Source organism: Daktulosphaira vitifoliae, unplaced genomic scaffold (assembly GCF_025091365.1).
Source record: "Daktulosphaira vitifoliae isolate Bord-2020 unplaced genomic scaffold, ASM2509136v1 Scaffold_2, whole genome shotgun sequence".
Taxonomy (NCBI): Eukaryota; Metazoa; Arthropoda; class Insecta; order Hemiptera; family Phylloxeridae; genus Daktulosphaira; species Daktulosphaira vitifoliae.
This window is the reverse complement of record NW_026099573.1, coordinates 36767980-36908231: the sequence shown is the minus strand read 5'-3', so window position 1 is coordinate 36908231 and position 140252 is coordinate 36767980. Positions and strand designations below refer to the sequence as shown.

Sequence of the window (140252 nt, the reverse complement as noted above, 5' to 3'; positions counted from 1 at the left end):
TTCAAACAATAAATGGCCTTGGCCATCCAACTAGCATGATGGATTGAGCCAGGAATTTTAAAATAAATTCCATGCAAATGTTAGGGCGTGATATTTTATACTTACTATGCAGACATCAAATTTATGAAATTATATTGAAAAGTGTTTTTGAAGTAAAATTTAATACGCAATCTGAACCAGATGTTCCTATTTTCAATAAATTTCAAAAGTCTTGGCAAAATATAAATAAAACAAATTACTTAAGTGGAATAGAAGATACTGTTATTTTAGAAAAATTAAAAACAAAAAAAGACGATATTTTGAAATTTAGTTTTGAACAATTACAAAAATACCAACCTCGAGATGACTATAAGAAACTTTTAGAATTGGTCATAATATTTTTTGGTGAAACACCTTTACATAGAATTTATTTTAAAATTCCTGGCCCAATTCATCATGCTCGTTGGATGGCCAAGGCTATTTGTTGTTTGAAAATTTGTTTTGTTTCGGGGCCAATTTGAATTGTCAATCAAAGAGTTAATTATTTAAATAATATTCGACATTATGTATTTTTATTACAAGTTTATATAGTCTCTGTTCGTAAATAAATTTGTAAGTTAACATTATTTTAGCTTCAATGTGAAACTGAGACGGTATTAATTTTACTCTGATGTGTTTTTTTTAATTAAAATTAAAAAAAATTGTAGGTTTTGAATAGTTAATAATAGAAAAAATATCGAATTAAAAATGTATAGAAAATTAAATTTAAAACAACGGTTAAATTAATTTTTTTTATGTTTTTACAGTGAACGATTTATAAATTAACAATTTTAATGGTAAAAATAGAACATATACGTTTTTATTTTTTCAGGGCTAAATAAGAACTTTTCGAAAATTTTTGTAAATATACTTTTTATAGAAAAATTGTATACCTACAAAATAGTCCAAATAAACATTTTCGAAAAAGCTAAAGTTTTTGAGATAGTCATAAAAAACTAAAAAATCACCCTTAGGGGTTATTTTTAACCCCCTTGGGGCACGTCTTAGAGTTGACCAATCGTCACCAAATTTTGTACAATTTATTTTTTCATGTATTTGAATAATTCTAGGGGGTGGCACTTACAAATATTAAAAAAAAAAAAAACCTCTCATGTAGCTAAGGGTCACCCTACTGCCCATGTGATATAAAAAGTATCTGTGTTGAATATTTTAATTTATTCAATTTCTTATATTAACTGCAAATTACTTGTTATGTGTTATACCGCTCCATTCGGATACGTGTTAACTATATATAATTAAATTAAACTTTTATTTTAAACTTAATTTTATATTTTTAAGTTGTTTTATAATTTTAGCTTAACTTTATTTTTAATATCAACTTTTTATTTTCTTCCAACTTAACTTTCATTAGTTACTTTTTTAAACTTAACTTTTAATATTTAAACTTAACTTTTACATTTGGAAAAGTTAACCTTTTGTTTTTAAGCTTAACTTTTATACTTTTAAAAGTTAACTTTATTTTTCAAATAAATCTATACTTTAACTTAATTGTTATTTAATAGTTAACTTTTGTTTAAAGCTACTTTTTTGTTTTTATGTTTACCTTTGTGTTTTTATTTTAACTTTAATCTATGGGGTTGAGTTTGTAATGAGGAAGAGCTATTCTGTCGACTCAACTCAAGGCTCTTAGAGTATGAGTTGGTCGACCTAACCTTAGGGCAGTAAGTACTTGTACACGCAAGAGTAAGATGCCCTAAGTCAATGAATGAGATAGCTAACGATTTGGATGTGGAGGACTTTTCTCAGGAACGTCGGTTCAATGAAAAGAAGTATTTCATGGAAGGGAATAACTTCAAATGAGCAAATAAGAAATCGCCACCGGATAAATATATTGGTATAACAGGAAAAAGCCCGTTAAGTGCAACGAGGTATGATAATTGCAACCAAACTGGTCACTGGTGGGTAAATTGTTTGGAAAGAAAAATAGTGCAGACAAGAAAAGGAGAACGAAAACTGGCAAGCCGAAGAGGCAACTTTAGTTCAGCATGTTCAAAAACTTCGAAGTGACAATCCAGTTAATTGGTGTTTACAACAAAAATACCATTTGCAGATGGTATTTAGCTAAAAGCTCGGTAAACAACAAAACGGACAAGAGATAAACATCATTTCTACGAACATGTCAGATCACATGCTATGGACGTTATCTATGTCTACCGAAAATAGAAAGAAACTAACCGGAGCAATGATAATCGTTTCTTCTGGACCAGTATGGGAGAGTCGGTACATCAATAGATGACGTGATGATGTCACGTTTGCGTTCGTATTAAAGCGCTGAACCGGAAATGGGACAACCTAATGTGACCAAGAAAACCCAGCCAGCCATGGTTGATAGTTTGTATTGATCTAATGGGGCCATATCCAAAATCTCAACGTGGTAAGACTTGCCTACATGTAGTGACAAACTGTTACAATAGATGGGTGGAAGCATACCCCCTCGGACAAGTCACCATTTAGACGATTAGCGATATTCTAGAAAGAGAATTCTTCTCTCGTTTCGGCTATGCTTTATACTTCTTTTATAAAATGAACACACATTTCGCTTCCATAACAATGGATAAAGCATTAGAGAAGTGGAGTACAGAAGGGTGTAACACACCAATTTACCATCCAAGAACTAATCTAGTAGAATGCCGAAACCAAAATTAAAAAAAAAGCTTTGACTAACAAACCATTACAACAACTAACAAAACTATAGTCATTGTCCGTTTTCGATATATTTTTTCAATAAGAAATCGTCAGCACAGGCCAACACTCCCTTTGAGAGGGTCTTTGGGTGAGAAACCCTGGTGATTGACTTTATTGATGTTACACATTATTTCTGGGTAAGCAACCTTATTCACGGAATGACAACCAAAACAAGTAGAGATAATCGGTCAAATTAAGGATTTTACCGAAAGGCTTCCGAAAAATAAAAACAGTTTTCCTCGAAAAAACCGAAGAAATACACGAATTCCGGTGTAATAACCGAAAACTCTGGTGTCTCTGGTGGGAAAATTAAAATTTCCGAGAGGAGAGCACAACTCTTTAGAAACGTCGGATTAACTTTCGGTAAAAATAGTATTGGTTTTCCCAATATTATTAATTAAAGACGAAATTCGACCCGAAATAATTGTTTTAAACGCTTTAAGGAAGGTTACTCGGTTTATATTATTGTGCATATTCCTATCCAACGTCCATGAAAAATTTCTTTCAGGCTTTGCTGCTATGTGGTTAGGATCCGTATAATTAACAAAAAAGTGAGGGAGTGTTTATGACCAAAGGGAATTGTCAGTTAAAGCTGCACGTTACTGCCGTGAAAGATGACGCCTCCTAACAAATATTGTCTGTTACAGGATGACCAACAATTAACAGCTAGTGGATGCCCATCCGTACAGCCCATCTCGCCGGTTAGCACCGAAACCTTGATAATGATGCGCCAACAGGAAAGAGGGCTGATGTAGCAGACAGAAGTATTACTAGGAGAAACCCATGAAGAGCTACTGAAATAGAACATGGAACGGTTCAGAACGGTAAAAGTGTGAAAGTTGCGATCCCGCTGAATGACAACTGTGACACAGTTACCTCTTGTCGTTCAAGAGGTCGCGCGATGCCGCGGATGACACAAATCGGTCCAGTAATAGGTAAATTTTTCAACACTTCCTTATGGAAACCGGACTGTGTATATAACTGTTACTTATGCGAACTTTGTTATTAATATAAATATTTTAATCACCAAGTATTAATTATTTACTACAAATAAATCTTTCCATATGCATTTTTTTGATTTGAACCCCCCTCGTATATAGGAAAATAGTCCGATACTTTGTATAATTTTTCTTTTTTTATCTTAAAGAACATTATATTATTTTAAATTTAATGTAGGTTTAAAAAAGTTAGGTTTTTTATAAACATTATCAAAACTTGAAAAAAAAAAAAAATCTGGTATGATATTTAACACTGCATAGAACCTAAGTTTATGATTGTATTTTCAACAAAGCATATACCTAAAATGGCAAATATTTATATATCAACAAAAAATTCATAATAGTTCGTTCAATTTTCAAAAAGTTATTTCAATATACTTATATTACATAGTTATTTAAAAACTAAAAATATCAACATTGACTATTTTATCACAATTGAAACTCAACTAGGACTGAGGGTATTTTTTCAAAAATATGGCAGTCATACTTTCAACTAAATGCTTTATGTGATCTTTTGATTTATCGTTTTGCAAAATCGGTCTAGTAGAAGCAGTATAACCAATAATTTTTCAGCTAATGAAATTCTTAAATTCATTCTAAACTTAGCCTGATAAATAAAGTTAATTTTTATATGCTTGGTGATATTTAAAACAAAACAATGTAGAAGCTAATAAAAAGTATAATTCAAAAAAATTTAATTTTTAATTACTAACAAATATTTACTACGAATGTTACTTGTTTATGAATTATTATAAATGTACAGTATTATAAAGGTTTGTATGTATTTACATAAATATATATACATTTACATCGACTAAAGCAAAATAACCCTGTCTGTTTAATTTAAATAATTATAAACAGTTGTTATAATATTTTTGAATTTCGAATAAAGTCAATAAATGGTTAATTAAGCTTAGTAGAAACATCTGACTTGTAAGGTTGGAACAGCTTATTTTTCGAGTACTCCTTATGATAAACTTGTTCTTGTACAACAGAACACTCAGATTGGTCTTCCATTCTCTTAACTTGTGTCGCAAATAGTGATATAGTTGGCGGAGGGGGTAGGAGACGTTCAGGCGATGTGGATGGAGTGGAACGATTGACTACATCGGTCAAAACACAATTAACAATGCCACATTTACAACTGGTGTTACCGAGATATTCGGCATCTACTGATTGAATGTGATTTAATCCATCAGATTGACTAGAGCAGGTGACAGTCGAAGAGGCTGATTTAAAAGTAGAGGATTGATGTAAGTCATTTTGTGATCGATTGGTGTTATTAACTAATTCGGTGGATTCCGTGTGCCGGTTGTGGTGATGAGGATGGCTTTGTATATGATGATGAACGAATGGTTTTTTCATTATGTGCAATGGTGATGGCGTTAACGAATGGGGTGTCGATGAAGACGGTGATGCTGAAGGGTTGAAACTATGAGCTTGAAATTTAGCATAGTCATGAAAGTATGCAGGTGCTGCAACTGCTGCCGCTGCAGTGTATTGGTATGCGTTTGCAATGGCCGCTATATCAGGTAGTGTTCCATTTACATGAGCACTAGCTGCAGCTGCTTGCAACACAGTTGCAGCGAATGTTGGATCAGTATAAACCGCATATGGCCATGCCATAGCTATTCTTTGCCGTTTGTCTTTCATTCTTCGATTTTGAAACCAAACCTAAAAATACATAATTTTTAGGTTTATCTTATGGGGGTGTCAGCTTTTTTTTTTTTAATAGCAACATACATATTAAACTAGCTTATAAAACAGAAAATGATCATTTTAAAGTTATTCTCATTTTCATATATTGGCGAGAGGGAAAATACGGTCGGGAAATGGTTAGTGATAAAATTAGCAGCAGCATCCATTCCTCAACTCCAGACATTACTTTAAATTGAATATAACTTTTGAAATATTGGTCCAAAAGTTGTCATCGACCAGTCATTTTCTTAATTAGATGATTTTCTTTTTCATAAGCAAATTAAATATGTATGTTAAAAAGTGGCATTTAAAAACATAAAGTTGACACCCCTGTAAGGTATTAGGGATGCACCTTAAAATTATTTTATAATAGATAAGTATAAATATATTTGTAACTAACAAAAAAGTAAAAAATGTTCAAAAAACTTCATATTTTAAGCGAATTTGAGTGGCTAGCGTTAAAAGAATAACTCTATTGAAGAAGCATTTCTACGAGTGTAATTTTTTGGAATTATATAGTCTATTAGGAAAAAGCAAATGACATTTATAATAATCTATTGCTATATACAGACTTAACTTAACTTTTATTTATGTTATTAATAAGATTTTCAAAAAAAAATGTTAAAAGAAAATTTAATGTTTTTAGTATACTGTATAGAAAATTTACTTTAATTCTTACTTTTAAATTCATACCACTAAATGAACGATTTAAATTTTTTAAATATCAGAATCGGTCGTCATTAAAAATTTCTACTCTTTGGGATATATTTAATAATAAAAAAAATACGTGGTCATTTTTTCAGCTAGATATTTGAGATAACATGACGTCTTGATTTTATTTTATATTATATTAAATAACATGTATTACATTATCATAATTGAAGATAAAAATATTTAAACTAAAATATTATGAACTAAAAATATTTAAATGTCTATCATATAAAGCAATATACTTTAATACTTTTTTTTTTATATGATGTATTTTTGAATATTTTTCATATATGAAAAAAATTATTATAGAATAATTCTTTGTAAAATTTGTAAAGTTTTCAAATCCTAAATCCTTTGCATAGACTTAAAAAAATGTTTACAAAAATATTATAATAACAGATTCATTGTGATTTTTCATGAGTATAAGGTTTTAGAAATGTTTTTAATTTAAATAAATACAAAATTTTTATGTTGTACATATTAACAAAACCATAATAACTGTAATATTATTAAAATAATTCAATTATAAAATTTAATTATATCATATAAATTAAAAATATAGTATATAAGTAGGGCGTACTTTTATAGTAGATTCAGGTAAATTTAATTCAGTGGCTAGTTCACATCTTCTGGGTCTGGACACATAATTTTCTTTGTAAAATTCCTTTTCTAATCTGAGTAATTGTTCTCTAGTAAAAGCAGTTCGATATCTTCTTATAGATTGATCATTAGAAGCTTCTAAAGTAAAATATAAATACGATATAATAAAAAAATTAAATTTCGTTTAAGTGCCAACTTCAAATATTGAATGTTTTTATATTAATCAGATATTTTAGTAAGTTAGTTTTTCATTATTTTTGCCAAACTTTTTTATTTATTAAAATTCACCTTTGTTTTGATCGGGATGTGATCTATTATCCAACCTCAAACTGTAGTTCTGAAGGTCGTTTTCCAATTTTGGTAATTGGAGTTTTGAAAACATCAGATTGCCGTTTTGACGTTCCATTGTTGTTTCGTGATCTAAGCTTTGTTGATTAGGTCTTGCCAAACAAGCGTATGTCGAGTTTTGCATTTTTAATTTTAGTTTGATGAAAATTGATAAATTACTGTTTAAATTTATTGAAAAACTTAGTAAAAGCCTGTAACACATATGGTTTGTATTAAACTGATATTTTTGCAACACAAAAATTATTAAAAATTAAGAAAATTATAACCCGAACATCGAGGTAGTAATTGATGTAACAATAAAATATATTTGTCTATATTATTTTATCCTTAATTGATTACTCTGTATATGATAAAGTTAATACACTAATTTTACCAAAAACTACTGATTATTTCCAATTTTTGAAAAAAAAAATATTGTTAAAATCAAAAAACCACAATAATATGTAGTTTTCAATCATTATTTTTTCATTTCATCAGGGTTAAAATATCTAAACATTTTAATTTCTTCTTACGATAACCTTTACATTTAGTTAGATAATATGATAGAAAAAAATTCTAAAAAAATTTTTTTTTTTATAACTTTTTTATCTGATAATCCGTTAATGTATTAAAACTGTTTAAAGATTTGGATTTGAAATAGATATTCATAATTAATTTATTTGTCAAAACACCGAAGCCAATAATAATACAAGAAAACAAATAACCATATTTTTTTAAATTGTTTACATACTGTAAGTTCAACATAAAAAATTAGAACATTTTTTTTTTAATTTTCCCAAACATTATTTTGATTGATGTTTTTTTCATAAAAGAAACTGTACTTGCGAGTAACATATTTTCTGGTTTGAAACCGGTAAATAAAAAAAGTATATTATTTTGAATAGTTAAAATTAGTGTCTTAACTTTTAAAGAATGATGTCCCCCCAATTTTTTTAATAAATAAACATTTATTCTTATAAATGTATAGATTAAAGTTGAATTAAATTTAATGAGCCATGGTAAATGTGGAGTGTATTGTAATAAAAAATTAAAACTAAGAGTAGATTGTAGGGGTAAGTTTTTATAAATATTCAAATGCTAATATTTCTAAAAGTATTATTGCAAAACTGTTCCACCATCGACCAGTTAAAATTTTATTCAGATGATTTTTCATTTAACAGTAAAAAAATAATTATAGTTTCCTATTTATCTTTCGAAAATTACCCCTAAAATCTACCAATATGAATCATTTTTAGCTTCGGTGCTAAGCTGAGAAAGTATTAATTTTACCATGATGTGTTTATTTTATTATTTTTTGTGAATGGCGTAGTAAAAACATATCTCTAAAATGAAACATTTTTCAATGATAAATGACCAATATTTACTTTGCTAAACCAAATTTTTACTGTGTTATTAAACTTGAAATCAGATTTTTTCTGTCACCTCTTTTTTGAGATTATTACTTACTAGAAAGCGAGTATTTATACTTGAAAAAATTAATAAAAAACAAATTTTTTTTTTTTACATATTCAACAAACAAAAAAATGTTTTTATCAAGTTATTAATAGTAATTCGAGCAAAATTTCGACTTAAAATATGGTATTAACCTATTTTTTTGATCCTACAAATTTAATTTTAATGAAAGTTAATAATTTAAAATTTTTTAACTATTTTATTATTATTTGGTTTATATAAAATTCTTACACTATCATAAATTACATTTAACTATATTGTGATATTATTTTTGTTGTAAACCTAATTTAACCTATAATTTTGTCCTCTGATGTGATGTTGAATTTCATTTTAATCTAGATATTGTCGTAATATGCTCAATGCTTTGCATTACGCATCTTACAATTATCAATGAAAAATATATAATCTGTATTTTAAATAACTTGTAAACAAACAAATAATTTATCTGTTATAATAAATACGATGTTCAACACAATTTCTTATTATTTATATATATATATGTCAATTGATTAATTGTTAAATATGTTATCTCAATATAATAATCATGTAATGTATAATAAAATACAATAAACTAAAAAGATCACTAAAAGCGCTGACAACAATATCCCTGTATTGGGGGTACTATCATTTTACTATAAAAAGCACTGAAATCCTTTCGGACTCGAAGGAGTGACAACGAGCGAGAGAGTTCGTTTTCTCTGAATTGAAATAAGAATAAAAAGAAACAATTATCAGTTACAGCCCTGTGTTGTTGTCGGCTGACTTTTACGCGTTTTGTTTATATATGAAAAGAACTTGTTTTAATTATTTATCTTTTGAATAAGTGCGAATTAAATACTTTTAAACATATATAAACATATCGAGATATTTATCAAATCATTTTACAGCAATTTGCAAGAATAAAAGAAGTAAGTAATTTTATGTTATCCCAATTATTTGGAGTTAATAAATTTGAGTAAAGGATGACAAAGCAATAGATCATTTATTAAATTAATATCTTAAAGTGTCAATTTTGACTGGTTGGTTAAAGAAATTATACATAATCACGTTATATGGTATTCGTGAACTGGCTTCGCCGTTTCGTTGCCTTTTAGTCAGGACATTAGAAACTAACCAGACAAAAGTTTATTACACCTCGAATAGAGGTACTACGTCTATTATTTTTTTATCTACTTGTCTTTGTCGTTCTAAACCCTCGAACCAAACGATCCCGATAGAACCACAATATCAGGTTCTCACTTTATACAAAAACCCAAGACCCCATCATTCATTTTCATTATTATTATTATTAGCATTATTTTTATTTTATTAATTTTTGTTATTTGAATTATAACAATATTTTTGGTTATTTTTCAAAAATTCACACCAAGAACTATATAGAAATGATTACTATGATTTCTATTTAAATGATTTATTGCGATATAAATGCAAAAAATGTAATGATTTTAATGAAATTTTGAGCTTTTCCCATAAATTTAATGTAAATATTAGTTATAAAATTTCCTAACTACATATTAGTCTTAAAAATACTATATTTTATTTATTTAAAAAATTCTTATATAATTTTCTATTTTATGATGTCAATATCAAACTTGCATTTTGAGCTAAAAGAAAGTTACGGTAAAAAGTTCAACTTCTTTTATTATAAACTTGCAAAAAAATTAAATCTATAGGACTAAAAAAATAGGTTAAAAATTACATATTAAATCGAAATTTTTTACGGATTATTTAAACATATTAAAAAATAAAATTAATAATAATTTTTTTTTTAATGTATTTTTTATAAGTATATACTTCTTTTTTTTTAATTAGTAATAATTTCAACAAACATTTTTGGCTGATTTGAAATCGGTGCAAAAATGGTTTTCAAAAAATATATTTGAGTTTTTGATGAAAATTCTTTGTAGACCAGTAAATTTATTCATAAATACCAATTAATATATTTTTAAGTAATTCATCAAGCCTTTTAATTTTTATACACGTTTGTCATAAATGTAATAGCTACTTTATAATTTTTTATAAATTCTCCGTAAGTTATATATATATAACTTATGCAACTTGTAATTATTATATAAATAATGAAATCGGAGTTTATTTTGATTTTGAAATAATCCACCAATTATTTAAAACTAAACATTATCTATAGATTTATATCGAAGCATTTTTTATGATAGTGATTTTTATCACTGTCAGATATTAACTATACTTGTGCCAACTTTCCCATGTATATAATGGGTTGCAATAATAGTATATTTTTTTTTTTAGAAAAAACTTAATATTCACTTTAAACTATCGTTTATAAAAATAAATAAATAAATTTATCAATTTAATCTATTTGTGTTTATGAAAAAATCATAATATATTGAAAAAAGTGAGGAAAGTAGAATTAATATACTCAAATATACAGAATGATTCTTTTATCGCTAACCATTCAATTTCTCTTAAAATAATCATTATTTAAGAAAATATTTTTGGTATTTTTTAGTTTTATGATATTTTTTAATATCGTATTATATTTTTTAATTATTTCTTAATTTCTTAAGTCTTAATTATTAATTACTTTTTTAATTCGTTCTTTATACCTTATAAGGGTGCCATCTTTGTTTTCTAGATGGAAAATAAGTATTCTACTAGCATATAAAATAAAAAATTATCTAGGGTTTAATCTTATAAAGTTCTTCATTAATTTATATGTTTATGTCACACTTATTGAGATAATAAATGTTTGTTGTCTGGAAAATTCTTTATAAAAGTATTTATAATTAACTAATTCAAAACTTTTAATTTATTAGTTTATGTTGAAAATAAGAGTTTTGCAATGGTATTACATCGATAATTGTGATATTTCAGTAAACATAATCTAAATATTTTCTTTAATTATAAGAATAGACAATTTTTTATTTCAAATCCCAGTAGAGTTCGTTCATTGGTAGTGTTTATACACTGGTGATGTTATCCTAACTAAGAATATAACTGGTAGATAACAACTTTAGAACCACTACATAGATAATTCAGCTTAGTTATTAGATGTTATCCAATAAATAAGAAAATAGTTACTACATAGATATTTTGATATATAATCATATTAATATTTTTCTAAAATAACCGGTTAGTTTTTCTAATTGGTCCGTATGAGGTTTATTACTACTCCAAAATAGTAAACTAAAATTACCGGATATTAATAATTTTACAAAATAAATCACCCACAAAAATTATTTAATCATTATTTTAACAAATTTTGATCAAAATTAAAATTAAAATTTCAAATGAACATTAAAAATAGTCTCTATAGTTCAAGGAAAATGTATGAAAATTGAAAATTTTGAAAAGTTTGAAAAAACTGATGAAACCACAAGTCAAATCTAATCTTTATTATTTTCAACAACTCTTTTGATCTATGATAAAGCTGTACAAGGAGATTTTCTGCAATCGTATGACCATTTTTCAAAATTGTCTACTGTTTCAGCGCACAAAAACAACAATCCAGTCTTGTACCTATTTCTGATCGGTCATTTAATACAATAAAAAATTAGATGAATAATGTAATTATAATAATAATTAGAATAAATAATTAGATTCTTTACTACTAAATTTTTGAAATGATTGGTAGACTCATTATGACAATTACCACGGTGATTATAATACATTTTTGGATTAAATTTTTGTTAATTGTCTAAATAAAATTATAAATTGGACATATTTGATTATTGGACAGGCTTCTTTAATTATTTTCCTCGTAAGTACAGTGAATGATGTGGAATTATTGTAACTACGTTAGATTTTATTCACTTAAGATTAATCATATGTATAATTGAAATAAATTTGTAGTATATATGAAACTTACCAGCTCAATGCATTTTTCCTCGGTATTTTTGTGGTTATCTGTTTGATGTGAACTCGACGATGTGCGGTGTGCGTCTGACGTTTCTCATCCGATTGTTGGTGACTCAAAGGTCTATTTCACACTCAAAATCTGTTTTCTACATTTAATGCCGATGCGTGATACTGATTTTGCACGCACACTGTATCGCGATACAATAACCCCGTACGTCCAAGAGAAAGTAGGGAAGGGCGTAAATGTTTTTTTAATATCGTTCCGTTCTTACATAAACATGTCCTGCTCCAGTAATCGTTGCACTTTTGCCGAGACGACGGTGCAAACTAAACGATGGCATAGGATATCCGGACGTTATAATAAGGTATTATCGCGTTGAATAGGGGGACTCATGGGCCCCTCGAGAATACGCGTTACTGTTGCGGGGCGGTGGTGCAATAAGCGAAGAGGAAAAGTTGTTTCCCTGCCCTCGTTTCGCGGCGGCCATTTTGACCGTTTGGCCGATCGACCCCTCCGATTGGCTACCGTCAGAGCGGTTAAATTGATTTAACCCGATGTGGGCGTGTCAAAAATATAACTCGCACACACACGTGCCAACGCACTGGTGCAATCATCCCCTTCGGGCTCCGACAAACTAATAGGCGCAATATTAAGGATTTAACGGCGTGAATAATGGTTGTCGTTCAGACTGTTTTCATGAGTATTTCATTTAGTCGGCGCAGCTCTCCGCGGCTAATAACTGCCTCAGTAGAATATAATATATACGAATTTTATTAAGTTAAATATATAGACTTTTGTACAAAGAGATAATATGCTCGAGATACTCGCATTAAGTCCGGAGTCGCGTAGACTTAACCAAAACCAATTAAACGCTGTATACGCCATTATGTATATAGAAATGTAGCTTATTCACATTGTACCCTATAATAGTATAACGAGACGTAATTTAAAACAATAAGGACGGTCAATTATAATACACATATTTTATGCTCTGGGTGGATAAGTGTTACAAGCCTATGTAAAGTTTAATAGTAGCGCACTAATAAGATACCAGTTGTGTTTCAACCAATTTTTATTTAAAATAATAGAAAGATCAGTAATAATCTCTCGAGATAAACTCTATTTCGTGCTATGTATGTCTGCTATAAGAAAAAAATCACATTACAAAGTTTATTTTATCTTATAATGATAAAATATAGGATAAAAATACAATCTGAAAATGTAAACATTTTTAGCGAAAGTAATTTGTAGACTTTTTCTGAGTTTGAAATACACCTAAAATTGTTCAATTAAGTTAAGTAGTAAAGAGCAAAAATAACTATAAAATTGTTTATATTTTTAATGAGAAAATTTCATTTTTACCTACAATTCACTAAAATAATATAAAAAAAAATATCATCAAATTAATCATTATTTATTCTTTAAAAAAAAAAAAAAAAAACAGCTAATATTCAAATCAAATGATTCTACCAGTGAAATATTGCTTTTAATAAGGCTGTATAAAATAATAATTATTATTATTCTGAATTGATAGCGTTTGTTTCATACAAATAAATAGTATAAATGTAACTTGGAACAATGAAATAAAATAAAATGCTAAAATTCAGGATATTTATAAGCAGAACTTTTATTTTTCAACTGATAAACGAGGAAAATTAATTTTATGATTTGCCTAAGTTATCTCAATGATGTAGCAGAAAACTTAGTGAATAATTATAAGATAAAACAAAATTAGACGGTGTTAGCCGTGTTCTTATTACTACATAATTACTAGCAACTTTATTGATTATATAAACCAAACTACAAAGGTACTACAAAAGTTTTCTCCGAACATCCCTAAGTGAAGATTGAACCCATTATTCAAAAAATTATCATAATCCTCCAAAGTACGGTTAGGATAATAATAATCTCCGTATACGGTTAATAACAAAATTAAATTTCTACATCATTTCTATCATATTGAATATTTCCATTCTGCTTTATTTCAAAACAAAAAGGAAAATCATTTTATGCGCATAATCTCAGTGCTGTAAAGAATACTTTTTCAAAGCCATAGAATACTACTGAAATACTTTTATTAAAATCTATTGAATACTACCCAATTATTTTAAATCAAAGAAATTAAAAATATTTTTTTAGAAAGCATTTGAATTTATAACCCTTTAAAATTTAGTTGAAATTGCGCATATTTTTATAACTTATTACAGGAATAAACAATTATGTATTGCTTAATTAAACTGTTTTACAGTTGAGTCATATACTCTGAATTATTATTCAGATATTGTTATTAGAATTATTTAATAACCCTTTTAGGTACTTTTTAACAAATCAATGTTAATTGTATGAAACAGTTGTGTTTCATTGATACATGAGTAGTAAAAAGGTTATTGTGTTTATAAAGACCTAATATTACGGAAAGTTAAATTAAAATTTATTTTTTTACTATACTAGAAGTTAAATCTATTGTACGAGAAAACTCAATTTAAATTATTTAAAATTTTTTATAAAAATAAATACATTTTTTTATAAAACTGAACAGTGTGAAATTATCTAATAAAAAATAGTAATACTATAAGCTTTGATGCGAAGCTGAGAAGGTATTAATTTTACCAAATCTTAGGTAGTTCCTTTTCATTTCGTATAATTTTTTTGAAAATCTGACCCTCTACCTGCCCACAGGGGGAAATTCAAAATAGCAACTTTTGTACAAAAATTTAACTTTTTCAATCTAAATTTTGATAATGTTATGGAAATACTCTAAGCTTATTTAAATATGTGTAAAATTAAAGCTTATGTTACACGCTATTAGTTAAAAGAAAAAAATTGAAGACAGTCATTTATTTGTAAACGGTCCCCGAAGTTAGACAAAAAATATTATTTTGCTGTAGAAATCACCGTTTTTTAAGTTTTTGTTTTACTTAAATTTGTCATACCTTTTTTTTATTAATATCGAAATAAATAATTTTAAAAAGAATCAAAGTAATCATTTCTATGAAATGTTTGATGTTTAAATAGATCTTGCAATTGAAATATTCAGAACTATATTCCATATATTTTATAATATAGTAATATTCAGATACTCCGAGTCTAGTTTTACTTATGATTTTGTTCGCTAATGTGTTGTTGAATTTTATTGTAACCTAGATTTTTTGGATTATTGTTTTTATATGCAAATACTCGATTTTTACTGATTAGTAAAAATCTAAAAAATTTGTATAATAGAAAAAATATAACTGCTGATTTGAAGTCAAGGGAAAATCGGTTTTCACTGATGAAAATTCCTTAGAGACAAGTTTAGACCAAATTATTTTCTGAAAAGCTTGGCATCGAGAACTTCAAGTTTTATATATGTAATGATATATACAATTACTTTATAATTATTTATAATTACTCCTTAAAATTTTCAATATTAAATTATTGAATTTCAATTTCATATTATGATTAATCACTTAAACTTAACTATAAATTACTAAGTATTTATTCATATACTTATTGAAATTAAAATTATAAAACAAAGGGTTACTAATTAGGGTATAATTAAGGAAATAGGAGTTCATATTGTTTTTGGAATCCACAAATTTCTTATAATTATGAGATATGTACAGATTTGCATTGAAGCGTTTCTTATCAAAGTGATTTTAATCTCTATTAGATAACATTTACACTTGTCCCAATTATGGCACATTTATACTACGGACTCCATTGTGTTAACTTTTATTTTTGTTATATTATATACCAATTAAAAATATTTAAAATAATTCTGAAAATACTTTCAAAATATTTGATTAATTATTTTAATACATTTAGATAAATACAAGACAATATAGATACATTTTTAAATAAGTTTAATAATATCTCCAAGTTATCATTTACCTCAATAAGAACTTATAATAGAATCATAGAAATTATTCCAATGAACAAAGTTTTTTCATATTTTTTAAAACAATAATTGATGGGATTAGTATAACAACTAGTTATGTTCAACTTTCCAGAAAATAACTTTTTGTCAATTTCTTTAAATTTTAAACGATTTCTAAATTTTCAGGACTTAGAAACTTCATATTCTACATTACTATTTAGATAATAATTATGTTTTAAATGTGTTTTTTTGGTTTTCTGTCACTGGATGGTTTCCGCAATCACGTTATTCATATAACGTATTCATATGTTACATAAATATATATAAGTGTAGGACTGCATCATTATGACCAATATTGAAGTAGTACGATTGCCGTGTAATTTGCCCAAATTTGCAAAATTCTCAAATCATCATTGAGGTGACTATACTCGATTATTGAAAAGATATTTTCAGTACTGAACTGATCGAAAGTACAGCCATTATAACTAACAATACGTTGTGAGTAAGTTATCAGAACGGGTTAGTTAGATATTATATTTTGATGCCAGAATATTAATTCACCCATAGGGTTAATTATTTAATTTAAATATAAAAAACAATTTTTTTATCATGCTTAATTAAATTAAAATTATACAAACTTATATTTATTTTGAAATGCTCAAAAGTTTGTGATTTTAATAATGGTCAAAAACAAAAATTTTCATTTATATGATAGTAATTGTATCATTTAATTGACGGTATTCGGAAAAACAATTAATGATTAAACGACAGAAAAATCAATTAGAGAAATTGCGACAAAATAAAAAATATAAGAATGAAAGTCGTTTATTTGAAAAATGACCTCAATCTCAAAGTTATGAAAAATGAGTAATCAAGTACAAATTATTTTTTATGATATATTCTCTACATTTTATCGAATAGATTTTTGACAACTTATAAATCGGTAAATAAATAATACTAAACAACATCGAAAAATTCCCAAAATTATCATTTTGAGAAAAATTTAGTAGTCAAAGATAAATCAATCTCCTTGTATAAGTAAAGGGTTCAGTAAGTAAGGAAATATGTTTCTTATGTTCTCATTGTTTATAATAATTGATATGTTTCTTTACTTACTGAACACTCTATAAATACAATATATATATACAAGATAATTGATTATATCATATTATTTATATATAAATTGTATATTTCATCATAGTTATGTTAGTTACTGATATATGGTTACTGAGTTTTTTGTTGTGTATTAATAATTGAATCTGAGAGAATCGAAGAAAAATTTTTTTAGTCGGCTTTGTTTTAAATTGCTCTGGAAATACAAATCAATAAATCAAGTCCTGGATCAACAATTCTATTTTAAATCTAACCTAACATCAAAAGTTAAAAATAAAGACTAACTTGTTTTGTCTAAATTTTAAATAAAAGAAAACTGATATTATAATTAATTGTGAAGTAAAATAAAAAAAATACATTTTTTGTTTCGAATTTGACTACTTGATACGTCACAATCTAGTTGATTGATAGCGAAAATTAATCCAAAAGTTGTTATTGATCAGTTATTTTCTATTTTATAAGCTAGTTAAAAAAGTATGTTCCCTTAAAATAAATAAATTCAACATCCTTATAAAACACAAGGATCGAACATAAAAAATACTGAATAATTGATATGTTAAAATACATATAGTAAATAAAAAAACTAAAAAAAAACCGATATAATTTGTATTTTGCAAGTAATTGAGTAAATGTTAAAAAATGGATCACTCTAATTTATAATATGAATTAATTCAAAAAAATTTGTACTTTAGATGTTCTTTTTCTAAAAATTAGTTCGAAACTACCTTGTGAAAATATTTACTAAAATTTGGAAAGTTATGCTGAGGTATTATTGTAATAAATGCTCAATCAATTCACTAAAAAGCCGTGGTAGATCATTGTTTCCGCTAAAGTAATCTTCTACTTACCGATCAACTAAAAAAGTTGAGAACCATTTAACTTTATCCTTGGGCACCACGAAGCAGTAGCGGTTTTAGCATACGGATAGGGAGGGCAGCTGCCCGTACTAAAATTTTTGGTAATTATATGCAAAAAAGTTTATTGTCATATTCAGGGTGTATTTAAGATTTTTGCGTGAGGTGGCTATAAAAATTTGGCTCCCTAATTTTTTATTCTTTTAATATTATTGATAAGCAAAAAAGAATTAATATTTTTCCTACGCTATCAAATGAAATCCACCACTAAGAATTTTTTCCTCCCTTAACTAGCCCCTAAATACAGCCCTGATCACGTCGATTTGAATAATTACTTATTTTACCATATAAATACACCTATATAAACAAATATAACGTTTTACCAATGGTGAGTAAATTATAATAGATAATTGCGTTAAGTATGTATATATTTTTTTGTAATAAATAATAGAATTATAGTTTATAAGAAAATAAAAAGTCATCAAGACATTGAAAAGAAATTCAAATGGTCATATTAAACTTAATTGTAATAAAAAATAGATTGATAATTTATAAATATTTCTTCGATAAATTTTTTAACATAATTTTACAAATCCTAATCGGTTATTTTCACTATTATTAAATTTATCAATTGCTTCTTTTGTTTTTTTGAAAAGGATTTCAATTTCACACTTTTTGAAACTAAACTGTCACGACGTATGTTTCCGTTTGTATTGCTTTATATGCAAAACAAAATTTAAAATTATTCAATACAATTACTTGCTGCCTACTTTTGATATATTTAAATGTCATTTTAATTAAAAAAGTAAAATAAAAAGAACGAATGGAAAAATATTTATCGATATACCGATTATCTAACTAACTGTAATGGAATAGGAAAAAGTTCGATTAAATGAAAAGTAAAAAGTTGATAATCATTATGGGGTTATTTTTGCAAATATTTTAACCAGTGGTTCTCAAACTTCTAATTGAAGACAAGTATATAGTATCGGTTTGGCGGAAACGATGAACGTCCAAATCCATCGCATGTAATTTTTGTTGTCAATTTGGGTTTTATTATTTTTTTAAATCATTATAAGCTAACTATAAGTAATAGTTTGTCAAACATTCATATCATATCATATGTATAACCAATAGTGAACTATATTACTAATTAAATTTTACGTTATATAATTGTTTTAGGATATTTTTAATTTACTTTTTAGAGCACAATATTTTATTTTTGCATGATTCCCAATATGATTTGCATAAAAGTCAAGCTATACTCGTGAGAATTAGTCGCGTATTGGTTTTGAATGAATAAATACATATAAACATGTTTTCGATTATAAAAATAAAAATATTGTTAGAATATATGTTAAGTCCACCAACCTTTATGTGATATTTCTCTAATTTGTTTAATTAGTAGAAAATAATTTTGTTGTACTGTCTTTATAGACATTTATTTGCATAAATATTGACATAAAAATTATCAATTGACAATTAAATATTTACAAAACAAGAATAAAAATTCACTGGAAACTCGATATTGATATTTATGTTGCGCAATTTTAATAAGTTAAATAAGTATAATTTCAGTTAATTTATACGCAACTAGATAATCATAGTTAGATACAATACTTGATAATTATTTTTTTAAGTTAAACGGTCGTTGTAATTGTGAGTAGCCGTATAAATCATTTAACGATCAATTACACGCAGAATTGGCGCGCAGGTTAATAATCCGTTTACTGATACAATTGTTTAAGTGTTAACAGCACATTGTTTATGTGTACGAACAAGAGGGACATGATATAATTTACTTAAATATTCATAAGGCACAAAATGGGGTTGCCAATTTTATATTCCACCGGGAACGACTGGGGTGATGTTGCTTTCGTTCGTGCTGAGCAATTGTATTAAACTATAAACAGTGTATATTATTACGTGCGAGATTCACTTGTTATACACTTTCGGTCTCTATGATAAACACCCTCGATATTATACGCATAAGGCTCGCGTTATACAATATTATTATTGTATTATAATATAAAAGGGGATCATCAATTATAGGATACAGCTACAGCACAGCAGTTAGGACGCGAGCAAGGGATGCTGCGCTGTGCGGTACATACCTATTTGGGCTAATCATATATAAAACAGCGCATGGAGAATTTACTTTACTCCCACCGACATCCCGACAGCCGTTTACTATCTGGCGGTACGCAAAATAAATTTTGAGTATATCTACTAAAGTGGCGGCAAGGAATACTTAAAGACGCACAATATGGAAAATAAAAATTCATCTTTGCAACAGTACAAAATCCGAAGTAAATATAATTGTAGTTGAACAACTGTTGTTGTTCGATATCAGAAAGCTCTTAAATGTGAATTATTCGGTTTAATCGTTGTTTATAAATCGAACTTTTCGATCGTGGGCGTTCTCAGAGGGTATGATATAAGAAATGAACGCCCCCCCCCCTCCAAATACGGCGAATACGTCCCCCGTTTTGGATAATTCAAAAGCGAATTTAACGTGCGACTGTGTGATTGCGTTAATGAAACGTATCGGCGTGATCCGTTAAATTCAATACAAACAATGTTGTTTTCCGTGCGATTTAACTGAGAATAATTGCCGCCGACATCAGTGTACTTTTTGTATTGTGCGCGCGAGGGAGCGGATTTTGCACGGCGGTGGCGGCAACTGCATACGGCCGTACCAATAAACGCCGTCCGAACAATGCGCAAGCTTGTGGTAACCGCCGCCGCAGTGAAGTCATCTCCCTTATTGTCGGCCAGTGATTGACCAATGACCAGTAATTTGGCAGACCAATATCTAGTAAAATCCAATTTAGTTTGACAAACGATGGGGTAAACCGCACATATTGTTTGTTGCCGTCGTGTGCATTGTACAGCGGCACAATTACTGGGAAATTTTCATTAATTCTTAAACGCTGCACGAGACTGTAATCTTTTTTTTTTTTTTCTGTAGACATATTGGACATAAAAGTGAGATGTTACGCATTGATAGGTTTAATGGTGCCCGCCGAACATTATCTGGTCGCAAGCTTATAAACAACCAACAACATATACAACAACGTTATGTCGTGTAGGGGATAGGATATTTCCGTTTAAGTGACGCGCGTGTGTGCTGAATGTTTTATAAACATTACATAAAATGACGGAGCCATAAACTGACGAAATGTTAGATAATAATAATACGAGCTCAACATTAACTGCATGGTACAAATTATTATTGCAGATATGTTTTGAATTGTACGAAATAACAACTGTTGTTGTGTGACTTTTGTTCTCGACGATTGAGATATGGAAATAAAAAATACCATAGACATTAGCGCTGTGATTTTGTCTTGGCACAGGATAAAACTTTGATTTTCTAACGGGCAAAAATTTAATCTTTACGATGTGATTTTTGTCTCGAAGAGTACAAATTCATACCATACTCAATCAGATGAACTTTAAAACTTTATAATTGTTCATACAACAAGATTCTTCTAACACTAGCCACTCAATTTCTCATGAAATATCAGTTTTTTTTTTTTGTTGGATTTTTTTAGTTACACATATATTTATCTGTTACACAATTGTTTTTAGATTCATCGTTCATATCGTATAAAGGGTTTTAACTTTATTTTTTAAATGGAAACATACATATTAAACTAGCTTATAAAATAGAAAATTATCTAATTGATGACTGGTCGATAATATAAACTTTTCAACCAGTATTGCGGAAGTTATTCACATTTCCATACATAGGCAGGGAGAGGGATACGGCCAGGCTAGTGAAAAATTAGTAGCACCACTGCTCATCTTCAGTCAATACTTTTAATTAATAATAACTCTTGAAATGTTGGCCCATAAATTGTCATTTTCCTAATTAGATAATTTTCTATTTTATAAGCTAACTAAATATATACGTTTCCATTTAAAAACGTAAAGATGACACCCCTGTAAGATATAAGGGATGTACCTAAAAATTATTTCATAACAGAGAAATACATGTGTAATTAAAAAAAAACTATTATTTTAAGAGAAATTGAGTGACTTATAATAAAAAAAAATCATTGTGTGTATATTAAAAATGTATTTTACTGATTATTAGATCAAAATGGAATGCAATTTTAGATAAGGAAAGAAGTCTGGCAAAGTGAATTATATCTCAAAATCTAAATGTCTTAAATTCTTTTTGTAGACTTATATTACTGTGTTATAATTACGCCAGACAAACATTTGACTAATGATCGTGTGTGATAATTATGGGAAATAATTATTTTTTTTAATTTTAAGAGCTTTATTTATAAATATGTAATTAACTCGTAAATGTTTAATTAAAAAAAAAAAAAATCGTTTCGGCGAAAATGAATTATTACAATTTGCTGCGTTAAAACTGTTATTAGAGCCAAAACCGTTAAGAAAGTATCTGTTAATAAAATTGATTACAAAACTCTAGTCTATAACATATTTAAAATTCTATTTTCGATATCATTTGTTAAAAAAAAAAAAATAATTACATCCAAGAAATAATTATTTTGATTAAGTCTGAGAAAGTGAGTTACTATTGCGTATAAAAGATAATGCGATGTATAATGCGACGGAAAGTATATTTCAATATAGGTGCTAACTGATTTAAACTAAAAATATTAAGTCACATTAAAAATTGAAAAAAGATCCGTGTCTTAAGGATTATCGTAAAATGTATAATAATAAAAAAAGAGTTTATTCAAGAATAAGATTTATTTTTCGTGTTTTAGCTATTGCACCGTATTTCTTATTGCTAAATTTAAACAATTCATTTTATTGTTATCGGTTGTAATTAACAAAGAGAATTGTAAATAGGGAACTATAATGTCTAGAAATATGCTTGAACTGAAAAGAGAATAATTTATTTTAACCAAGCCAGTGTTCGGATTTTCTAATTACTTCGATCAAGTATTTAAAATGAGTGTTAAAAGAAGTGACAATTTATTTAAATACAAAATGCACACTTTATTGCAAAAGCTTTTGAATAATATGGCGGTTGGGCTGTAACGACTATACCACAGTATTGCTGACACTTTTAATCGTCTTTTTCCAGTATTATTTCACCCGAAGGAAATACAAAAGGCCATCGCTTAGAATACATTAAAATGTCTTCCAAGTAGATATAACGTTTACTGCTGGTTTACTACGATCGTCGAAACGGCTTAAAGTATTAAGATTTTAAAAACGGTTTCACGACCACAACCAAAATATCTGCTTCGAAATTAATTGTTTTACTCAAAATAAAATAAACGTTTAAATTATTAAACGCTTAATAAATGTTATTACAACTTATTAAATAATTACTGAAATTCAAAGATATCCAAATTACCATAAGTTTTTTTGTTATTACTAGTTTTTCTTACAGTTCTTTCATATATTGTAAATAATCTCGTTTTTCCTCTCGAGTCCTTTAACAGGAATATTTTGTGTACTAATATGTATTTTTATCAATTTGTTCTTATTATTCTATTAGTATATCCAGTGGCGGCGGCAGTGTCTATCTTTATTATAAGGATTGGCGCATGTCATACACATGTGTTTTGTAAAATCCATTCTTCGGGTGGATTGTAGTAATTTTTGTATAAAAACTATGAAGCAGATAAATAATGATTTATTTTCTCATGAGTCAGCAGGAGCTAATATACATTTATCGAGATTTAAATTGGATACTGTCATTGACTGCTGAGCATATTGTTATGCAACACGATTTAGAGAACTGACATAGAGAACCATAGAGTACATTCATTGCGTCATTAAATAAAATAACAAGCGAATCATTATTATTTTTTATATCATAAAATATATCATTTTATTATCATTATTTTTTACTTGGTTCGAAACGTTTATTTTTTCGTGATTTATTGTGTTCTTTTGAATTGTACTATTTTGCACTGTACACAGCAAATACAATCTCTTGTTGCAATGATTCAAATTAATACCGACCCAGATAGTAATTCTTATGATCTAGTAATGTATATTCAATAGCGAGCGCGTGCCGGCCATGATATTATTTTATAAAATCGTTATCGTCTTCACTGGCCAATGTAAACTCAATTAGATTTTATGTCGGGATTTTGGATAACGTGCCATTATTTTTGTGTAACGATGATAACCCTCGACGTTTTGCTAAAGACATAATTGGGTCCTATCGTACTCGATTGCGCGACCGTTTCAAATTATATTACATTGATTTGTTTTAAACAACAGCATCATCGCTACTACATTGCACTGTGTTGCAGGGGCGGTCGGGTGCCGATAAATCAAAATATTATTTTACACGACAATGAAAATCGTTGCAAATTGTTCACTCTATCACAATATTTATGCTCTCCCCTTGGACCGACCGGCGTGTAATCGCTGGGCGTGGTAATCCGTTTTAATAGCACACACACGAACATACATATGCGCGTCACTGGTACAAAGGGTTTATAATACGATTACAGTATGAATAATATCCGGCGACATGACTTTTTCTTCACTTGCAGTCTGCATGTGATACGATAGGCGAGGGACATATATGATTCAAGTGCGATAATTGATTTATAGCTTCTTTTGCAGCATTATCATATTTTATCCATTCGCCGTGAGCTATTGCAAAAATAACAATTTATCAAACGCACCATCATTACTCTTCATTAAGCCTAAGGACTCGTAGTTTTTGAACGTTTGTTTAGAAAAGTCGGAGGACACCGTGAGTAACGCATATTTCTTAACAAAGTTTATACTTTTAACATTCGTCGTTGCATATTTATACAAGTTGGCACATTGTTGTATTATTCGAGTGTAATAAATACACGTTGCCATTATTTTTATGAGGTTGGTACAAGTTAGCAAGTCGATTTAGCATCGTTATACTTTTTACCGTCTCTTTATGCATTGCTATTCATTTTGTCGCTACCATACAGATTTATCATTGACCACTAAATTTTAAGGTTTTACAGTAACCGAGTCCGTTGGACATTTATATAAATAAATATAGATTTTGAACTGCTGATTCAAAATAGTTTGAATTTTATATTGTGTGAATATTTTAACACTAGCCAATCAATTTTTCTTAAAATAATAAGAGATTTGAACGGTTTTTTTTTCGTTTTTATTAGTTACATTTGCAATTACATTTACAAAATTAAGAAAAAACTCTCAAGATTATTATTTTAGGAGAAATTAATTTTTAATGATAACTCAATAATCTATTTATGATTTTTTTTAATTTATGAAATGAATAGTACGAAACGTATATTTTCTTACTGTTTTTTCGTGTCAATAATAACATAAACTTTTGAACTATTTAAACAACGTATTTTTTTTTTTTTTAAAATACTTAGGTCTCAGGTTAAGCTTACATGAAAACAATTAATCCCACTAAGATAATCAAAATACATTATTCTAATTTTAAAAAATATGAAAATCCTACGGTTTTCTAATAATTATTACACATTAATATTTTTATATCCTTAAACGATAAAATACTTCATCCATTCTATTTTATATAATTTCAACTTTTGTTGATATTACCAATGATTAAATAGGTATATGTTATTCAAAAAGTTAATTTTTTTTATCTCAATTTTTAAGTATACGTAGTGGCTTGTTGAATACAAGTGGGCAGTGATTTTCGTCACTGTCGGCATTTATTATTCTGAATGTGATATTGGAAAGAGTGCAAATACGAGGGAGTCCAATTCTAATCTCAACCGTCTCTAGGGATTTGATGTTTTAAGGGGTCCAGAATGATCCAATCAGTTGCAAGAGTAAACAAAAAACACTTCGGTTGACAACAACAAATGATGATTATAGGACAGTTAATATATTAAATAAAAATTTAAAAGCCATTAAAACATAATATTACTTATAGAGTGTTTATAGAAAACTATTGAAAGCCTCGTGCATTAATTTTATGTAATTTTTATTATGTGTATTTAATTTGTGTACAGTTTACAATATGAGGTAGTAAAATTAAAACATGTTGATTCATAAATTAAACAATAACTAATTTAAATTATGTCTAAAATACACTCAAAGAACTATGATTCATTGTGCGTGGAAAATAAGGAACTAAACAACAGATGAAGATAAATTAAGTTGAATCACTTATTAGAATAAAGGACTAATTCTAAATTTCGGATTTTTTCAAAAAAAAAAAAATTATATTTTTTTTAAACATGGTCATATCATTCTTCCTTATTTATTAACTCATTAACGATTCATTGGTCATAAAAATTATCGAAATTTATGTCGCGTGTATGCAAGGTTGACCATTAATGAATTTAATAGTCTATATTATTTTGAACTTGAGCTAGATTTTATTAAATAAATTCAGCCTTTGCTCTAATCAAAATTTTCAAAGTCACATTTTTTTTTCAAAGAAAATTTATAAATTTTACTTAAAATATTTGTTTTGAGTATAATTATAACACATTTATTTTGATAGAATCATAGTTTTTATTTCTATAATTGATGACAAAAGGTAATTTTTTTGTTTAATATAATGTCAACTACTTTAATCGAAACTTTTGAATAATTAAGTAAATTATGTTTGATAACTGTAGTAAATTTTTATACGTATTCTAAAGGTTAACATTTTAACACAATTTTAAATAAAAAAAAATTAATAATTACGAATTTAGTAAAAAAAACCAATTGGTCAATTGTTCTAATAAGTGATTTAATTACAATTTAAATACACTTTGGTTTTTAAATAATCACAGAAAAAATGAATTTAAAGTGTATTTTAAGTATGTGCAGAATTTTCGAAACGAATAGTATTTCATTAAAATAATTAAAAATATACATTCTAAAAACGAATTTTATTTAAATAATAATAGCATTTTAACGATCATGAAAATCACAAAATATGTATTTTTTTCTATTATTTTCAACTTTTTGTTGGTTTGTCTACGTATAATTTTGGAGGCGTCGGAACCACATATTGGCCTGATGGCGATCGGGCAGATAGCGTTAGGGCAGGTAAGTGAACTCCAAAAGGTGGTAGAACTGATGTTTGTGATAAGACTGGAGTTAATTGTGGTATAGGAGTAGGGTATAAGGAAGCTGGTGACACTACGGCGGGTGCTTGGGACAAGATCGGTACATGCGGAACATGTTGAGCTTGAGATACGAATTGAGCTTGAGACACAAACGGAAATTGAGGTTGATATTGAGTTTGGTCCACATACTGTGTTGGCAAATGAACAATTGGTGGAAGAGGTTCTGGAGTAGCCACCGAAAATGGAGTGCCAGCTACAACGTCAGATCCAACCGAATCAGCCCTAGAACCGTACAAAGAACCTGACGCTGCATCCCCTGCTTGACCACTGCCCGTATGATAACCGTCTCCGTTTCCATACTGACCTTGTTGACCAATTGCGTTAGTTTTTAATGATGAATCGTGGTAGCCTCCACCATACGCATTACCCGCTCCATCTCTAAATCTAAAAATTAAGTATTATAATTAGAAATTTAAGCTATTTGGTACAAAGGCACTTTATAAAAAATAAACTGACTTGTCAGCTAAATTTGGTTACTTTGATTTTATTGTATTTACCATTTTAAATTCCTTTTAAGATATTTAATATGTCTACTAAATAATTAATAGTCGACCATTTCCGGGACAATGTGATTATTTGAAATATATATTCTCTTGCTGAATAATTCATGTTTGAAAATTAATCTTTTTATTATTTAAAATCGATAACCAAAAACATATCTATATTATTTTCACTCGATAACGTGTTTTAAATACATTTTTTTAGGAACCGTAAAATGTAATACTCTCATAAATGCGATATTTTCAATAGGGAAAACGTTATTATTAATCTCGCTACTTGGGTTATAATTAATGATAATACTCTAAAGGTAATATCAGTACGGAGAATTTACACAATTGTAAATGGCGTGACGCTTTCCCTTCTGCATTTGGCTCATGGCATATTCATAAATATGCTGCGTTGGCCGTCGTTACATAATTGTGATAATGTAATTATGGAAAAATACAATCCGATTAACTCTCACAGGATGCATTTAAAATGTGTTTAATTGTTGAAAAGGTCAACGATAAATGTATTTTTTTATGTTAATTGATACATATTTATTTTGTCAGTTACTGTCACATGTTACTGATTAACCTATAGTTACATATTGGATGTTACTTTGTTACCTTTGATCTTTTGCACCGTATTGGATGACTCCTCCGTGTCCTAAGCCATCATCATAATACGTGGCTTTGTTTCCACTCTCATTTTTTTGATAAGAAGTACTAAATCCAGCAACTTGATGTCCTTTATTACGACCATTGATACCTCCATAAGCGCCTCCTTCCACACTAGTCACACCGTGATCTTTTACAGCTGCATTTAACACGAACCAAAAAAAAAAAAAAATGAAAAAGGAATGAAATTTATACATTAAAAAAAACGGCTTATGATTAGTGTTATATTTATATACCGTACCGCCATATGTGTTGCCAACATCGTATCCATTCTGGGCACCATTATTGTCGTGATAAAATCCGTTTTGGTCTCTGTATCCATTAGCATCTATTTTATTACCACCAAAAGTCTGGAGAGCCTGAAGGCCATTGAGAGCTAGATTACTACCAGCCGAACCGTATCCCTGTGGTATCTGGTCTACTCCCCATACGCCAGCTGAGTTGATAACAGGTGGACCAGCTGGTCTAAGCTGTACGTATTCTCCACCCAGTACGGTATCTAAAGTCAGGTTAATGTAGAAAGCTTGTACTGCTAAACCAATACCAGTCAGGTGAAGCGATTTGTTTGATGCTGACGAAAGCTTCGTCATTATGTCACAACTGAAACTCATGTATGTATTGAGTTAAAAAAATGTTATTAGTTGACTGTATACTAGGGATATGATATAATTTTGATAATTTAGATAAACTTTAGTTTTTATACATCTCAAAATAAGAAGTAACTTTGAAGAGGAGGACCGTTGTTGCCAAAATATACGCTCTTTTAAAAACGAACTGAGTAATAATTTTTACCAAAAATGTATTATTTCATAAATCAATTACTCAGTTTACGAGTAACAAAAAAAGACTTCAAAACTCTTGTGACAAATGTGTCCATCTACGGCTTAACGCTTACTATCAAAACTAACTTTTAAGTAGTTCTTGATTGGCATAATCACCTTAAATTAATTTAAAACATTTTCTTTTACAATTCTTCAACGTAATAAGTATCAGTTTATAAATTATTAAGTATACAATTCATTAAAAACAAGAATCTGTATAGTTTCTACCATCACCGAACATTATATAAAGTTTACCAAATGTAATTTCCAACCAAAATATATACAAGGGGGCATTCCCCTCTTGATAAACTAGTATAGTTGCTTACAATTTTGCTTTTCTAAAATAAAATGTGTATTTTCTATAAGTGTTTATAGTTTTTCTTTAAAATTACATTAGTTTATCTTAAAATGTTATGAAATTAAAAGTGTTGACAAAAAAAAAGAGATTAAGAAATTCAATTATTTTCCGCTCCTGGAAATTTTCTTATGAATGATCTTGAATATATGTTAATGTTCAACAACGTTATTTGATGTGCACTAATTTTCGCTCTAAACCTTTCATCAAAATTAATAAAAGTTTAAAATAATTAAGCCAGTCAATAAAGGAAAAATTCTCAACCAATTTTTTTATTTTTAAGTTGAATTAAGATATGTTTAATGACATAATAAATGTCCTCATCGATTAGAGTTGAGCTTTTTTTTATAGTCTTGCAAAAGTTCAAAAATATGAGCTTCTTTTAATTTTCTCAAAAAATATTTAATTTACCAAAAATAGTGAAAAAGTAATAATTTTAAGTCATAATTGTTGTTTGGGAATGTACAATTTAACGTTTGGTTGGGTTTACAAAATATAGCGTCAGATCAATTACCTATTCTATCTGTTGTATATTAATATACACTACACTATAATGATACTATAAATAAATAAACTCACATATACACACATATGCATTTGTAACATTGTGTCTAATGTAAGTATAACATTATAAAAAGTAAAATGGAAAAAATGCAAAATAAATTTTAGTATTCATATTAAATGTCATTTAACTCGAAAAATATTTGTTTAAATGAAAAAATTGTAGAAATGTTTTTTGTTTAAAATTGTCTTTTAGACAACTTTTGTACGAAACTTTTTTTTGTAAATTAAATATTTTTTTAAAAACTTAAAAAGCTCATATTTTTGAACTTTTGCAAGGCTCTAAAAAAAAGTTTAACTCCAATCGATGAGGACTTTTAGTATGTCATTAAACATATCTTAATTCAAGTTAAAAAAAAAAAAAATTTGATTGGACATTTTTTCCGCTATTCGCCAAAATTACTCCTTCGTTGACTGGCCTAAATGATAAATTAATAAAAAAATTAGTGAAAAAAAATCTAATTTGTATAATTTTAACTTTATTTCCTAATCCTATTTTGCTCAACTTGATGTGACTTCATCGGGAATTGCATATTCACTTGCATGTCAATTGTATTTTTCAATAATAACAATTGTATTATCGTGAATAACGTTTAAAGAGTTTATTTTTATGAATCAAACCACAAATAAACAGCCGGTGTGATAGTTTTCTCATTTAAAATTATTGTTAAACTAAGAGTAATTAACACGTTGTACACAATTTTTTCATTGATTGATCAACTGATTTATTTCTAAATTTACCTTTTAATCGAACACAATTCAATTTGTCCTGCACAAAACGAATGGCCGCTATTAAACCGTATAAAAGTGGTCATGCGACTGATTTGGTGAAATGTTATTTTTGTCACATTAATGACATTGTAATATTACACTATAGTACGGGGGCAGAGAATAAAGCTGATTGAATTCATGAATTTTTAAAAGGTATTGTACCGGCCAATGGTCTGTGAACAGCAGCTGCATCAGCCGAACTCGGTCGTTATAATAGATGTGTACCTGCTGGTGGTTTTTATTACCGCGTGGGGCTATTGAATACAATTGCGAATTTAGACAAAAATAAATTATCTTTTACCGTAAATCACACAATTGAATAGCGTTTAATTAGAATGTAAAGCAATAATAATTATTATCGAGTAAACTATTTCACCGCAGGGATTTGAATAGGTTTAAAATAACAACATTTTATACGTGTACATTTCATAATTATTACCGATGAATGTAGTTATCGTACCCAAGATAAATGATTGCAAAAATAGAAAGAAAATTCGGTGTGTTTTACAATAATTTTCAATACGTTAAATGGAATAATAACCAAATAGCAGTTACTTATATATTNGAAGTAACTTTGAAGAGGAGGACCGTTGTTGCCAAAATATACGCTCTTTTAAAAACGAACTGAGTAATAATTTTTACCAAAAATGTATTATTTCATAAATCAATTACTCAGTTTACGAGTAACAAAAAAAGACTTCAAAACTCTTGTGACAAATGTGTCCATCTACGGCTTAACGCTTACTATCAAAACTAACTTTTAAGTAGTTCTTGATTGGCATAATCACCTTAAATTAATTTAAAACATTTTCTTTTACAATTCTTCAACGTAATAAGTATCAGTTTATAAATTATTAAGTATACAATTCATTAAAAACAAGAATCTGTATAGTTTCTACCATCACCGAACATTATATAAAGTTTACCAAATGTAATTTCCAACCAAAATATATACAAGGGGGCATTCCCCTCTTGATAAACTAGTATAGTTGCTTACAATTTTGCTTTTCTAAAATAAAATGTGTATTTTCTATAAGTGTTTATAGTTTTTCTTTAAAATTACATTAGTTTATCTTAAAATGTTATGAAATTAAAAGTGTTGACAAAAAAAAAGAGATTAAGAAATTCAATTATTTTCCGCTCCTGGAAATTTTCTTATGAATGATCTTGAATATATGTTAATGTTCAACAACGTTATTTGATGTGCACTAATTTTCGCTCTAAACCTTTCATCAAAATTAATAAAAGTTTAAAATAATTAAGCCAGTCAATAAAGGAAAAATTCTCAACCAATTTTTTTATTTTTAAGTTGAATTAAGATATGTTTAATGACATAATAAATGTCCTCATCGATTAGAGTTGAGCTTTTTTTTATAGTCTTGCAAAAGTTCAAAAATATGAGCTTCTTTTAATTTTCTCAAAAAATATTTAATTTACCAAAAATAGTGAAAAAGTAATAATTTTAAGTCATAATTGTTGTTTGGGAATGTACAATTTAACGTTTGGTTGGGTTTACAAAATATAGCGTCAGATCAATTACCTATTCTATCTGTTGTATATTAATATACACTACACTATAATGATACTATAAATAAATAAACTCACATATACACACATATGCATTTGTAACATTGTGTCTAATGTAAGTATAACATTATAAAAAGTAAAATGGAAAAAATGCAAAATAAATTTTAGTATTCATATTAAATGTCATTTAACTCGAAAAATATTTGTTTAAATGAAAAAATTGTAGAAATGTTTTTTGTTTAAAATTGTCTTTTAGACAACTTTTGTACGAAACTTTTTTTTGTAAATTAAATATTTTTTTAAAAACTTAAAAAGCTCATATTTTTGAACTTTTGCAAGGCTCTAAAAAAAAGTTTAACTCCAATCGATGAGGACTTTTAGTATGTCATTAAACATATCTTAATTCAAGTTAAAAAAAAAAAAAATTTGATTGGACATTTTTTCCGCTATTCGCCAAAATTACTCCTTCGTTGACTGGCCTAAATGATAAATTAATAAAAAAATTAGTGAAAAAAAATCTAATTTGTATAATTTTAACTTTATTTCCTAATCCTATTTTGCTCAACTTGATGTGACTTCATCGGGAATTGCATATTCACTTGCATGTCAATTGTATTTTTCAATAATAACAATTGTATTATCGTGAATAACGTTTAAAGAGTTTATTTTTATGAATCAAACCACAAATAAACAGCCGGTGTGATAGTTTTCTCATTTAAAATTATTGTTAAACTAAGAGTAATTAACACGTTGTACACAATTTTTTCATTGATTGATCAACTGATTTATTTCTAAATTTACCTTTTAATCGAACACAATTCAATTTGTCCTGCACAAAACGAATGGCCGCTATTAAACCGTATAAAAGTGGTCATGCGACTGATTTGGTGAAATGTTATTTTTGTCACATTAATGACATTGTAATATTACACTATAGTACGGGGGCAGAGAATAAAGCTGATTGAATTCATGAATTTTTAAAAGGTATTGTACCGGCCAATGGTCTGTGAACAGCAGCTGCATCAGCCGAACTCGGTCGTTATAATAGATGTGTACCTGCTGGTGGTTTTTATTACCGCGTGGGGCTATTGAATACAATTGCGAATTTAGACAAAAATAAATTATCTTTTACCGTAAATCACACAATTGAATAGCGTTTAATTAGAATGTAAAGCAATAATAATTATTATCGAGTAAACTATTTCACCGCAGGGATTTGAATAGGTTTAAAATAACAACATTTTATACGTGTACATTTCATAATTATTACCGATGAATGTAGTTATCGTACCCAAGATAAATGATTGCAAAAATAGAAAGAAAATTCGGTGTGTTTTACAATAATTTTCAATACGTTAAATGGAATAATAACCAAATAGCAGTTACTTATATATTGCGATTAGAGACGGTGCGTTCACCTTGTTGTGTTTAGAAAACAGTCGTTGTAATGCTCATTAACATATTTTCTTGTCAGGAGATACCCTTTAATCTACTAAAAAGAATATATTTACCATGCTGTTTTTTGTTTAGTTTTTAAACCGTAATTTTTATTTTTACGCGCTTAAAGTAACCTAATTCAAGGCAGTCAAATATGTATGAATATATAAAAAAATTATACATTTTTTTTTATATTATTTTTATTTGTTAACAAAAAAGAGATTAACATGATAATTAATTATGGAGAGACAGAATACAACTCGTGCTGTACTTATTTTTTATGCATATCGCGCTGATTTTTCAAATTTTTTATTTAAGTTATTTAATGGTATTTAAATACATTATTAAATCCAAGTCGGACCTGCTTGAGTCATACTTTATTGGAATCAAATAGGTTTCAAAGGCACATAATTTCAAACATGCTAAACTGTGTTTAATTCAATTTGAAAGATTAATGACTGATTCGCCCATGGCCGCTGTATAAAAATGAAATTTACAAAAAAAAATAATAATTATAACCAGAGCAACTTTATTAATAATGTTATAATCATAACGATTAAAACGAAAATTTTTGCCTAAACGTAATAAAAATACTAAAACAAAAAGTATGCAATATCAACAAACGTAAAATATTTTTAAACATAATACAACTTCTAACATAAAACAATAGTTTTTATTAAAACAAAAATAAATTATTTTCGAAATATATATTTAAAAATGTTTATTAAATAAAAAATAGCGGTTCTCTATACAAAAAACTATTAATGGTAGTGAATTACATTTCAAATCCTTTTAACATTAAACGAAAAAAAAATGAATAACGTTTTAGTATTACAAAAGTTAAACTCAAAAATTGTATAATGTTTAAATATTGAATAATGCTAAACTTTATTATAAGATAACGTTAAATTATATTTAAACGCTAAACGAAAAAAAAAATTTTATCCGACCCCTGTTTATAACTGAAAATAAAAACTATTTTATGGTTTTTAATGAAATTAAGTTGCTTCTTAAATAAAATTATTACCCGTTTGTATAGCGTTTTCAATCAATCTTGTTGCGGTCGAGAATTAGATTTTTCTTTGAATTTACCACAACGCTCTGGTGTTTTTTTTAAATAATAACATAAAAAGAGAAAATAATCCAATTACATGTATAAGATCAGTATAGTAACAACAATACTGCACCGAACATTATCAACTGAATTTTAGAAGTGTATAAATCATTTAACATTTAATCTGTTACTGGATCGTGTGTAAGGCTGGTTCATTCGTCGTGGCTATACACCACCTACAAAACATACATTTTTTACACAGTAAACGGTTAATTATACAGGGTCAGGGTCAATTAAGCATAAATATGTTGCGGAACATTGTTTTTGGATTGAAAGAACTCACCACTAAATAATAGTGAGTCGGTTTTGTTAATTATTAAAGTACACCTTAAATTGACCTTCAATTAGCAACGAAACATTGATTTGCATTCCTCGACAGCGGTCTTCTTTACACTTAAATATAATGTGTTAAATATGCGACCCAATCATGTATATCTCAGGGTCGAAAAGTATAATTGAGAAAACAAATTGTAATTCGATACTTAAGGCATAGTTATAAATACAAAGTAATAACATTGGTCAACATATAAATGAAAAACAACGGTGCACTCATTTTCACAGAAACTACTAAGAATTTTTAATTTCACTGTACAAATTTTTTTATCTCTTTAAGAGAAAAAAACGCAGCACAGTGGTGACGTTTTTATATATTTTAATGAGACACCATTTCGATTAAGAATTATACTACTTATATTCTTTGAAAATGGTCAATGTATAATACGTTTATTTATTTACTAATTAAATAATTTTTTGAATATCATTAGTGAACTAATATTGAACTCATATGAAACTATAAAAAAAAATAAAACATCTTCTGTGTTTGTTAAAATTGTAATTATACCTTTTTTTAATTTTAAATATTAGACACAATTAAATATAAATTTTTTAAAATGATTTTATTGTATATTTAACCAAAATATTAAATAATTGTCATTTATTAGGGAAGACTGGCGCTTTTTTTTGTACTTTTAAGACTTAAAGTTTATACTATCATTTTCATATTTTGTAAATTTTTTAAGATCCTATGTTGGAGAACAAAAGGTAAGCTACAATATAATTGCATTATTATCTTTCTTACTGATANGAGAACAAAAGGTAAGATACAATATAATTGCATTATTATCTTTCTTACTGATATTAATTGTATAGGAAATTATTCGAAATATATTATTATAATACTGGACAAAATGATAAAGTGGTATGTCATTTTCCCGAGTTATTTTTTATATTTAATTTTTGCTATTTTTTTAGTTACAATGGTATCGAATTATTATTGTAAAACCACACTACAGTCATGGACAGATAGTGATATGAAAAAAGTTATATCTGCTATAGATAAAAAATAAATGAGTTGGCTTAAGACGTCTCAAAAAAATGTAATGTTCCTCAAGCTACTCTTCGTCGTCGATGTCAGAACAAAAATAAATTAGCTATTGGTGTTACGAAAACAATAGGACGACCTAGCACTTTTTTACCTTCTATGGACAAAAAATTAGCTGAGCGCATACTAGAAATGGAGTCTAGATTTTTTGAATTTACTGTGAAAGAAGTTCAGAAATTGGCCTATAATGTAACCGAAGAAGCTAGTATATCTCATTTATTTAATACTAAAAAAAAAGAAGCTAGACGAGACTGGTTGTATTATTAATTTTAAAAATTTTGTGATATATGGAACAAAGACGTTACCTATGTTTTTTCTTTATAATTTAGAACTTAAGTTTTAAGTTAAAATATTTTAAGTCAGAACAGTTACATTTTTATTTTATTTACTTATTATAATTAATTTGTTTTGTTGAAAATAATAAAGTATTGTTATATATTGTTATTAATGTATTAAATGTATTTTAATTACAAAACATCGATGAAATTTAACATTCACTTGCAAGTATTTGAAAAAATATCATTTATAAAAGTAAGTATGTCATTTTACCCAACCGTCAGGGTAAAATATTAATCCGGTCTCCCATATACAGTTATTGTAAAAAAGTGTTATAATTTTTCTGGAGCGAATTAAGTCAAAAAATTATATATAACAAAATTCTGAGCCATGGAAAAATTGTATTTTTTATAAAATAAGTGAAATGACACAATACTTATAAAAATTATTTAATGAAAATATTGTGTAAGCTTTACATTTTCGTTGTTTAAAAATCATTTAATGTTAATGTCAAATTAGTAAAAACAAAAAATATGAATACTAATTATATGAGTTAATAATAAAATTAAAAAAAAATAATTTGATAATAACATTTTAATTCAATTACTATTAGACAAAATAGCGTAGATTCTTGATAAATTATTATGATTGTTATAATGGTAAGTTAAATAAGTATCAAAATTAAATATTTAGTAATTCGAATGTAAAGTTACAATATAAATTACAAATATTTAAAAATAAAATTTCTTATAACTATTTCCATTTTATTACCAAGTAATAATATCTGATGAAATAGAAACAAATAAAATATAGAAAATATAATATTATTTTTTATTGTTATTTAACAATAAAATAGAATTTCGAATTTAGTAAGTTCTATAGTCTGTATATAATAAAAATGTAATTTTTAAACATTCTAAGAATAAATTAAAACTTCCTAATGTTGTATTAACAACATGCTTTATTGATTTTATGATTTTGCTCCACTAAGATCATCGAAGAAGTTTGAATATCTACATCTTCCTTAATCAACATTTCTCTGTAAGTTAAAAATGTCAATTATTTATTGAATAATGTTTTTAACGATACATTTTACTGTGTCGTAATAATTCATGTAATATGCGAACCTTCATTACACTACTAAATAAATTAGAGATATAAATCTGTCCAATAATATATACAATTTTTAACAATTTTTATTTAAATCAATAAGTCTAAGACCAATGATTTTGGGTAAAATGATAATTTTATGTTAAGCGTTTGTTCACTAGCATTCACTTTATTCACCTCATTAATTATTATTATTATATAAAAATTTGATCATCAGTTTCCTCCTTGATGAGACTCAGTGGCGTGCCCAGGGGGGGAGGTTAGGGGTCTATCCCTCCCCATTGGGTTTTTTTTCTACAATCGAGTACCTAACAGCAATAATTAATAAAGTTGTAATTATTACATTGTATATTTGTATAACAACATTACATCATATTCTACAAAACACATAATATTAATAAATATTTTAATGAGGCTTGACCTCTAAAGCCCTTTTATTAATCTTTTCTAATTCTTTCTACCCCATTAGATGTATTTTGTTGTATTAATACCTATTAGTTATGACATCCCTCCCAATTTAAAATTCCTGGGCACGCCACTAATGAGACTAAGTTAAATTATATCAGAAAAAATTATTTCTTATATATATTCTTTCTGGTTAATACATAAATTACGCTACTTGATTAGTATTTTAACTATTTATTAATAAAAAAAAAAACCAACTATTTTATTATGATTGCGAACTTTAGTAAGACTTCATATGTCAGTATAACAAATAAAAATAATTTATTGTAAATAGTGTTTTGTTAAAAATAAATTTTATTATTTATACATTATTAAATATTTAGGACATTCAATTAATTCTTGTTTTTATCAATCGGTAGTCAGTAGATTAAAGTACTTTGAGGCACAATGAAATATTGAAATTGTGACCTCTAATAATTCTAAAAATCTATAATATACATGTTACAGTGAAAGACAGCTGTTTTTAAATGCGGGCAATCACTATCATTTTGGTGAATGTCGACAATTTTTTAATAAATGATGTGAATGTTATACAATTACTAGTCAATGTGTATATATGTTATCATTTACAATGATATTTTAATGAACGTTGTGAGCTGTAAAAAAGAAGTTTTAAGTATTTTAATTTTATTATGTAATTAATTTACTTATATTAAATCTTTAAATTATTTGTTACAACAAGGAAAACTATCGCGACATTTTGAGTTACAAATAATTTTAATTTGTTAACAGCTGTATTAATTTGATGTACATTTTTGCTTAAAATCCTTGACCTCCTATTATAGATATTGCCGCTAATGTATTTCATAATGAAATGGGATAATCAAACAATACTTCTTCAATAGATATTAATTTTTCTTTGCTAACAGTAAACTGATTGTATATGTATAACAGATTTAAAACTCCAGATTTAGTAGCTAACTTATAGAATTCGTTATTAATCACTTCAATAAAAATCGCTAGAATATTTTGAAAATCTAATCGCCCCCAATCTAGCGCTCTAATTCGTATGGTAATTCCAACTTTTGATAGTAGAAATATTTGTTCGGCCAAACGTATTATTCTGACTGCTTCAAGATTTGGCCGATGTTCTGTTTACTACAATACATTTTTAAGCATTATTTGTTTTATTGAACACTGTGTGCAGAAGCTTATATAAAAACTTACAGTTTCATAAGTACTATTTTTGTACTTAAATTGTAATTGTTTTAGCATATGATTATGGCCACCTTGACCAATGTTAATGTGAGCGTTTTCTCATTTTTACGATATTTGACTTAATATTATTTAAAAGGACTATAAATTTATCTGTATCCATCACCGTCATAACGTTGTAACGTTTAAATTTTCAATTATCATGACGATTTTTTCTTTTTTTTTTATGTATATTAAATAATCACTTCTTTAACTGTTTGTTCATATTTTTCGTCAGATAAAAATAAAAACAATTATCTCCTTTTTTACTAATTTAATAACAATTTTCGAAGATCCATTTCACATATTTTTAACAAGTTAGCGCGTGGTGCTTATCATTATCACTTTATACCTACAATTACAGGAAACATTCAGTAAACAGTTGCTGTGAGTGTTAACATTCACTGGACTGAAATCTATAGAAATCTGAGGCTCCTAATAACGGAGGTCATAGGAAGTTGCCTACTGTCCTCAATGGTAAATATGGCACTAGTAGCCAACAATTAACCCAAAAAATACTGGGTGATTAGAACGATGTGGGTCTAAAATATTAAACAAATAGAAAAAAGTAAAAACTGTTTTTAAGTTATTACTTTTGTGTTGCATTGTAACTTAAATGGCTAAAGAAATTTATTTAATAAAATACACCGAGTTAATAAAAAGAAAAAAAAAATGACCTATTTTAACTTAAAGAGACGCAATTTAAAACTCTGAACTTGTGTCATTTTTACAATACATGTCTTTCTACGATAGATAAATTCATGAATTACTGTAATAAGTTTACCTAGAATCTTAATTAGACACAGCATAATTGTTTATTATTATTTACACGTATTCTTTTATAACTTTTGGAACATTTTTGAACTTATTGAGCTTTAAAAATATTTCCTAAATTTACTAGAAAATATTCATAAATGAAATGTCTTTCAATAAGAAAACGTACTGCATTTTTCAAAATTTTATGACTTTAATTGTTTTTTAAATAAGTGATTCAACTTTGTGTAGCACAATTTTCAAAAATATAAGAACATTTTTTTTTCTTTCAGAATAAAAGAAAAGATGTACCATCTTAAGGTTTTTTAAATGGAACGATGTGTGTTTAATTGACTTAAAAATAAGAAATCATGTAAATAAAATATAAAAATATTTATAAATCTTAAAATAATTATTTATTTAATGGTTCTTTTTATTTACCTAGACAACATTACTAAGGCAGTATTTATATTTGTACCCAGTTTAGAGCTGGTTTCAAAAAACAGAGCATTATTTTCTTTTGCTAAAAGTGCTCCACATTCTGTTGACACACACGTTATCCCTTGTGATTCTGCATCAGATCTTAAGTCTACTTTGTTTCCGCAAATACACACTGGTATTTCTTTGTCGGATACTTCCTGAAAAATGTTTTAAAATTAATAAAGATTAATATTGAATGACATAACATATTATATATTTTGATATTTAAAATGTTTTATTATATTTAAACATAAGAATTATGTATCTCTATTAGTTAGAAAAAAATTTACCATGATGGATATGATCCACTGACGGATGTTAAGAAAAGTTCTTTCATTAGTCACGTCATACATTAGAACGATGCCGTCTGCTCTTCTAAAATAAGCCTTAGTTATTGAACGAAACCTCTCTTGTCCTATTAATATGTAAAATTAATAAATAAGAATCATTTTATTGTAAATTTGAGACACATATACCAAACAACATTTTAAAATCATTTATGTTCTTTGGGATATTTTAAACATTTTTTTCGATAGAAATATTTCACCTGCTGTGTCCCATAATTGTAAGGCGATTATTCTGTCGTCAACTCTGACTGTTTTAACTTGGAAATCAACTCCTAAATAAACAAATATTTATTATACTCCTATATTTTATATGAATTTTTACATCAAAGATGAATAAAAATAAATATTTTACAAAGTTATTTAAACTCAGACAGATCATACTATATGTGATAATCGTAATGTATACAAAGTTATTATTACCAACCCAAAGTGGATCCAAGTTTTGTGGCAAAGATTCCTTTACAAAAGCGATGAATAAAACAAGTTTTTCCTACGGCGGCGTCTCCAGCAAAAACAATTTTATAAGTTCTTTCTGGATCTCCACCAATGCCAATATCATAACTATTAACGCTCATTGCACTCATAGGAGTGTTTAGATGAGTCATGTGTAAATCTCTCTCCCTTATAGATCCCGACAAACTCATTTCTTCAAAATCTAACTACAAAAGTTAATATGGTGGTAAATTATTCAAAAATAATATTACTACGTTTGTATGATTTCAGTTATTATTACAAAATAGATATTATTTTTAGGTTCAATGCAATGCTGAGAAAGTATTAATTTTACCATTTTATGTAACTAAAAAAAAAATTTAATAATGTGTTTATTAAGCAAGTAATGAATGGAGTGGTTTGCAAATATACTGTAATCATGTTAGAAGGAAAAAGTACCCCTATTCAACTCTTCTTTTACAAAAAAATATAATAAAAAAAGATTTAAGTGTTATTAATAAATATATTTATGGAGAATTTTGGCAGATTTTAATGTTAGTCCAATAATTATATTAAAAGGAAAAGGAATGCCCATTCAAAAAAAAAAATAAAATATTCAAACTACCAATTGATTATGATTAATTACAATTTTAATTTCGTATCGGAATTCATAATTAACGATGAAAGTTTAGGAAAATCGAATTAAGAAAGTTATTTTTCTTTTCGTTTTTATGATAAATCCAAACTAAAAATTTTTATATACTTTTTACATAGAAATAACGAAATATGCAACTACTTTATAAATGTTTTAATTTCTCCGTAAAAATTATAATACTAAATTATGGGATATCAATTTTATACTAAATTTAAATACTATGTGTATTTGTTCATGTATTATACTTATAACTCATAAAATTGAAAATGAGAATATATTTAAGGAAATAGGAGTTTATGTTGTTTTTGGAATAATCTAACAATGCCTTCTTTAAACTATTTACTATCTACAGATTTGCATCGAAGCGGTTTTCATATTAACTTTGATTGTACCGTTTTGTTTGAATTGTATGGGGCTATGATACTTGATGCATTTGACATATCATCAGCCAAGTCTCTTTCTCTTACATCTAAAAGAGTAGAATGACCGCTATCTATAAAATTTAGTAAATACTATAAAAATGTATAAAATAAAACTAACATATACTAGTCAAATATTTGCATTGATACATTTATTTTACAATTCTTTACCTCATTCTAAGGTAATGTCGCCGAATTCTTTCATTTAAAAATAAAAATTGAAAATCAAAGATCGTTAAGTAATTTTTCAACATTAGCAAATTTTCCAATGCTTTATTATATTATAACTTCTTATGTATACTAAATTTGTATACTTATACTTACAAGCGCATAATCTATAAAATATATTATATATATTTAACAAGTACCTAATGCTCAAGTAAACAGGTCATTTTAGTAAATACTGGTAGTGTATTTATATCTTAAAAACATTTTTCTAAAAAAAGTTAGAAATATATTTTATGTAAGTTCTACAATCTTTTTATAAATGAAATGTTTTTGTTTATTTATCAATCCCAATAGGATGTGTCAAACTGTTTCATAGGTACTAGGTTTAAAATTATTTGTCTGTATTATTTTTACAAAAACTTAAGAAAATTTTAGTATTGAAATTTTATGCCTATAAAAAATTTTTTTTAAATATATTGTAAAATTATATATTTTTTATTTGTGGACTTTGTAAAAGTTCAATATGTGTTTTTGGCGTTCATTCCATTTAAAAATTTGGCAATAGGGACAAAAAGTACTATTAAAAAATAGTCCATAATTAAGTATAATACCAAATTTCTTAATACAGTAAGAGTATCATAGAATTGTACATAAAACGCGTAATTTTTTAATGATTTTACATCAAAGGAAAACACATACAAACAGTTAGTTATTAGCAGTAAAAACACTTCGCAATAATAAGTCATATAAATATTTAAAAAATTAAAAAATTAAAATGTATAACTGTATTGTATATACAATGAATATTGTATACGGTTTAAAAATAATTTATTCAAATAAAACTGACTCAACTTTTCTACAAAACATTTGTAATTTAATGTGTCAATTTAAAAAAATTGCTTGTATTTATAATAAATATCTTTTAGTTATTATATTTTAGTTTTTTATTTTATTAATAGCTATTACCAATATCGTCCATCAGCCGTTTAATGGTGTACTGAGCACCACTTTCCTCGTCATAATTGCTCACATAAATTCTACAAAACAATTACATTATATTAGATAAAACATTTTTTTGTGTTATCTTAAAACGCACTTATTGAATTGCTGACATTTAGTCTCGTATTCATTGCGAAGTTTCTCCATTTCCGATCTCACTATTGCAAGATTAGTCTGTGTATCTATTAATTTCCGCCTTAGTTCTCGTGATTCCTCTATGGTCTCATCCATTTCAGTTTTGTCTCCTTTTTTCTGACTTAATACTGTGTTAACCTATAGAACGACAAATACTTAACCATCTTTAAACATTTATGATTGAAAAATTGTGGTATAAAAAAATAACATAAAATTTATGAATATTTGTTTAAAATGCATAAATTGCTATTGAATTTTAAGTAGATGTCGTACGGCAATGTTAGTAGAAGAAAGATGAGTACTACATAAAACAGTACACTCACTTTTTGGAAAAGTTTCAGGTGTGTTTTCAGCTCAATTGTTTCGGCTTCCATCTTTTTCATCAGTTCTTTTTTCTCAAACTCAAATTTCTCTCTAGCTTCGTCTCTAGCTTGAGCTTCGACTTTAGCAACTTGCGCATCAATTTCTTCTTCTAACCCTCGAAGCCTCAATAGATGTGATTGGCGTTCTCTAGATTGTAAATAAAAATCGCTCGTGTAATGAAAATAGTGTTTATTTAAACTTACAAATTGTTGTGTAGTTTACTATTAAAAATTTACAGTACTTACTTGTTAAACATATCTTCAAGTTTTTCATTATCTTCGTGCAACCGTTTTACATCTTCCATCAATGAACTTAGAGCACCTTCGAATTGAGTAATCAGGTCTGACGAAGGACTGCAGTTTTGAATTTCTAAGTACAGATCAGCTAACTTTTTACCACTGAAATAAATTAATCAATAACTCGCTTTGTATTTCTAAGCATTAGATGAATTAGACTGTTGAAACATACTCATTTAACTATTTTACCATAAAAGTCGATTATAGAGCAAACCAAATTTTTGTTTGTGATCTAATCACGGGATTTTCAACCGTTTAATAAATTCATAAAATACTATTTTATTTAACTATAAGTAGAGATATAAAATGTTGTTTATATCAATATGAATTATTTGAAAAATAATTAAAAAATATATTATATGTATAATAAAAAACTCTAGCAAGGCGGTCAAAGATTAAAAAAGTGTATAGTATTGAAAATATTTTTTACATGAGTAATATATAAAAAAATGAACGTTATAGATTTTTAAATAATAATTAATCATTTTACGAATTCATTACAAATTGTTTTTACCAGTTTTGGTAGTCATCTGTTATGTCATATGTATCACGTAATTCATTCTTTCAGCAGAATTGAATTATGGATCACATTATTCATCACAGTAAATATTATTCATAGAAACGTTTTAGTTTTAGAAATTTGGTCTGTATTTATGACTTAATAACTACTTGGTTTATAACAATACAGCTGTTGTTATCCACACATATTTGACATTGATTAAAGCGTTTAATTATATTGTAATATTGATAATTATTCATTATGCCCGCGTTTCCTAAATTAGGAATATTTATTGAATGTATTTCTCTAGTCAAATTCACAAGTTTGTGGAAATATATTACAAGGAGTTATGAAAAGTATATATTTAAAAATGTGGTATATCGTTTATTCAAATTCCATAGGGATTTTGAAATTGTAATTTTCTAAATGTTAAAAAAAAAAAATCTTATTTAGTATAAAAATGAATTGTTATTAAGTGCGTAATTATAATAATCACGAATACCTAGTTTGAAACAATTTCTGAACAGCTGGTTCTCCTATAGTAGAAACGAAGTGTGACCAAGCAGCTCGAGAACCTCTACGAGTTCCGTGTGTATTCTTTGACTGTGGTCTTGGAGACTTATTAGGCTGGTCTAAAAAGTCCCGAAAACCCCAAGCAAAGTCTTCTAAGCAAATTTGACCGTCACCATCTCTATCTAAGTCCATGAATATAACTTCAGCATCGCTTTCACTGATTTCAAACTTTTCGCAAAGTTCTTGAAACTCCTGAGGACCTATCCTACCTTCACCGCTTCTATCGCATTCATGGAAAAGGTCTTCTAAACGCGTTTCACTCATAATTTTGACTAGTTACAACGAATTTATGTAAAAATAGAAATCGAATTAAAAACACTGAAATATCAAAAAAAAATTGATTACTGCATAATATTTTAAAATGAAGCACAACACAAAAATTATGAAAATTAAAATGGATTTTAGCGTAATAACTGCTTAAGTGATATGATAATAATATTTTTTAGTTTTATTTTTATAAACAATGAAAACTAATTAAAAAGAAATATATCAGCTACTGCTGATATATTGCATACGTGATGCTTCAAAACACAGCATTGACTTTGTAATTGGTATTCGTGGTAAACTTTTTACTAAATATAATTGCAGCGCATGTTATTTGTTATAGTATACGCATATGTTGCACTACACAAGCTGTTCAAATACTAATATGCGCAAAAACGGTACAAAATAACTAGTTGGAACTATAATTTTGTTGTTTCTAAAAGACCAGCATGACGAGCACCAATCATATTATTATAAAAACTTAATTACTTATATTGTTTCAATAACATTAATATAAATTTTATATAGTGATTGATATTGAAACAACTTTGAACTAAAGCCTTATATATGTTAATTTTGATTTTTCATAAGTTAAACATTTTTTTTTTAAATTAAATATTCAAAACTAGACTATTTTGCCCAGTAATAATAATTATATATTTTTATTTTTATTAATTTAATATTATAGACAATATTATAGAAATACATATAGGAAAAACTATTATTTAAAATAAAAAATTACAATAGTTGTTCTATAAAGTAAATTAATTGATATAAATAATAATGAATTTACTAAAAAAAGGATTAAACAAAAGTATTGTTTTGGCTAGTTCATCCATAAAAAATTCAAACGTACTTTAGGCACAAAAAAAATTAAGAAGTTCTCTTTGTAGCAGTAACAAACACACTTGCTAGTGTTATATAGATACAAGCAGCTATAACAGAAATATTAGATAGATTTGAAAACAATTAATTTAAATCTACTAAAAAACGAAAAAAAAAATGAATCATGCAATATAGCTAATCACATGGAACAGTTATGAGTTAGTCATGGTACCTAGTAGTACCTCAATGAAATGATAACTCGAGTTTAGATTCTTTAAAAATTAAAATTCCGGTTTAAAAAAAAAAAATTTCAGGTAACAAAATTAGTAATGACAGCTTCTTGAATATTTAAGTTAGTTAAAGTTATGAATTGTTGTTTTTATTAAAAAAAAAATAATTACCATAACATCATCTTGGAAAATGAAAAAAGAAATCTCCAGAAGTGTTGATAAAAAAATTTCAAAAATAATAAACCCATCACAATGTGGACGCATCATAGTTGAAACAAGTGTAGATGTTATTGACAGTGGATTAATATAATTTTCATAAAAATTGGAAATTTGTTTTCGTGAAAAAAAATCTAAATGGCAATGAAAATTGGACAAATTAAAAATTACAAATGTCGGTAATATTAAAAAAATATGATGCATTGTTTTCTGTAATAGATTGAAGTTATGAATATTCAATTAAAATAACAAAACGTAATGCACAAAAAGACACAGAGGCACGATTGCGTTTAAATCAAGCGCTGAAAAAATAATTGAAGGCATAACGCTCAATGTTTTTTAGATACATGAATAGATGAGTAATCATTAGATTACATAATGAACTGTGATACAGTGAAAAGTATGTATAATAAATGTGCATGTGCATGTAAACTAAAGTTGGTGAGAATAAATTGCTTTTGATAATTATCAATACAAGAATTTTATAAGAGACAGAAAAAGTTTCTGAAAAAACTCTTACATTACAATTGTGGCATAAAAACTATGTCATCAAAATTTTCAATATGTTTGGAATTATCTAAAGCATATAGGAATTTAATTCACGAAAATGGAAAACAAATTTTTTTTGCGAACATGCGTTTATAGAAACACGGGAGCTATTTATACTGAACAGTACCAAATAACAATACTCATCAGATAATTCACAATTATGTTTGTGGACCCATTGAAGAAAAATTTCTTGGTGGTAACAAATAATTTGTTATATTCAAGAATGATTGTTCTTAATATACACTTGTATTTTATAAAATAAAAATCAGAAGTCAAAGAAAAATTCAAATTAATCTTAAATAGGTGAATATTAGTTAATAATATTTATTACTTTAACAGTGATGGTTGTTTGAAATATAAAGATGATGTAATCAAAGCTATTTTGAATAAATTTGGTACAAAATATGAAACCAGCGTACTATACACATCACAGTAAAATGGTAAAGCGAAACAAACAATGCGTACAATTGTAGAAGCAGCTATAACTATGTATACAGTAAAAAAATTGCCAAAAAATCAACCAAGTATATATGAGGTCACGAATAAAATCACCTTATAAATTATGGTATAATAAAAATCTAATATAAGCTATTTAACATTATTTGGCAGTGAATTTTATATTTATATATCAAAAGAAAAAACATTGAAAATAGGGCCAAAAAGGTAGAAAAGGAATATTTGTTGATTTTCAGGAAAAACTAAAAAATGCCGCATATGAATTGATTGAAGGGATGTGATTAATAAGTAAATAAATTGAAAATAAACTGAATATAAAGAAGGAAGATAGAAAAAAACCAAAATGTTGTGCCTTAAAATTTAAGGAGGTAGGCAACTCATTATACGCGTGTCTGGCAGATTGGTTCGCCGACGCCAAGAACACTTTATAGGAAAACTTTTTTTTATATAAACAAGAGATTAAGTTGAGAATTAAAGGGAAGAGTATATTTTTGTACTAGGTAATAAGGAAATATAATTTACTTAGATTAGGATGATCGATTGATATATATATATTATATATATTACATCACGAATCTAAAAGACTTAGGCGGCCACGCAACAGTCTATGGCCGACTTCCGCCATAAACTTTGAGATTTTAGTTGCTTTAAACATTTAATATTTTTAATAATAATTATTATACTTTATACTAACATTTTTTTCAAAAAAATAATGAACTTATTAATTTAAGATTAAAAATGCTCATAATAATATTCCTATTTTAAAATTGTAGATAGCCGACAAACAAATAAATGGTAAGATAAACCAAATATGGCAACAGTTGCCGAAACACAAAAAAAAAAAAATGATGAGAATATGAAAAACAATTTTTCTTATACTATATATTATATATTTATAATAATAATTTTACCAATGGTATATAAACAACAGATCAAATAATATTCAATTGATAGAAGGAAAGGGAAAGAACTGGATATAAAAAGCGCAGTGACGCGACCGACTTATAATTACTCGATGATAATATTAGCTATTTACAGTTATAATATCATATCAATGACCTAATAACATAGTGCGCAAACAGAGATGTTATATTCAAAGATACTATAGACATAGAGACCAAAAAAACAAAATAAGCGTAAGATATAAATTCAGAAAAGGTAGCCGTAAGCGAGGAAAAAAATGTTGATAATAAAAATAATAACGACAAAAATTTCAATGAGAATGAACTAATAAATTAAGAGATTAGACTCAAGAACAATCAAAAATGAAACATAGGGATAGACATAATATAGAAAAACCAATAAGATATAAAGCAAAGATATTTTATTCAAAATATTATGATACATTTACATGTAAAGGAGCTATAACACAAAAAAATTTAGAAAATTAGAATTTTAACAGATAGAGAATTAATACTCAGACAATTTGATATTAAAACAGCATTTCATATGGTAATCTTAAAGAAGATATTTATATGAATCAGTAAAGGAACTACACAAGTTTGCAACTTCAATGAAATCTGTATGGATTGAAACAATCCAACAAAGCATTAGTTGCTGAAATAAAAAATAAAAAACTTTGCAATTGAACTACAGTCGTCATATTCTAAACGTGTTTTGGAGAGATTCAATATTAGACCCACAACACTTATACATTCAAAATTTATCAAAATCATTATAAGCAGGGAAATGTCCATAAAGAGAAGTAGTAGGAAGATTGTTATATTTATATCAGATCACAAAGCGTTTTATAATATATACTGTAAATATTATCAGTCGTTATTTAGAAAAGTCAATGATAATACGAGTATCGTATATTAGAATGCGATCAAACGTATTTTTAAAAGAAACATTTAACTATAGTTTAATTTTCAATTCTAGGGTGAAACTAATTTTATGTGGCCACAGAGAAATGGATTATGTCGGTGATTCAGCAAAAAAATTATCAAAATCAGCATACATTTTCATGATAACAAATGGAATAGTACCATGGTATTCACAAAGGCAAAAATCGTTAGTATTTAGAACTATTAAAGCTGAATACTGTAAGGGATTTGTTTAATACTTAGGTATCTTGGTTAAAACTAAGACCCCTATTGTTCTTAAATGAGTTTTAAGTACCTAAAGGAGAAACAAATATTCGTGTACCTAAGTTACTATTGAGAGATTATACAGAGTGCAGTAAGTAAGGAAACGAGTTTCTATTGTTTACATTGTTTGTAACAATTTATCTGTTTTTTACTTTTTAGACATTCTGTGTAATAAAGTTAAACTACTTTTTTTGGAAACGTCAAATTAAAGTTATATTTTAAATATTCAATAAATATAAGTTAATGTACAATACGTCTGTCTTAAATGCTAGTTCAGTTAGTTAGTAGGTGTATCCAAGTTAGACGGAGTTGGTCGGTCGGTTATGAAAATGGGTGATAGACGAGTCGTTATTTAAAATAAGTTAAGTTAACTGTATCTACAACGGTCAATCAAACACAACTGTCCTTTATTAGTTCAACGTTAGCAATTCCGAACTATAGACTGGTAGAATTGTCACATGAGCATCTCCTTCTATATATTACAAAATAAGAAAACGTATATAATATAAATAGTAAGAACATAGTTATAAATGTTCTTACAATATATAGCACTGAATCAAGCGGTACAGGAACCAACTTGGTTGATGCTACTGACAAGTGATTTTCTGGAGATACAGGGAGAAACAACTATTTTGTATGCATATAAAAAGGCCATTATACTGGTCAAAAATTCAGAATTCAAGCTAAAGCTATGGACAAGATTTCATGACCTTGGGAAAATGTTAGGAATTAAATGCATATATATATATATAATATATAATTATCTAAGCATTGAGAATGCTTAGATGGATGAGTGGAGTGACTAGAAAAAATAAGATAAGAAATGAGCATATAGGAGGGAGTATAGGTAATATAATATGAGAGAAAATAGACTTAGATAGTTTGGTCATGTTTTGAGAAGAGAAGAATCGGAAGCCGTTAAAACAGTTGTAGAAATGAATGTTGAAGGAAGTAGAGGTAGAGGAAGACCAAAAAAGAGATAGAGAGATGTTATTGAATGCGATATGAGGATATCTGATATGAGCGTAGAGGATGTTGGAGATCGTGACAAGTGGAAGTTTAGATAAAGGGTGGCCGACCCCAAGTAATTGGGATTAAGGCGAGAAAATAGAAGAAGAAGATATATATATATATAATTAAAATTAATTAATTAAGGGTGCATGTTTAAGGGGAAGTGTTGATATAATTAAACAACACACTAAGTACAGTAATTTAATTTGTATGTATTTAAGATAACACATAGTTTAGAATGTATGTTCATATTTATTATTATAGTACAAAGTTTGAAGAGCCACATTTCTCTTACGGGTGTCGTAGTTTGTATAATACTACTATAAGTATAATTTTTATTATTTTAGTCATCGCTTATAGTCTGTCGAGTCAGGCGACTAGTTGCCGTTGTACGTCTCTTTATATTATATACCATTATATTACAAATGACTTATAAGTTTTATTATTACATAACCTGTTCATTCAATAACTTCGATGCGAATTTGTTATATTTCAGAATAATTTAAACTTATGTAACTTTACAATTTTGTAAACTTTTTTATAAGTTAATTATTTATATAGAGGGTTCAGCAAATAAATTTATTCCCAAATAGGGGAAAAAAGGAATCTGTTAAACACCATAAAAGAAAGAAGTGTAATAATGTCTGGTCACCTACTGAGGTACATTTCGTTTATGAAAAATATATTTGAAGGACGAATAAATGAACAAAAAGGTAGAGGCAGACTGAAAAAAGCATATATAGAAGAAATGATAAGGTAAGTTGATTGTGGTCGATACATAAACATGAAGAGACTAGCTTTTAACAGAGAAGAATGACGAACCAGACTTGCAACGACAAGGGCAGGCCTTTAGTATTGTAAAGAAGTTTTCATTTATTTTATTAATAATGGTTGAGCCGTTTGCAATTAAAAACAAAGTTTATTTTTAATATTTTTTATATTAATATGATCATTGATATCATGAAATATAAAGTTGTAAATTAAAGTGTACTGTATAGGAATTTAGGATAGCAAACGAATATAAGATATTATAGCATTGGTGAGGGGGCCACTTAATATCTAAAAGCCACAGTGCGAGATAGATTAAAAACATAACTTATCAAATATTTACTTACCGATTATCGAAGGCTTGTGGTGGTTCTGACTTGACATTAAAACAGGGACCATGAGAATGATATACAGGCACATTTATACACCTCTGTGCATACGAACCGCAAGGCGATTTTAATATGGATGCAAAGAATCACAAAGGTTACACAACTATGGTCCAACGTAAACCATATGAAAATAAGTTGCTAATAGTGGTAATATAATAAACACCAGTGAAATAAAACGGTAGCACAGTAGAGTCGCGGCATAGTGGAGACATTGCATAGTTGGGTTCAGTATAGATTTAATCTGACAGTGATTAAAATCACTATCATAAGAAACGCTTCGATGCAAATCTGTAGATAGTGTTTAATTTTAAAAAATTGATGGATAATTGCAAAAGCAACATCAACTTCTATTAAAATAAAATACAAAACCCATAATTATCATACAAAAATAGTATATTTTTCAATATGGTAGCCATTTGCGTATAGAAGATAGATCGTCGGGACAAATTTTTTTTTTTCATTTTGTAGTACATAAAATAAGCTTTAATTTTATATATGTTTAAAGGACGCAGTATTTCCGGAACATTTTCAAAAATTAAGTTGAAAAAGTTATTTTTTGTAAAAAAGTTACTATTTTAAATCCTCCCAGTGAGCAGAATAAGTGTTAGATTTTCAAAAAAAATTATATCAAATGAAAGGGAAATATCTAAGGTTTCAATACAAAAAAATATTATTTTTATTTGTTCATTTTTGAAAAAGTTATGGCAGTTTTAAGTACAAAAAACATCCCGATAAAATGTAATTTTTATCGCAAACATTACATTTTTTTTTAAATTTTCGACAGCCATTTGCACATAGAAGATAAGATGTCGGGACAAATTTTTTTTTTTCATTTGATAGTATATAACATAACCTTTGATTTGATATATGTTTAAAGGACGCAGTATTTCCGGAACATTTTCAAAAGTTCAGTTGAAAAAGATCTATGTTTTTTACAATATTTTAAGTTTTGAACGCCCCCTATATAAGGGGAAATTGTCCAATTTTAATAAAAAGTATGTCAAATGAAAGATGTACTTATAATGTATTTAGAAAAAAAAAATTTGTGCTGATATATACATTTTTCAAAAAGTTATAGCATTTTTAAGTTGAAAATTTAAAATCGAAAATCGAAAATTTTAACACAAAAATAGTGTTTTTTTAACTACGGCAGCCGTTTAAATGTAGAAGAAAAAGTGTCGGGACAAATTTTTTTTTTTCATTTTGTAGAACATAAAATAAGCTTTAATTTGATATATGTTTGAAGGACGCAGTATTTCCGGAACATTTTCAAAAATTAAGTTGAAAAAGTTAATTTTTGTAAAAAAGTTACTACTTTAAATCCCCCCTAATGAGCAGGTTAAATGATAGATTTTCAAAAAAAAGATATCAAATGAAAGGTAGATATCTAAGGTTTTAGTATAAAAAAAATTTATGTTGGTTTGTTGTTTTTTCAAAAAGTTATGGAAGTTTTAAGAAAAAAAAGTGAAAAAATTTCGAAAATTAGCGATTTTAGCTTCGCATCGAAGCTAAAAATACGGTGGATGCAAGATTTTACTTGGATTCGGTGTGTTCGAACAAACGAAATCTAACGAGTATTGTCACGAAACAGGAACGTAAAAAAGTTATAACGATGACTTGTCTTGCACAATCAATGATAGTAGTACAATTAGAGTTGACAGTCATAATGAAATTAAAGCCGCTGCAAGATTTATATGTAAAGATATCTTGACTTATTATACATATCATTAAGTACGTACATCAATAATGAGATATTGTTATCTTGTTTTAATGTTTATATTCAAAGTTAATTGAACTGGATTTAATTTGAGAATATTGTTAAATATTTATTACTCGAAGACAATCGTACAAACAGGCATAAGTTTGATATTTAAATATTACATATTAATTTACAGTTTACATTGTACAATGGTGTGAATTATACAAACAATTTGATATGATACTAAACGAGTAAAATTATAAAATTTTAATTCTGATTGAAAATTAAATTTCTTAATTGAAATTCAAAGGTGGAAGGCTCATCAAGGTATTGGAATTTTCCTAGTAGACTACTCATATTTTTATTTATCGTCATTAGGTGGTTTTAATAATTACAACATTTATTTTTAATTACTTGAAAATACATTTTGATTTTGTCTTTTTATATTATTCAATATCGTTTTTAATTACATTTCATTACCTAATTACAAAACTCTAATTTTAAGTTTATAAACAAATGTTTTTCTTTGTGTTTATTTTACATTTTCAAACATTGTTTGTGTCATTTGTATGTGGTAGAAGTAAATACATAATTTTATTAAATAATTCAAATTTATTTAATCAAAAACATGAAATTTTCAGTTTATAATATTAGTTATATGTTTAATAATCAATGATTATGCTTATGTTGAAATACAAAATCTAATAAAATATTTCACATATTTTTAATTAAAAATATTCAAAATTATTAGAACATTTTTATAATGGGAGTTATATTTTTTGAATATAATGTATGACAGAAACCACAACGATTGGATAGTTGAACTGCTCGAGCGAAGCATTCTTTACAATATAACTCATTGCATTGATCATCATAACTATATTTTCCAATATTTTGAGTACAAATAACGCAAGGTAGCTTCATTTTGATTTTTAGAATAGGATTATAATCTAAACAAAAATAATTTTAAAATGTTATCGAAAAATCATATTAGAAAATAAAAGTGATCCATTTATTACATCTCACTCAATTACTTGCAAAATAAAAATTATTATGGGATTATTTCTTTTTGGTTTTTTTTTGTTATATTACTGGATTTTTTAATTATTAAATACTTTTTTTATTCATCTTTTATGTATTGTGAGAAAGTAAAAAGCAAATGTAACTTCATTTTTTGAATGATTACATTCATATTTAACTAGCTTATTTATTAGATACTGATCTACTTAAAAAAATAACTGATATATGACAACTTTAATACTTTGAAAGTTATTAATCATTTTGAACCTAGGCTGCTAAGAATGCTAAGAAGTCAAGCAATGTCTAATAATAAATAGTGTCATATCCGCGTCTCTAATCTAAGTTAAACACGGAATATTTATGGATATCAGTATATTATTGAATGCTATAGAATATAACTATACAGAATTGACTACTCAACCTACTGGGTACAGCTCGTATTGGTAATTTTGAAATATATTTCAATGCATACCCCACACCCGATGTACACATAAATAATATACACGTATTGAAATTATTGTAGTTGAATAATTACTGGTACTAATCGATTCATTAATCATCCTTTAAAAAAATATCTAAAAACTGGTTATTTTAAAATTTTAAATTAAAAAATAATGTTTTATTTATTTTTTTTATTAAAAACAAATCGTGAAAAATAGGACTTTACGTACATAAAGAATGCATTAAGCGTTCTAGAAATTTCTTTTAATAAATAACTGTCATTACTTTATGCTGACGCCGTCAAACAACGGACATCAGTAGCAGTGTCGGAGCAAGCGTCGGGGCAAGCGGGGCACCTAGCCCGGGCCCCACAATTGGCTTTGTTTAATTTGTCTTTAGCATATCTACTTTTTTGTCGGTTGAGCAAAAAAAAAAAAACCCAGGACAGGGGGTCGCGGCACAGTGGTGACGTAGCTTAGTTGGATCAAGTATAATGATATCTGACAGTGATTAAAATCACTATAAAAAAAAAACGCTTCGATGCAAATCTTTAGATAGTGTTTAATTTAAAAAAATTGGTGGATTATTCCAAAAGCTACATGATCTGATATTTCCTTATTAATATCATGAATGAAAATGAGATTATTAAAAAATATTATATCTCATAAAAAAATTGTGTTGATCCATACACTTTTCAATAAGTTATAGCATTATAAAGTTAAAAATATAAAATACAAAATCGAGAATTTTCACACAAAAATAGCATTTGGTAGCCATTTTCACCATGAAGATAAAATAATGTCCGAATTTTTTTTATTTCATAGTAAAGTATATTACATTAAATTAAATTTAAGATATATATAAAAGTGTCAGACTTTCCAGAACACTTTCAAAATTTAAGTTGAAAAAGTTAATTTTTTGTGAAAAAGTTGTCATTTTAAATCCCCCCCTGTGGACAGGTAAAGGGTCAGATATAAAAAAAAATATACCAAATGATAGGTAAAGATATCAAGCATCTATAAAAAAAAATTATATTGATTTCGTAATTTTTAAAGAAGTTATGGCAATGTTAAGTAAAAAAAATTGAACAATTTTGAAAATTAGCGATTTTCAAAATTTGTAATTTTTTTGGAGATTTCCCCCATTTACGAGAAACGAGGACATTTTTTTCAATTTTTGAGGATAATGTCTTCGACTAGATACGATTTGTGATTTTTTGACGTATAATTGAAAGAAATGGGTTTGGTGAGAGCTGAGAAAAAGTGATAACAGACACAAAAAAAAAACACATCATAGTTAAACCAATAACTTCCCAGCTTCGCGTCGGAACTAAAATTTCAACCCAGAAATAGAGACTACTACTGGGGCCCCTCATGGCTAACTTGGCCCGGGCCCCGAATAACTTTGCGCCGGCACTGATCACTGTATCGAGCATTCAAGTATACTATGTTAGGTGGTGGTCAACACATATGCCGGTTTGTTAACAGGGCTTTACGGTGTAATCAGTTGTTATTGTTGATGGTTGTTTTTATGGTTAAAAATAATTAGCTTAATATATTTTTTTGCCATTCCTTTCACAAAATGAAAATTCTGATACTCACTAAACTTGGCGGTCATTTAGTGATTGGGAATTCAAAAAGTTGTCGCAATCGTCGACCAATTGATTTGTCGTATATATCATTTGGACGTGAAAATTAAGTTACTTGGGTCATCATTGTAACCAAGAACCATTTAATAGCCTTTTAAACGGGCTGAGTTCTGTGAAGCGGAAAATTAAATGAAACAGAGAAGACAGAGTTGGATCACCTCAATAAAAATGTTTTGTAAATAAATGAAATAGTTATCTTATTTGTTGTATTAGTTTCGTTTGCTATTTAAAATGAAGACGTTCTATGTTTTAATTTTTTAATTCGTATAGAATAAAAAAATAGTGTCCAAATGATTAATGTGTTAAGTGTCTTATAGCCAATTGACTAAACTCACTGAAAGACTTCTATGGTGAACACTTTAAATTTTGTTACTCACTATCTACTGATTTGCATCGAAGTGTATTTTATGATAGTGATTTTAATCACTGTCATATATCATTATCCTTGATCCAACTATGCCACGTCCCTACTGACACTCGACCATACTGTGCTGGGTTTTTCTTTTTAATTTTATTAGTATCTAATAATGAAGCTAGCTAAATGTGTAAGTTGCCTTCGAAAAATATTAATACCCTTATAAAATAAAAGAGATGAATTTAAAAACTTATTGGTAACAGATAAATCTATAAATATAATATGGAAAGGATGTTTGACAAATCCAACATTTTTGATCCAGTGAATAATTTGTGTTACCATTTTTTAAAATAATTTTTACAGTTTTGTTCATTGTTAGAAGTATACTTTTATATTATTTGTTACTAAAAAAATTTGATTTTTTGTATTTTTTTTATAAAAATTGATTGTTTGACACCAATATTAGGATAAGTATGTATTCAGTGTCTGTGGTATTGAGCGCGGTTGAAATACACATTTAAATCTTTTTAATTATATGTGTATTATCTATATGAAAGAATAATACCTGTTTTGTGAGTTTTTTTACATTCAACACATGTTGAATTATTTTCCCAAAATCCTTGACAATAATCACACAATCGTTTATTACAACATTTTGTTATGTACTGAAATTTTTCGTTATCGTCCATTGATGATTTGCAAGAAATACATACTTCAAATAACAATAGATGTTTGAAAATTTACATGTATTTATTAATAATTTTAATTTTAGAAAAAAATATATAGTTAAGAGGTTTTAAAGTTCTTTCTTATTTTAATTTTAATGTCATACTGACAAAGTAAACAAGCAAACAAATTGCCAGAAAAATTATCTATAATAATGTAAAATATTTATAATTAACTAACGCAAAAATTTTAATTGAATAGAAAATGTTAAAAATATGAATTTTTTGGGAAATGTTCATTAATTAATAAATTCTAATAACATAGATATTTCCATTGTTACGAAATTTACTAGCAACAACTTGTTTCAATCAGATACCCTATAATTTTGTTTAATTTATTTAGAATACATATTTTCAAAAATATTTTGTATGATTTTTCATACATTTTATTTTAAATTATAAAAAAATGTAGATCACAATGCTCTTTTATTATTTAGTCACTTTCTAATTATTTCAAATTTACTGTGTTATACTTTAATCAAAATCATTGAACCTCATTTCAGTACAAAGGGGTACCCAATTGAAACAATAAATTTTCAAGTAATAACGATTATGGACCACTGACTCATTTAAGATCTAATTTAAATCTTATTCTAGTTCCAGCCACTCGTACCCTACGTTCTAAAGTAAGAAATAGCCGTCGTAGTATAAGCCTACCTAGAGAGTATATCTGAATCCTATTCTAGCTCATAATACTATGTCATTTTCTATGTTATATTTTGTGTCGATTAAATTGTATTTTATATTATTATATTAAATTATTACACCCATTAAATAAAAATAAGCCCGAATTCATTTATTTCTATCGCCTACTTTAAATCACGTGTCCCCCGCATAACAATAGATAGTAAAACTATGCTCCCCATACATGCAAAGTCATAGTAATTAAATAATTTTTTATAATTTTTTTTTACTTTTGTCTTATTTAGTTTTTATTTTTTATATGATTGTCAAAAATTGTATACATACATGTACCTGTAAAAAAATATATATAACGCATAAATCATAACATATAAAATATACAGTTAAATATTAGGTTTATTTATTTGATGCAACTAATAAAATTTATTTAATTATATTAATCAATTAAATATATTGATATAAACCAAAACGATCTCCTATTATAATTTATGCAAATAAATAAAATTAGCAATAGAAAAACAATTATTGTGAAAAAAGGGAAAATGAGGAAAACATTGTTTTTACTTTCTAAAATTTAATATACCTTATTAGTTGTATGTAAATTTATTAATTACGATATAAAATTCACACTTAAAAAATCAAACCTATGGAATTAATTTTTTCAGTGATTAGCAAGAAATAAAGCATTCTTAGTAATATGTTTGATGATTTACGTTTAAACAGTGTTTACAAAATGTAATCAACACTTTTTTTTTCAATTAAATCATGCAAGATTTAGAATTTCATATTGATTTATGTAGGTAGTATTATTTTCTAAAATAATATAAAATAAAAAAAGTAATATTCTTCATATTGTTATTATTTTCAGAGAAATGTAATTGTATACGTAAAAAAAAATTATTCTATACGAAATTTTTTGTCATGAATAACATTTTTCAATACATTATATTGTTCAGGTTACATGTACTAGAACAATTAGACTTTATATTAAACTAAATTAAAATTAGATAGAACTTACCCGAATGGTCATAACTACGACACAAGGGACAGGAAAATGTTTCTGAGATCATTCCCATATGATTCCAACAACCTCTGCAAAATATGCGTTTACAACATTTGGTGACTATATAATTATTTACTTGTACTGGATCAAAACAAATAGGGCAATCTGTAACAAAAATGTTGTTAGAAATTTTTTTTTTTTTATTGAGGTTCGAATCCCTCCTGTCGAATCAAGTTATTATTGATTTTTAATTTGTTAAAAATAACCTGTGCAAAATTTCAGTTCCAAATGTCATTGTAACTTATTTTTTTGATCCTTTAAAGCAGATTTTTATGAAAGTTTATAATTAAAAATAACATTCATTTGCCATCTGATGTGACAAAGAATAATCAATTAAAAATTTGACAAATATTTTTTATGATTTTAAATCAAGTCCTTCTTAAATCCTTAAATGCCAATCGAATTTAACAATTTATCAAAAAGAAATTATAATTATTGTTTTTAACATCTAGTTTAACTTAAATACCCAAATAGTATCTTATTATATAATAGAACAAGGAAAAAAACGTTTTTCTGGAAAAATTATTTAGCGTGCTCGGATTTTCAAAATTTTTTTTTTCATCGAAAGTACTTTGATTTTTAGTAAAAAAAATTCCATAACATGTTTAACAAAGTAAAAAATATTAAATACCCTCCAAAAATAATTTTTGAATAGGCCTAAAGGGAATACCTCATTAACAAACCGTAAACAAACAACGTTAACCTTATACCCAATAAACTTTATTATATTCTCTGTTTGAATTTTCCTGATTTTAATAATAACATTAACACGGCCGCCGGCGATTGACGGCCGGTTTTAGAAAGTGTACCGGAAATCATGTAAGAAATAAGGTACGGTACGAGATTAGAACCCGCGACCCTAAGCGTCGTATAGACTAACCTTACCACTAGGTCACAGTGCACTTATGATTCAGATCCTGATACACTTTCATTTAGGTTGATAACGTGATGTGCGGCTGAGGGAAACACGGTACCGTGTCAACATTTTTAATAAACTTTTGTTACACTGATTCTGATGTAATATTTTTTGTAGAGTCCCAGCTAGCCTAGTTAACTATTAATATCTAAAATTATTCACTTTATTTTGGATATCTGAATAAAACCATTTAAATGGTAGAAATAAGAATGTATACTAAATTTAACTATGCAAAAATAATTTTTGAAAGTCTAAGTATTCCCCTTGTAAAATCTTCTTCTTCCTCGCCATAATCCCAACTACTGTTGGTCGACTACCCTTATCCTAATCTTCCACATCATTTACGCTCACATCAGCTGTCCTCAAATAGCATTCAATAACATCCATCCATCTCTTTTTTGGTCTTCCTCTACCTCTCCTTCCTTCAACATTCATTTCTATAACTGTTCTTACAGCTTCCGATTCTTCTCTCCTCATAACATGACCAAACCATCTAAGTCTATTTTCTCTCATCTTAAAATATTTTAAAATAAAATAAAATACAAAACCTAGAATTTTAACACAAAAATAGCATATTTTTTAATACGGTTGCCATTTTCACCAAGAAGAAAATGTATATTTCGATTTTTTATTTTTCATAGTAAAGTATATAATATAAGCTGTAATTTAAGATTAAATAAAAGTATCAATATTTCCGGAATATTTTCAAAAATTTGCTTTAATATAGCTTCGCATCGAAGCTGAAAAACTTGAATTTTTGAACACTATTTTAGCTCTACTTGTAAGTTAAGAATTGTCATAATCAAAAAGAAAGTTTTATAAGGAATTAAAAAAATATTTGACATGTGATCAAGAACTTATATAATTACTATTAACAGTAAATCTATAGAACATTTCAAAATTTCATTAAAGCCATTATTTTTTTTGTATCGTAATAGTTTATTTAAATAAAAGTCTTAGTATTCATATCTATGTAACTATTAGTGTCTAAATAGATGTTACAATTGAAATATTAAAAACTCAATTTATTTATTAAATATTCAAAAATTATTTATAGTGATACAATGCACATAATACATTCTATCTATTACGTATTTTAAAATACATTTATTAATTATTCATACGTAACCTAATAATCAGACATAAATATTAGCTATATTAATTAGAAGGATTTTGTTATTATTTATTCCATGTACGAAACTCTATCTTTGTGTTAGATCAATCCAAAAAGAATTGGATCGAGTTTTCAATGTCTTGTTTTTTTTTTTGTTAGCATCTATTAAAACTAATAGATCTTAGTCTATGAATGATTGTAATAATCATGTACATTGGTAAAATGAGAAACTTACCGATTTGAAATACAATTGTTAATCTATTGTATTTTAAATCGTTAAAAATTCTTAACACTTATTATGATTGTTTAGGATTTTTTAACCCTAAAAATTCTTGTAGTAACTCCGCCTGATCAAATTGTACAATTATTCCCGAAAAAGATCTTAAATATTAAGTCTGATCACGACGATCAAGTCCATTCAGTTTTAGTTTCACATAGAACGTACGATTTTAACGAAATGTTGATCTTTTCTCATAAATCTACTATACATTTTAATTAAAAAATTTCCTAACTGCATGTTAATCTTAACACAACTATTTTTATAATTCTCATAAACATTTCTATTTAATGATATTAATATCAAATTTACAAGTTAAGCTAAAAGAAAGTTACCGTTAAAAAATTCAAAAAGTTTAACTTTTTTTACTATAAACTTATGTAAAAATCAACTCTAAAAGATAAAAAAATTATATTAAAATTACATTTTATCAAAATTTTGATCGGATTATTTTATACATATCAAAATCAAATACAAAAATATTTGGGAAAAATTTTTTTTTGTTTTTAATATATATTTTTTTTAAGTAATTACCCGTTTTTTAATCTAAAATATCTTAAGCAATCTCAAAAACCAGGTGATAGATAAAATCTAATTGCAGATTTGAAATCGGCTCAAAAGTGGGATTGGTGAATTATATTTTGTATCTCTCATAAAAATTGCTTGTATCCCAATAATTTATTCACAAGTAATAAACAATTTTTTCTTAGTGTAGCATCAATTTCTTCAATCATTATACACGTTAACCATAAGGGATATAACTACAATAATTTTTTATAATTTCTCCATAAAAATTACATTACACGTTATTAAATATCGATTTAATTTCTATAATAAATATGTATTCGTATATTATACGTATAAATCAAATAACTACTTATCAGAGTATAATTAAGAAAATTAGAGTTAATGATGCTTTTGAAATGATCCATCGATTTCTTAAAGTTAAACACTATTTACAGATTTGCATCGAAGTGTTTAATTACTGTCAGATATCATCTATAATTGTCCTATATCATATTGATGCTATGCTGCGACCCAAACGTGCAACCGTTTTTTTTTTTTTTTTGGTTATTATATTTTTACATCCTATTACTTTAAAGAAATTTTGAAATCCTAAGAATTTTTAATATTTTATTTATTGTTCAAGTACTAAAAATATAACTCTTTAAAAAAATCATAATCAAAAAGGCGCTTCTATGCAAATCTGTTAAATTTCATAATGTGTATATTAAACATTTCATTATTTTTAAGATTTAACATTTGAAATGAATAATTATTGTTAAATTATTTGTTTAATTGGAAATAATATTATTTATTTTACTTTAGCAGCCGATTTCACATAGTAGAACGATCGTCAGGACGATTTTTTTCAAAAATTATAGTACACTTTGGAAGCTTTAATTGATACAGATTAGAATCTTTCCGGAAGATTTATAAAATCTCAAAGTTTCCACTGTTTGATTTTGCTTTATATGCATTAAACTTTTACAACAGTAAAACACTTATTATTCTATCATATAGTTGCGTAAAATGACACAAAAATATTGGCGTATCATTTTAAAGATGATTTGTCCCAATAAAAATGCTCTATAAGATGTGTTTATTTAAAAAAAATATTAGATATAATATTCGCGTTTTTGCTAAGGGAAAGCGTTTTACGTTCCGCACATTTCTACAATAACTAATTTTTGAAATATATTGTTGTACAACTTACTACTTTGAGTACATACCAAATTTTTCGCAGAGACTGTGTATGTGTAAATATGTTTATTCTTATGTGCACGAATTCGTACAAAATTTGTTGTTAACATTAAAAAACGGTAGCACAGTGGGGTCGCGGCATAGTGGAGACATTGCATAGTTGGGTCCAGATAGATTTAATCTGACAGTGATTAAAATCACTATCATAAGAAACGCTTCGATGCAAATCTGTAGATAGTGTTTAATTTTAAAAAATTGATGGATAATTGCAAAAGCAACATCAACTTCTATTAAAATAAAATACAAAACCCATAATTATCATACAAAAATAGTATATTTTTCAATATGGTAGCCATTTGCGTATAGAAGATAGATCGTCGGGACAAATTTTTTTTTTTCATTTTGTAGTACATAAAATAAGCTTTAATTTTATATATGTTTAAAGGACGCAGTATTTCCGGAACATTTTCAAAAATTAAGTTGAAAAAGTTATTTTTTGTAAAAAAGTTACTATTTTAAATCCTCCCAGTGAGCAGAATAAGTGTTAGATTTTCAAAAAAAATTATATCAAATGAAAGGGAAATATCTAAGGTTTCAATACAAAAAAATATTATTTTTATTTGTTCATTTTTGAAAAAGTTATGGCAGTTTTAAGTACAAAAAACATCCCGATAAAATGTAATTTTTATCGCAAACATTACATTTTTTTTTAAATTTTCGACAGCCATTTGCACATAGAAGATAAGATGTCGGGACAAATTTTTTTTTTTCATTTGATAGTATATAACATAACCTTTGATTTGATATATGTTTAAAGGACGCAGTATTTCCGGAACATTTTCAAAAGTTCAGTTGAAAAAGATCTATGTTTTTTACAATATTTTAAGTTTTGAACGCCCCCTATATAAGGGGAAATTGTCCAATTTTAATAAAAAGTATGTCAAATGAAAGATGTACTTATAATGTATTTAGAAAAAAAAAATTTGTGCTGATATATACATTTTTCAAAAAGTTATAGCATTTTTAAGTTGAAAATTTAAAATCGAAAATCGAAAATTTTAACACAAAAATAGTGTTTTTTTAACTACGGCAGCCGTTTAAATGTAGAAAAAAAAGTGTCGGGACAAATTTTTTTTTTTCATTTTGTAGTACATAAAATAAGCTTTAATTTGATATATGTTTAAAGGACGCAGTCTTTCCGGAACATTTTCAAAAATTAAGTTGAAAAAATTAATTTTTGTAAAAAAGTTGCCATTTTAAATCCCCCCCAATGAGCAGGTTAAGTGATAGATTTTCAAAAAAATGATATCAAATGAAAGGTAAATATCTAAGGTTTTAGTATAAAAAAAAATTATGTTGATTTGTTGATTTTTCAAAAAGTTATGGAAGTTTTAAGAAAAAAAAGTGAAAAAATTTCGAAAATTAGCGATTTTTAAATTTGTAATTTTTTTGGATATTTCCCCCATTTGCGGGGAACGAGGGAATTTTTTTCAATTTTTAAGGGTAATGTCTTCAACTAGATACGATTTGTGATCTTTTGACGTATTTTTGAAAGAAATCGTTCCAGAGAGAGCTGAGAAAAAGTGGCAACAGACATAAAAAAAAAAAAAAACACATCATAGTAAAATTAATACCTTCTCCGCTTCGCATCGAAGCTAAAAAGTATGCACTCATCCATAATAAATATACTGTGTATGAATATTTGTTTTTTTTTTAATTTTGCGACTTAAATTTTTTATTGAATAAATGGATAAATAATAATTATTCTTTCTATTACTACATATTGTTTTTTATAGACTTATAATTAATTTTATAGTCTTTTTAACTTAAAACAATGTATTCTTTTTATAAAATTATTTACAAAAATAAAGGTATACATACCAACATCATGAACTGAAACTATTACACAAGAAATAAAACTATTAAAATAAATTCAATCTTCAGTTTTAGAAGTTTATTACCATAATAGGTATAAAACAAATTATTATTTATACAGAGTGTTCAGTGAATAAGGAAACAGGTCAATTGTTATAAAAAATGAGAATAATAGACACCCGTTTCCTTACTTACTGAACACTCTGTATAATTATTTACAAAAATGAATGTATACATACTGATTCCATTAGCTAAATTTTCTATACAAGAAATGAAACAATTAATTAGGGTCTAATTAATAGTTAAAAACTAATCAAACCTAATTAAGGGAACATTTTTTAATACATTTTAAGGACAAAAATTATATTTTAATCAATTTGTGTAGCCAAATTTTTGCTTACTAAGCTTTTGAGATTTGTAATTTCTCATGAATGTTAGAATGTTTCAGTATATATAAAAATTTATTATATAATATATATATATTATATATGCATAATAATTCTATTTTTCTCTAAAATCTTCAAATTTTTTATAATCATGTTAAAAAATTGTATGTAACATTAAGACTGACTAGTGCGAGAAAATTAACCTGTTTAAAAAAATTATCAAAATAAACGTTTAATAATAAGTTTTATTTTTGTTTAACTCCCAGTTATAAACTAGTTAGTAGATTATTCAGATAATTAAATAAACAATATATTGAAAATTTGTTTAGGATTTTAATTTTTTTTTTGGTTTATTGCATGATCAAAAATTATCATAATTACTGTTCATGGAAAAAAACAAGAGTAAACTATGAAATTTCGTAAAAATTGGTGTTTCATTTTTAATACTTTTTCATTTCAGTTATACGTAAATAATTTAAATATAACTTATACTTAATCATTAAGAAAATTTTCACGCATTTACTTACATATTTACACTTAATACGATGATGTAATTAGTACATATTTATGATTTACAAATTTTAAATAAACAATTAGTTGTTTTACTCACCACTTTCTAATGCCGAATCTATATAATGTATTTTCATATTAATTGTTAATGTCAAATACAATTTTTAACAACACTGATGATATTAGTTTATTATAATACATAAAAAATGATTTATTAAAATATTAATTTAAAATTTATACACAATGGAACAGTTGAATTTTTTTTCCATGAAAGATGAACTTTCAATCTGTACCCTAGTGGTGCACATCACGAATGTAAATTTTTTTATGAGTCTATTTCTATTATAATTATTGACCTTATCTAATTTATTTTTTAGTAGTAAATTATTTTGTAAGTTTAATTAATTAATTTAAATTATATTTATTCATGTAAATTATTTTTTGTACTGTTCGTGTAATATATTTAGAATTTTATATTAGTTTTAATACAAATAATAAAAAACTTCTTATATGGAGCCTAAATTTTTTCATTATTATTAATATTAATTTGTTCAGATACTTCTACATTTTCCCTTTTTTTGATATTATAGTTGATTTATAGCGAAATTAAAAAAAATATATTTATGAAACACGAGATTTGTCCAATTGGTCAGTTAATTTGTTCTAATGTTAATCATATTTATTTAATCCACGTTTTTTTAATTATTCTGATCTATTCTTTAAGTATATCTAATGTCTCTTATTTTGAAAACTTAAGTTATTTAAATTTCAGTTCATTTTCAAGGTTTAAGCTGTTTTATACATTTTCTGTGTCTAACTAAATTTCTACGCTTTTCTGCGTTATGGTTCCTACTATTCAATAATTAATTATTATAAGATAAGTTATATTATTTCAGAATAATTTTTATCACAATTAAAAAATTTTAATCAAGTCATTCAAATGTAAAATTTTAAATTTCCGTTAATTTAAGTTAATGAGTTTACTTAATAGACTAACAAATTTGAATATCATAATACTCACTTGAATATACTCCTTCTGCAACAAAATCAATTTTGATAATTTAACTAAATTAATATTAATATTTTCTAAAATGTTTATCAAACATAATGTAATATTTATAAATTAACTTACACTTTTTAAGATATTTAATCATAATACTTAGATCTATCGATTTTTTTTCGATATAACATGTTATTTACTCAAATAATAATAATAATAATAGTTCCTTAATTTAGTAAAATAATACTTAACAATTAATTTTTGTTACCTTTAGTAAGAATGAAGTAAAAAATTAATAACATGATTGATTTCTGAAATATAAAATATGTGATTAAATAAAAGTGATTATAATTTTAAAGATTGAATTATAAGATATAATATATACAAAATGAAATATTCCAATATGCTTACTTACCATATTAAGTTTTACAGCGATATTACTATTTTAAACAAAAATCAAATTATTGATTACACGAAGTGAAAAAATTTAAGTTAAAAGAACACGCAATTATATTTAAATAAGAAAATGCGTCAATTTGTCTTATTTATGTATAAAACTTGTAAAAATGTACTTTTATGATTATTTAAAATGATATTTATGGCTAAAAAATAACTTTAAAAACGTGTAATGAATATTTATTTTATGAACAAATTTTAGATAAATCAAATTGTTGACTAACTAAAATAAAAAAATAATAATTCGTTAGTGATGATTCTTTTTAACTATTCTATTATTTTCTTTGTCTTTGTTTTTGCACAGAGGTATTACTGTATAATTATCTATATATTTTTTTCCATCGCCATTAAAATGTTTAATTATTAATATTCAAGATTATCTTAAGAAAAGTTAAATAAACAATTTTAATAAATTGGAAACATATAGATCTTAGAATTTGAATAAACATAGAGTTTTTACAGCCTTGTTGCTTTATATTCGTGTAAATGCTAATAATACACTTAATATTGAAAGAAAACACTTGAAGATAATAATGGAATATACTAAAATAAATCAGCAATCTAATAAATTATATTGAAAACGTGTAATAGATTATTAGCACTTACAATTTTATTGTATATACGGTTTAATAATTATGATTATTTTACTAAACAATATTCTTACAGGAGTTTGTAGATACAAAACACTTAGGCCATTATATAGAGTGTTCAGTAAGGAAGGAAACGGGTTTCTATTGTTCTCTATGTTTGTAACAATTGATAATTGACCAATAGTTATGAATAATTTTAGATTTTGATAGAAAGAGCAGCGTGGTACAGAGATGTTTAATGATAAATTAAAGATCTTATTGTCGAGTTACAGAACAGGCGACCTGTTTCATCAAAAGTGTTTTCACGTTTGATGCCGTTTATAGATGATAACGGGATAGTACACGTAGGAGGGCGTCTACAAAATGCCGACTTCATGAACATCAAAAACACCCTATTCTGCTCACCCTGAATTGTCATTTAGCTATGCTTTTGTGTCAGAATAGGCATCGCGTCACTTGTCATTCTAGACTCCTACTTATTGTCACCCTTATTGTGTGCCATTTTTGGATCGTATCTGTTCGTGTACTTGTGCGTCGAGTGACGATCACATGTAGTACATGTGTTCGTTTAGCTGCCATTAATCCTCAGCCGTTGATGGCTGACTTGCCTAGTTCTCGCGTTTAGCAGTGTCGTGTGTTCCAGCGCGGAGGAATCGATTACGCCGGCCCCTTCTCCTTCAAAGAAACATCTCTCCGAAAGTCCAGAGTATACAAGGGTTATGTGGCAATATCTGTCTGTTTTGCTGTTAAAGCCAATCACTTAGAGTTAGTATCTAGCTTATCTACAGAGGCATTTCTGGCTACTTTAGATCGATTTGTGGCAAGACGGGGTATTTCCACAGACATTCATTCAGATTGTGGTACAAATTTTATCGGAGCAGCTAATGTTTAACGGTCGCTCGTCCAGACTGAGGATGCACAGGAGCGAATTGAAGCGTTAATACCCGCTCATTGGCATTTCAACCCCCCTCTGCGTTCCACTTCGGGGCACTTTGGGAGGTGGCAGTCCATGCCATGAAGGTACGATTAACGCGGATGCTATGTAACCATGTACCTACGTATGAAGAATTTACTACTCTAATTACCCGTATTGAGGCTGTATTGAATTCTCGATCATTAACCCCTATGTCTGCAGACCCCCAAGATTTAGACTATCTAACACCCGGACATTTTTTAATTGATCAACCTCTCCTAGCCATTCCATACCCTCCCACACCAGAGATCTCAAAAAATCAAATACAACGATGGAAATTATTTGAGAATTGCCAACAGAGTTTTTAGAAGCTGTGGTCTCAGGACTATCTACATACCTTACAACAACGGCTGAAGTGGACCAGAGAACAACCCAACATCGCGGTAGGAGATATGGTTGTGATAAAAAAGAGCAATACAAGTCCGTTAGTATGAGGGTTAGGTAAGGTGACAGGTGTTATTCTAGGCAAGGATAAAGTTGCGCGTGTAGCCCAGTTGCACACTATTAACGGACCGGTTACTAGGCCAATCATGAAGCTGGTATTATTGCCAACGTCATGATTTCCTAAGCACATGTCCATTTTTTCTTTAGTCTAATCATTAAGTTCCTATTATTCCTTAACATATATATATATATATATATATATATATATATATATATATATATATATATATATATATATATATATATATATATATATATATATATATATATATATATATATATATATATATATATATATATATATATATATATATATATATATATATATATATATATATATATATATATATATATATATATATATATATATATATATATATATATATATATATATATATATATATATNATCATTTTTTCCTTATTCAACTGTTATTGTATTTAAATAATAAATTATTTTTATATGTCATGTCGTTATTGTATTTTAGTTGTGTGTTCTGTAATTGTAGATGTGATATTTAATGTTACCTTAATTTAATAATCGTTGTTTGCAACTATTTAATTTATGAATGTCATAACTGACCGTGAAGACTTGTCGAACAGAGATCTAAAACTCATTACACCATTGATAATGTTATCATAATTATCACACCATTAAGCCATACCTTTTAACGTTCATTGAGCAGCTGTAAGGCTAGCCCTTCCAAAGGAAGGAGTATGTTGCGGCGAGTTATATGTGGCCGCGGTCAACTTCCAACCCAAACGAAACCTGTTACATATAGTAGTGGGGAAGCCGTTCGCTGCCCGGTGATAGTCGTCGCCTTATCTAGTCTATTGTAATAGGTGTATGGTCGAGTTGTGTAGACACATAGGCGTCGCCAGTAGTTTTTCCGCGACCATTGCAGTATCGTGGCACATACGTGATTACGGTAGATTTACCATACGTGTGCTCAAAGATATAGTTGGGACCGTATCGGTGTTGTTTCCGAAAAGCGTGTGAAGAGTGGTTGACGCCTCAGTTCATTATTAGTTTACATTTACTCGATACTGAAGTTATTACTAGGTCAGATCATCACATTCAATCATTTTTATAAAGTTATACTTGTATTCATTTTATATCACTGCATTTAATCGTTCATTCATCTGTCTATTAGTAATGTAATTGGGGACGCCCAAATATAAATTTGATTATTAATTACATTAATATTTGTTATTATAGACAAATCTATTTTTTGGTTTCTTTAATTAATAAGGTATAGGATTTCCTTTATTCATTTCTTAAGTCAGTCAGGCCAACCGATATTTAGGAGCCTGTAGACGATCAAATGGTATATTATAATTTACATTTTCACAATTTTTGTTTCGTAGAATAACTATTCTGTGATAATAATGTCAGTATAATTACAGTTTAATCGAATTCAAATGGCAATCACAATACAGAGTGATTAATAAAAATTAAACCAGAAATTTCTTGAAAAAAGCTTTTGGGTAAAATGTAAATTTCATGAGTTTAAAGCTTGTTTGTTAATTACTTCTTATTTTTTAATTTATATCTATAAAGTAAATTATTACAACGTGAAAATATTTTAGTCAAAAATGCTGTACCTCGAGTAACATCATCTTGTCAATTTAAACAACATTTGTACAAGATTTTTTTTGATTCAGAAGGGTCTGACACATAAAAGTTTGATTTTCTAAGTAAATTGCTACTAATTCACAAATAATTTATATTTTGCGGTAAGCTTAACAAACGGATACACTCTCTCATCAGCCGCCATTTTACGTCGCAAGTCCAGCCAGATTAGAATATCCCCACGAACTTTTTAGGGTGCATGTCTATGTACTGAACCACAGCCGATCACCGAGCGCCATCGGCAAACGCTCTCGCCGTTTTTTGACGTCTTACGTGTTCTGATATACCGTGTTTTACCAACTTTTCTTTATAGTCTATTCCACGCATTTTAATTTAACCAGATAATAATTAACTTTGTTCTTTCGTCTTTATATACTCGTTAGTGAGATTTTAAATTAACAAAATATTTATAACACTTTTGTTGTGTAAACAATATTTCAATATGACTGTCGAATTGACCAGTGCCGTTTTAATACCAGCCGAACTTAATTTTACATGTTTGTGTAATCCTATATTACCGTTTCAATGTCATTAGGTGGGTTTTTGTAAAACAGTATAAGTGTATTTTAAAAAAACAGTAGCACAGGAGGGTCGTAAGCATAGCTGGCACAAGTATAGATGATATCTGACAGTGATTAAAACCACCATCATAAAAAACGCTTTGATCAAATCTGCAGATAGTATTTAATTTTAAGAAATCGACGGATTATTCCAAAAGCAAGGGGAGTAATATCTTTAATTAGACACTAGTTGTGATCATTTGACGATTGTTTAAAAAAATTGGTCAAGTGAGAGGTTGGGTTTGATTGAGTTTAAACTTTAAGGGATATTTAACTTAATTTATTCAATATTATTCAACCACGAGATACCAGTAATTATTCCTTCTATAATTTTATCCCTTTTACGTATTTATTAACCTTTCACTATTTAAATTATTAATATTAATAACTTATATTTTATTTCTTTTTTGATGATTACAATTCGCAAAAAGAACCCAATTTTCATTTAGTTAAACTTTAACTTAACAAATATTGGAAAAGTTCCCTTAATTTTGGAAATTTAGGCAAATATCTCAAAATTACGCAACTATAAAGACGGCACTTATAAAAATATAATCTGCATTTTAAAACTGCTATAACTTTTTTTAAAAGTACTGATTCTAATGAAATTTTAATAGAATATCTAAGATCAAATATTCTCTAATCGGGTAGGCTTTATCCAATGAAAACCCTATGCATAAGAAGGGTTTGACAAAGACCATTCACATATTAATTTTTTTATCAACACAAATTTCGGATATTTTCCGAAACTACCACGTTTTTCAAACATACATCAAATTAATTCTTTTAAAATGTACTATAATACAAAAATTAATTATCCTAAAAACTTTTACACTGTGAAAAATTTGCATTAAAAAAAAAATTCACATTTTTTTTTTATAGAAAGATTATTTAAAGTATTTACTTTTAAATTTAAATATCTCCAGAAATAATATAGGAATACAGATAGTAAAAATTTTTGAGCTTTTATACTTTTATTTAGATCAACTTTGAAATCAATATCATTAAATTGAATATTATATGATGATTTAAAAAAATAATTGTTTTTAGATTTATATGTGGTCGACATTTAGATAATTTCTATTAACAGTTAATTTATAAAAAAAACTCAAAATTACGTTAAAATCATGCTATTTTTTTGTAATAATGTCGAATTAAATAATTTCAATAAAAGTCATGGTAATCATTTCTATTAACTCTTAGTATTTAAATAGATGCTACAATAAAATATTCAGAACTACATTCTGTATAGTTATAACCTATTGTATTCATAAAAACAACATATCATAATAAAATAAATAGATTCTTAGGTTTGCATTGTTGCTAAAATAAATCAAGTGAACTTAACTTAACTTTCTACCGGCAGTGTAAGCATAAAATATTTTTTGTTCTGATATTAACCTCTCAATTACTTACGATTTTTTTGGCTTATGTGAAATATACACGCATCTACATTTATGGGATATAAAATAGTTCATCCCTCTACCATATAAGAGAATCAACTTAAATTTTTTAAATGGTAAAATTAAATATAATTAACTAGTTCATTTATTATATAATGATATTATTACGAAAGTAACTTTTGGACTAATATTTTGAAAGTTATTAACAATTTAACATAGGGACTGAAAGTGAAGAGTGGGTTATACAATTTTTATCACTAGACATTTCTCAACTTCAATCCTTCACCTTATTTGGTATAAAAATGTTAATAACTTTTGAAATACTGGTCCAAAAATTGTTATCGACTAGTCATTTTCTTAATTGCATTATTTTCTGTTTTATAATCTAGTTAAATATGTACTTTGCTATTTAATCAAATAAAGTTGATGTACCTATAGGACACTTTTCTTTTAATACTGACACGGTCACGGCCTTGTCACACGTTTGACACCCCGCGATCGTATCAGCTCCTTCTCAGCCACCGCTTCACTGTAAACTAGTGATGGGCATTTTCGAATATTTTAAACTATCGAATAGTATTCGATAGTTTTTATACAACCGAATAGTTTATTTTTAGCATAAACTATTCGAATGGGCTACCGAATGGTTTTAAAAAATATTCGATTAGTTTTACCTAAAATTTGTATTAAGTATACTTAATTATAATGAGAAGATAATTAATGAATACTTATAAATAAATTATTATACAATTAATAATAGTAATAATTAGTGATGGGCATTTTCAAGTATTTTAAACTATCGTATAACTATTCAAATTGTGTTTATACAACAGAATAGTTTATTTTTAGCATAAACTATCGAATAGTTTTTAAAACTATTCGAATGTATTGTGTAACTATCGAATATTTTTACTATTCGAATATTTTTTGAATGACTATCGAATAGTTCGAATAGTGGACAACTATCGAATAGTTCGATAGTTTCTATTCGATATTTCCCATCACTACTGTAAACCGGACCGTTACGCACACGCATTATCGTCGTGGTGTAAAGTCCAACAAATGCCTAGCGTCGAATACCCCGTCGCAATAATATGTGCAGTTAGTCATCTTCGTGACACCGATACCGTAGCTCTCTTTGCTTTTACCTTCCGCAAGGACCGGGCATTTTTCCACCGTAGTTACGAACACTACACGTCCATAGAAATATATAGTTGTTTTGTTTTCTTTTTTTAATATAAAACTTATAACCGCGTTATAGAGATTATCAATATACGGCTTGATATATATATATATATACCGATTTAGTTGTATTTCTTTCTTTTCTCTTTTAACCTATCTCACGCGAGTTGGTGCATAATCCTCAACAATACTAACCACTCAATTGCTCTTAAAATAACAGTTTTTTTTAACATTTTTTTAGTTACACATATTTATACTTATCTGTTATAAAATAATTTTTAAGTTCATCATTCATAACTTCCTAATAAGGGTTTTAACTTTATTTTTTAAATAGAACCATATGTACATATTAAACTAGTTTATAAAATAGAAAATTATCTAATTGATGACTGGTCGATAATATAAACTTTTCAACCAGTATTGCAGAAGTTATTCACATTTTCATACATTGGCAGGGAGAGGGATACGGCCAGGCTAGTGAAAAATTAGTAGCATCACATATGCAACACCCCATATATGTTATCTCACAAAAATAAGTCTCATTACCAAATTTTAACTTAACAATATCATGATAAAAGTTATGTTAAAAATTCAAATACCATTTATTATTAAAATAAAACCTCAAACATTTTATTAAATTCAAAATATGTGTTCCCAGTTGAAAAAACAATGTTGACACTCTTACAAGGAATAAATAATGAACTTACAAAGTATAAATAGCTAATAATTCAAGAAAAATATGTTACTGCCAGCGGTCTATATCCATTTTATATAATAAAATGCTTGTAATTCAGTAAGACCTTGTCTTATAGTTGATAACATTTCCTGATTTTTTTTGTAAGTAATAAGCTAAAAATAGTAATTTTTTAATTTTGATGTGAAATTGAGAAGGTATAGATTTTGTGATGGTTAATTTTTTTTATGTCTGTCCATAAATATCCACAGGTCTCATTGATTTTCATGATAATTACGTCAAAAGAACCCGTTTTTTATCCAGTTTAACCTCTTAGTATTGAAAATTTCAAAAATGCCCTTAAATTTAAATATTAAAAACATCATCTTAAAATTAAGCTACCGTAAAAAGGGTATTTCAATATTGTAAAATTATATTTATAAAAATTATGAAATTTAATAGATTCCCGTAGAAGCTATTTTTGTAATAATAATGTTAATCATTGTCAGATATCAGCTCTATTTCAACGCTCTAACTTTCTCACGACCCTAATGTGCTGACTTTTTCTGAATTTCCTCAAGGAATGTATTCAAACTGAAATAGTATTTGAACATTTTTGATTTAAATGAAGACAAGCTGTCGCTATTTATCACTACATAAATACTTTTACAAGCTAGAAGCTAGTACCACATTTAGTTGCACTAAAGAAAACGTACATTAATAGTTAACCAGACTAAAATAACTTATGACGCTAGTAATTACACATACCAGTTGCTTTTCCGTCATAAACAGGCAATAAACAAATCAAAGAACTCAAAAAATAAAACATAATAGCTTCTAGCAAGAGTCCATAGAATGCACCACTTTTAGTTGCAGTAAAGAAACAGTACAGTAATAGTTGGCCAGACTAAAATTATGTGTATATTTCGATTATATCATAGTGTATGTGTCAAGCAGAAGTCGGTACAATCAGGAAACCACTTACAAATTTATTAAAAAAATATGCTTTATTCCACTGAATTCCGATAAATTTCAAGAATTATTTGAAAATCGAAATCTATTTTAGAATTCACGTACTTCTACTTTAATATCTAGATTTTAACCAAACGTTTAATCTAACTTGTGACGCTAGTAATACCGCAATAGATAGTGTTGTTTTTCTATTTTTTATTGGCATAGACTTTGTACGCATCTGAACTCTGAGTTGAAAAAAATTATAATACAACTAAAAATGAGTTGAGTTCCATTTTTCGGGTTATTTAACAGTTCCACCCACATCTGAAAACCACGAGCATAGCATAACACTTTGTCACTCATTATGTTTGCTAACTAGCATTACTGACCAAATAATCACAGATTGCGTTACAGAATTTCTAAGTTTTTTCTCTTATAATCTATTAGCCTTAGACATAACATAACGTAGTATGGTTTATTTATAAAGTAAAATATAAACTAGCACACGATTGGACAGGTCCATTTGAGATTCTCAAAATCTACCCTAACCAGGCCATATAACGATTAACATAGAGGGAAACGATATTTTGCTAGCAAATTCTGTTAAAAAATATTTAGTCTAAAAATAAAAATAGTTTTTCGCTAAAACATCTGAAAGTGCAGAACTTCTAATTTATCCATCAGCAAGCTCATAGAGACATGTTCACACATCCCTCAGAAATGTATTATGAAAGAAAGACAAATATCAAATTACACAGCATCGATTGAAAAATAGTATTATTTTTGTATACAGAAAAATATGGTTCCAAATACGACTCTTTATAAATTTGTGCAATGTATAAATTAATTAATTAAATCTTACAATAACATAAAAAAACTAAAAATAATAAAGTGTGTGTTTTTATTTTTGAAAATACTTTTACAAGTTACGCTTGCTCAATACAAGGTAAGAAATTATATTTCTAAGCATGTCATAAAATATTAAGGATAGATTTCAAACAATTAAGTTAATTTTCTGGGAACAATGAAATTATATTGCGATGTAACTAATTCAAAATATTACCGTTAAAACATTATTTGATTGGCACGCTCATCACAATAAAAAATGTGCAACGTAAATGTTTCATTTGTATTTACCATCAGTATGAAGATCATTAATTCAGCTCGTAAAGCTTGGCGCCCAACAATCAGAAAATCGCATTTTAAATAACCCCTCACATTGTTTTTTTTCAATAGTATCGATAAAAAATCAATAGTCGTAAAATCTTATTGAACTACATATTTCCTGAAACTGCACTCGATATACATGTTGACCTTCCCTTCAGTATATATTTTTTTCTTATCTCGTCATATTTCATTTTGCATTCTTATGTTTATATCTATTTTATTTAAACTTCCAATGTTTACATGTTTTCAAATCATAACATCTTTATAATTCTTTATATTTTATGGTAGAAGCCGATACATTTTTACCCATTTTCTTTATATTTCATGCCTCAATAATCTTTATTAGTTTTTATTCTAACTGAATATTCTCTCCCTAAAATTTGATTATTGCTATACCCCTATTCTCCTTATTTTTTTATTCAATGACAAACGGTTAAATGTTGTTGTATTAAAATTATATTTTTATAACTACAATAGGATAAAGCTGAGCAAATAAACGCTTGGCGGCGACAAGATGATTTTCTTAGATTTTAAAAAATATAGTAATGTTTGGGAATATTTTATGAATATATTATTACATATATTAATCTAACAACGACAATATTTTTGAACAAAATATTACTGAACAGATATGTTTGTTTAAAATTTTTAAATAGTATAAAATGTTTAAATTTGTTTTATTTCAATAGCTAAAAAAATTAACCGCAAATAAAAAGTATTTGAAAAGTTGATTATTATTCAAATTAGTGTAGTATTATTCATTTAAACATTTGTACAGTATTTTTTATGATTCAGGAGTAAATTGTTATTAAATTATAAATATTTTTCTTGTAAAATATAATAAATAATAATTTTAATAATAAAAGGACATTTTATAAAATTACCAAGCAAGTTCTTTTTAAAAATCTCGCGTACTGATTTTATCATAATATTTTACAATTATGTAAGAATTAATCTTCAGTGTTAATAGTCAAACTTAGAATGTACCATATGTTATTGCGAATTGGTCTTCTTTTCTTTTCATTCGAGTTAAAATGTTTGTTATGCTAAATATTAACAAAAAAAAATTGTTATTAAGTAAATTTCAAAATAAATACAATTGAAACAAAATTAATTAATTACGTCTTATGTTTACTTACATAAAAAGTGGTATTGTCAAAGCAATAAAAACGACACTCATTAAATAGTATGAACTTGGACTAGTATCCAATGTTAAATTATAGAGCAGAGTATATAATAGTAATGTTATTGCATTAGACAGCCTTTCAAATAATATCTTAACTGAGTTCATTGTACCTATTTAAATTATGATATTTAGTACTGTAATGTAATATACTATAGTGAATAAATAAACTAATACATATTATTTGTTAATTTATTTAGACATAAATTATTTCTACCGACCAAGTTCATTTATATTCACGCATTTTGAAGAAATTGAATACGTTGCCGAAATTGCTGCGCCCAAAAAAATTTGAAGAAGAGGTACTGCAAGAATTTAATACATTAAGATTAATTAAAATAAAAATTTTATAAAGCATTTTTAAAAGTTACTTGTAATTTAAAAACAAAAAAGTTTCTTAACTCCTCGCAAAGTTATATATTTATTAGTATCAATTTTATATTAAGATAATACTCATCAAACTCAAATTTAAAGGTCTATAAAAAGTTAAAACAAACACTTATTTTTTATATTAATTGTTTGATTATCGTTTATATACTAATAATAAAATATCTCAAAAACTGGATAAAGAGGAAAAAAATTAAAGCCAGATTAGAAACCAGAATCAAAATAAAATGGCAATCAGAAAATTTTTCATTATTTGATATCCTGTGAAATTGATAAATCGTGTAGTATACACACACCCAAAGAAAAACCTCAATCAATTTTGATAGAGAAATTTTATCAAGGGTGTATGATAATGTTTTATTAATACGAACAAAATAATTATTCTTATAAATAATTATTGTTCAAGACAAGAAAAAAAACTATCATATTGATAAATATATCATAGTTTCAATAGTAATGATATATTTTTTAAATTGAACAATGAATTTATTATATAGATCGAGGTTTTTCTCTGGGTGCATGTAATTAAAAAAAAAAGTATTCTCACAATTATTAGCTTCGATATCTAACTAAAAAAAATTGTTTTACACATTATTTTTATTTTTTAATTGTAAGACTTATTTCAATTAATTATAGTCATTGTGTACTGGACATAAAAGGATGATTTTTCTACATTTGAGTGTTCTAGGTCTATTATTAGATAGAGAAAAATCCAATAAATTTAGGATTTAAACGATATATCTTTATACTTAAAAAAATATTAATTTGAGTTTACAGGCTAATATTGAAATATACAAAGGATTTTGGGTCGATAATGTTTTTACGGTCCACGATTTTTGATCTATGTGCACACCAATGCAAAAAAAAAGGCCTATTCTGGTATTATTTAAACATTCAAGTGTGTATTAGATATATAAAATGATAAAAATATTAATATTTTTAAATTTTGAGAATAATATTTTCAATGAAATTTTATTCGGGTTCTTTTGAAGTATCGTTTGACAGTATTGGTCCAATAAAATCTGATCATTCGAAACGATAAACAAAAAAAAAGTAAACAACGTAGTAAAATTCAACTATCCACTGAATCTACAACTTACTCAAATAAAGTTGCCATTTTTTTGATGCATAATAAAACATTAACTCCGAGGCCAAATCAAATATGCTGGCTATTATTCCTATCATAGCATCAGACACCTCCAGTAAACGGCTCATGATGCACATTACCATTGCAGTACCTGTAAACAATTTTTTCCATTTATTTATTAATTATACTGAATTAATAATTAAAATTATATGATGGATAATTAATTGAAAATATCGAGGGATTAAAATAATACTTATTTTTAAACTCAACAATTAATTATGATTTTTAATTTTAATTTGTATTTACTGATTTATAACTTAATACATTTTTTACACCCTTTAACTTACCTATTATAATGGTTAGTACTCTGTATGAAAGAAAAATACTGTATTCGATATCAGTAAAATTGAACTTATTTCTAAGGAACAAGTAGATTAATGATATATCACCTGAAATTGAAATTAATATGCAATGTGATTATTTTAACGATAGTCACTCAATTTTTCATAAAATAATAAGTTTTTTGAAGTTGTTTTTTTTTATTATTTTGTTAGTTACATAGTATATATTTAAAATTTAACCGTTTATATGTTATAAAATTATTTTTAAGTCATTCCCTTAAATCTCATCATAGTGGTCAGTTTTATTTTTTTAAATAGCAACAAATAATCTATGATTTCTTTTAGTTACATATAATTCTTGATTATCAGCTAATAATTACTATTTAGAATTCCTTATAACTTTAAGAAATGTCAAAATTATTTTTTTTAATGGCAACATACATATTTAATTAATTTATAAAATAGAAAATATTCTAGCTAGAAAATGACTGGTCAATAACAACTTTTGAACCAGAATTTCAGAATTTATTCACAATTTAAAGTAATGACCGGAGGTGAGAAGAGGGTGCTGCTATTTTTATCATTCTTTTTATAATAGTCATATATCGAGCGCACTGTTCGCCCCGCCTAAGTACAAAAATGTTGATACCTTCCGAAGTTGTAATCGACCAGTAGTTTTGTTAATAGGTAATTTTATTAGTTAATTTAATACGTTTGTTGCCATTAAAAAATTAAGTCGACGCCCCTATAAGATATACAGGATAGACCTGAAAATTATTTTATAAAGGTGAAAAATATGGATCGCGATTTTTTTTGTTGGATTTTATTAGTGTGATGGTGTCACGTTTTCATAATCGTGAGAATTATTTTAATAAAATACAGACAGCACATCCGCTGCCTGAGACTGGTGAATTAACAAATAATATTTATTGCCAAATCGGCAATAGGTGTAATTATTATAAAAACCCAATAGACCTGACCATCGTGGTCAGTCGACTCCAGTGCCTTGTGTCATTCATCAGTCTCAGTACTCGGTTGTCGCTGTCCGGCTTACTGTTTAAAGTAAAGTCTTTGTTTATTCCTTTTCTAACCTATATACTCTTTTCCTCGACATTTCAGAGTACTTGTGTCTAGCACTTTGTCTGCACCTCGTACTCTGTTATCTTTCCTCACCTGGTACGCCCAGTATTTGTGTCTTGCACTTCGTCTGCACCTCATATCTAGGTGTTACTCTTATTCTCCCTTCCTATAACAACAGCCTTTCGACACCCACAGCTAACCCGGAGTGTCAGCCGAGCACGGTGACTGCTGTACGACAACACGCACGTGAATACCTAGACAGCAGGCACCACCTCCTCATATTCATCTTCGTACACATAGTTGCACATTTACACTTTTACTTTCACCATTTTTTACTGTGTTACGACATTAGATACATATTATCTAAAAATCCGTTAATTATTCATTAGTAACGACAGAGGATTATTTTCAAAAGACGAACTAGTAATCTTCGCATTATATCGCGGCACTTTCGCTGGCGTCGGCGACACGGTGTTCTTCGGCCGTCAAAAGGTTGAAGGCGACGGGGCGGATCGGTTAGTCGAGTCCGGTCGTGCGGCACGTCCGGAGCCGGTGGCGTACATCCTCGACGTTGTCACTTTGACGGCGGTAAGGACACTCAACGTAATATAATTTGCGGCGGGTCGTCGTCTTGCACTTGCTGGACTTGGCGTATGGCACTCGGTGTCGGTCAGTCAAACTACACGTAGTAGGACGACGGCTGGTAAAGGTAACGCGGGACCGTGTCATAGCAAATAGCTCCTTGTTTTTGATCATTTAAATTAAGATGGAGTTCATAAGTTTGAGCGGAATTTCTAATATTATTTAAGATTTTAGTTACCTGTAACTGGTGCGCTGGTTAAAGGACCACAAACAAATACCATTAGCAATAGAATTAATCTTTTATTGTCTGGTCTCGAGTCACTAAGAACTCTGCAACTATCCTTAAAAACTTTTGTTAAATTCAATGTTTCGACGACATCTTTGAAAAACGATTTTTTAACATATGCCCCTGAATTATCTTTTAAGAACATCATAACAACACATAAAGCTACAATGTCCAAAACAATACATAAAATAAACGCTTCGTTGAATCCTGTAGACTCGACAATGAAACCGTAAATGAACATGCCGACAAAACCTGAGGAGAATTCGGCGCAAATTAATAAACCGTACCGATAAGTACGCCAATGTTCGTCTGATACATCTGCTATATACGATAACACTGCACCTCGAAATAATGCCGAACTACCAGTAAAAGCCGATAGCAAAACCTATACATGATGAAATTCAAATTAATAATATAAATGTACTCAGAAAACATTTACTAAATCTAAAATCAAAACATATTTGATCTATTTTTGAAAAATTCTATCTTAGTTTCATTAAATAAATGTATTTTTCAACAATCGTTTGATCATTAGTCATACTGACTTCATTGGACTTGGTATTTGAAAAAAAAATAATTAATTTTACTACATTTTACCAAATCACAAAATCTTATCATTTTTAAATAAAAAATAATAATAATTTAGTAAATTTTTACTACAATATGAAATCATTTTTAATAATTATAAAAATAACAAACTTGAATAACAGTAGTTTAAATCGACATTTCAAATCTTACTTGTATCATAGCGGTAGCTACTGGTGTGATTTTCGACCAATTCCAACTACTGTACAAAGAAGCAAAATCAGATAACAGTTGCCCTAAGATAGATATTAACATCAGAACTTTTCTTTGATTACCGTGCCGATCACTCCATGGTCCTGCCATTAAAGTAATTGCCATTGGCAAAATTTGTACAACAATTGATTTCCAAGTATTTATTTGCATCACCTTGTGTTCAGCCTTATTTTCGTTTTGGCATTTTTGACCAATGGAGTTTGGTACCACATCAGGACTACATGATTTATACAACAAAAGGCTAGTATTCAAGCACGATGAAAAAGTCACAGTCAAATAAAACAAAAACGCTACAAGTTCTACAAATGTAATTCTTTTTAAAATTCCAATCATATTTTGTGACATTTAATTAAAAAAAAAAAAAAAATTAACAAGGTTCTTCTATACATAAACGACCGTACTTTGAATTAGCAATCAAATTTATCTAATTTTAAATGTCGATACAATTTTTCTGCATAATATAATAAAACATCACTTTTTTGTGTACGAGTTATCGTTTTTGTTTCTTATAAAACGGTCTTTACCGAGGATTCCCAATATTTTTAGTTCATTAACCATCTAAAAACAAAAATTATCAGTTATGTTTTAGGTTAAATATTTTACAAGACTCAGCAACATAGTAGTTTTTTTTTAATTTGTAAAGCTAACATAAATATGTTCAATGTCATTGAAATAATAATAGTATTATAATGATCACTTACTTATTTAATTTATTAATCCAATATGAGAACGAGAGTTTATGGAGTTGGTCAGAATACTAACAGTAAAAGTAATGATAAAACAAATTTAAAAATGACTTGATGGAATGAGTCAAATAAGACTGATTATATGAACTAACATTAATTTGATTATCATTTATTTTATATGCTATGATCTCTGATGATAACCAATTATAATTTAGTGATATACATAGTCATATCCCAAATATTTATATGAATATAAAACGTGGATTATGTTCATTATTAAAATAAACAACAGTTTATAAAGAAAAGTATAGTAAATCGCGTTACACGAATTTCAAAATATCTTATTTTAACATTTAAGATTGATTCTATTTTATCATTATTAGTACGATATTATTTATTTATATAATTAGTACGTTTTTATGATGGCGTTAAAACGATATGAAATTTCTTAAGATAGTTTAGCTTAATATCTATTATATCTATTTATACAGAATGAATGGCCACGACATGACAAATCCAATAATCATTTGATCAGATTTAACCCAACCTCGCATTCCATTTAAAATAAACAATTTCACCATTCATCACATAATGTATTTTGAGTCAATAAATATTTTTATAGGGCACAAAATTATATTTTTGCAACCCTTAGATTTTGTTTAGGTCACGCTTTCGACCCCATAATTATACCCCTGTAAATATGGTATAAATAAGCATTTTCTCCTATCATTTATTTCTATGGCACCATGTCAACTATATGCAGTAATTGAGTAAACAGTGTGTTCGGATAACCATTAAAATCACTTTGTAAACTGTATTATATTTTATAAAAAGACTGATTCTTTTAATATTAATCACTCGATGTTTCTCAAAATGATAATTATGTTAAGAAAATTTTTTTGGTATTTTGTAGCATTATTTATTGCTCAATTTATCAATTATTAAATTTTTTTTTAATTTGTCCCTTATACCAAATAAAGGAGTCAAATTACAACAAAATATGTGTGTTGTTAAATAACAACATACATATTTAACTAGCATTTAAAATTGAAATGATCTAATTAAGAAAATGATTGATCGATAAAAGTTGTTACCGACCCAAAATTTTTAAATAGAATTTCGGAACTTAAACGGAAATATTTTTAAATATAAAGTATAGGAGAGATGTGGGTTATGTTATTTTTAACATTATGCATTACTCTGTCACGTTCTGCCTTTGTTCTAAGTTAAAAATTTTTAATAACTATCGAAATACCAATTCAAAATTTGCTATCGACCAATTATTTTTTTAACTAGATCAATTAAATTTTAAAAGCTAAATAAACAAATATGTTGTTTTTAAAGCAAATAAATATGACGGTCTTGTGAGGTGCAAGGGATGAATTAAAAAATATTTAATACTTGATAAATCAGAAATATATGAAACTGTAAAATACCAAAAATAAAATTTGCCAAACATAATTATTATTATTTTGAGAAAAATCAAGTGGTTAATATTAAAAAAATCATTCTATATATGCATCAATAGAGATAGGTAAATAAAAACACTTTCTTCAATTAAGAAATAATTCAATTTTAATTGGTTATATTTTATTTTTGAAGTGAAAGTAATATATAAGTCGTTGTTTTTGTTTTAACATTAATTCTATTACTTCATACAATTTAATAGATTATAAATCTGCTAAATAAATTACCTTCAGTTCTTATGTTATTTTAAAATGTAATTCTTATGCAAAATAACAAACTCTGTCATAATGAATGAAAAAATAACTATCAAATTGAAACAATGCAATCTTTTTTCCATTAACTCAAAAAATCTTAATTTTTCAATTTAAATCGTAAGTAATAAAGCAATGTAAATTGTCAAGTAAAAGTAATTTTAAACTGTATTACAAAATCCATTTTTTTATAATATTTATTGAATTCTATTTTTCAAGTAAATATTAAGAAGCCATGACAAGTGTCTTTTTATATCCGTGAATAATGCAATTGAATCATTGGCATTTGGATCATTAAGACTAACAATTCCCCTTAAATAATATTTATTATCGTGTATGAACGATAATCCAGCTCCACTATCTCCTTTTTGAACTCCTTGATCTGAAACTATAAAACTTAAGTTGAATAATTTTATTCATTAACAGTAATTGGAATATTTAAAAATGTTATCTTCTTAAACTGGTTTTTAATGAAAGTGTCAAACAAAGAATTTTTATGACATTTTACATGAAATTCATACAATGACTCATATTGATCAACGTTTGCATATAATTTTCTGACACGATTCAAAAAGCAATGATATTCACTCTATAGAAATAAAGTTATTTAATCTACCGGATCTACAAGATATTTTTTGAAGTAACATCCTTTTGTTTTAGTACACTTTTCGTCGTTCACTTTTTATACATTGACATTAAATATCATTTAGATACTATTTGCAGCGCAACTTGACAGTTTAAATGAAATTTTGTTACTATTAAATTTTCAATCCTTGAGATGTAATTTGAGTTTAGTGAACAGGTAGAAGTTGCAATTTAGCACACTTAAAATGTATAGCTGATAGTACACAATAAACATACTATGAGTGTTAAATTAATCTGCCATAATGTGTCAACGTCACGAGATCATGACTTATTATAATTCGGTTAATTTCCATTAATATTTTCATAGTAATAATTTTTGAAATAATATAACCAACCGAAATGTCCATAACTATAACCGAAAAAAATATATATATTTTTTTTTTACAACCCTATACAATGTGTTGACCAACATTTCTTGTACGGATCATCGACAATATATTTTTTACTCATATCGAAAACTTAATATTACTCATAAGTTATCTGGTTTATAACATTAGCACCACACTCCTAAATTTTAGTAATTCAAGTTTTCATAAAATTTTCTACATATCCACGTTTAAACATTGTTTATACTTTTTAATTGTTATCAATTATAATTAATAATTGATATCATAATGAAAAAAATCGCATTATGAATATTGAAAATGATCAATAATCTTAACGCAAATAGTTTCATTAATCTGGTTACTTCACCAATTGATATAAAATTTGATGTAAAGCTATTTAATGAAATGTTGTATTCGTATGAAAATTTTTCATTCTTAGTTATCATTTCATTTTGAATAACTTTTATACAGAAGTTGTGAAATTTGAATATTATTTTTCAAGAACGAAATAAATTAATATGACACTACCACAGTAAAATCAAATAAATATCAAAACTAGAAATCACAAACTACCGCAAATAAAAGAAATTGCCATACAGGTAATAAAAAAAATCGATTTAATAAATTACAAAAAACCAAAAAAATTTAATTAAAGAAAACTACGTTTAAATAATATCGATTAGAGAAGATGTCTTATTCAAATTAACTAGATACCAAGCAAACACCAAAACTAATATCAGAAAAAAAAAATGCGAAATTTTTTACTAACAATATTTTTGTAAATATATAGTGTTATTAAACTCATAATGAGTTCATAAACGTCTTAATTATATTGTTCTTCTCAACATTTGTTTGCAACCATGAATAACCAAAAATAAAATTAATGAAAATGAAAATTTACTTTTTTTGGTTCCAGCACAAAATTTGTCAAAGGTTATGAAAACTGAAAATTCTTCTTTTACCATTTTTCGACATGTCGGATAATCAATGTATGGCAACTCTGCTTTTAATAATGTTTGGCTGTATATCTCTTTCATTTTGTCAACTCTACCCCATCCAACAACCTAAATGTTATTGTATTCGTCCTTTTAATTAAACCGTTTTAATTAAATGAATAATAATAATACAAATGTTTAGTTGCTATCTCATCTAGATTTAGATAGAATTAGATGGTTTGGTCATGTTAAGAGGAGAGAGGAATAGTAAGCTGTAAGAACAATTACAGAAATTAATGTTGAAAGAAGAAGATGTAGAGGAAGACCAACAAGGAGATGGGGGGATGTAATTGAATGCGATATGAGGACATCTGATGTGAGCGTAAAGGATGTGGGCGATCGTATCAATTGGAAGTTTAGGATAACGATGGCTAACCCTAAGTAGTTGGGATTAAGGCGAGGAAGAAAAAGAGTTGTTATCTTATCTATGTCTTTTCTACTAAGAAATCCCACCACATATCACTTAAAATTGTATTGAAAATTCTATTATTGAAAATAATATTTAAATATCATCTAATATTTTAGTATTAAATAACATTTCACAAACATAGTTAATGTTACGGTAAAATGAAATGTTACCAATCCTAAATTTCCATTTTGTTCGGTGTAATGAGGTTTCCAATCAACACAAACAACTGAAACAGCTGGACTTATAACCACTGGATCTGACAGTATAATAACTGCTATATCATCAGAGTACAAAGATGATTCTCCATTAAATCTTTCTCCGATAAAAATTTGCTTTACCTACAATTTAGACACATTATCATCATCTACTCTGGTCTTGTATTTGTTTAATGAAAAACTTATTAAAAAATCGTACGTCATGAATCCGAGTATAATGGTTATCTGGAACACCATAATCTCTAGTATATTTCCCCACGGAAATTTTATAGTTGCTATGATCTACATCTCTATTTTTTTGACCATCAGTCCAAAAACAGTGAGCAGCTTAAATAGATATAATTTTTCTATTAATTTCATATATTGTAAATAAAATTATCTATGGACAATAAATTATTTGAAACTTAAATATTTACCAGACAACACTATATTCCGAGCAATTAACGTACCACCACAAATATGTTCGTAAACATTATTTTTATGTTCATACACCCCAACATTCCACGGAACTTCATCATATACAGTTTTATTACCATTTGAAATTAAAATTTGACTTTTTGGAAGTATTCTACCGCAAACTTAAACAGTTTTATCATATTATATTAAAACAAAAAATTACTCATATTTATGAGTAATTTATTAAAATAATATATAACTTACATTACGAAAATTAAAAAAAAAAAATTACTTGGTATGCATTTGAATAATTTGCCACTCCATTGACCATTTTTTTGACAAAAGAGTTCAATTGGAATTTCATCTTCTCCGTTTTCGAGACGATAATTTTGTTTACACGAAGGTCTCATAATGGTTCCTTGGCGTACTGGTTTCGAACAATTAACAATATCATCATTTATTCTGCATTCTAAATTCAAGCTTTCTGATGTCACTGATGGGCAATTTTCTAAAATAATAATTAAACCCGCAATAGTTGAGTTGTAACAAATACTTACTAATTTAAAACCTACAAAAATGCTCAATGAAAAATCAATTATTATCAATCTCCCGAGAAATAGTTAAGTCAATTAATGAAAAAATGTGTACTAAATAAAAAATAAAGAAATATTCTATACGTTTTCCTCTTTTCCAATAAACACGAAATAATTGATTATAAAAAATCTATAATGATAAAATATCTTAGTTAAATATTCTTTAAGTTGCTGCGTTTTTTAAATCTGGCTATTAAAACATAAATATTTTAACTTCAAAATTTTATTCACTCACTTAAACATAAAACATCATTGAAGACGGGAAACCAATTTCCATTTAAACATGCCACGGGTCTATGAGATGTAATATTTGTGTAACCCGTCTTGCATTTTTCTAAAATAAAATTATTTTGATTTATTTTTGTTCCGGGAGATACAGATTTTAATGTATGATCAGAATTTATCAATGAAAAATCACTTCCCTCCATTCTGGGTACGGTGCATGCATTTCTAATCAATAATATACTACTATTAATTTTAACAAATTATTGTATACATTATTTTAAAATCAATAATTTACGTGACGTTTAATTGAACTACAGTCGGTTTAGTAGTTGGTTTTGTTGTTGCCGTTGCTGTTGAAGGTTTTGGTTTGAATACTATGGAATTATTTTGATTACACATGACTTCATCTGAATTATCTACACAATTTTTGACGCCATCACATCTATTTTCTTTGGGTATACATGCACCATATGCACATTTAAAAGAATAACCCTGACATCTTTAAATATGAAGGTATTTATAAATATTTTATTAAGGAAAAAAATATTTTAGTTATTTTATGACAGACTAATACAATAAAGTATTAAAAAAAAAGTAAAAAAAAACTGCTAATTAATTTTACTAAATTATTCACGAGAAACCTTTATATAGTTATGTATGAAAATAATTGCAAAGGTTAGATTTTTTTTCACTTGACAAATAAGCACTATATCTATGGTATTCCACACACGTATTGAATTATATACACGTATACAATACAATATTAATGTAAATATTACATTTATATTACCTTTCGTTTCCACAGAGCGCTCGAGTCTCATCAGTTCCATCTGAACAATCTGCTGTGCCATCGCAAATAGATATACTATCAATGCACTTACCAGACGTACATTGAAATTCATTCGATCTAGTTTGAAAAAAATAAAAAAACAAAAGCTGGTTGACCAAACATAAAAACGGCTATAGAATTACGCCAACAGTCACAGATAGTGGCCTACCCAGAAAGTTCAACTAGTATTTTAACAACTAATCATAGAAGTTTATTCGCTTAAAGGAATTCTCTCTCAATATGACATGTCATGCTCATATATTAAGTAAAACATTATCTAAAAAAGTGTCACTACACAATTTTTTGGTATTTAACCCTCATTGAAAAATCCTGGGTACGCCAGCCACTGTTTGGTTATATTATTTTCATAAAATATTTTAATTAAACAGAGTGATTGGTTTATCATAAACCACACTATTACTCGCAAAATATGTACGTCGGCAAAATAATTTTAAATTTCTTTTAATTACATATAATTCTTCATTTATCAGATAATAATTACTTTTTAGAATTATTCCTTATAACTTAAAGGGTGTCGACTTTATTTTTTTTAATGGTAACATTAATATTAATATTCAATTAACTTACAATATAGAAAATGACTGATCGATAACAACTTTTGGACCAATACTTTTAATGTTAGTTTCATTTTTATACCTAAACATGATGAGTCATGACTAGTGATAAAAATAGCACCACACATTTCTCAACTCCATTCATTACTTTAAATTGTGTATAAAGTTCATAAGTTGTTGACTGACTAGTCATTTTTTTAGCTAGATTATTTTCTTTTTTATAAGCTAGTTAAATATGTATGTTGCCATTAAAAAAAATAAAGTTGACAGTCTTTTTATTAGTCAATTATTAGCTGATAATCAAGAATTATATGTAATTAAAATAAATGAGAAATTATTTTTTCAATATTGTATTAATTTTGCAAGTAATCGAGTGGTTTAACTGATAAAATGATTACCTTCTATATTAATTTTTTACTGTTATTATAAAAAAAATATTTAAGGTTATTTAAAAAAAATAATCTAAAAACATATTGGCTTTTAACTTACGTGCAACCGGCAATAGGTTTTTTAGTAGTGACTTGACTTGTTGAACTAGCTGTGCTTTCAATATTCATACACGAAGAATCATTTTCATCAGATCCGTCTATACAGTCAACATTCCCATTACATTTTGAACTTTTATCAATACAAGCACCATATTTGCAGCGAAATGCAAATCCAGGACATCTGAAAATATTATTTGATGTTAATTCTAATTATATTATAATAAGATTCGTAGTGTCATGTTAAATTTTTCTTATTCACTAAAAAAAAATTACGATATAGTAGAGCAAAGTTGTTCAGTTTCGTCTGAATTATCTGGACAATCGCCATTTCCATCGCAAGTAAATTCGGTATCTATACAAGCTCCATTCGAACATTGAAACGTATTTCTAAAAAAAGTTTATTATATTTTTACTTATTATAAGCTTAATATTTAGTATTTAAACAAACAAAACACTTTTTGATAGAAGTTATCAACATTATTAAATATGAAGTGGTGGCAGAGTAATGAGTAAAGATAAAAATAACATAACCCACACCTCACCTCCACTCTATAATTTAAAATAGTAATGAATTACAAGTTATTATTATATAGTTATTTTATTAATAAGATAATTTTAACAAAATTTTAATGAGTTTTAATATTGAAGTATTTTTAAAAAAAAAATTTGAGAATATTTTTTATCGTTTTTTTATAATTAACACACTTATAGATTCTAACAATAATATAATAAATATTATTTTACTAATATTATCAATAAAAATATAAATTTAAAAATAGTAAATTATTTAACAAAAATGTTGTTTATGTATACAACGAAAATTGTTTTTTCTTATTTATTTGTTATCTCATTTGATTTCCTGTTACGTAATTACCCATAGAGTAGTTAAGAAGTATTACAGGAAACTTAAAATTTCACTTTATTTAATTTATATTAAAACTTTAATATAACTATAAAACGTAAAATTTAAGCACTAAAAATATTTAAAAATAAATAGTGAAAGATACTTAGTTACCTACATAGGACAATTATTTGAAGTTTGCCTTTTATGAAGGAAATGTTGAGAACCAAAAACGTTTTTCGCTAAAACACCCGAAGAAAAATATTTTATATCATTTAAATCAAAATACTGTGTTTTATAAATTATATTGTAGAATATTCAAGTGTTCTACGTAAAATAAATAAATTTTGTTTAATTAACGTACTTAAAAATAAAAATAAATAAATATTTATCCAATTATTGACTAGCTGCATCACGATTTTTTATTAATCACAAATTAACTATTTAAAATTGTTTTCATCGACAAATTATAGTAAATTTTTACTACAATCATTTTGCGTCATTATTGAATTTTTTTATCAGGTAAATATTTTCTTATAGTTAACGTTTGTCCTGCGACTCAACACTTGATACTGTGATAATAAATTCATTGAACAACTGAAACTAGTTAAATAAAATTATTGTAGTAGGAATTTTTAGTATCACCTCTTTTCAAATATAATGTATAAATATAGTAGAAAGATTAAAGTGCATTCGTAAAAATTATTTACCGTAATTATACGAGTTGTCCAAACTGGTTTTTCAAGGTTTTGGGATGTATACGTTAATACCAATTAAATACTACACAAGCGCGTCACATTACCGGCTTACTATTGATATGTTTTTAAATAATATGGCAACGATAGCTATCAATTTTTTTATTAATGATGCAATAGTAAAACATCAATCGCACACTGTAACATTAAAATAATTTTTCCAATAAATTGACAAAAAAAAATTCATAATTTTTTTATTTATATTCAACATAGATTATTATAATATAATTTTTTTATGCTAAAATAAATTATTAGATGAAAAATAAAGTTAGAAGAAAACTAAATATGTTCGTTTCAATAAAAAAATTGATTGTTTACTAATAAAAACTTAATTAAAATTGTTTATATTAGCGATAATAGCTTGTTTAAATATACAAATGTCAGAAAATGGGAGCTTAGTTGAAGTAACAAAATAAAAAAAGTAATTCCTAATCATTTTACGTAACGCACTTGAAAGCTCTTATATATTTTACCTAAGAGTCAGGTCAAAATTAATATTTGTACTAGTTAATACCAATATGATATTATTTCAGATTAAACGACACTTATACAATATCAGATTGGCTCATGAGGTTCTAACTGGAGATAAGGGGAATAGAAACCTCAATAATGAAACTGTATATATGTGTTTTAGAGAGGATACTTTTCTTATTTTTTTCATTGTAGAAAAATCTGTATAAAATTTACGATAAGTACTACTTATGATAAAATATTATTATATACAATTAATGTTGAAAAATAAAAACAATAACTTGTGAAGAGGCCGCCCAATTACGGGACTCCTACTGACTTTAGTAATTTAGTAAATTAAAAGCTATTATTACTTAATTATCATGAATTTATTATGAGGAGAGAGGGCTTCCTAACAATTTTCAAAATGTAAATAAATCGTAAATAATCCCTTTACACCAGAGGTAATAAAATGACTTAGAAGCCTATGGAATATGGGCTCTCATTATTAAAAAACCCAGCACAGGGGTGTCGCGGCACAGTGGTGACGTGGCATAGATGGATCAAGTATAATGATATCTGACAGTGATTAAAATCACTATCAAAAAAAAAACGCTTCGTTGCAAATCTTTAGATAGTGTTTAATTTTAAAATATTGATGAATTATTCCAAAAGCCACATGATCTGCTAGTTCCTTATTAATATCCTGATTAAGATAAAGTATATCGAATGAAAAAGAGATTATTAAAAAATAATATTTCTCATAAAAAAATTGTATTGATCCATACACTTTTCAATATGTCATAGCATTATAAAGTTAAAAATGTAAAAAATAAAATCGAGAATTTTCACACAATAATAGCATTCGGTAGCCATTTTCACCGTGAAGATAAAATAAAGTCCGAAATTTTTTTTTCGCATAATAAAGTAAATTAGTAAACAAGTAAATTTTTTGTGAAAAAGTAGTCATTTTAAATCCCCCCTTGTGGGCAGGTAAAGGGTCAGATATAAAAAAAATATATACCAAATGATAGGTAAAGACATTATACTATAAAAAAAAAATTATATTGATCCATACATCTTTCAAAAAGTTATAGCATTATAAAGTTAAAAATATAAAAAAGAATTTTTTTACAAAAATCGTATTTTTTTTATAAACTTTGATGTCTGTTTTCACCATGAAGATAAAATAAAGTCCGACATTTTTTTTACCATAATAAAGTATATTAATTAGCTTTAATTTAAGATATATATAAAAGTGTCAGACCTTCCGGAACACTTTCAAAATTTAAGTTGAAAAAGTTCTACTTTTTACATACATTTTTTAGATTTGAACCCCCCTCGTATATAGGGAAATGGTTAGATTTAAAAAAACAGTATGTCAAATGAAAGATGTATATATATACTACTTCTCATGAAAAAATTGTATTGATCCATACATTTTTCAAAAAGTTATAGCATAATAAAGTTAAAAATGTAAAATACAAAATCGAAAATTTTCACACAAAAATAGCATTTGGTAGCCATTTTCACCGTGAAGATAAAATAAAGTCCGAAATTTTTTTTTTTGCATAATAAAGAACATTACATTAGCTTTAATTTAAGATATATATAAAAGTGTCAGGCCTTCCGGAACATTTTCAAAAGTTAAGTTGGAAAAGTTAATTTTTTTTGAAAAAGTTGTCATTTTAAATCCCCCCTTGTGGGCAGGTTAAGAGTTAAATTAATGAAAAAAATATACCAAACGAAAGGTATTGATATTACACATCTATATAAAAAAGAATTATATTGATATGTTTATTTTTTAAAAAGTTACGGCAGTTTTAAGTAAAAAAAATTGAAAAAATTTCGAAAATTAGCGATTTTTAAATTTGTAATTTTTTTGGAGGTTTCCCCCATTTACGGGGAACGAGGGAATTTTTTTCAATTTTTGAGGATTATGCCTTCGACTAGATACAATTTGTGATCTTTTGACGTATCATTGAAAGAAATCGGTTGGGTGAGAGCTGAGAAAAAGTGGTAACAGACACAAAAAAAAAAAAACACATCTTAGTAAAACCAATACCTTCTCAGCTTCGCATCGAAGCTAAAATATCCAAGGGTCTCTAGCAATTGTCGGATAGCATGTTGATCTAAGCCGACGCTTTTATTATATGTTCTTTTTTTTTTAATTGGCTCATACAGAACACCAAATTCAGTACTTCGTATACTTTGGTAACAGCATCCATAATACGGTCGTATTTAAAGAAATTGATATTCAGTGGTATGAAAGTGTATACATACAATTTTAATAAACAACTTTTTACAAAAATATTCATCTTGTTTGTAATAAATTATTGTTAGGTTTTTATATAATTTGCAAGAGTATATTTTTAAATACTTAACTCAACTCAAATGAGTATTTTGGAAATACTGTTGTATTTAGATGAAAAATACCTTTTTCAATTGAATATAGCAACTTTTAATCTTTAATGATAACAATAGTTATGACAACATATTCTTATATTCAAAATGTGTCGTCATAACCACCGTGTGCAATGGATAAAACAATAACTTTTGTTCACACTAAATGATACATAAAATTTTCCGTTAACTTATTCTGAATTATACAAAAGTAGATGCAAAACCTGAGGAGCAGAGGGCCACATAGGCGGTCACATAGTGTATCAAATAGGCCTGCCTTGCGGGATTTTAACCAGCACAACAATAATCTCATATCGATACGAAAGTGCAATTGCCCAGAAGGTAATTTTGGAAGTTGTAAATGTCATACACTATATTCAAAGTTTCCATGTAAAGACGAAAAAGATTCATGTGGGTGTGCATCAAAAAAACCTTGTCAATGTTTTGAGGACTTCATACCAAAAAACAAATGTAAAAACCATAATGGTGGATGCAAAGGTGCCCGACCTAGATCAACTTCGGTAGCTATTAACCATAATGAAGACCAATTAAAGTTTGCAATGCAACAATTTCGGTTAACTATAATGAAACAGGTTGATTTATTTTCTTAGTAAAAGAATTTATAAACTTCAAAGTCTTTTAGTCCCAAAGAAATTTATTTCTATTTTAATTTTGATTTTAATAACTCATAAACAAATTTTTCAAAAAAATCTCATTAACCTATACTCTAATAGGTTTTTATACTGTACTATTATAAAAAAGAGATATTCAGACACTTTGTGAAGTATCTTATTTAAAAGTGATCCCAAGAATTTATAGAGTATATTACATAAAAAAATGTATATACTATTACTCTAAAAGAAGCAAAAATATTTTTTTTACTTCTTGTGTAAAGATACATAGTATATTTAAAATGTTATTGCTTTCATTATTAGTCTTAACCCCTATCCTTCCGACTGGCCACGCTTTTGATCTTGTCAAACTAATTACACTATAAGTCTGTTTAAGTTTGAAAAATCTTAAGAGGCAATTCTTAATATTAAAGAGCAAAAACTACAAAAATTTTGTCTACATACTATCAATCGAAAAAAAATTGTTCTTATATTATGAGTTATGATTTATTTGATATTTTATTTTAAGATAATTATCAAATATTCGAAGAAAACTTGGGAAAAAAAAGTTAACCTATGATGAAAAAAAAATTAAACTTTTCTTTTTTGATCGTCAATTTATTAAAAATATTTAAATGGGATTCTGCAATAGTCTATGTAATCATCCTATTTTTGAACACCTTGTATATTATATCATTAAAATTATTTGAGATTATTAATTGATTATACATTTATTTTTATATTAATAACAATTATAAAAAACACAAAATAAAGAATAAAAATATTTTTAAATTATAAAATGTTTTAATAATTTAAATTTTAATATATAAAAATGTGTGTAATGAATCGATGAAAACAATCATTAAAAACTTAAAACTAATTATATTTTACGTTCAAAACAATTTTTTTAGATGGTATAAAATAAATCTTTATTAAATTAGTGTATTATTCATTAATGAATGAAAAAATGAATGATAACCACCATTATTGATTTCTAAATATGCCCTTGAAACAGATTATTATATTTTTTAACGTAGTAAAAATTATACAAATATGTACTGAAAAACTCAAAATACTCTTTAAATATTTCCTTAAAACTGATAAAATACCATCAGTCTTTCTAATTTATACTGTTTAACACATTTCAATACTTTTGTTTTTAATTTTTAAAATTCTCATCTACGGATGCTCAATTACATTTTTTTTATTCTGTATGAAACTCAATATACAAATATACAAAACAAATGTTTTAAAATTACCATTTGACCAAACATAAAAGATTCTCTAAAAATAATAAATTATATTAAAAAACAAAAATTTTAATTAAATAAAGAAAAGCTAAAATTTGGTCGCAGTTTCTTAAAATCATGAAATAAAACTTACCTTAAATAAACTCATCATTAAGGTCATAATACAATATTTACATGTTGTATCATATTTTTCTGATGAACAACCCGTTTTCCTTCGAAATTTGTTTTATAAAATTAAAAATTCATAATCAATAATTAAATAACAATACGAAATCTATAATTTATATAATCCATTTATATCAGTTTTTCCTCAGATACGAAAAAAATGCTCTTTGAATGTTACTGTTTAAAATTATTTTTAAAGATCCTCTCCTGAATAGTTATGATATATTAGTTGTTAGTTATAATAAATTATTTTAGAGATATGAAGCGTATACTATATTGTTTGACAGGTACGCCGTGTTTGATTTACAGCTGGAGCAGTTGAAGACTGACAAGATTGCAAGACCCTTTAAAAAATCGTTGAAAATCAATTATGACAGTTTAGAGTCAATCATGAAAAAACAGGTGGAACAATTGGGAAAAAACCAACTAACGGTTAAAATGGCTAAGGATAATTTAGATAAGCTGGAGAAGTTATTTAAATTGTTTGTAACTGGTCAAAAACACTGCATTGAATTTTATAAAGACAAAAGTATTGGTCCAACATTCTGGCCATTTTAATGTGTTTATGAAATCATAACGTTTCAGCAACAAAATAAGGAAAAAAATTGTACTCAATTCGTAATAACAGGATTTAAAAATTATAATATTATTGTTATTGTTAAAAAAATTAGTTTTATAAATTTAAAACAAAATCATAATACAACTTTAAATTAATTTTTACGTTCAAATTCAATAAATAACCCTCCGTGCAATAATTTGTACCTCAAACGTTTCTGGGCTGTTTAGTTGACACATACAACATTACAAATTACGTTCCATAAGAGTAAGAAAAACATCCCTGGGACCACATTTTTTCAGTAATGCTAACACTAATAAAACATAAATTGAACATCTCTTTGTAACTTATCTACAAAAATCAAACATGTTTCATTCACATTACAAAAATAACGTTTACGAACACATTACCAATGTAATGTTTAAAACTTGTAGAGATGTTTTACTAAAAACAGAAAAGGCTGCTAATAATTGTATATATATTCTTCAAAATTTACTTGTTTCATATTGATTATAAACAAAAAAAATGTAATTTATTAATAATGCCAATTTATTAATTTAAATGGATTTAAAGATAAAATTATTATTTAAAAAAAAATAACAGACATAGCAAAATTATATTATATTATACGTATAAAATAATATTTTATTAAAAAAAAATAATTAAAATAAGAACAATCTTGAGATACAGAATGGCATAATGTTGAGATGAAGCAAAATTATTTTATGTTCAATAAAATAACATTTAAATTGAATATCAGTTTAATAAATACAATTTAATTCAGACATTTTGGTAGCGTCAACAATATAAACAAGATAAATGCGTAGCAGTAAATTCAGAACGGTTAAGGAACTGTTTTACAGTTAAATAAAAAGGCTTATTTTGTGGTTGAACAATATGATGGACCATAACAAGAGTATTACTTGTAAGTATTATATATATATTTTTCTTTAAAAGTATTTGTTAGTTCAAAAGTAATTTTTTCAAAAATATTATCAATTATTTTAAAGAGGTGTAAAGATTTTTTCGGCATTACTTCATTACTGAAGTAATGTTGTTGTTGTTTATATAGTCAAGGAGAAAGTATATCATAAAGGATATTGTTAATAGTTTTCATAACGGAAATAACTAAAATTATCTAATGGACCATAAATAAAAACATACCTAGGTAAATTAATTAAACTATGAACATTATAAGATATCAAATGTGACCATATAAAGTTCTGTAATCAATAACAAACGTTTAACCCACTTGAACTTAAATATATTGTATTTGATTGTGGTAGTACTATTTTAAGTCTTTATTCCAAAATTCTAATTTCTGTATTTTACAATGTCTTTATTAAAAAAAATGATTCGTATACTAATCATATTTTATTTTTATACGAAGGGTCATAATAAAAAACAGGACGATTTTTTTGTTTTTTTTTCTTGATAAAAGTATTTTACTAAAGACAGCCACATACAACTAATAGCAATTTTAGTGAGTTTATCGACTAAATCACAAGATATATATTTTTTTCAAATTTAGTAGGTTAACGTCCAGTAGCCCTTTTGGAGGTTGGATACAGGGAATTTCACAATTACAAATAGACATAAATAGATAAAGAGAAGAACTCATTTTTACTCTATATATTAAAAAAATTATAATAAAAAATATTAAATATATTAAAAAACTAAATTTTTTTAAAAATTATTCAACTAAAAATCCTTCCCAAAAAAAATTATAATAAATGCGTATAGTAAGTTTATTATAAATGAATGACTATTATATGATTTTATATTATTAACTTGTTTGTACATGTATTTATGAACGAATTTTTTTCCAGAATGGATTTTTTTCAACTATTTATGTTATCTAGATAACCTTATTGTCCTCTCAAATATAAACAAGTATATGAGAATTCTTATTATTTACATGTCTTGTTTAGTATGAATTACTTTAAAAGTATGTGTTTACTTTGAAATATTTAATATTTTTGAAAGCAGAATATTATTCTCATGTTATCAAATATGTTAGTCATTAACTGTTTTTCATTTGGTAATCTTGAATTTATGCACATGCACATAACATGTCCGCAGTCATATTTTCTTACTTACTACCCATCCATACCTTCGTTAAAAAGTGAAATCCCAACGATATTTTTGCTTTGGATTATTTGACATTAAAATCAAAAATCTCAAAGTTCTGTAAATAGGTCCCTTTTTTTCATTTTTCTACAACTTTTTCAAAATACATTGATCATAATGAAATTAGGATTTACTCAATTTAGTCGGTAAAGTTCGTTTCACATCTTTGTACATTTTTTTTTTTAAGAAAACTTTTAAATAATGTTTATTTTTATTAAAAGTTAATTTTAATATAGTTGACTTTTATATAAAGTTTATTTATAAAGAATTGTTTTAATAATCAGATAACTTAAGTGACTTAAATAAAATTAAGTATTCAGCTAATTACGAGTGAATAGCTATTTATGCCTTTATGTCATTAATTGTTTTATTCTTTGTATTTATCAACGAGTTTTCTTTTAAAATTAATGTTTTTAAGAATAAAGTTGAATTCCTCACTTTTTCTTTTTGTTTCCACTTCTCGTTCGTCAAATTCTCCTATTTCTTATATGTTTTTATTTTTAAAATTAAATCTGTTCTCCAAAACTCAATCAACAAATTTACTATTAGCTTTATTGTGAGCTCCTATGCAGTTGTACATAATGTTGCATTATATAATTATTATTATTAAAATATTACACTTGTTAAAAATATCTACCAACAATAAATTTGAAGCGTAATATAACTGGTTTTTCAAAATTATATGATTGCTATCATTTCTCAAACTAGTGGTTCAACTATTTTTTTTTTGGTCTTTGGAACTTGAATAACCTAAATTTTAAAATATTTTTTACAAAAATTAACTAAATTTTTATCTTATAAATATGTTATTTATAATTAGATTTCATTTTATGTTTGAGAAAGATAACAATAATGGTATCTTATTAAGTATAATTTGTTTATATATAAATAGTAATTTAGGGAACTTTTCTTTCCTAATTTTATATTGCATTTATGACAGACAGCAAATGGTTTGTGACAGTTTGTGAAATATCAAAACTTTTTGGAACACTCATAATTTATTAAGTAGTTCTTAAATAACACATTGAAAAGTACCCGTAGATGTGTGTGTCTAGTACCTAATGGTTAATTGAGTGTACCAATAAAACTGTAACTTTATAATATTGAATTAAAAATTGTAATATATAGCGTTTCACCCTAATGATATCAAGTTCCAAATATGTATTAATTTTATATGTGATTGAATAACTTGTATGAAAAATTATTCAATATTAGATAATAAATATTGGATAATCAAAATTGACTCCTTGTGGCAAATATTATTTAAAACAAATTACTAGAAATAAATCTGGATCTTCTTATCGCCTATCTACATTTTATACAGTTTATCCTTATTTAAAATTTATATTTTTAGTTAATCTTTTTAAAATTAAAAGTAGGTTGGTGCCACTGTTACATTACTATTTTTTGTTTTTATCATTTTCCCAACAAACAATTATTACATTTTTTTAAATAAAAATCTCGTCGACATCTGGTGGCGTAACAGTTTTTCGTAGTTATGGTGGTTAATTTAGGTCACGGTAATTTGCCATAAACGCTAAAGATGTCCTAATACAATGATATAGGTGAAGTGGATGCTGGGCGTTGTGCTGAAGGTTGACATAATAGGAGGGGACTACTGATAAAATTGTCGGCGCCCGCTTATATCAGACCTTATGGTGGTTAATGAAACATTGTTATATTAGTCACCTAATATCAAATTGGCACGTTATTCGACAATCTTGAGTTCATCGGCGGAGTGGCCTAGAAACTGAGTTGTGAATAAACTGATAATGTATTTTCATGATATAGCGATAACATTCTTCTGATACATAATTAAAAAAAATCTCTTTTAAAGCTACTGTTTAATTTAAGTTTGTCTACGCCTATATCGCCAGTATTTATTTGTACGTCTACATAATTTAAGTAATGATTGACTACAAATGTGTGGTGCCATATCTTAAAAACGTCCAAATTTGAGTTCGTAAATTATATTTGTTTTATAAAGACACAAATAAAGATGTTCTGATATTTTATGTTATGTATATATCATCATTCATTATCCAATAACACAAGAAAACGGCTTAAAAGCAATTTACTTCTACTTCGTTATTACTGTAATTCTATTACTGATAAAGTAAGTGTTTCATTTATAATTAATTATATTATACCGGTAAGATAGTAATATAAATTTCTGATTTTCAGAGATTTAGTTCCTTAACATAAAATTTATCAAACTTTTTCATTACATTGATAAATTTATGTCAAGAAACAGATTATAATTGATATAAAACTTAACAACTTAAAAGAACAGAAAAAATTTTAGCAAAATCAAAATATGTCTGTTGCTGTTCTAACTGCTGTTGCAGTTGTTTTAATACTTATATTTCGCATGTTAAATGCTTCCAGTCAACCTCAAAAACCAGTGTTTCATTGTAAAGATAAGTTATTTTTAAATAAACTTCTGAAGTGGGCGCCACATCTTGATGAACCGTAAGTCAAAAGATTCATTTATCTAATATTATCTGAGTTTTGTATACTAAAATATTTTTAATATTTAAAAATAATTATAATACAGTAAACCCTTTTCATGTTACAACTTTGAGTTTTTCTATATTATGAACTACCTTAAAATCCCTTAGAACACTAAATAGTATTTAACTTTTAAAATATCCATGTTAAATTATTATTATTGAACTCAAATATATAAATATTAGCGTAACATGAATTAAAAAAGTGAAAAAAAAGTCATTGTAGTTTTAATACAATAAAAATGGTATTAAAACACTAAAAAATTTTGTCGTAACTTGTAATGAAATGAAAGATAATGCTTAGTATGCATTATAATAATTCAGTAGACAGGATTTGATTTAGAGAAAATTAATTAAAAAAAATATATTAATATAGACACTTTAATTAAATTTTAGATATTTAATTATGTACACAAAAAGAACAAATAAATAATCGTGTTGATTACTTTAGTTGTTAAACGAAATAATTATAATAATAGTTGATCAAATTTTTTCATTAAATTTGAATAAATTTATAATTTCTTAAATGTTTTTTTGTTATCTTTGAAAACATCTGAATTTACTGTATTTAGTTAAAAATATTTAGATATTTAATATTCTATCTTAACAATTTTTTGTTTTACAACAGTAGTTTTTGTCTTTTATTATTTATTTTGCTATTTTCTAATAAATTGAATTAATCAGTATAATACAAAAATAATTGTTGGATGATAGCATTTATATTATTAGTTTAATATGCAAAACTAATAACATCAGTATTTAATATTTCTTAAAATTGAATTTTAATATTGTTAAATAATCAATGATGTAAAACTTAAAAAATATTTAACATCATACTTAAATGTAGTTAAAAAAATTAATTATGAAATAAATAAAACTGTTTAACCTTTGAAACATAACTATTACTATATATTTTATTCTTCTCAAAATTTAAAACATGAAGACATTATTTCTAAAGTTATTAATCTAAATCTAATTAACCCACATATAATATTGCTACAATAATGTTAATATATTTGTAATTAAATAATTGGTTAATAATTACGTGCACATTTTATTGAATTATTAAATAACTAGAATTTTATTTTATATTTTAATCCTATTAGTTTTCATTAATCAGACAAAATTTATATTTTATTAAATAACAGTTATTTTTTCTAGTTAAATTTTAATGAGGTCATAATTTAAATATAGATTAAAAAAAGATATTATATTATCAGTGAGTCATCATATTTCTAGAACTTAATAAAAGTGTTCATAGTTCAAAGTAATGTTCATTTTGGTAAAAACATTTGATGTATGTTAGTTATCAAGTTAAATCATTAAATTTTATTATATAAGAAATAGAATAAATAGATATTTATTATGAATGTATTTATAATTAATAAATTTTCCTTTGATTAACATAAATTGAATTAAATATATTTGAGCTGTCATAAAAAAAGTTAATATTTTTATTAAAGAGATTTTGGATTAATATATGTATTTTTTAAAATTATATAAAAGTGAAATATTAATATATATTATGTATACATTTTATATTTATTGAGCTAAATATCAATGAATAATAATACGCTAGTAGCTGAAACTCCAGAAATAAAAGTACATAAAATTAGGAATGAAAGTGACATGCATTTTAAATTATTTCAATATTTGACTTTATTTTGGCACAATTTAAATTATGCAAAAATAGAATCACCTTTGCATATTTGCTATCCTTATCAAATATTTTTAATTATAGGAGTATATTAGACATCTTTTATACAAGATTTTACTTAGGTTTTGTTATTGCAATTATTTTTGCATTTTTTAATAATTGGTGTTTGTCTTTATTTAATGGGGATGGGTGATATGAATTAAAATCTTAAGAAATTTATTTTTAAGGAGTATTAAAAATACTCATTAAAGTAGAGTGCTTTCTAGTACTCACTAGAAATGTTAAACTTTTTTCTAGATTAATTTTTATTAAGGATATTAAAAAATAATTTTTCAGATATGTACCTACTAGATTATGGGGATTTAGTGGACATGTCCAAACAATCTTATATAGTGTGTTTGGAAGAGTCAGATGTCCTTGTCCTAAGGGTGATAGAAGATTTATATTATTAGATGATGGAACTACCCTTACATATGATTTATTTAAACCAACTATCTGTGATCCAAATCTAGGTTAGTTGATTCAAATTTATAATAGTTTTAGCCTATACATATTGAATTATTTTTCTGTTTTTTTTTTTAATTATCAATAATAATGTTTTTAGATGATATGACTGTAGTTATAGTGCCAGGAATTTGTAATTCTTCAGAAAGTGATTATATTAGAACTTTTGTAAATTATACTCAAGATCAAGGTTATCGATGCGCTGTGCTTAATCATGTTGGTGCTCTACATAATGTACCAGTGACATCTTCTAGAATATTTACTTATGGTATTTATTTTTATTAAATTATATTTTAAATTTTTGCTTAGTAAATAATAATTGTTTATTGTAAATTATAAAATTTAATTAAAAAAAGGTTTATTTAAAACTTAATTAGTTACATTAAATTCAATAACTACATAGCATGACAATTAACAAAAACATTTTTATTGTTGACAATTTTTATTTGAAAACCCTATAGAATTTTGATGCTTATTTTGAATCTAGCTTCAGATCTTTTATATCACATATAGTCTTTGAGATATTTACTAATTATTAGTTGAGCGATAACTACAGAATAAAATTATAAAAATATTTTTTAATTTCTTACAATAATTTTATGTTGTTTAATAAAAGTTTTTAAAAATATTATTATAACTCCAATCAAGTTAAACTGAATTTTTGAACCATTAAGTTCAGTTTAGTATAACTTTTTTTTTTATTTAGCTTACAATTATGAAACTAACCAGCAATTAGATATATTATAAGTCTTTAAAAAATATTAACTCTGTGCATTTTGAATATATATAAAGTATAAAAATTGCTTCAACGAAACTTTAAAAATTTTGAATGGAAATATGGCATTTTTTATTCTTTAATGACCAATTACTTAAAGAATACAAAAAGTTAGAATATTTTTCTTTTTAGTTTATAACAGGTAGATATTTTGACGATATTCAAAAATTGTAAATAAAAAATGTTTCAATATATCATATTCAATCAAAAACCAATTATTATTTTTGTCTTCTTATTTATTTTAACATATTTTTGAAATTATGAAATTTTATCAAAAATAATTTTGAATATTGCTTAAATGCTAAAAAATATCAATAAGTAAAATAATAAATGCTATCATCTCTTTCAATGAAGGACATAAAATTAAGTAATTTGGAAACTCATTTATAATAGGTTTTCATTGCAATTAATTATTCTTTATTATTGGTAGATTCCAAAATATTAGACTTAAATTATCTTAATAATGCATACAAAACATAAGCTTAATATTTAATTTTCATAGTACATTTTTATATTTAATGTTATTATAAAATTTTACCTTTGACCTAAGGCTGAAAGGATAATTGTTATGTTATTTTATTTTAATTTTAATTTTGTTTTTTCTAGTATTTAAATGTATAAATTACTTAAAAACCATTATAAAAAAATGTGACAGCTAATTTTTTTTTTTTTTTTTTTGTTATTTTCAGGACATACTGAAGATTTACATGTTATGTTGTGTAATTTATCTGAACTTTATCCTAAAACAAAAATAATTATTATTGGATATAGTATGGGAGGAAATTTAGTCACTAAATATCTTGGAGAAACTTATACAAAAAGACCAGATTGTATAGTAGCTGGAGTTTCAATATGTCAACCTTATGATGCATTGAAGTAATTTTATTTTTTTTTGTATCCATTTATACAATTCAAAAACAAAATAAAATAACTATAAAGTTCCATTCATATACTTTGTCGAACTTAAATTTGTTTTTTTGACTAATGATTTGAAATAATTCCTGCTGCAAACATCATTTTGAATTATATTGTATATTTATATTGGATATTTATGAATATTTTATTTTGAGTTTTTTATAATACATGATTTGGACCTTTTTTGTTTATAGTAGTGTCAGCACTAGGTTTAGTTCAAAACCCTGTACAATTAATTAATTATTAATTAACTTTTTTTAAATAGCACTATAATATAAAATTTTTTTTAATATTCTCATATGATTTCTTTTTCCAGAGCTACTGGAGTTCTTCTACATTGGCAAAACTTCAGAAGACTTTACTTGTATGCCTTAACAGAAGCTACAAAAGCCTTAATTTTAAAACATAGGCATAAACTTTTGTCAGATGATATAAAAGAACGATTTTCCTTAAATGAAAAGGATATTATTTCAGCAGCTACTCTTCCTGAACTGGATGATGCTTATACAAGGTAAATTATTAAATTATAGAAGGTACATTTTATACAAAAGAGTAATTAATTTTATATGAATAAAGCAAAAATAAATAACAGCGAAATAAGTAAAATTATCATTAAAATAACACATGATTTATTTTTATTTCCATTAAAGCTTTTTCCTGTGAAAAAAAATTATTATCTTTTTTTATTTTACAGAAAAGTAAATAATTTCAAAAACCTTCATGAATTTTATGAATGGTCTAGTTGTATGTACTATATAAATAATGTTACCACTCCAATGGTATTCATCAACACTAAAGATGATCCTTTAGTACCAGAAGATTTATTAATTCCAGTTCAAAATTATGCAAGTATGTTTCATGTTGTAATTTATTTTTAGTATACTATTTCCAAATTTGAAAAAATCATATGAAATAATATTTTTAAATATTTTAGAATCTAAAGATAATTTTTTGTACATGGAGTTAGCTCATGGAGGACATCTTGGATTCTTTGAAGGAGGGTTTCTGTATCCTAACCCTATAGCATGGTTAGACAGAACTCTGGTTTCCATTATCCCAGCTCTTAAAGAATATCACACTGATGACTTGAAAAAGGCTTCAACTATTTATTAATAATTTATTTTTTCTTATAAAAAAATACCATTAAAGAGACACAAAACACTAATTGTCTGATAATACATTCTTCACTTTAGTAAAATAGTTCTTTCACTACTTTAAGAATCTTTAGATCATTTTGTTTTGAAAGTTCATTTTCAAACAATTTCTATAATGATTTAATTATATTATTTATTTAAGTATAATTTCTTTTAAATCAATGTATAAATTTGACTAGAGCTACTTTGAAAAAGTATGAATTTTATAATATCAGTTCCTTTGTTATGTTAAAATTAAGTACCAGATTAAATTCACTTTATTTTTGATACATTCATATTATGTTTTTACGGTATCATTACTTTTATTTTAATGGAGAACATATAACATCCTAACATTTAATATTCATATATTATACTTTATTTTTGAGAATTTCAAAAATAATTATTATTTTGTTTAATATTAATATAAAAGCATTAAAAATTTTTACCTAATTAAGTCAATTTTATTGATTATATAAGTATTTAAACCATTAGAGCTTAAACAAATATTTTTGAAATATAATCGGTGTACTGGATAAAAATATAATTAAAAAAAATTACTTTTAAATATACATATATACTTTTTTTTTTTATCAGAAATTTTTCATATTAATTTATTTATATTTTTTGTACATTTTCAAATTGTTTATGATACAAGATTTTTATATAGGGTTTTAAATTTTATACAGAATAATTACTACTGTGACTGCTTTTTTAAAACTATATATATGTATATACTTTATTTTATCATTTTTATAATTATAAAAATTATTTTTAATCCATCCATTTTATTTGTATAATTTTTTACTTTAAATAGAAAATTTATTTATTTATTTTGAATTTTATTTAAATTATTAAAAGCATTCCAGTACACTCAAAATTTAAACTATGTTCCTATGGATGATTCATCACATTTTATTGTTTTGGTGATTATTTTAATTTATATGTTAATTTCAAAATATTTATATTTGAAATTTCCACTCTTATTAATTTAGATTGTAACAAGTATGATGTAGTTTTAATATTAACTTAATATTATAATTTTATTTAATGCTTTTGGCTACTATATTTTTTATTATTTTACTTATAAATTTTGAGTTTTCCTAGATTTTTAATATTACTAGTAATTACTTATTACATATGCAGAATCATAAATCTTAAATTAATTAGGTGTCATAAATGTGATTTATGATTATGCTATTTACTGATATTAATTGATATTATATATGTGTATAAAGATATAATACAAAATTGTATTGCATTCAAATTTAGAAATAATGTAATGCATGCTTTTATATATTATTATTTATTGATATAAACATTTTATAATTTTAGTATTGTTTAAAATTATAACTTTAATTTTTTATAATAATATTATGTTACTATCTTGTGGTATTACAACATTTTATTAACACCATATATTTATTTATTGTTGTTATTTTGCATCTTAAGATATATTTAAAATGCTTTTTGTTTTTTAACATTAACCAAGCACTGAGTTAAAGTGTATGTCAAGTCAACTCTGTTAAATTATTACAATCATAATGCAGTAGTCTTTAAATATTTTTGTACAATACAAGACAAATATTATTTGTGTGTATTGTTTAAATAATTATTATTTTGTAAAAAAATAAAATGTTAAAAAAAATCCTGTTTTTATTTAAAGATAATTTTTTAAAATAAATTCATTATTATAATACAGCTTTTGTAATTGCCAATTTAAAATAAAATTATTGTGCAATAAAAGTTTTCTTTTTTGAAGCTCTTATTTGTTTAAACTTAATTAAGTCTTATTTAGTTTATAAATGTTGATATTAATGTATTTCAAAATATTAATTACTTCAAGTCTTTTTATATGACTTGGTTTGACAGATTCAGCTTATGAATAATTTTATTTATACAATCTATAAATATAAACTAATAATATTATATTTGATTCATATAAAAATCAAATGCACCATTCTTGTTACTAAAAAGAATTCATTGCATATTAATTATTGACTGTATCAAAATGTTCATAGTGAGGAAAGGTAACTCAAAATTAAAAAAAGCCTAAAATTCACTGCCCTAATTTTTATGTCACTCAATTGATACATGTTTGTAGATTTAATGTAGTAATTAATAATGATTGTAATAAATAAGTACTTAACTAAACGTTCATTTTTTTACGAGAAGTCAATACAATTTTTTAGCTTCGATGCGAAGCTGAGAAGGTATTGGTTTTACTAAGATGTGTTTTTTTTTTTTTTGTGTCTGTTACCACTTTTTCTCAGCTCTCACCGAACCAATTTCTTTCAATGATACGTCAAAAGATCACAAATTGTATCTAGTCGAAGACATTACCCTCAAAAATTGAAAAAAATTCCCTCGTTCCCCGTAAATGGGGGAAACCTCCAAAAAAATTACAAATTTAAAAATCGCTAATTTTCGAAATTTTTTCAATTTTTTTTCTTAAAACTGCCATAACTTTTTCAAAAATAAACATATCAATATAATTCTTTTTTATATAGATGCATAATATCATTACCTTTTATTTGGTATATTTTTTTCATAAATTTAACCCTTAACCTGCCCACAAGGGAGGAATTAAAATGACAACTTTTTCAACTTAACTTTTGAAAATGTTCCGGAAGGTCTGACACTTTTATATATATCATAAATTAAAGCTAATGTAATATACTTTATCGTGAAAAAAAAAAATTTCGGACTTTATTTTATCTTCAGGGTGAAAATGGCTACCAAATGCTATTTTTGTGTGAAAATTTTCGATTTTGTATTTTACATTTTTAACTTTATTATGCTATAACTTTTTGAAAAATGTATGGATCAGTACAATTTTTTTTATGAGAAGTAGTATTTTTTAATAATCCCTTTTTCATTTGACATACTTTATCTTAATCAGGATATTAATAAGGAACTAGTAGTTTATGAAGCTTTTGGAATAATCCACCAATTTTTTAAAATTAAACACTATCTAAAGATTTGCATCGAAGCGTTTTTTTTTGATAGTGATTTTAATCACTGTCAGATATCATTATACTTGATCCAACTATTCCACGTCACCACTGTGCCGCAACCCCCCTGTGCTGGGTTTTTAATTTTCAAACCGAAAATAATTTGTTTTTTATTATAACAAAGTTTTTGTAAAAACTCTATTTAATAATATAGTATGTACTGACATACTATATTATAACTCTATATTGAAGCAATCGTGTTATTTATAGAACACGCTACATATATTTTAGCTTAGATGCGAAGCTGAGAAGGTATTAGTTTTACTATGATGTGTTTTTTTTTTCTGTCTGTTACCACTTTTTTTCAGCTCTCACCGAACCGATTTCTTTCAATAATACGTCAAAAGATCACAAATCGTATCTAGTCGAAGACATTACCCTCAAAAATTGAAAAAAATTCCCTAGTTCCCCCGTAAATGGGGGAAACCTCCGAAATAATTACAAATTTAAAAATGGCTAATTTTTTCTATTTTTTTTACTAAAAACTGCCGTAACTTTTTAAAAAATAAACATATCAATATAATTCTTTTTTTTATAGATGCATGATGTCATTACCTATCATTTGGTATATTTTTTTTTGTAAATCTGACTTTTTACCTGACCACAGGGAGGGATTTAAAATGACAACTTTTTTACAAAAAATTAATTTTTTCAACTTAACTTTTGAAAGTGTTCCGGAAGGTCTGACACTTTTCTATATATATTAAATTAAAGCTAATGCAATATACTTTATTATGGCAAAAAAAAATTTCGTACTTTATTTTGTCTTCAGGGTGAAATTGGCTACCAAATGCTATTATTGTGTGAAAATTCTCGATTTTATTTTTAACTTTATAATGCTATAACTTATTGAAAAGTGTATGGATCAACATAATTTTTTTATGAGAAATAATATTTTTTAATAATCCCTCTTTCATTCGATATACTTTATCTGAATCAGGATATTAATAACGAACTAGACTAACGAACTACAATAATGTAGCTTTTAGAATAATCCACCAATTTTTTAAAATGAAACACTATTTAAAGATTTGCGTGGAAGCGTTTATTTTTTATAGTGATTTTAATCACTGTCAGATATCATTATACTTGATCCACCTATGCCACGTCACCACTGTGCCACGACCCCCCTGTGCTGGGTTTTTTATTTTTAATTTTAACGATTGCTTAAAACATGGTTAAGGTCCAAAATTAGTGAAGATAGATTAACAGGTCTTGCTTTGTTGTATATTCACAAAAATTAATATTCATAATAATATCAAAAATATCATTGATAGATTTGCTAATGACAAAAAAAGAAAATTAGATTTTATTCTTTAATTATTTTAATAGTATTTGTTACAAACTTAGGTGTTAAGTTATAATATTGTAAGAAATGTATATTTTGTTTTTATTTGATAAATAGCTTTTAATTTCAAATAAAGTTCTTCATATGCAATTAATTTTGATTAACGAGTTTATTTTTATATACCTATGTCCTCAAAGTCATCAAAAAACATATAATATAGTAATTAAAAAAAATATTATGCAGCAAACATTAAACGAATTTTTAAAAATAGAAATGCAATAATCATGTAATAAAAACATGTAATGTAATAAACACAAAATAATAAATGAGTTCTTAAAAGAAAAAATGTATCTTATGACGCCCCCCCTGGAATAAATTCTGGATCCGCCCCTGATACACGTTAATTGCATATTAAGATATAATGTAAGATTTTTTTTATGATTTTAACTTTTTCTTATTAGTTTTTCATTGAAATTTAATTAGATTTTTCTATTTTAATACTTTACTAAGAATCCTTAATAGGAATTTGACATAAATTGTGGTTTTACAATAAAAAACTAAACTGTTAGCCTTAAATATTTTTATTAATTATTTTAAACAGAAGGCAGTGGTAGATAAATTATTATGTAATTAGGAGGAGTTGAAAAATATTTATGTTAAAAATCATCATGTTACCTCAATACCATGGAGCTTTTATAATTGTATTTGTATGTCAAAATATAAAATAATAATAATAAAACGTATTATTATTATCCACTATTAGGTGTGCATAAATAGCTTTCTTCTTATTAAGTCCGTTTCAAATGTTTAATTATTTTAGAATATAATCCCATTAAATTTATCTAAATAATGACCAAGTAATAAAGTTTAATCACTCAGATTTGAATTTTTAATGTGTTTCATAATAATTATGCTCAATAACTTTTAAATAGAAATATTATTCAAAACATTTCCAAAATATTGTAGTGTTGAATGTAATTAATATACTATCTTGACATAAAAAATATATTTTTCTTTTTTAACCTCTATAGTAATATTAGAATATTTTAAAATACCTTTGCAGTACATTTGTACGAGATACTCAAAACAGTTGAATTACTTTGAAAAATAATTTCGTTAGATAAAGTAGAATAATGTGATAATAAATTTTTTTGAGAAGTTAATAACTGTTAGCTGATATGCGAAGCTGAGAAAACATTAATTTTATTCTGATGTGTTTTTTTTCGTGTCTGTCGACACTTCTCAGCTTTCACCGGATCGATTTATTTTAACGATATATTAAAAGCTTACAAATCGTATCTAACTGAAGACATTACTCTCAAAAATTAAAAAAAATTCTCTCGTTATCTAAAATCAAAAAAATATGTTAAGATAGAGAAATTTGGTCAAAATATTAAAATATTTTTCATTTAACATTAAGTATTAAAAAAGATACAATAGACAATAATTAATATAGTAAAGTTAAAAGAAATCTAATTTTATTACAAACTAAGAATTGTTATTAATACCTATTTATTTATAGTTACGCTGAAAAAATAATTATCTGGTATAATACAAATGTACCTAAAGCATAATAATAATAATAATAATTGGTCATCAGTTTATAATAAACGACTATATAATGTATTGTCTCCGAGTATTTTATTTTACACTTATAACAAAATGTAGAATTGTTTCTAAAACAGTATTTATTTCTAAATTCGTTACTTTTTCACTTGGTCTAATGCAAAACATCGCTGTACTATTAGATAGTTGACAATTTCTTCAAGACAATTCGTCGTTATGACACTGTGTAATCGTTGGGATCAGAGAATGTGTCAATAACCCAAAATTTTTTATCATAAAATTAAAAAAAAAAAAAATTATAAATACAACAAAAGAAAAACTACCATAGTGAGGACGTGATATTGTTGGAACGAGAATAGATGATATCTAATATTGATTAAAATCACTATCACGAAAAACGATTCAATCCAAAATTGTAGAAAGTGTTTAATTTTTATAAGGAATTGTTGATTTATTCTAAAAGCAACATCAACTAGTATTTCCTTATTCATATTCTGATTACTAGTTGTATAATTTATAAGTATAATACATGAATAAATACTCATTATAGTAATTCCATATTTTTTAAATATTTCTAACTTTTGAAACAATGGGTCAAAAGCTGTTGTTGACATGCAACGTGCTTTCCGNCATGAATAAATACTCATAGTAATTCCATATTTTTTAAATATTTCTAACTTTTGAAACAATGGGTCAAAAGCTGTTGTTGACATGCAACGTGCTTTCCGCTAGGGTCCTAACAGACTGTACCTAAATGGGGCCACACTGACCTTATATAATTTATAGACCACTAAAAGGACAGTTAGCGGTTTCGTGACCTATAGACTCTCAACCGACAACGATAATAAGCATTTATTTCTATTTAATATTATTTTAAATAAAAACTGACTGGATTTCTATAGATGTTAGTGGTGTCAAAGTTAGATGAACGACGGCGGCACAAGGTGTACACAAAATCCGATAGTAACAATAATAATAATTAAATTAAATGATCCTGTACAGAGTGTTTGGTTTATCATAAGCCACTCGATTACTCGTGAAATAAATACTATGTCGGAAAAATGATTTTTATTTTATTTTGGTTACGCATATTTCTTGATTTATTAGCTAGTAATTACTTTTTAGAATCATTCTATATAACTTGAAGGATGTCAACTTAATTATTTTAAATGGCAATTATACATATTTAATTTACTAATAACAAAAAAAAAATTAACAAAATTACTGGTCGATAACAACTTTAGGACTAGTACTTCGGAAGATATCCATATTTTTTTACCTAGACCGGGAGAAGACTAATGATAAAAATAGCAGCACTACTTTTCATTTCTAGTCCTAACTTTAAATTGTTAATAACTTCTGAATTTTTGGCCATTTGCTTAATTAGATTATTTCTTATTTTATAAGCTAATGAAATGTGTATGTATATAAGATATATACATTTAAAATATTAAGTTGGCACCCTTTTAAGTTATAAGGAAAAAGTAATTATTAGCTAATAAATCAACAATTATGCGTAACTAAAAGAAATCAAAGATCATCTTCTCAATATTTTATTTATTTTACAATCAATCCAGTGGTTTATAATCAACCAATTGCCTTGTATACAACAACCTTATAAATGTTTATAATTTCTCCGTAAAAATTACAATACGAAATTATTAAATATTAATTTCATAATAATTTTAATTACTATAAAAAGTATTTATTCGTGTATTATACTTACAAATCATAATACTTGTAAATAGGATATGAAAAATTGACTAAGAGTTGATGTTGCTTTTGCAGTAATTCAACAATTGCTTCTAAATATTTTTAAATATCAAAGATCACTTTTTAAATATGAAAAACTTTTTTATTTTATTAATCAAAAAATTATTTTCTATTTTTTATTCATTGATATATTTTTTTAATTCGAACGAGAAAAAAAAATTTCCAATACTATAATTAATAATGCTTCATATTTCAGTTGGATAAGTGCACCCAATACTCTCTTCGATGTAACCCAGCTAAGGTGTCTACCGAGACATTAGAGAATTAATTAAATAAAAGTAAACATAAGAATGTGTACCTAGATTGAATTCTTAATTAAAAAATTTTCAAATATTTCAAAGAAATTTTAACTTATTAATAAACTATTAAATACAAACCAAGCCGTAGATACATATAGACATCAATATAATAATCTAATGTAAATTATCTTACTTTTCTAACTGCCATCATAATTAATTATCATAGCAGTTATCGTTTAAATGTAAACGATACAATATCCTTGCGAGTTAAAAAAATACTATAGGTAGATAGTTGAGAAAATATATCGTATAATATTAGCTTCGATGCGAAGCTAAGAAGATATTAATTTTACTATGATGTGTTTTTTTATTTATTTTTTTTGTGTCTGTTACCACTTTTTCTCAGCTTTCACCGAACCGATTTCTTTCAACCATACGTTAAAAGATCACAAATTGTATCTAATCGAAGACATTACCCTCAAAAATTGAAAAAAATTTCCCTCCATCCCCGTAAATGGGGGAAATATCCAAAAAAATTGCAAATATAAAAATCACTTTATTTTTTTTTACTTAAAACTGCCATAACTTTTTCAAAAATTAATAAATCAATATCATTTTTTTCTATAGGTGCATGATGTGTTGACCTTTTATTTGGGATATTTTTTTTATAAATTTGACCCTTTACCTGCTCAAAGAGGGGGATTCAAAATGACAACTTAACATTTGAAAGTGTTCCGGAAAGTCTGACTTTATTTTGTCCTCGCGGTGAAAATTAACATCAAATTTAATAAAAATAATAAGATTTTTGTAAAAAAAAATTCTTTTTTATATTTTTAATTTTATAATGCTATAACTTTTTGAAAAATATATGGATCAATACAATTTTTGTATGATAAATACTATTTATATATCTCTTTCATTCAACATACTTTTTTTTTAAATAAAACGATTTATTTTTATATGTTTATATATTTATTCATATATTACACTTATAAAACATTAAACTTCTAATCAGGATATAAATAATAAATTAGGAAATCATGTAGCTTTTGGAATAATCCACCAATATTTTATAATTAAAAAACTATCTACAGATTTGCATCGAAGAGTTTTTTATGATAGTAATTTTAATTACTGTCAAATATCATTATACTTGACCCAAATATGCCACGTCCCCACTGTGCTGGGTTTTTTCTTCTATGGAAGTAATATTATACAGTCAATTGATGTAAACAACACGACGCCGGTAATTAGTACAACGATAACTACTACAATCACAGTAACATAATTATAAATTTGATTATCAAAAATATTTTTTTTGACTAAGAACTATGTTAATTTGATGATTTCGTATAAATAAAATACATTTAATAAATGTTAACTAAAATTAACATTTATATTATGTTCCAAAACTTGAAATGTTTGGTGAGTAATATCATCATCGTTACTTGATCATTTTTAACTAATAAATGGTAGTAATTTATAAGTATTATTTTGTCACAAATAAACACTATCGTTTAGTAATAGTAGTTTATTTTACCCTTGAAAACACTATTTTCTTGTTATTTAACCAGCTATTGATTTTTTTGAATCCATAACGGGTGACTTTTTTTTTTATAATTTCAGTTTCAGTGGGGCATGGATTAATTCAGTTTAATGAATGGGTGTTAGTTTTAAGTGCATTTTTTTACTTTTACAGTTAGAATTTAATTGTAGTTGGAGTCAATTTTGTTATATGTCGGGGTTTCTTTTGAATTTCGACATTTTATTTAATAAAAAATTAGACCATTAATTTCTTAAAATGTATTTTTTTGGTGATACTCATATACGTGTTAATAGTGACCAATAAGAGTACACCAATGAAATTCGATCAGATTTATATTACTATAATTTTCGAAACTCGCGTTTTCTAAATATCGACGTATATAAATAATAAAAATTTAGGCAGATCAATTTGAATTTTTCGAGTGATAATCAATAAAGTTATTTATGTTTCATATCTAACAGTTTATTTTTGGAGTTAATTGGAGTGAAAATAACATTCAAGTATATCCGACGGCATAACCAATTTCCCTGTGTACATGATGTCGGTGGTACGATATTTTTTGTTAAAGCATTGAAACCCAATACGTATTTGTGAACTCTCCCAACAGTGCGTGAAGTCCATATAAATAAAACATAATGTAATAATACGGTGTACGGCCTTACAAAACGNATTCAAGTATATCCGACGGCATAACCAATTTCCCTGTGTACATGATGTCGGTGGTACGATATGTTAAAGCATTGAAACCCAATACATATTTGTGAACTCTCCCAACAGTGCGTGAAGTCCATATAAATAAAACATAATGTAATAATACGGTGTACGGCCTTACAAAACGCACCTAATTGTCGGCCCTAACTACTACGCTGGTCGGACTCTATTTCGAAACTCATTAACGTCGGTATGGGTTTTATTCAGTGCATCACACTGCGTCGGGGTAACGACTAGGGGAGGTTTATCATGTCATAATACAACATGGGGACGTGTGTGTACGTGAAGGGTTACCTTAACGCGTCAGCCGAGAGCCATGTAACTCGACGGGCAGTCGTATTACAAAAAGAGTGTGTATTTATATCCGTCGTGAGCGCTTCTATAGTTCTCTACAATACCTCATAACGATTGTTCTCCCTCTTGAAGAAAAAATTAATAGTTTCCAACATGTCTGCCGACAGATATGTATTACCTGTCGGTATCAAATCAACCTTAGTCAAAGGACGTTATTCTTGTAAACGAAATAAAGGTAACTATTAAAATTTGTATGCTGTCGAACAGACATTACTATGATCACTCGATGATTTTTTACACCGTCTTAAATACTTCAGTTGTTATACATTTTTTTTTTTTTTTTTAAATAAAATGTTTTCGAAATATAGTAAATAATAATAATTATAAGGCTAAAAGTTGATCATATTCTAATATTACAAATCTCTCCTAAACAACCAACTATATTGACGACGTTAATAAAACATTTATTGTCATAAATTACGCATAATTGTCGCCTCATTACTCAATGGTATTAACCAGTGGATAAATAAATGTATCATTATTTATTCCATTTCCTTAAAAGTTGATTAATAGCGCGGTGTGCAATTGATGAAACACCATGTCAAATTCGGCAGCTGCTGTTCAATGGCTTCAAATGGTTTTCTTCAAATTAAAATTATTCATTTGTTATATTTAATTACTTTTTTAATATACAGAGCTGTCCGCTAACTGAACCTCGCGCAATGCCTTTAAAAGTATACAATAATTGATATTTTCCAAATTTTTTAAATGAAAACGTACACATTAATCTGTTATAAATATTTTTTATGTTCATCTTTATACGTTATTAAGAAGTCAACTTTAATTTTTCAAATAGCAACATTCATAATTAGCTTATAAAAATAAAAACAGAGTAGTCAATAACAACTTTTGGATCAATATTTCAAAAGTTATTAATAGTTTAATAACTAGGCGGGTGGAGTAGTTTGGTCGAAAAATGTCTAGTAATAAAAATACTGACACCCACTCCTCACTTCCAATCATAATTTAAACTGTTAATTACTTTTAAAACATTAATGAATAAGTACTTTTATACTAAGGCGGTAGCAGTAAAACGAGTCTGTTTATTTTTATTACTGGACGTTTAAAAACCGCACTATATGTTTCCATTTAAAAAAACTTAAGTTTATACTATTTTATAGGGGAGAAAAGACCATTTTTTTTTAATTATAGAGCATAGGATAGTCTTTACTTCTGATAAGAAAAATTTATAATATGTTTTATACTTTTAAAGATATTGTGTGAGGCACACAATATCTTAATACAGAATAATTCTGTTATCATGAATTATACAATTAACCAAAAAATGAAAATAGATTTATGAATGTTTCATTATATTTCTTTTATTGACATGTTTTATTAATTTATTTAACATAAAGGATTTTTTATGTTCATCTCTTTTATGTCTTTTAAGGGTAGTAACTTCATTATTTTCAAGAGAAAAATAAATAATTAATTAGTTTATTAATACGATGGTGATTTAATTAAGAAAATGACTGGTCGATAACAATTGTTGAAAAAGTATTTCGAAAGTTATCAACATTTTTTTATCTTGGCTAGAGAAGTAGTGCAGCTGAGAAACGTCTAATGATAAAAATGAACACCTTTGTTTCTATTAGTGATTAACATAGAAACACTAAGAAAAATATGTAACTAAAAGAAATTTGTTTCTTTTAGTCAAAAAAATGTATTGTTCTTTTTCTTATTAGAGAAAAATAATTAAATATATGTTTTCAACATAGTCTATAACTGTAAAAATTATTAAAAAAATATATAATCCAAACATGTAGGGGATCGAAAGTTATTAGATTTGTCAAAAAATCGTCAACATCTCTGTATAGTCTAACAACAAATGCCTGTTACAAGCGTTTGTTTTTTTCATAAATGTGATTATCGGCTAAAAATGCGCAGAGATTGTAAAATTTATTATCTGATTAGGTCGGTTTTTATAACCATATGAAATTCATAACATTTTGATATCATAAATAAAATGTATTAAAATTTAATGTATCAATAAATGCGTCATTTGTAGAAAAGCAAACAATAAATAAATCATGTTCACGGATAAATAGGTAAATATCATTGCATTCTCTAAGTTTTTAACAAATACAATTTTGATAGCTAGTAATACAAATGTTATATTTATAAACGATTCATACTTTATCTAAATTACACTATTTGTGTATAAAAGTAACACATGTATTACAAGTATGATGTATGGGAATTTGTGAGTGATTTCCAATGCTGTGTGGTTTAAGCCAAGTTTCGTTAAAATTACATAAAAGCTTAACACATTCTATAACATCCTGACCATTAAAAGTATCGGATTAATATTATTACTAACTCATGTTTTCTACCACTAGATGTCATTACTGCTACGGAAGTGGAACAACAGATTTTTTAACTGTAAGCGACTTACAACAATATACAGAATAACAGAATACATTTTTGGGGCAGAGCCATTTGATTATTTCTGTTTCCGAAAGACTTGTAATTTAAGAATAGAACTATTTTTTTTACTTAATTAAAATTTCGAAGGAACAAATGGCATATTTCAATCGGAGAGTGAACAGCACTGGCGGAAATTTACAAGAGGCGAGTAACGCGGTAAATACCATTTAGCCACAGACTAAAAGAAAATGTAGTTTTTCTATAGTCGGTAATTTGGCTATAGGCTTTTATCTGGGCCTCGATATTCTATAGTAATAGCTCAACATAAAATACAGTTGACAAACCGATTGACGCCCCCACATGTGCCGTACGAAAGCCTGTAATAGTACTAAGAGGACATGATCACGAAGGAGGCGTAGGCGATTGTATTTGGTTTTGACAATACATCAAACATGAAGAATTTCCGCTAATAAACAGAGAAATGTGTTTTAATGTGTACTAACAAAAAAAAATCAGTTTTTCAATTAATGAAAGTTTGCTGAAAATTATGATTTTTTTTCAAATTCACAATTCATAAATCGATACCCTAAAAATAAAGATATACGCAGTGATTTTGTTGACACTAGTCACTCTAATTCTCTTAAGATAATCATTTTCCCGTGAACTTTTTCCTTGACTTTTGTCAGTAATTTATGTATTTTCTTCATTTGTCTGTTATAAAATATTTTTCATGTTCTCGCCTTACATCTTATAGAGATGTCAAATTACATTACTCATCCTCTCGCCTAGGTTCATTATCATTATAATGTTGTATATTTTGGTTCTATTTATCTACCAATTTTATTCATAGAGGCCTAATTAAAAACGAAAAATATTTTATAACTGTTATCGTTCAAGATTATTCACCAATAGGACTCCATAGTTTTGTATGATTGCATACAAATGTTTCAACACATTTTGCAATGAAATCGCGACATTTTTTTTATAATTTTTTATTCGATGGGATTATTTCCAGAGTGGCCATCTCATCGAGGGGGAGATAAATTCCCAATACTACACTTCTCGATGCGCGCCTGTCCATTAAACGCGAGTATTGATTGACTAACGCCCAAGTGGATTGTGTCTTTTTCCTTTGGGGTCCACGAGAGTAATTGAAATTCGCGTCCCTCGAACTTTCCAGTGCGGCGTCCACTACACATAGACTCGAAACAGTTACTGTACACCATACGACAGCCGCCATACATTTTGGACGTATTAATTATTGTGTTCTATCGATTTCGCGTGTTGGCTACACGTTAAGTATTGTTCCACTAGAAGACCTCGACGCAGAACAATGTATAGGTAAGCGAACGATTCGCAATCGGTGCGCGGCTGACACACGGCCGTGTATAAATAAACGAGCGTTGCGTCCACCAACAGAGCCAATTAATGACAAGACCACGTTGACGGCAACAGCTGCAGTTTCTCATGGAATCTATGAAACGTACACGGCGTATTGTATTATTGTACTTACTCCTGTATAATGCAATACAGGAGCAAGTACACGCACACAGAAACGTACACGGGGAAAAAAGTAATAACAACGGCGACCAAGTGTCACGGAATGTCCGACGCACACACGGTACCAGTGTGTGTGTACGGTGTGCTCATAATAACGTGCAATACTCGGAGGCAACGACGGCGTGCGAAAGTAACTTACGACGTTTAAATTAGCCGCGTATCTCGTTGGACGTCACGCGGTGCACATATTTTCCGTTGCAAGCATCACAATCGAGTTCATCGGGCAACAATTAACGCTGTCGGAGGCGAATGTTGAAAATTACAAAACAAGAATCCGCCTACCGGATAATCGGAATTAAAACGAACATTTAATGGCCAACAATCGATGTGATTACTTTTCCGCCTTGTTTGGACATGCCCGTGCAACACGCCAGTTTTGTTTGTTACGATTTTTTTTTTATGTCTGTGTACTCTCCGGCGAAAAACACAAACTGCTGACGGGTCGCGATACGCGTTCGCGCCAGTCGGTAGCGTTTATAGGCCTACCGGTCGGTACCGGACCGAGATGCGGTGTTTGCGTTCGTGTCAAACGTGCCTTGCCATAAGTGTCTCGGTGTGTTGTTGTAAATCCGTCGAGCGGTCCGAACACGGGGGTGAACACGTCGGAAAACTAATAGATAACGGCGGCGGCGGCGGCGGAGGCGATGCGACAAGACGGACACGCGGAGAAAGAGGTTTACATTGTTATTATTATTATGCAATTTATTACGACCGGTATTACCTATGCCTCGTCCCCGCGTGCTCTGTGCGCGCGTGAGACCACACACATCGATTGCCGGCGACCGACCGTCCCCGATTGGTCGGACGTCCGCCCCTTCCGCCACCGTCCCGATGGGTGTGCCTCAGCGCCATTTTTCTCCTCCTCCCCGACCACCGAGTCCGTGCCGTCGACTCATCGTTCATCGTTTGCCGGGCTCCAGTCAGATTTAAGAAGTTGCGCGTCGCGCATACGTCCGCGTCTCGTCTTGCCCGTCACCAACAAAATCTTCTCTCACACACTCACACTCACCGGCACATACTAACCGGCAACTGGTCGTTTCGGTTGTCGGACCGTCGCTGCAGTGCCGCGCCGAAAAGTCAAGACAAAAAAAAATCACACACCTAAATAGAAATAAAAACGTTTGCCGTAATAGTTAATAATAAAAAGGCATCGCGTCGATACGGCCGTTTTTTTATACAGTTTACACCACTCGGTCGTTGGACGAAGAGAATTGTTGATTAAAAACAGGTAACTCTCGTTAAATATACTTATTACAAATGAATTAGTTGTAAATATTAAGTTGAATTTAATTAATCACGATGGAATTTATTAAGTAGTTGCGAGACGGATAAAGTTTACTGCTGACTTTTCTACAATTTATTATACTTGTTTTTGTCAGTGACACAGCTTTTGTTTTTCATAAGGCAGTTACTACTTGTAATTATAAATATATTTACCAACTAATATTAGTTAATTATTTAGTTGGTTTTGCTTAATAAATCATTGTAAAATATTGGTTGAATGTGTAAACATGTTTTATTTATGCACACAATCACTGAAATAATTGGCTTGTACCGTAACAAACGAATTTAATTCAATTTCATTGTGCTATTCCTTTTCGTAATAAACTATTTATACACTTTGTTGGAGATCAAGTGCCGGCAAAGAATGCGCATCGTTTAGTATCTAACAGGGGTGCGAATTCACCATAAGGGTAGTCGAACCTCCCTCATTGGTACACATGTTTAAATAATTTGAAATCCCAAGACCCTCCCCTATAAGTTCAGTTTAATTTCATTAAGCTGCTTTCCATATTAACCCTAAATATAAATCCATCAAACGTTTACGCACTAGAGGGAGATTTTAGTTTTTGTTTACCTATTGTATGTTTACTTGGAAAAAGTTGTTCTAACAACTTTTAAAATAAACAAGCAACAATTGTTATATTGATGTTATACAAGAAAGTGAATGTTCATTAAGTAAGGAAACGGGTTTCTATTGTTTTCATTGTTTGTAACAGTTGATCTGTTTCATTAATTTTCAATACTCTGCGTCTTTATATATTTATTTATTTATTTACCTTCGTGTATATCATAACATGCCATTCGTTGTTTTTACATTGTTTATTATTTGTCTTCTTTGAATTAAGTAAAAATAATTTAGTGACATGCAACCGTAGATTTTCAAAATAAATATTTATTTATTTGTTTCAAAAAAAAATACATTGTTTGTTTAGTGAAATCGATATGTAAATATTTATTATTTTAAACGAGGAACTGGAATTATAATGTAAAAAATCAAAATTTAAACCGAAAATACATTTTAAATGTTTCTAAAAATAATTTAAGTCATCAAAAACTTGATGTATAAACTGGGATTAAATGTATCTATCAATAATTCTATGATTTTATTTGTAAATCAATCGATAATAATAAATAAAACACAATATTTGACATTTAAATATTTATATTAGTTATTCTATACAATTTGAAACACAAATGAAACAAAATTTGAATATTACTTGGTTGATTAAATGTGTAGAAGTATTGAGTACATTTGATGAACACGATTCTATTGTCGTTTTGGATTAATAAATTCCTTAGGCTCAAAATTGTTTCTAAAAGACGTTTTCACAACATGTTTTTAGGCTGTTAAAACATTCGATACCAACATTGGTGACGTGTAATCGTTTTAATTATCCACCTAAAGTTGAAACCCTACCAAAGGCATTCGTCGACCGGCTAGTCAAAGGCAAATTCGTTTGCGTTGCTCGATAAAAATCTCTGATAGAATTCGTTTAATGATTCTTAATAACTTTCGGTGTAATAATAAATTGTATAAGAAGTGAAAACGTTAAACGATAATAATAACAACAAATGATTATTTTGAAATAAATAAAAATTAAAAGACTACCCGACGAGTGATATGATGACAGCAATTGCAAAACGTCCGCGTAACATTGTGTGTCGGAAAATAATTTTATCTATTAAACGGCCATAAAATATAAGTTTACATACATGTTGTTTATGGGCAGCCTTCGGACGGCGTGGAAAGATTTATAGAAATCTGCCCAACATGGACACAACATCACATCTAAAACATTCATGACATACATTTAATAACGAATGACTGACAACTTGTTAAATTCATTTTATTAGCCAGCAAGGTTGTTAGATACTGCAGCATCTAATCGCTCATAAAAAGGTTGCGGGCTTTCTGTCTTATCGCCATTAAACAGTTAGGTATTTCATTAATATATAACGAGTAGCTGTGTCTAATAGCTAAAGTCTCGACTGTTGTGCATACGATTGTCTGAGCAATATAATAACGAGTAGTGCCTGTAGTGTTGTGTTATTGGCGGCGCGGTGTCCGATAGGATTTTTTTAGTGTCGATAAACAATTTGCCCGGATAGTTTTTACGTGTAATAGTTTTTCTAAGGATACACAATTATATGGGTACCGTAAAATGATTTCTCGTAATTTTCTATTCCGTTAATAGCGTCTGTTGAATTTTAATTTAACGGAAACGTCTATTTTAATTGGTTAACAGATTATAATCCACGGCAAATCATCCTCTCGCACGTGTGTCGACTCATTCCAATATTGTTTATTAACTTTTTATGAAAAAAACACGTGTGCCGGACATCGTAATGCATCGGTAAAGAATCATAGGAGTTCTTTGGAAAACAATGGTTCGCTTAATTATCGGATTAAAATAATTAGATCCCGATAATGTCATACATAATAAATTATCTACGGCTAATTCACACTACTAGAACGGCGCGTACACGCGAACAGTGTGGTCGTTAACGATATTTCTTTTTAAAACGTGGGTGCGATACCTACATACTTGGTTTTTTATTATGTGCAATCACGTGTACGGCAAAGGAAATGAAAAAGTCAATCAATTCGATAACTGGCGTTACGCGTTAATACATTTTATTGTAATTACAATTGACACGCTACGACAATTATTGTTTTGTCATGTACATTATTTTTAATTTCCAACCGTGCAATTAATTCGTGCGATTCCATTGGCGGCGAATAATTGTTTTTATTTTGATTTTATGCGCGTTGAAGTTCTCGGCACAAACGTCGCCGTACAGTTCTCTACTACAGGTTATTATGACGAATCGCGTGATTATCAATAGTATGTTTATGCGTAAGACATAGTCGTGTGTAGCTAATTGTCGTTTTAATGTCATAAATGTCAGCCGACGAATGACATGTCCGACGAATTATCATAATTACCGACGTCTATCTAATGAGCGGTCTAATGCGATTTCATTATTTTTCGTTCGTTTACCGGTTAGGCAACAATGTCGTATAAGTGCTTGTAAAAGCATTTCATTTGCTGATAAAGACTCGTTTCAATTACAATTTTCTACCGCAACGTGTTGACTGAAATATCGTCGCGATAAAATAAAAAAATTGTTCGGTTGTTGGCCGGACGGAAAAAAGCGTCCACTCCATCCAACGACTACGACAACGCTGATAAAAGTACGCGTGTGTTGTTCTATGGCGTTAACTCGACATGGTAATTACGGACTCTTCTCTAATAATAATTGTTATTATTTTATAAACTAATTAGAGCGACAATTAAGCGTAATTAACCGCGGTTCGAGTTAATTACGGTCCGTGTCGCGGTAATTGTGACTTTTTCACACCGTTAATGTAAAGCCGCAGAGGTTGTGCGACAATAAGCTCACACGTCAGTGTTACTCTGTCGGACGAACTTGTGCAGTCACCGCATTGCGTCCAATCGCACGTTTGCGTGCATTTTTTTTTTAATTAACTCGAGCTTTTGCCGTTTATCTACGCGATTAATTAGTCCGGCGCTCATCTCGTGCGCTTGCGCCTTTACCGAAGTAATAACGCTGTCGTTCGCACCGCATATTGCAATTGCGCGACCCCAACAAAGGTGCCCAATTAATTAATAGTTTTATTATGCTCGTCCCGCACTCTGTCGTTAACGAGGCTTTCGTCGGATGTCTTGCGGAGTCTGTTTGTTATTATCAACACTACGAGGCGCGTTTACTATTATTTGTCGGCGTTGGACAATTCGACGGGTAGATTTTTGTAACAGGTACTTAAAAAAAAAAAAAAAACAGCCTCGCAAAGAGTGAATAACCGATGTGTCGAAAACGGCTTAATCCACACGGAAAATAAACCACACGAATTCCAATAGGAATTGACGATTGTCAAGTATAATCAACCGATTTGTTAACGGTCAATTCGTAGACGGCTTTTCTAGCTAACGACTAGATTTCTCATATGGTTTCTCGGACGGCAATTAATTTCATAGGTTTTTTTTTTTTACAAGCGCAGAGCCCATGGATCTAATGGTAAACAGGAAATCGATAATTAACCATCATTAGGGAAACGATATATTTTTTTCTATTCCAATACAATCCCAGTGGAAGACACATAAGTCATAGGCGGCTTATGGTTGTACAGTTTAATGAAATTTATAGTGTACTCGCGTGGATCCTCTTTAATTGGACACACCCGACAGACCTTATTATATATTCTGTAAATGAGAGTTTCCATTGCCCACGTGAAATGATTACTCTTTGAAATTCGGAAAACTTGTAGAACGTATCGTTTCTAAAACATTTTCGTCGAGTTTAAACTTATACTTTTTCCGTAGCCAATGTTTATTTATATTGATTACGAGACACTCGTATGACTATTTACAATATTCATTGTAACACACACTATTGTAGTATAATCGATTAAGTAATCCTAACGTTTAAAAGTATTATATTCCGTTTATAAACCAGTACTCGAGTGGGCCATTAATAATAAATTTGACTGTACGATGAAATGAGCGAAAATCTCATTTGAAAATTCAAATTTTGCTAAAACAAAATAGATTTCGATATTTATCGTTTGGATAAATAAATGTCTAGAAATTATGAGCGTCTATACGATGACTGGCAAACGTTAAAATGTATTTCGTAATATTCGTCGGTGTACGTGTGTGTCCTGTTGCCGTTTGATGAATCACTTCACGGGTGCCCACTACGACTGCATTGGAACGTATGGTAAACATGTATAAATTAAATTATGTAAAGCCAAAGACGGTTTTTTTTTTCTCGTCGTATTCATCTCTCTCTCGGTTGACACGCACACTGATCTCGTCTCTTTTGCCCGTCTAGTCTCATTTGTGTCGTATAATTAAACACCAGCGATTACATCTCGAATAGTTCGGCCGGCGCATACCGCCCACTCAGTTGCGGGATAGTTCCGAACGGAAGCCTCAGCTGCGGTGGTGGTCTTGTCGTCGACCGACCGTCAAAATATATAATAATAACGAGTACTAATAGAATTAATAACACATAATATTATTACATCACCGGAGCTGCCAACCGTTAAGCCGAGAGTAAAAAAATGTGTATGTATATTTTATGATTGTACCGGTAAAACAACAAAACTGCTGTTTGTAACATATTGCACCAAATGCAATACACTTAAACAATGTTTATAGGGAAATAAAACACTATATATTCATTATAATGAATTTTACTGTTGGTAAGTTTTCGATAGTAATATTTTGAATTCTGGTCGATGAACGGAAATGATTCTGTTTTTATGGAAATAATTACGTAGACATAGAGGGAACAAACAAATTAAGAAAATTTCAATAATAATAATAATGTTCACTATTAATCACTTTTGATTATAATAATCAATATAAAAAGTAAATGATAATAATTATCATTTACTTTTTCACCATCAGATCACATTTTATTAAACCTTATTTATCAAAACATTTTTACGAATGTGTATAATAATCAAAAGATAACAACACATTTAATCAACGGCCTCTAAAAGCTATTGATTGTGACAGAGAGCGAGGGAAGTCCACATAACTCAGCCCAACGGATTCCAACTTCGGCACGCAATGAGGTACCGACTGAGCAAGAAAGCCCTCCAAGTCTGCAGTCATAACGGATTAGCTTCTAAAAGGGATATGGATTTTCGTTTTCGTGCAATATAAACATGGCATAAAAAAAATGATACAAAATTACAAATAAAAATCTACGACCCTAAAAAAATTAATTGATTTGTAGCGTTAACTTTTGCATCGATTAAATATCGTTTAAACACATAGTATAGTATTTGTTTATACATTGCGTATCACAAATTCTGAACTAATTGTGTCAATTACTTAGTAAAGAGAACATTGGCTAGAAGAAAATATGTGTCTTAACAATGATCCGAACTGTTCTTTTGCTACAATATCACAACAAGTTGGAAAAATCGTCAGTTTTGTGTTTTATTTGTACAGATTACATCAGATTACTTACCTTCGATGAAGATTAATAGTTCTAAGAATTTTTTTCAACACAATCTGTGAAATACCTCTACTAGATTTTTAGTTTTTGTACATTTAATATATTCACATATATTTTCAAGAAGTGACGTTACATAGCTTTTGGATTATGATTATTTGTTTCTAAGTCTGCTCAAAATCACACAACTATAATAATGTGCTGTTATTTGCTGAGAATAAAATCAGACATCACATTGATTTCAAAATTATCTTTATACACACGTGGACAGTATGTTTACAAACAGGACGTCCGGAAAGTAAGGTTAGAATGTCATTTCAATATGATATTGTGACTCACCCGCCCTACTCCCCGGACTTAAAACCACCAGATTATTATATTTTCATCTAATTTAAAGAGTTTATTATCGGACAGAAGATTATACGCGACGAAGAGGCCACAGAAGCTACGAAAACATGGCTAAAACAGTTTGAGTAAAAGGTATACCACGAGAGTATAGAAAATGTAGTGCCCAGGCCTCAAAAATGCTTGGAACTCCATGGAAATTATGCAGAAAAATTAATTACATGTGTTTATATACATCTTGTAAATTTAATTAAAACATATTCATTTATCGTCGGTTCCCAACCCGAGTTGTAATCTTTTTGGACGTTCCTCGTACTATAAGAATAACAGAGCTAATTAAAATATTTTATTTATATAGTGTGGTTTTTCAAAATTTTTTTTATAGAATATATTATATATAGACCTTATTAAGCAATAATATATTTTAATTTTTTATGTATTAAAATTCGATTCGATATATTATAACTACATTACACATTTTAGTTAAAAGATGTGGTACTCTGTTTCCATTTTTATCGATGTTGAGTTAGATTTTAATTCGTATAGTAAAAATTGTAATTGTGGTATCAGAATCGACGTCACCAAAACGTTTTGAAAAATATTTGTACCATGTCATGTATAATTATATTTTTTCAACTGATTCTTCTTTAAAATGGAATTATTACATCTGTCATCATATGTTTTATTAAAATCTACTGGATATCTATTCAAAACAACATGATTTTTAATCATATTTAATAGTTTTAATTAAATTTCAGTGAAAAATAAATAATAATAACAGTCTATGCATAGACTACTATTAATATTTTTTACTATTTTTTTGTTTTTTATTTTAGTATGAAGACTGTATGTCCGTATACAGTATAAACTGACATTGGTTTATTATGTCGTCTTGAGAACACATGTTGTCCTTATTTGTGTAATATTATTTCAATCATTTATTAATAATGACGTTATTTTGTTCAATTATTTTAATCCACCAGTAATTAACACATATTTGTAACACTTAAAGAAACTGCACGATGCTAACAGGTGAATTATTTGTGGACGACCGTTGGTATCGAGAAACTGATTAACTATTATTGCAATAGAATCATTTCGGAGGCTATTAATTAATATCATCTATAATCCGCCGACAGGCATTTAGGGTCGAAAAGTTTTAACTGTATTTCACCTAGGGGTTTTACACTTCAATGTATTGACCTTATTAAAAATAAGCGAACGGGTCAAATGAAATTCCTCAAAGTTTTTATTAATAATTATCGATTTTTAACAAACACTATGTATGTCTTCTTTGTGCTTTTTGATAAACATTAATTTACTTAGAAGAAAATAATGAGGAATAAACTTTACTTTAAAAGTTTTATACAACTATTTAAATAATAGATTTAAGTTCTAACGAGTAAAATGAAAATTTAGATTATGAGACTCATTATTTATTTTTAGATTCAGCCAGAGATTTAGTAAAATAGGGTCCTATTAGTCTCCACAAAATGGTAATGATGGAATAGATTAATGATAATTTTTCAGTGGGAAACGTATGAATCACCTTACTTTGGTTAAATAACAACTTCTTAATGAATTGTCAATTGAAATTCTATTTTAACTAATTCAATCCAATAGGTTAGTTTTAATTTGATATCACTAAAAGTTAAAAAAGTAAACGAAATTATTGATTTTGTATCCAATTATTAGAAATTAATTCGTATTAATACAAACCTATTAAGTTTGAAGTTCAATCAACCGTTAAATATTCAATTACTAAATGAGTTCCTCTAAACTGAAAAAATTATTGGCACAGTGATCGTAACTATGAATAATTTACGTTACAATAATTTAGCAATGGTTTAATTAACCTAAACATAGATTTGATTGAAAAAATCAAGTACTTCGTTATCTTAACTATAGTAAATATTGTTTTTAGATTCGTTTTTGTGGAAAAAAAAAAATGATTTCACATTGGTCATGGGAAAGCGAGTATCCATTAGTAGCGCTACTATAATTTTTATTTGTTTTGTGGAGTACAGGAGCATAAATTTGAGGATTAAGTTGTTTAACTGTCTAGCAAACATTAAAAGGATCAATTTTTTCGTTTGCCTTGAACACCCAAACAGCCGCGGAATAGAAGAAAAAAAAATTAATTAACAGCGTAACTCGATCCGGAAATACTAACCATAATAAAAATTTAATAATTATCGAGTGGTATTCACAGCAGTCGACTAACCGTTACGGAGTGCACAATATATTTTTTAAGCGATTATTCGGTGCAGCGCACTAGACTAGTCTAACTCGAACGACGTAAGAAAGCGCCATAAGGGCGGATTTGCATTAATCAGGTTATTAATTTTTATACGCTGTTTTTTATTAGCACCTCTACAACGTCCATGGACTTTAATATCTTTTAAAGAAGCTCTGTGGAACTACATAGAATTTACATAACACATAACTGTGTGATTTCTCAGTGATTAAATTGGTCACTGACGTTTAGTTTAATCACTGGAGTTTAATTTTGTAATTTGATTGATTCAATTTATGGACTTTTAATGTCCAAAAATGCTTTTATTGGCGTTTGAAAATTTATTGCAGTTTTGTTTGAAGATTTATACGTATGTTTGTAATTTTAATTATTATTAAATCGTATCCCATGTGTATTTTTCCTATAGTACAACATGTGTCGTATTGATTTATTGACCGAAAAATGTTTTATGTGTTTTAACAGATAAATTTGCACGTGATGTCTTGAGGTTCAGATGATCGTCATAACCGTTGCGGTCGCACGCGCGTCCCGAGGCGATAAAAACGTCCAGTAAATAAAAAAACGCAACAGCCCGCGACGACCACCTACAACGACTGAGTACATCACAAGAAGCGTTCGTTTACAGGCGGCTCGTGTCCACGATGAACTGCGGCCTTTACCAGGGTGCCGGCATAATACCCGGGGCCGCTGCGGCGGTCATGTTCAACTTCCACAGACACCAGCAACAGCTGAAACTGCTGAGCGAAATGAAAGCGGCCGCGGAAGACTGCGGTGGTGGTACTGCGACGGTCACGTCCATGGTTCGTCCAACACCGTCCCACGCGTCCGTCGAGCGACCGTTGAAATTCAGCATCGACAATATACTGCGTCCCGAATTCGGTGGCGCTCGCAACACCATCGCCGAACCGGCACCGTCGCCGTCGCCACCACATCAACGCCTCCTTCATCAACCGCAACACCCTCGCCAACCCGATCGGACCGGCGCCGCCGAGAAGTCTAGGCGATCTTCGTCGTCGTCCGCTTCGTCAACGTCGACCGCCGGCGTCTCGGAATCTCCGAGTTCGCCCATCGACCTATCCCGTTCCGATCTCACCACCGCGGACACCTCCGTCACCGGATTACCACCGGACAGGGAAACGTCTGCCGCTCAACCGTGGCCCGCTTGGGTGTACTGCACCAGATATTCGGACCGGCCGTCGTCAGGTGAGTCAAATACAAGTTTCGATATTTCCGGTGTACGAATCGCTCTTATTTGGGTTAAGCGATACGATTTGTTTGTTCATAAATAATTGATTAAAAAATAATTCAAATGCGTGTTTAATACGAGTAAGTGAAACGACTCAAATAAAAGCGATTTGTGCACAAAAGCTTTATCGACATTTTGGGACGATCCGGAATTGCGTTTTGAAATTTCATCTAAACGATGAACATTAAAAAAAAAAAATAATTGTCAAATGAAAACGGTTTTTCCACCGTGCGGGTGTATCGCGTGCGTTGTCCCTAACATCATATGATTCTCTGTGACTCTTGCGGCCGTCCGGACGATAGACACGATGACACTCTTACGGCGTCCCCCGACCGACGTTCAATTATACGACACATAAACTGTCGCTTTTATGTACATAATATTGTTATTTTATCGGATTAACCGAAAATCGAATATCCCATCAAGTTGACGATTATAGTAATAACAATAATAATAACGTGACGTTATTATTATTTTCGTTATTGTTATTATGACAAACGAGTTGTTTCCAACACAAAGTCTGTGCGGAACGAATAGAAAGGACACGGTGTTGTGCGTACTACTACTATTATTATTATTATAAGATTGGGTGTACGCGTACCGTGATCTTGTTAGGGCCACACCGATTCAACGACGAGGACATTCACAACGCATTATTTGAGAAAATAATATTTCAACGGCCGAAACGCATTCCCCGGCCATATGCGGGATGATAATGATCGGATACCTGTCCGTTTGTTTTTAAACGCCTCCTGATCAGTAGACAGTTCGGTATGGTTTCATACAGCTGACGAAGACGGTCGATAAAAAAATGTCGCACCGAATCGGACGAAAACGTTACAGCTTAAGGACACTCGGCCCGGTAGAGTTTCTCACACNGACAGTTCGGTATGGTTTCATACAGCTGACGACGACGGTCGATAAAAAAATGTCGCACCGAATCGGACGAAAACGTTACAGCTTAAGGACACTCGGCCCGGTAGAGTTTCTCACACTTGGCTTCGAAGCTAAACGGCCACGTGATCCGTTGGTTGCCGTGCGTCCCGTCACACCGTTACGAAATCCAAACTCAAATGTATTGGTAAGGCGGCGGCCACGTCCACAGCGTGTGTACGTGAACGCGAGTGTTACACGTTGGTCGCCGAGTAGAGTCGCAGTGCTGGCCGCTACACGAGTGATTGTCAGACCACCCAAACGCAATATTGGTTTTGGTTCATTCCATTACCCGAACGAGACTTACCTGCCGATCGGCGGTCATTCATGATATCAAAACACACGCATTAACCCAATCGCCTTGTACGTACGCATAATGATAATAGTAATGCGTGTACGCTCGAGAATAATGTTTCTTTACCGGAAAAAAATCGGCGGTGCAACTAAAAAACGACACCCGGTCAGTGTTGTGGTCCGTGGACTCGTACCAGATGGGCTTTTAGTTATCCCAAAAATGGAGACGGTGGCCACTGTAAACCCTCAGATGGGTACACGATAACACGCCGGGACGGGTTTATCGCGCATCATTAACGTCTTTACGGGTGACGGTACTGGTCGACCACTACCGTCTTGTATTGGTAGTAAAAATAATAACCAACACAATCGTAGTGGTGATCGGACCGAGTTGACAGTGACCGATAACTTGAGCTGATCTAACGATACCACCATTTCATTTATCGCGTTTTAACTCGTTAACTGGTGTTCATTTGAAATCCTCTAAACGATGAAGTGTGTTCGTGACCGCGCCCGTTCATATGTATCCGAACGTACGAATTTGCATGTTACAAAGCCACCGACAATTGTGCGCCACCGCAAGACGGCGGGCGCGGTTCGGGTCGCGCCCCGATATTACTACACGTACCGGACAGAGAATTCAAGAAGAACTGCAACGACGCTCCGGGCTGTTATAATGGTAATAGTAGTGGCCATATACAAGTATTAATCGGACGGTCAGAGGCGGTGACGCCAAAACAAACACTAAACGTTCGAGTACGTTTAGTGTGCGCCACCATCGTGGCCGTCCACTCGACGTCGTTAACAATCGTCCAGACAAGTGCGCACACAAAATCCGAATCTTTGTTGACTGAATTTCGAGTTGTACTCGAAATTACTTTTACTCGGTGTTTACTCACACACTCTGTTATTTAAATTTATGGTCGGGGGCAATTCCGAATGTGCGCCTGTCCGCGCCCGACGGAACCCGGCAATAAGAATTTACAACAAAAGCAATACACGGTTTGATCGTTACAGAATTTCGCTGAAAATTGTCCGGCTGTTTTATCCGCTCGCCTGTCGCCGCCACCAGAAAGACGCGTGGATAAGCAGGTGATAACGAGTCGAATAAACGGAGCGGTACCGCGCGGCACGGTAGTATAACACACCCTCGTCGCACAAGTGACCGTGTAAATTTGTCGTGTGTGCCAGTCGTTAAGCTCGTGCGGGTGGCCCCGTTAGACAGACCAAAGGGGCGTGTGCCAATATATCACCTCTTTATTCGCGCCACACCGTGTGCCCGTTTTATTTTATTAAACACAGCCAAACCGGATGCGAAAAATACACAAAAAAAATAAATGTAGACTTTTTCCATGTTCGGAAACGTTGCGGTTTCGTGCAGCGGTTGCGTCGAGCTGCCCAAGCTCTTTGTCACTCGGACCAATTGTGTAGTCAATTAGTTTTGGCGTACTCATCACACTTTTTTATCGACACGTACTGTTGCGACATTAGCCGGCGGCCACAAACTGTGAACGTCGGCCGTAAGAAGATGTGTTGATGAGACGTGTCAAGCTTCCGTTTACATGGCGTCGACACTAAGTTTACGAGCTTACATATATTTAAACGCGACAGAAAACGATTTGCCGAACGTTTTTTATTGACTGCACTGCAAAACCCAAAACGACGGGTAACGCGCGGTAGGTACACCCGCCGGTCGCGGCATCGTAATCCAGCAGACGCTTTGTTTTACATCGTTTTTTATTGACCGTCGAGAGACTGGTGCCACCAGTTTTATTATTATCGCGAGATTTTAAAAAACCGACACAATCGACGCCCACGAGTCGCCCCACCGGAGCGGAAACGCCCGCAGTGTTAATATTCACACGCGAATTGCACGTAGATCGGCTGCCGCCGAGACGTTCGTGAACCGGACGCATAAAAAAAAACACGCGTAGTCTTTGGACGGTAGGCCCGTAAAGGTGTCGTGGGCACGACGTTACAGCTGTTGACGGATCTCGGGTTAACTGTACACGGAGATTTCCAAACGGACAAATTCATCAACCGCACACGGCGGTCGTTAATTATCGTTGTAGACGCCCGTTTTTTATTTGTGAGACCACCGGTGTTTGTATAAACGTAACGGATTCGTACTATTATATCGATGCGTGCTAAAAATAATACATAAATGCGCATTGTGCGTGACACGTTCGACGCGTCGAAATTGACCTTTGTGTTGGTACCTCGTGGTGTGACACACACTGTTTTGACACTATTATTGGACCGAGTAATGCGATTGTCAAAGTGTACTGGCGGACGGATAAAATTGTAATTACTAATTGATCGTTTGGATCAAGAAAACCGTTTTGCAAATTTTCAACGAATTCGAATAATTACGGAGTTTTGGGGGGGTCTTGTCGAGCGAGTATATAATTTCCGAGGAGATAACACAAATTTTACGTCACGAAGATAAAAAATACTTATTCAAGTGTTTAACGCTTAAGACAATGTTGTTGTTGTTTTTAAGCTGCGTTTAAAAACGCTACGAATTACGATCGAAAGAATTGTCGAAAACTTTTGAATACACACTTGTTTGGTAAACACTGGGAATATTTCTGTGAAGACAAAAGTCCGAACGTGAGACTCGCGTCGTGGTTTGCACAGTATTTGTCTTTGTATCCAAGAAAAGTGTAAAATTATGTAATTTTTATAATGTGAAAAAACCAGCGCCATGCCTTTGAACACTCTGTACACATGGTTGAGGTTAGAGCAATAACCGTTATTACCAACACCCCCCCCCCACCACAGCGATGGTCACGCGAGCACATCGCTAATGACTTTGCAAAACAATGTTGGGTTTTTGACACGACATTGTCTCGAATTATCTGGTTCGTTTTGCGTTATTATTTCACCTCGCTCGGTTACATTTCGTATCCGAAATTACAAACGAAACTCGAAACCGTGTGAAATCCCAAGCCCGAAGCTATTTTTTATTCCGTCGAAATGAATAATGCGACGATCGGCTTGACGATGAACGTGGTTAATTCTCAACGACACTTTACACGATTATCGTAGACAATTATGACCATTACACGTTTGGAAATTCTATTATCGTTTACAGCCCATTGATCGCGCGACTTTGACGTTCTGTACGGCCAATAAAGTACCTACCGTACGTTGATAATGGTATTCGTATGCATATTGAGTGTAAATCACGTGTTGGCGCGACTGATATTATACCGCGATGTAAAAAGAATGCCGGGCGTCAGTTTTTTAATATTATCATAATGGGTCGTTATGTCCGGCGATCATCGTTTTCGTGTTAAGTACCTTTATTATGAGCTTGTCGCACACCGCGGCCAACACTGATTTAAAGGCACGACACACGTTTTCCCGTGCAATCAATTCAGCTCGGCGACGCGTTACGATTACATTTATCGTGGCTCGTTAATTTTTATTAGTGTTTGAATTTTTTTAAACCGGGACGCATTTTTTCACCCTTTCTCCTTGTGCGCCTCCTGTCCACCCAACTGCCCTTGTTAAGGAGATGTGATTCGATCGCGTTGCGTACACGCTTTTTAAATAATAGCGATGTACGGCGAGCCAACGCCGCCGCCGTTGTTGTGATCGACCAACGACCGCGTTGTGTGGTCCTCTCAGTGCGCCGCCACCAAGCCGAGAGTATTTTTCGTTGTCGTCGTCGTCGTCGCCGCCGCCGCCGCCGTACGACGACGGGGACAACGGTGGAGACGGCAGCGGACTCGACATGATGGTGGGGAACGAGTAGGAGTTGTGGTGAAGGGCAGGGGAAATGAGGGAAACCAGACGCGCGCACACATACAACAAGTAGGTATGGAGAGAGGTCCTAATAGAGACATCAGATCTGCCGGACCCACCGCAGTGCCACATGTCACATTGCTAACTCCTTCATAACGTTACCTCATTAGAGCGGACGCTCAGCAGTGCAGTGGCCTCTTTGCCCGCAGTATCATCTCCCACTCTCTTCCCCACACTCTCACTCGGTCGCGATAATATTTATAACGAATTTTCCTGTCCGGTAAATGTACCGCAGTTGTTTGTCCGTTGATTTTCGTACAGCCGAAGTTTCATGACAGAGCTGCCGAAAAAAAAATTATACACGTCTCGGTCGTCAAATGACGTTTTACCAGAGAATTTTTTTACGCGCTCCCGTTAAAAACACGAAACGGCGTTGATGGATGGCTATTACGCAGAGGGTCGTGCGTCTCCAACGAGCACCCTATTAACGGGCGGCGAGTTTCGAGATGTCCCGAAAAGATAGCGCGTACCCGTTTTGGGCACAATTCCGCGGCGATACGGTACAACTTCGTGTGCGTGTACGCGCAGCCAAGACCGGTAGGTAACGAAACAATTAATACACCCGACTCGGCAGTGCCACCGCGTCGATATATTCTAAGAAAATAAAATACTTCTCACACGTCGTTACAGTAAATGCCGAACACAATCCGCTTGTTCTTGGGAGGTCGGAGTTACGCGATTAATGGCCGTACAAGCCGAGCGTCGCTAATAATCCAGCTTATAATTAAAACGCATAAAACTCGTATGGAAACGTGTTTACCGTTGGCAGTTTGATAGCGCGTTAAAAAAAAAAATTGCAGTGGCAGTTGCGCGTGTAAAAATATTGAAATTTTTTACTAGTTTTGTAAATTGCGTTTGAAACGGTAAAACCGTTTTTGGTCGTCACCTTGATGACACACCTGTGAGGTCGTTATCATTATTATTTTTACACTGTTCTTCAAACCCTGCGGTGTCACTAATAGTTTGCGACCGACAACAACATGTGACGACGTCCCGACTCGCTCTTGGTACGCAACTACAACAGTATTATCATAAATATCAAATGGAAATGCCTAAAAACTGATATCGCCAGCGTTTGCGTGTAAAATTCTCGGACGCGCCACGACAGTGTCGGTGTGTTGCCCATAACCAGTTTGTAAGTGTTGCGACGTAAAGTTGTCCCCGGACCTACGGCGGGTGCGCATCCGGACGACTGACAATCGAATCGACTGTGACATACAATCGTGTTGATCGCGGATCTTAATTTTACGACTGCGACAGTTTTTCCATGTCGGCGTTGTGATTGCACAACACGTCACACTAGCACATCATCGATACAACTCGATCAGTAACGGACTGTAGTGATCAAGTTGCGAATCACTGGAAAAGTGTAACGATGTGGTGTTTTACGCGAAAATCATCAGCGTGTG

General features: G+C 28.0%; 8 protein-coding genes across 15 annotated transcripts in view; 2 read left to right on the top strand and 6 right to left on the bottom strand.

Annotated features, from left to right (window-relative positions):
- Window positions 1–4451: 4451 nt before the first annotated feature.
- LOC126898756 (segmentation protein even-skipped) lies at window positions 4452–12784 on the bottom strand. Its single transcript, XM_050673072.1, has 4 exons — window positions 12376–12784; window positions 7020–7270; window positions 6712–6869; window positions 4452–5396 (listed from the first exon to the last, which is right to left on the bottom strand). Exons 2-4 carry the CDS (start codon window positions 7201–7203, stop codon window positions 4626–4628), a joined length of 1113 nt encoding a protein of 370 aa, XP_050529029.1. The 5' UTR covers window positions 7204–7270; window positions 12376–12784; the 3' UTR covers window positions 4452–4625.
- A 14217-nt stretch (window positions 12785–27001) lies between these two features.
- Window positions 27002–35352, bottom strand: LOC126898757 (uncharacterized). The gene is made up of 4 exons (XM_050673073.1): window positions 34920–35352; window positions 28662–29020; window positions 28370–28559; window positions 27002–27644 (listed from the first exon to the last, which is right to left on the bottom strand). Exons 2-4 carry the CDS (start codon window positions 29008–29010, stop codon window positions 27089–27091), a joined length of 1095 nt encoding a protein of 364 aa, XP_050529030.1. The 5' UTR covers window positions 29011–29020; window positions 34920–35352; the 3' UTR covers window positions 27002–27088.
- A 2110-nt stretch (window positions 35353–37462) lies between these two features.
- LOC126898750 (ras and EF-hand domain-containing protein homolog) lies at window positions 37463–46113 on the bottom strand. 2 transcript variants are annotated; one of them, XM_050673058.1, is made up of 11 exons: window positions 45481–46113; window positions 44429–44581; window positions 44144–44330; window positions 43783–43958; window positions 43650–43723; window positions 42492–42592; window positions 41437–41671; window positions 41213–41284; window positions 40956–41080; window positions 40627–40823; window positions 37463–37702 (listed from the first exon to the last, which is right to left on the bottom strand). In XM_050673058.1, exons 1-11 carry the CDS (start codon window positions 45813–45815, stop codon window positions 37612–37614), a joined length of 1746 nt encoding a protein of 581 aa, XP_050529015.1. In that variant the 5' UTR covers window positions 45816–46113; the 3' UTR covers window positions 37463–37611. The 2 variants fall into 2 exon arrangements, with proteins under 2 accessions (XP_050529015.1, XP_050529016.1); XM_050673059.1 differs by having other exon boundaries at window positions 37465–37702; window positions 43653–43723.
- An 8527-nt stretch (window positions 46114–54640) lies between these two features.
- Window positions 54641–58260, bottom strand: LOC126898768 (uncharacterized). Its single transcript, XM_050673089.1, has 2 exons — window positions 58078–58260; window positions 54641–54998 (listed from the first exon to the last, which is right to left on the bottom strand). The coding sequence occupies exons 1-2, from the start codon at window positions 58199–58201 to the stop codon at window positions 54796–54798; spliced, it is 327 nt and encodes a 108-aa protein (XP_050529046.1). The 5' UTR covers window positions 58202–58260; the 3' UTR covers window positions 54641–54795.
- A 20213-nt stretch (window positions 58261–78473) lies between these two features.
- LOC126898751 (uncharacterized) lies at window positions 78474–84459 on the bottom strand. 5 transcript variants are annotated; one of them, XM_050673064.1, is made up of 9 exons: window positions 84199–84448; window positions 83903–84059; window positions 83442–83800; window positions 82656–83088; window positions 80762–80863; window positions 80428–80565; window positions 79162–79245; window positions 78897–79053; window positions 78474–78803 (listed from the first exon to the last, which is right to left on the bottom strand). In XM_050673064.1, the coding sequence occupies exons 3-9, from the start codon at window positions 83649–83651 to the stop codon at window positions 78734–78736; spliced, it is 1194 nt and encodes a 397-aa protein (XP_050529021.1). In that variant the 5' UTR covers window positions 83652–83800; window positions 83903–84059; window positions 84199–84448; the 3' UTR covers window positions 78474–78733. The 5 variants fall into 5 exon arrangements, with proteins under 5 accessions (XP_050529021.1, XP_050529017.1, XP_050529019.1 ...); XM_050673060.1 differs by having other exon boundaries at window positions 83442–84059; window positions 84199–84455; XM_050673062.1 differs by having other exon boundaries at window positions 83442–84059; window positions 84203–84455.
- A 1397-nt stretch (window positions 84460–85856) lies between these two features.
- Window positions 85857–93042, bottom strand: LOC126898748 (modular serine protease-like). Its single transcript, XM_050673055.1, has 13 exons — window positions 92807–93042; window positions 92621–92684; window positions 91875–91988; window positions 91603–91782; window positions 90500–90616; window positions 90005–90208; window positions 89720–89934; window positions 89184–89399; window positions 88912–89073; window positions 88695–88822; window positions 88451–88618; window positions 87778–87940; window positions 85857–86293 (listed from the first exon to the last, which is right to left on the bottom strand). Exons 1-13 carry the CDS (start codon window positions 92853–92855, stop codon window positions 86103–86105), a joined length of 1971 nt encoding a protein of 656 aa, XP_050529012.1. The 5' UTR covers window positions 92856–93042; the 3' UTR covers window positions 85857–86102.
- A 9241-nt stretch (window positions 93043–102283) lies between these two features.
- On the top strand, window positions 102284–108747 carry LOC126898753 (abhydrolase domain-containing protein 2). Of its 2 annotated transcripts, none has more exons than XM_050673068.1 (8): window positions 102284–102878; window positions 103068–103234; window positions 105266–105441; window positions 105534–105701; window positions 106898–107084; window positions 107440–107634; window positions 107818–107972; window positions 108058–108747. In XM_050673068.1, exons 1-8 carry the CDS (start codon window positions 102777–102779, stop codon window positions 108234–108236), a joined length of 1329 nt encoding a protein of 442 aa, XP_050529025.1. In that variant the 5' UTR covers window positions 102284–102776; the 3' UTR covers window positions 108237–108747. The 2 variants fall into 2 exon arrangements, with proteins under 2 accessions (XP_050529025.1, XP_050529026.1); XM_050673069.1 differs by having other exon boundaries at window positions 102759–102878; window positions 102947–103234; window positions 108058–108746.
- A 14834-nt stretch (window positions 108748–123581) lies between these two features.
- Window positions 123582–140252, top strand: part of LOC126899284 (homeobox protein engrailed-1-B-like) — a 30783-nt gene continuing 14112 nt past the window's right edge. For both annotated transcript variants that reach the window (XM_050674018.1, XM_050674017.1), the window contains exons 1-2: window positions 123582–123905; window positions 133020–133760. In XM_050674018.1, coding sequence (XP_050529975.1) covers window positions 133199–133760 — 562 coding nt within the window. In that variant the 5' untranslated portion in view covers window positions 123582–123905; window positions 133020–133198. The remainder of the gene's footprint in view (window positions 123906–133019; window positions 133761–140252) is intronic.

What these genes read in the sequence shown, in the direction of transcription:
- LOC126898751 (XM_050673060.1), bottom strand. Translation starts at nt 83,846, where the DNA reads ATGTCACAAAATATGATTGGAATTTTAAAAAGAATTACATTTGTAGAA. An exon ending in TAGCTACCGCTATGATACAA is followed by an intron (nt 83,089 to 83,441) that starts GTAAGATTTGAA and finishes CATCATGTATAG; the next exon opens with GTTTTGCTATCGGCTTTTAC. An exon ending in AGTACTAACCATTATAATAG is followed by an intron (nt 80,566 to 80,761) that starts GTAAGTTAAAGG and finishes AATTGTTTACAG; the next exon opens with GTACTGCAATGGTAATGTGC.
- LOC126898748 (XM_050673055.1), bottom strand. Translation starts at nt 92,855, where the DNA reads ATGCAGCTAGTCAATAATTGGATAAATATTTATTTATTTTTATTTTTA. An exon ending in TTATTTATTTTTATTTTTAA is followed by an intron (nt 92,685 to 92,806) that starts GTACGTTAATTA and finishes CGGGTGTTTTAG; the next exon opens with CGAAAAACGTTTTTGGTTCT. An exon ending in CAATGATGTTTTATGTTTAA is followed by an intron (nt 89,400 to 89,719) that starts GTGAGTGAATAA and finishes TTATTATTTTAG; the next exon opens with AAAATTGCCCATCAGTGACA.
- LOC126898757 (XM_050673073.1), bottom strand. Translation starts at nt 29,010, where the DNA reads ATGACGAAGCTTTCGTCAGCATCAAACAAATCGCTTCACCTGACTGGT. An exon ending in TGTTGGCAACACATATGGCG is followed by an intron (nt 28,560 to 28,661) that starts GTACGGTATATA and finishes TGTTAAATGCAG; the next exon opens with CTGTAAAAGATCACGGTGTG. An exon ending in TACGGTGCAAAAGATCAAAG is followed by an intron (nt 27,645 to 28,369) that starts GTAACAAAGTAA and finishes CTTAATTTTTAG; the next exon opens with ATTTAGAGATGGAGCGGGTA.
- LOC126898756 (XM_050673072.1), bottom strand. Translation starts at nt 7,203, where the DNA reads ATGCAAAACTCGACATACGCTTGTTTGGCAAGACCTAATCAACAAAGC. An exon ending in ACATCCCGATCAAAACAAAG is followed by an intron (nt 6,870 to 7,019) that starts GTGAATTTTAAT and finishes ATTTTACTTTAG; the next exon opens with AAGCTTCTAATGATCAATCT. An exon ending in TACCTGAATCTACTATAAAA is followed by an intron (nt 5,397 to 6,711) that starts GTACGCCCTACT and finishes ATGTATTTTTAG; the next exon opens with GTTTGGTTTCAAAATCGAAG.
- LOC126898753 (XM_050673068.1), top strand. Translation starts at nt 102,777, where the DNA reads ATGTTATGTATATATCATCATTCATTATCCAATAACACAAGAAAACGG. An exon ending in GCGCCACATCTTGATGAACC is followed by an intron (nt 103,235 to 105,265) that starts GTAAGTCAAAAG and finishes ATAATTTTTCAG; the next exon opens with ATATGTACCTACTAGATTAT. An exon ending in TCCAGTTCAAAATTATGCAA is followed by an intron (nt 107,973 to 108,057) that starts GTATGTTTCATG and finishes TAAATATTTTAG; the next exon opens with AATCTAAAGATAATTTTTTG.
- LOC126898768 (XM_050673089.1), bottom strand. Translation starts at nt 58,201, where the DNA reads ATGGACGATAACGAAAAATTTCAGTACATAACAAAATGTTGTAATAAA. An exon ending in TAAAAAAACTCACAAAACAG is followed by an intron (nt 54,999 to 58,077) that starts GTATTATTCTTT and finishes ATTTTTGTTTAG; the next exon opens with ATTATAATCCTATTCTAAAA.
- LOC126898750 (XM_050673058.1), bottom strand. Translation starts at nt 45,815, where the DNA reads ATGAGTGAAACGCGTTTAGAAGACCTTTTCCATGAATGCGATAGAAGC. An exon ending in CATACAATTCAAACAAAACG is followed by an intron (nt 41,672 to 42,491) that starts GTACAATCAAAG and finishes TAACTTTTGTAG; the next exon opens with TTAGATTTTGAAGAAATGAG. An exon ending in GCCTTAGTAATGTTGTCTAG is followed by an intron (nt 37,703 to 40,626) that starts GTAAATAAAAAG and finishes TTTAACTTACAG; the next exon opens with AGAAATGTTGATTAAGGAAG.